Source organism: Cyprinodon tularosa, unplaced genomic scaffold (assembly GCF_016077235.1).
Source record: "Cyprinodon tularosa strain WSP-4 unplaced genomic scaffold, ASM1607723v1 ctg468, whole genome shotgun sequence".
NCBI classification, from domain to species: Eukaryota; Metazoa; Chordata; class Actinopteri; order Cyprinodontiformes; family Cyprinodontidae; genus Cyprinodon; species Cyprinodon tularosa.
In genome coordinates this window covers 271,807-393,702 of record NW_024039194.1, presented here as the reverse complement: position 1 = coordinate 393,702, position 121,896 = coordinate 271,807, and the positions used below count along the sequence as shown (strand labels likewise).

At 41.2% G+C, this 121,896-nt stretch overlaps 4 protein-coding genes and 3 non-coding genes across 10 annotated transcripts; 6 read left to right on the top strand and 1 right to left on the bottom strand.

Annotated features, from left to right (window-relative positions):
* Nucleotides 1-469: 469 nt before the first annotated feature.
* ptcd3 (pentatricopeptide repeat domain 3) lies at nt 470-15,128 on the bottom strand. The gene is made up of 23 exons (XM_038301453.1): nt 15,001-15,128; nt 14,070-14,122; nt 12,822-12,861; nt 12,696-12,741; nt 12,553-12,621; nt 12,365-12,469; nt 12,176-12,299; nt 11,994-12,097; nt 11,759-11,920; nt 11,624-11,684; nt 10,348-10,430; nt 10,123-10,267; nt 10,005-10,055; nt 9,840-9,929; nt 9,729-9,757; nt 6,438-6,544; nt 6,284-6,362; nt 5,685-5,775; nt 5,524-5,609; nt 5,319-5,455; nt 2,784-2,825; nt 2,546-2,704; nt 470-603 (listed from the first exon to the last, which is right to left on the bottom strand). Exons 1-23 carry the CDS (start codon nt 15,087-15,089, stop codon nt 558-560), a joined length of 1,998 nt encoding a protein of 665 aa, XP_038157381.1. The 5' UTR covers nt 15,090-15,128; the 3' UTR covers nt 470-557.
* A 160-nt stretch (nt 15,129-15,288) lies between these two features.
* polr1a (RNA polymerase I subunit A) lies at nt 15,289-66,402 on the top strand. Its single transcript, XM_038301451.1, has 37 exons — nt 15,289-15,501; nt 15,657-15,765; nt 15,854-15,949; nt 17,663-17,812; nt 18,720-18,830; nt 18,915-19,000; nt 19,090-19,175; nt 21,886-21,963; nt 22,047-22,161; nt 22,232-22,376; nt 22,451-22,612; nt 28,937-29,059; nt 30,467-30,694; nt 30,779-30,886; nt 31,183-31,329; nt 31,445-31,636; nt 35,101-35,250; nt 35,318-35,501; nt 35,578-35,660; nt 37,813-37,971; nt 38,159-38,257; nt 38,333-38,485; nt 38,758-38,840; nt 39,028-39,193; nt 44,347-44,470; nt 44,598-44,695; nt 45,151-45,350; nt 46,666-46,833; nt 49,824-49,959; nt 52,352-52,506; nt 52,589-52,709; nt 52,798-52,905; nt 54,162-54,437; nt 60,448-60,648; nt 62,173-62,290; nt 62,551-62,715; nt 65,989-66,402. The coding sequence occupies exons 1-37, from the start codon at nt 15,425-15,427 to the stop codon at nt 66,087-66,089; spliced, it is 5,061 nt and encodes a 1,686-aa protein (XP_038157379.1). The 5' UTR covers nt 15,289-15,424; the 3' UTR covers nt 66,090-66,402.
* Nucleotides 20,222-20,358, top strand: LOC119794115. The gene has a single exon (XR_005282186.1). It is a non-coding gene; the product is annotated as a small nucleolar RNA SNORA5 (small nucleolar RNA).
* On the top strand, nt 35,689-35,825 carry LOC119794113. Its single transcript, XR_005282184.1, has one exon. It is a non-coding gene; the product is annotated as a small nucleolar RNA SNORA5 (small nucleolar RNA).
* LOC119794114 lies at nt 41,693-41,829 on the top strand. The gene has a single exon (XR_005282185.1). It is a non-coding gene; the product is annotated as a small nucleolar RNA SNORA5 (small nucleolar RNA).
* Nucleotides 66,403-73,519: 7,117 nt separating the features above from the next.
* Nucleotides 73,520-87,371, top strand: st3gal5 (ST3 beta-galactoside alpha-2,3-sialyltransferase 5). The gene is made up of 8 exons (XM_038301454.1): nt 73,520-73,608; nt 73,722-73,826; nt 74,825-74,942; nt 75,964-76,173; nt 76,929-77,062; nt 77,167-77,353; nt 80,167-80,325; nt 86,525-87,371. The coding sequence occupies exons 1-8, from the start codon at nt 73,520-73,522 to the stop codon at nt 86,780-86,782; spliced, it is 1,260 nt and encodes a 419-aa protein (XP_038157382.1). The 3' UTR covers nt 86,783-87,371.
* A 4,940-nt stretch (nt 87,372-92,311) lies between these two features.
* Nucleotides 92,312-117,312, top strand: LOC119794103 (long-chain-fatty-acid--CoA ligase 1-like). Of its 4 annotated transcripts, none has more exons than XM_038301455.1 (21): nt 92,312-92,385; nt 98,275-98,356; nt 102,250-102,466; nt 106,307-106,421; nt 108,222-108,286; nt 108,367-108,468; nt 108,540-108,639; nt 108,720-108,895; nt 109,396-109,428; nt 109,504-109,555; nt 109,632-109,705; nt 109,789-109,866; nt 109,940-110,074; nt 110,148-110,282; nt 111,874-111,969; nt 112,054-112,215; nt 112,292-112,408; nt 112,501-112,644; nt 112,722-112,826; nt 116,474-116,545; nt 116,622-117,312. In XM_038301455.1, the coding sequence occupies exons 3-21, from the start codon at nt 102,272-102,274 to the stop codon at nt 116,760-116,762; spliced, it is 2,097 nt and encodes a 698-aa protein (XP_038157383.1). In that variant the 5' UTR covers nt 92,312-92,385; nt 98,275-98,356; nt 102,250-102,271; the 3' UTR covers nt 116,763-117,312. The 4 variants fall into 4 exon arrangements, with proteins under 4 accessions (XP_038157383.1, XP_038157386.1, XP_038157385.1 ...); XM_038301457.1 differs by lacking the exon at nt 92,312-92,385 and adding an exon at nt 98,129-98,147; XM_038301458.1 differs by lacking the exon at nt 98,275-98,356 and having other exon boundaries at nt 92,363-92,385.
* Nucleotides 117,313-121,896: the final 4,584 nt, after the last annotated feature.

Sequence of the window (121,896 nt, the reverse complement as noted above, 5' to 3'; positions counted from 1 at the left end):
AGTCATGCTGCTGAGTTTGAATCTTAGGTCTTTTAAAATGATACCAAAGCATCCTTCAGTGCATGTCTAGTGTTAGTGTGTTTGTGAATCCGTAGCAAACCGTGACCTTGAGGCGCTCGGATCCCTTTGAATCCAGATGCACAGCAGTCAGACATGAAATTCCAGGCCTCCTGCGTATAAAGTCACATTCAGCATGTGGAGGAAGGAGCTTATCAGTTGTTTCAGGAAGCTGGTCAATTATCACACAGAGAAATGTGGGTTTGGGTTTGTACAACCGCCCCCCCCAAAGGACAAAGTCAATTTGGTGAGATTAAACTGACAAACTGACCGGCTGGGGCGGTCCACTTCAGCGGGTCCAACATTTTAAAGAAGAGTTCAACCAAAAAAGGAAAGAAAGCGCTGCTAATGATGCTCAGCGCTGGGGAAAGAAAATGACAAACACTGACCTCTAGTGGACACAGAGAGAACATCAGGCTGTTATGTCATTTTATTGAACAGACAAGTTTTCCATCTAACAGCTGCAGAGGCTTTTAGATAAGACTGATATCTTCTTTTATTCATTGCTCTTCCTCTGCTGCAGCTTCAAATTCAGACAAAATGGATCTGGAAGAGAAGGAGAGAAAGAACCAGAGGCAATGTGTTTGAAAAAGGGGCTTTAATGCTAATAGTTCACAGAAGAACGTTTATGTGAAAGCTGAAATCTAATTTAGGTTTTAAAATCAGACAGACATTTATTTAAAGGTCAGAGCAGCTTCTTCCACAGAACATCTAAAGTGGTGCAGAATAAAAGAATAAATTTTATGGAAATAACTGTACATAAATTGTGTTATAAATTGTGACGGTTCCAAACTATATAAATATTTAATTCTGGGCTTAATTTCAGAAAGATCTCGACAGAGGTGTAAGCAGAAACTCTGAGCAGTTCTATCTTCTTTGTTCAGAGTTTTTTAACTGGATAACTAAACTCAGCATCTAAACAACTCTTAAGCCGTTTCGCAATATATGTACTTGTGCGTTCTTGTGTCCTCGTGAAACGTCATCATCCTCAGACCTAGCAATGTTCCAATTCACAACAACAGCAGACAGAGAACGGAGAAAGTCCCCGAATGTTGTTCTCGCCCCTCCCTCTTTACCCAGCATGCATCAGAGCAGACTGGTCCGTTCTTAAGATTGACAGCGTAAGTTTATATGAGGTGGGCTATGGCAGGCTGTTTTTACATTTATTAAAAGGACTTTCCTCTCTACTGTTCCATTTATAGATCACTAAAATAAGATTCTACCTGAAGTTCATAGAATGTTGCTATGGTAACAGAAACAGTTTGAGGAAACTCTCTTTGTATAAACGGAAAAGTCAGTTTCTCTGATTTCAGGTTTAGAAAACTTTAGAGGTTTCAGTAAACCTACTTTGTGAGACGGACCCCAGCTGACTTAGCCTGATAAACCAGACTATAATGGGAGATTAAACGTGTAATTTATAGTCTGGCCCCGATGAATGAGACATCGGAAGATTGTTGATGAGAACAACCCGTAGTTTTCAAACCATATATGTGCCTATTGGCCAACGCTCTGACCAATGACGCAACTGACTGTGACGTAGGAAGCACGACAGAGAGCTGGTGGGGAATTGTGAACAAACAGCCTGTCAGTAAAAGGGTGAATACGTCCTTCTAAAAAATGAATGAGCGTAGAGCCTCTTCCTGCTCACGTTTAAGCGAAAACCCCAAATCTAATCCTTCCTAAACTGATTCCAAAGCTGAGTCAAAAATCGCCATCAGAGCCAGCGGTCCTTCACACACGACTATGCCGAGAGAGGGCTGCTGCAGACGGACTGCGGTAAGCCTTGTCTGCTGTTAGCCTCGGAGGTCCGCTGGTTTTTTTAAAAATCCGCAATAAAATCGGTAAATGGACCATATAGTGATCCTATAAAGTATAATATCCATACCTTGAAATGATCTTAAACGTACTTTTATTAAACAACAGCGACAGAAAAGAGAACTTTTAACTTTCAATGAAGCACTCCATTGAAAGCTGCTGCCGCCGCAATGCACGTTACTGTGTCATGCAGCTTTGTCGTCACGCCCTCAAAACCCCGTCTGCTTTGCATCCAGACATTCAAAACACATCTCTGCGTTGTGATTGGCCCGCCAGATTTAGGGCCTGGGGCATTGATTGAGGCTAGAGTAACTCGCAGGCAGAAATGATTTTGGCCGCTGGGGGCTGGGGCTAGTTTACTAGGCCACAGCCGGCGAGTTCGCCATCTACAGGCCAAAGAGAGTTAGGCTTGGAGCCAACAAATGGCTGCCCTGGTTCAGACTGACTCTGAAGCAGAAATCGCTTTTAAAAGTCAGAGAAAGTTAAATACGACTAATCTCATGCTTATGGCAGTCAGTGTTAGCTAATAATTTAGCATCAGATGCTTTGCTCAGAGTATTATTGCTAACTTTCTTCTAACTTTAAACTAATGGAGAGACTAAAGGCTGAGAAGTTCACTTCCCACTCGCTGATTCCAGGTTTTGCAGGATAAGAGCCCCTCTCCCCGCCTCACCTCTGCTCCTGGGTCAGCTCCAACTCGGCCAGCACTCGCTTTGCCAGTCCTGGTGTGGCCGGCAGACAGAAGGCTGCGGACAGCTGGACCAGCTCCACGGCTCTGTGAGGAGCACCGCTGCTTTGACACGCTGACAGGAAGCTGTTCATCAGGGCCTCGCTGCAGAGCAACGCAGGATTTATTTTCTATTGGTCGCTTTAAATGCTTCAGAAGGCAGCTAGTGTGTGTCTAAACTTACGAAGGAACTCGGTTCTGGGCCTTGAAGAGCTGCAGCATCTCCCTGGAGAGTATGGAGAGAAATGTGTTCATTTAATGGATAAAAAAGGTTAGAAAAACTATTTATAGTGTTTGTAAAAATCCAACCGGCATTTTTACAGTTTGCCATTTTGCCACATTTTATTTTCCAGATTTTTTTTACTTAAAATGTTACATTTTTTAATTTGATTTTCAGATATTTTTTCTGGTGATACTAAGTTTTATTAAAATATATTTTTCCCAAATCCTTTTACAGATTTTACCCTCCAAACTAGTGCAGGCTCTCTGCACGGACTGATAGAAACGAGTCTTCTCTACGTGGACGTTAGCAACTGCATTTTTATCAGTCACTGCGGATGAAAATTTGTTCAAAATGCTTTAAAAAAAAATTTAAAAAAAAATTGAAGAAAATTTGTTTCAAAAAACAACTTCTGAATAGAAAAAAGGTTTGGAGAGAAATTTATAAGATTTATAAAAAAAATAAATAAAAAAATTATCCAATATTTTTTTTCTTCCATTTATTATTTTCAAACTTTCCGTTTTTTTCATTCAAATCTTTAAAGTTCTGATATGTTTAACATTTAAAATGATTTGTTTTTGAACCACAGTTTTACTAATTGAAATCTTTCTGAAACCTGTTAATCAGATTCTCCATCTTTATTTCTATTGGTCTGTATGCAGACCAATAGAAACACTGTTGCTAACGTCTGAGCAGAGCAGACTTCTTTCTATTGGTTATCGGTTCACAGGCCACGCGAGCATAAGGGTAAAATCTGTAAATTTGATAAGAATTCAATTTAGTGTCCAAAAAAATAAATAAATAAGTAAAATCTGAAAAAAAAAATGAAAAAAACAAAAACAAAATTAGCAAACCAAACCTTTTAATTAAACTTTTGCCTGCACATATAAATTACTCTCAATCTTTTTTTCTATTGAGACATTTTTTTGTTCCATCTCTGAAAAGGATTTCTTTCAGATTTCCTTTTTATGAAACGGTCTTTGCATTTAATAATATTGGAATAGATTTCTCTCCATAGAAGGGACCACAGTAGAGCAGGAGTTCAGGAATCATTTAACAGACAGACTCTTCGTAGCTTTCTTCAAATATAACCACAGGCAAGGGCGAAAGTTTGAAATAACGATTCAAGGGACGCCAAATAAATGCATTGTATTTACATGTGCCCCGGAACTAGAAGAGGAACTGACACTGAGCACTTAATATATTAACCTCACTCTACAAGTTGTACATCTAGGCTGTAGTTACTCTGTTTAACCAATTTCATGTATTTTATTTAGGGCTGAAACAATTCATTTGACTAATCAATTATTGAAATAATGTCAACAAATTTAGTAATCAATCATTAACTGGAGTATAGAGACTCTAAAACATGTCTTTAGCTCACAGAGCGACCCACTTAGAGCAGGAATTATACAAACATTTTAAAACAAAATAAAACATGTTTTTTCGTCTGTCAATATTCTCCATCAAGAACTCCTCTACTGCTGCAACAACGTTGTATTGTAAATTATAAACATGTTGGTAGGGACAAAAAGGTCGGTCCAAAATTCTGGTAGGGACATGTCCCTATTAGGGGTGGAACGATTCACAAAATCCATGGTTCGGTTCGATTCACGGTTTCTGGTCACGGTTTTCGGTTCGATTCAAAACATGTTGATTGTTACACCGAAATTCCATAAAAAATTATGAAATTAATGAAAAAATCCCCCCAAAAATAATGGATTGTAATTATTTTAAATGATCCGTGGAAACCCTGGATCATTTCCGCATGTTTTGCTGCTTTGAATTTAATCATCTGGCGCATGCTCTCTACCATCTCCAAGGAACTCAGAGGGGAGCGGACGAAGCCACAGTGGAGGCTGTAGGCTTTGCTTTGCGCAGCCGGTCTGAAGCGCAGCTGGGCGGAGCGGGGGTTGCTGACGGAGTATGAGGGATTTCGGGGTTAGCATGACATGTTGCTGATAGCATAAACAAAACGTGTTGCACAATGCTTGCACACTGTTGCACTTTTATCCACAACTTTCTTTCTGCCGCCATCGTAGGTCACTCTAAATGCAAAGCGCTCCCATACAGCAGACCTATAAAGTGCTGCTGGCGTGTCTTCCAACTCCTGTTCTTTCCCACTCGCCATACCCACACAATTCTCCACAACTGATTTTTTTTCTTCTTGTTTACTACTGGCGGTTGGGTTTGGTCGCAGCACCGCCACCTTCTGCTCTGGAGTGTAATTGCTTCCTCTATGAGAAAAAGGAGCAGCGCATGAACCGAACGAAACACACGCGAACCGAACCGAGACAGTCTGACCGAACGATTCTGACGGTTTTCATAAATCGTCCCATCCCTAGTCCCTATGGTCCCTATGCAGACCTACGCCCATGACCACAGGATTCAGTGAGATGAAGTGAGTGAAGAAGCAGAATCCAAACGGACATCAGAGCAGTTTCTACTCTTCTAGTTTCCTGCATCGGTGAGAATTTAAGGAGGATGGACGTGTCTCACCAGGCCTGTTGCAGCTTGTTGGCTCGCAGCATCAGGGTAGTGATGTGTGACAGCGAGGGCGTGGTCCACTCCATGCTGGACCTGCCATCGAACGCACTCTTCACATCCAGAGCGCACTGAGCGAAAGACTCCTGGACCTGGAGAAACGAGGAGACGGGTCAGGAACAAACAGCCAGAGAGCGACATGGACGGGACGGAAACGCACCTCAGCGCTGTGCTCGTCTCGGGCCATGAGACTCAGCAGCTCCCCCACCAGGTCCACCTTGTTATCGTGACCAAGAGTCTTTATATCTGCAGAGAAAAACTGAAAATGCAACAGATTTCCAGCTTTAAGAAAGAGTCCAGAGCTGCTGGGCTGTTCCTTACCTTTCCATATGGCCGGCAGCAGGTCCAGGCGGCTGTCCGTGTCCAGAGCCTGGAGCAGGTCCCGCATCCCCTGAGGGTTGGGGTAGTACAACTGCAACACCAAGAGAAGGAAGATGGAGTCAGTTTCCATCCATTATTGTTCAAAGCAAGAACACGTTCAGTAAAAGGAACTGAATGCAATATAGAAATGAAATTAATGAGAATAACTTTGCTGCTTTCTCGAATTTAGTTTTTTTTATTTTCCGTTATTTATTTTTCAGTTTAATATTTCTGATTCTCTTTTTGTTCCTCTAGTGTGAGGAGTGATGACACATATCTGTTGGTCTGCATGAACGACACTAACATCTGTGGATAGCGAACGTGAGGAGAAACTTTTTGAAAAGAAAACAATCCTTAAAACTCAACCTGAAATTTGAAAAAAAAAACATGAAATATGTCCAATCTATGAAAAAAAACAGAAAAAATTTGAAATAAAATCTAAGAAAAAAAGCAAAGTTCTATTAAAAAACCTTTTTTAGTGAAATCGTTTATGAAGGTTTTATTTCTAGACTGCGGTGTTTCCAATAGTAACGAATCGGGAGTTGCTGATGTGCACTGACCGAGGGGATGATCCGGGCGTACCACCTCAGCACCACGTCCACGTGCTCCATCATGCACAGCAGGTTGAAGAAGCGGCCGCTGTGGAGGAAACAGAGGAGGGTTATAGAGAGGTGGGACAGATCAGGCAGAACCAGAGGAGAACGTCTGACTTACTAATAAATGCTCTGTTGGTAGGAGTCTCCCAGCAGCCTCCGGTTCTCGCCCACTTCTACCAGTTGGTGGACTTTGTAGCCCAGCTCCAGATCTTTACTGTCCAGACACTTGGAAGGAAAACACAAGCAGCTGAACATCTGGGCTGAGCAGATGGGAGCTTCCAGAGTCAGAGGTTCAGTATGGTTACCCCCCCTCATGGGAGAATCGATTGTTTTTTCACTAACTACTCAAAACTCTTCAGATCTATACATACAATCTCCTTGATACGTAGAGACATCAGATATCCAACCTTCTGACCCAAACCATCTCATATTGGCCTCAGGATGTTCATGACCAACCCAGACTTCTGAACTGTGGAGCTTTGAACCGTTTTGGATCACAATAGAGATAAAGGGAGGTTTTTGGTTCATTTGAAGCACTTTAAATCCATGGTGGTGGAAGCATCATGCTGTGGGGCTGTTTAGACTTTAAATTCCTCCTGTTAGTCCAGAAATCACTGAATGGCTGAGCTACAAAATCCATTACAGGCTGGATGTGAGGGGATCAACAGCCAGACCTCTCAGTTCGGATGGATCAGATCTACTCTACAGAACCAGAACCAAACATGGAAGAGCAGCTTTCACATCTAACGCTCCACTAATCTGGAATAAACTCCCAAAAACTGGAAAAGAGCTGAAAGCCTGACTTTAAATCCAGATTAAAAACATGTTGGTGTAGACCGGCCTCTGACTAGGCCATCTAAACATTGTTATTTATACACTGCTCAAAAAAATTAAGGAAAACTTTGAAAACACATCAGATCTCAATGGGGAATAAAATCCTGCTGTTTATTTCTACTGATATGGACTGGGTGATGTGTTAGGAACCAAAGGATGCCACATCATTTGATGGAAATGAAAATTATCAACTTATAGAGGGCTGAATTCAAAGACCCCAATAATTACAGTGAAAAAAGGATGCAGCAGGCTAGTCCATTTTGCTGAAATTTCATTTCATAGCAACTCAAAATGGTATTCAGTTAGTTGTATTGCCCCCATGTGCATGTATGCATGGCTGACAACGTTGGGGCATGCTCCTAATGAGACGACGGATGGCGTCCTGGGGTATCTCCTCCCAGATCTGGACCAGGGAATCACTGAGCTCCTAGACAGTCTAAAGTGCAACCTGGCGGCGTCGCATGAATGGAAACATAATGTCCCAGAGGTGTTCTATTGGATTTAGGTCAGGCGAGGGTGGGGGCCAATCAATGGTATCAATTCCTTCATCCTCCAGGAACTGCCTGCATACTCTCGCCACATGAAGCCGGGCATTGTCGTGCACCAGGAGGAACCCAAGACCCACTGCACCAGCATAGGGTCTGATAGTGGGTGCAAGGATTTCATCCTGATACCTAATGGCAGTCAGGGTGCCGTTGTCTAGCCTGTATAGGTCTGTGCGTCCCTCCATGGATATGCCTCCCCAGACCATCACTGACCCACCACCAAACCGGTCATGCTGAACGATGTTACAGGCAGCATAACATTCTCCACGGCTTCTCCAGACCCTTTCACGTCTGTCACATGTGCTCAGGGCGAACCTGCTCTCATCTGTGAAAATGCCAATCGATCTCCACGGTGCCGGGCAGTGAGCACAGGGCCCACTAGAGGATGTCGGGCCCTCAGGCCACCCTGGTGAAGTCTGTTTCTGATTGTTTGGTCAGAGACATTCACATTCCTGCTGGAGGTTATTTTGTAGGGCTCCTGCGACTCCTTGCACAAAGGAGCAGATATGGGTCCTGCTGATGGGTTGTAGACCTTCTACAGCCCTGTCCAGCTCTCCTGGAGTAGCTGCCTGTCTCCTGGAATCTCCTCCATGCTCTTGAGATTGTGCTGGGAGACACAGCAAACCTTCTGGCAATGGCACGAATTGATAATCCATACTGGAGGAGCTGGACTGCCTGTGCAAGCTCTGTAGGGTCCAGGTAGCGCCTCATGCTAAAAGTATTGACAGTGACCCTAGCCAAATGCAAAACTAGTGAAAAAGAGTCAGAAAGGATGAGGAGGGGGAAAAATGTCAGTGCCTTCACCTGTAAAACCATTCCTGTTTTGACGGTCGTCTCGTTGTTGCCTCTCTAGTGCACCTGTTGTTAATTTCATTAACACCAAAGCACCTGAAACTGATTAACAACCCCCTCTGCTACTTACCTGACCAGATCAATATCCCAGAAGTTTAAATAACTTGAGGCTATACTCTGATTACAAAGTGTTCATTTAATTTTTTTGAGTAGTGTATTTCCAGTCTAACTTTCTTTTCTTTCTCTGATCAATCATTTCATGCTTTTAACCCAATTCCTTGTTGAACAAAGCAAATTCTGATTCTACACTTTGAAGGACAGTAAAGCCAGAAACCTTCTAAAGATTTTTACTATTTATTTTTATGGATTGAATTTTGTTCCATTATTTTTGCAAATAACATGTTTGGTGAATCAAAAGAGTCTCTTTACAAAACTGAAAAATGTCTTAATCAAAAGAGAATAACTTTTCTTTTCTCAGGTTTGGTTATTTAAATTTTCTTTCATATTTATTTTTTCATTTCCTTTTCTGACTCAGTTTTATCAATGTATGAATTTTGCAACAACATTTTTATGGCACATGAGCGAGGTTGGATTTTGCTGAAAGGGGAAGGTTAAAGTATGTAACTACCGTAATTAAACTCAATCTGGACTTTTTTTCACTAAACTTTAGTTTTTCAAAATAAGACTTCCAAATGCTATTTTTCAAAAAAAAAAAAAAAAACAGAATTTGAAAACAACTAAATATGAACTTTTCCAAAAAAAATAATTTAGAAAAAATCAAAACTTAACATTTCTTCACAAAATTTTCATTTCAGGTGTGCTTCATGATGCAGCGGTTAGCGCGCATGACCCATGTATGGAAGCCTTAGTATTCTACGTGGTCGACCCGGGTACGAATCCAACCGGTGGTACTTTGCCGCATGTCTCACCCCCTCTCTTGTACCCCATTTCCTGTCAGCCTTCTGTACAGAAAACCAGCCACTAGTGCAGTAAAAAACCTAAAAAAAAAAAAAAAAAAAATTTTATTTTGTTTCAAATTTTTCAAATTTCCATTTACTAATCATATTCTTTGCCTGTAACAATAATGGAACAAAATTCACTCCATACTTTAACCAAATCTTAATGGGGAGGGGGTATGAATACTTGTAACCATTAATGGATTAAAGGAGCTTCAAACCAAACGTGCTTCGTCATTTCAGCCCATTCCTCACGCTTCTGACAGCCGGTCATTAACTTACTATTCTCATGGCACTGGAGAAGAAGAAAACTGCGGAGAGAAGAGAAGAAGAAAAGCAGAGGTTAGAAAAGCACTACGCCTGACGTGTGACATCACTTTCTGTGTGACTCACCATCATCGGGGTCCTGGCAGGTGAAGCGGGTTCCTTCCAGCTCTGTCAGGATGACCTGCAGGATGTCCGTGTTGTTCGGCCAGGAGGAGGCTGTGGAAAGGGACGCGATCATTCAGTGAGTCCCCGGCTGCCAGAAGGCCCCGCCTCAGTGGCGTCCCCACCTACCTGACTTGTAGAAGACAGCCAGGACATGGTCGTAGGTGGCCAGGCTCGGAGCTGTAGGCGCAGAAGGTGGTCAGGAAACAGAAGGAGACATGGATGGAAACAGAGGAGCAGAGCTTACCGATCCCAAGAGCCTTCATCTCATTCAGCGTCTGAGGAGCCAAGGTTTTGGCCAGAAAGCCGCAGCGCCTCAGAGCTTTCAGGACGCTGTTGAAGGTCAGCAGGTTGGGGCGAACTTTCTGTTGGCTCATCTGGTTCAGCAGCTCCTGCAAACACCCAGAGGAGCGAGTTTAACGGCTCTGAGGGATGCTGGAGCAGAAGGCGGGCTACCAGAGCTCTGACTTACGGTGATCAGGTCCCACCGCTCGCTAAATTTCTCTCTGACATCTGGAGCTGCTGAGATCAGCGCGTTGAAGACGTGGACATCAGCTGTGAACACAAGGCGAGGTTACGTAACAACAGCACAGCGAGTCATGGCCGGCCGCCGTCATTTCAACATAAAACCAGGATTATTAGCCTGATGCTATGACGGAGTATTAGGTCCAGGCTAGAGATTATTTTTTTTCAATTTGAGAATAAAGTTGTAACATTACGAGAATAAAGTTGCAACATTAAAAGAATAAAGTAATAAGATTATGAGAATAGAAACATAACATTATGAGAATAAACTCCTGAGATTACAAGAATAAAGTCGTAGCATAACAAGAATTAATTTGTAACATTACAAGAATAAAGTTGTGATATTACAAGAATAAAGTAATAAGATTACGAGTATAGAGTCGTAACATTACGAGAATAAATTCGTAACATTACAAGAATAAAGTAATAAGATTACGAGAATAGAAACATAACATTACGGGAATAAACCCCTGAGATTACAAGAATAAAGTCATAGCATAACGAGAAGAAAGTCCTAACATTACGAGAATAAAGGCGTAGCATAACAAGAATAAATTCGTAACATTACGAGAATAAAGTCGTAATATTACAAGAATAAGTTCGTAACATTACAAGAATAAAGTAATAAGATTACGAGAATAGAAACATAACATTACGGGAATAAACCCCTGAGATTACAAGAATAAAGTCATAGCATAACGAGAAGAAAGTCCTAACATTACGAGAATAAAGGCGTAGCATAACAAGAATAAATTCGTAACATTACGAGAATAAAGTCGTAATATTACAAGAATAAGTTCGTAACATTACAAAAATAAAGTAATAAGATTACGAGTATAGAGTCGTAACATTACGAGAACAAATTTGTAACATTACAAGAATAATGTAATAAGATTACGAGAATACAGTTGTAACATCACAAGAATAAAGTAGTAACATTACGAGAATAAAGTCGTAAGATTACGAGATTAAAGTCGTAACATTACAAGAATAAAGTAATAAGATTACGAGAATAAAGTCGTAAGATTGTGAGAATAGAGTCGTAACATTACGAGAATAAAGTCGTATTTAATGACAACTTTTAGAAGAAGCCCCAGGCAGCTATTTTTGTTAGATAGAAACGCGGCTCCTCTGGTGTTTTTTTTTCAGAGCTCCTCTCATTTTGCTTCCATTAAATCAGACACAGAATCAACCAGACCTCGGCTGCGTGTTCTGATCCTCACCCGTCAGCCTGTGGTTGAGCAGCTCCGTGTACATGTTGAAGGCCTTTGAAAACACTCCGTGCTGCAGACAGACACAGGGACAAGTTTTACGTTGAGGACGCGGTCGGACCGATGCTGCGGCGAAGGAGGCCGTACCTTCACCATGCCTCTGATCAGAGCTGAGTAACACCTCGAGTCTCTCTCTGGCAGCTGCTGGAAGATCCGTTCTGCGTTGTTGTTTTCCTTCCAGGTGAACTTCAGGTCCGCTCCTCGCCGCCCTCTGACTTTACGCCTCTTTGTGTCGTCTCCCCCCTCCTGCTGAGCCGAGCACAGAAACGCTTAGCTCACCTTTGGCAGCGCCAACGACAAACACTGACAGAGAGCGACTCACTCCATCCTCCAGAATCGGGGCGCCCTCCTGGACGGGGTCCCTGTCGCAGTACACGCAGATGAGGTCCAGCAGCTCGTGGGTCGTTTCCATGGAGACAGGTGTGCCTGGGAGCAGCAGTAAGGAGCAGGTTTCTAGGCGGGGGCGACCACCTGAGAATCCCCCCTTGCTGTGGGTGAACTCACCTGACTGCAGCAGCTGGTCGTACATCTCCACGGCAGCAGAGACCTTCCTCAGGCTGATCCGCTCCCTCAGCGCCGCCTCACTCACCTCCTCCAGACGCAGCGCCACGCTCTCCGGCATCAAGCACTGAAACAAACCCCCCATTAGACACTGAGCTGAAGAGAAATGGATTCAAACGCTCCGGTTCTTACAGGAATATGTGGTTCAGCAAAGTCTTTGGTGAAGAACTTGGGGTTGTTGTTGACGAAGTATTTAGCTGCAGCTCTGCCAGACTCCTGGGAGAGGGAGAAGAGCTTCTGCAGAGAGGAAGAGGAAAACATGTCAGACGCTAAAGCACAGACGTAAGGCTATAAGCTCTGAGCGGCGTTTCTAAACGTACAAACTCAGCAGACGTCCTGGGTGAGAGGTACGAGTCGTCCTGGAACTGGTAGGGATACGCTGTTGGATCCTGCAGGTAAAAACACGTTAAAACAAGAGGAGCGAGCAGAAACACACTGAAGCGAGCGGAGAGGGGGGTCCTACTCTGTGGACGGTGGAAGCCAGAGCCTCCAGGACTGCTTCTCTGTTCCTGTGGGGAGAAAAGCCCATCGATGACGGATCTGATGACAGGAAACTGAGCTGCAGGCGACATGTAGAAGGTAGACTTACCATGATTTCTTCCTGGGCATAACTATCGCCTCTTTGGACTCTGAAATGCAAGAAATAGAAACAAAAACCAGCGTTGGTGAAATCATTCATTCTGTTAGGCAGCAGAGAGCAACGCTCACCATCCTCAATATTTGGTTTATGGACGGGAAAAAAGCTTGGAATCAGTAAATCTGAATAAAACGGTGAGAAATTAAAAACACAGAAAGAAGTTAAACTAAACTATTCATTTAGTCATTCATTTAAACATCTGTTCAAATATCAGCCATTAAATAAATTATTAAATGTTTTGTAATGAAATATTTATTTACTTATCTATTTATTTATCAAATACATTATCTAATAGATGTACCACAAAATTATAAAGGGATAATAAATATAAAAAATGTATTAAATACATTTTAATTAAATGTAATCAAATAAATAATTACATGTTCAAAAAAATATTTTATTTATCTAATGCAAGAAAAAAATATACACCATGACATTAGAAAATGCACAAAGTTTTCAATTTTCCATTGAATAATTAAAATTAACTCTAAGATCTAAATTAAAGAATTTTATTTCAAAGAAGCATTTTAATATTTATCCATTACATTATTAATAGATTAGATAAACTGTGAAATTAAATGTGAAGTTAAATGATTCCAAGTTATTTAAAAAAAACATTTTATTCATTTGAGAGCTTATTATAGGGGTTTCAGTCTGTGACTGTTGTTTTTAGGTGATATTTTTTAATGTTTTTGGGTTTATATTGTTAAAACACTTTATAGTATTTTATTGTTTATCTTTTAACTCTTCACTAGTGTGTTACTCTTTTACATTTTTCTAAGGTCCATATTCGTCTGACAATTTTTTTCTATAAACTTTTTGCTGCTGTAAACACCAGAATTTTCCCATTGTGGGAGAATAAAGGGATTTTCTATTCTATTCTATTCTATTGTATTCTATTCTATTCTACTCTATAGACTGAAATGTTGCTCAGCTTTATTTTACACTCATTAAATTTTTGCACAGCTACATACGCGACCTTATTTCATATTTACAGCATGTGTAATTTGTCTCTACCCGCCTTGTTAAAGAGCATTTCCCACAGCATGGTGCTTCCACTGCCATGCTTCATCATGCGGACTGAGTCTGCAGTTCACTTTGTTGAACTTTTGTGGAGCCAATTTTCATAAATGTTTATTAAGGATGATTTAAATTGGATGACTTGGAAAATGAAAAATCCAAGTCATCTGATCCGCTTACCTTTAGGAACCTCAGCTGCTTGTTGTTGAAGAGCCGCAATCAGACTGAAACTCCTACAGGAAACAAACAGAGAAAGGTTCAATGAAGCAGCCTGGGGGGTCAGATATTTCAAATAGACCACGGCTTCTCTAATAACTAACAGTGCTGCAGCCTGGAAAGTATAAATATACAGAGGAAGGTAATTACATTCATTTTTAAATACATTCTTTTGTAGAAAATTCATCATTTTAAACTTATTCTTTAAGTAATTGATGTGAATTGTATTTATTTCAATCATGCATTCCTAATGGTATATGTACTGTGACACTTCAACAAATCTATTGTATTTACATAATTCATGATGCATTTCTTTATTTCCTCATATATGTTATCCATCCATAAACCTCAGGAATCGCATCACAATATTTTTACAAATAGTTTTGTCCATTTGGGAAACTCAGATAAAGACCAACAAAGATGTTTCCTAAAACGGAAACGAGGTCACAGAGAAATGTGGCTCCTTTTTCTTTTTTCATTGGCCCTAATCCTCTTCCGTACCCTATATATTTCCTTAATGTACTATTATTCTGCATCATGTTTTATCGTCTAATAAAACCAATAAACTACATAAGGAGGTCACACAGTTTGATGGGGGACAGCATTCGATGCTACACCGGCATTAGAAATAGCGGATTGTTAAAAAGCGACAGAAACTCTGGTATATATATTAACACCAAAGGTCTTTTCCTCGCTGTGTTGGTTAATAGATGGCTATGGGTCTGCAGGTATTTAACTGTTTAAACCTGCATTTGGATGATTGTTGGTGATGTAAGTAACTGACAGAAACATGACCTCTCCCTCCCTGTGGGGATGCTGTCACCAATAAAACACTAGATATTACAGCTCTGTAAACTTAGGACATTATAGGAAGACGACATTAAGCGTATTTTACCTTCCAGCAAACAGCTGGTCGAGATTAATCCGCAGAAATCCACTGTTTCTCTGAATATAGTGTCCTACGTGCCTACAGGGAGCCGCCATATTGTTAGCAACTGAAGGCTTGTGGGAACGGAGCAAACCATATCAGCTGAAACAGGGGGTTGGGGTGAGAGTAATAGGTTATTTCAAACGTTTAGAATAATATATATGAATTAAATATGGTAAAATGCATTTTTGTGCACTATTGTAATATAAACTAAAAGTGACGGTTAATTCCGCCGTTTAACTCCGTGTCGGAGAACTCCCCCCCAGTCTCAGAGGCGGTGGAACGGTCCCACGTGTGGAACAGGAGGACTCTGCAGCTCGTGGGTTTCAACACTTAGCAACATGAATTATCAGCACTAAACAACAGAGTTTTAGCTAACATCCGCAGAAAAATGCTGTTTTCTAAAGAGGTGCCATGGCGGCGGCTAGAGGGCATGACCTTTGGTTTGTACTCGACCGAGGAAATAAGGTGAGACACTTTTTAGCCTGTTAGCTTGCGGCTAGTTAGAGCTCAAAACATCCAGGCAGAAATATTCTGATGTTTACTTTTAGCTAATGCGCGTGTTATTCATGTCAAACCCCAAACTCTTCCTGTAATTTAACATTTTATCCTCTCCTCTGCAGGAAGCTGAGCGTGAAAGCCATCTCAAACTCCAGGTTCCTGGATGCTGTGGGAAATGTGGCCCCAAACAGTTTATATGATCTGGCCCTGGGGCCAGCAGACATCAAAGAGGTACAGAAACATGTAGTGCTTTAGATGTACTGGATGGATCCCATGTGTTATGTTCTACTTATTTCAGTCTTGATTCATTTGTTTTCAGGTCTGTTCAACCTGCTGTCAGGATTTCAACAACTGTCCAGGACACTTTGGACACGTAGAGCTGCCTCTCCCAGTATACAACCCTCTGTTCTTTGATGTAAGCTCAGTTTAACACAAACAAGCATCAGATCTCAGTTCCTTTTTTTTTTCAAATATATTTAAAATCAGCTGGATGAAATGGAAGTTTATTTGGCTGATGCTAAATATTTAGTTATTTGTAGTTTTCACACAACAATGCAGACTTTGCAGATGTAACACAGAGTATTAGGGCCAGGCTAGAGATTTTTTTGATTAGGAGAATGAAGTCATTACATTATGAGAATAGAGTCGTAAAATTATGAGAACAAAGTCGTAACATTACGAGATAAATTTGTAATATTACGAATATGAAGTCGTCATACCCCAACCCATTTCATAAAGAAAGCTTCGGCTCTGACCAGCAGATGACGGCCAATCAGCAACCTGAGTCCACTTTGACATTCTGCCCTATTTAATGCTGGTGCTAAAAGATTTCCTTATTTGTCAAACCAGAGCCAAAATATAATTTCACATGATGCTCCACATTCCTCATTTTAGTGAAGAAAGTGCTTCTTGGATGAGTTGTTGTTAAATAGAACTTGTTTCTCATAATTTTAGTACTTTTTTCTCCTAATATTACGACTTTTTTTCTCGTAATGTTACGACTTTATTCTCATAATAGTGTTTTAATAATAGAAAATAGAAATAAATATATATTTTTAACACGAGCAATTGATCATCATTTATGATAATACAGAGAAGAGGCTGACCACAGAGAGAGCCAACGTTGGAAAAAGAAGGTTAATATCTAAGAAACAATCACACAAAAGTTACTGAGGGAATTTCTTTTGCCACTGTACTGATTTAGAGAAGAATTGAGGGTATTTTCTCTCGTCGCTTTTAAATTATATAAATTAAATAAGTTTAATTGAATTTAATGGATTATTTATATATCAGCCATTAATTTAGTCAATAATTATTCGTTAACTTGAGCTTAGAGACTTTAAAACATGCTGAACATTTAATCCACTGAAAGCAGCTATTATTCTAACATCGTAACAAAAACTATTTTGGAAGTCCTTACAGATCCAATTTTAGCCTCACTTGGTTTATCTGTTTATTAATCCAAAAAGGAATTAGCTCTAGAACGAACAGTAGTTAACTACAGTAGATGTTCTTAAAAAAAATATACCAGAATTGATTTTTTTTTTTTTTATAAAAAAAAATTCTAGTTGTTTTTTTTTTTTTTTATATATTTACCAAAAATTAAATGTATAAAATGGATGCATAAAAACCTAATTTTATTTTAGTGTTAAATTCTTTTTAAAATAACAGATTATTATTAATTATATATATTACTGGTTGATGATTTTGTTTATTCGGACTGTCCTGATTTTTAATTGGTTACCCCTGATCTAATCTACACAGAGCAGAGCAGCACGTTGTCGCTAACAGCAGTGCTTTTCATAATAAAGTACTTTTTTTATATATTAGATATTTAAATTCATTTTAAACTGATTATAATTAGAATAAGTGCAAAAATACATGGTGCGCTCTTTTATATGCTTCACATTGCTTAGAATATCTTTTAAATAAACTCTGAATGTGTGGAGGCTGTTATTTTGCTGCTGTGTCAATGACGTATAGATGAAACTCTGATATATTTAATATTTGAATAACCTTTCTGTCGATGTGGATTTGGTGTAAATGGACTTTATCTCTTCAACGCTTTAGTCTGTAGTTTCATTCTTTGCTCTTTCCCTTTGTTTCTCTCCATCTTGTTCTTCTTCAGAAACTCTACCTGTTGATTCGCGGTTCATGTCTGGCGTGCCACATGCTGACGTGTCCCCGGGCCGCCATCCACCTGCTGGTGAACCAGCTGCGGTTAGTGGAGCACGGCGCCATGCAGGAGGTCTACGTCATCGAGAGCGTTCTCAATCAGGTGAGAGGAGGAAGGAGCTGCACGTCTGAAACCTTCATTCCTGGTTTTTAATCTAGATCTTTTGTGTTTGGTTTTCGGCTGGAGACGGGCTTTTACTGCAGCTGTGTGTAGGTCATCGGGCTGAAGGTTAAAGTCTTAGGGAAATTATATTTAAATGTCAAATCATTCTGGCTTAAACATGTATCTAAATGTACTCTTTATCAGACTATATTTTCTCAAAATTTATAAATTTCTATTTAAAAAAGTCGTGTCTTAAAATCTGTGTTTGTTTTCTAGTTATCTTCTGCAGGCCAGTTAGTTATACGTCAGCCTGAACACCTAGATTCGGCCAATCATATATCAACGGTCATCTGTCAATTAAATTTTTTCGGTCATAGCATCTTGATTCATATGTTGCAGCTAATATACGCAACGGTTGAAATCAGAGCAATTTCCTTTCCCATTGAGTTCCGTCCCAGTGTTCACGGGGATGGACGTCTGTGTCTTCAGCAGGCGTAGAGCTAGAGAAATGTCCCCTGGTCTCTAAGATCAGGAGGAGCTCATCTTTGCTCCTCCCATCTGCAATCAGCTGCTAATGCTTTAATTGATCTGTTCTCTTTAAGTTGCGATTCATTCTGTCATTTTTATTATGCAAAGGAAGAAAGAAGTATTGGCTTGGAGAATCACCCCCAAAATATCAGCAGCTCATATCAGGGAGGTCAGAGTGATGTCAGAGTAATCAGCGTCAATGTAAACAAACCTGCATCAGGTGATCTCTGTTGGGAAAATACTGAATCCATCATCTCTGCTTCTAACAACTAACTTCTACTTTGTTTAAGAGCCTCAGAGGAGGAGATGAGTATAAGATTGTATCTGTTGTCGTTTATTCTGCATCGCATCTTCTGAGCTGGTCGTGTCTGTCTGCTAGCACCTGGAGGAAAACCCCAAAGCTACAGGAGATGAGATCAAGCGGCTGCTGAGTGAGTTTACCAGCAGCGTAGTTGGAGCGAACTCCAAAGCTTCGCAGGGATCCAAACCTGTGAGTCTGCACCTCCTCTCGCTGACAGAAACCCAGCAGGCCGGCGCTAGCGTGCGCTGACTTTGTGTTTGTGCCGTTTGGTAGATTAAACACCTGGTTGAGAAGAGGAGCAGTCTGATAAACGACTTCTGGAAGGTCCAGATGAAAACCAGGAAGTGTCCTTACTGCGGGTAAGTTCTGACGTCGTCTGAGTGCTGAAACGTCTCAGAGAGCCAGGATCTATACTGCAACGCCATGTGACTGTTCTATCTGTGTGAAGTGGCGGCAGGTCAACGGTGCGACGGGAACACAACAGCAAGCTGATCGTCACCATGCCAACGGGAATGCAAACTGGAGAAAACACAGGTGGGGACTTTACCTTAGATGCTGGTTGGGTTATAAAGGATTGGTCTGCAGCTGTGGATGGAAGAACGTTCACCAGGTTGGACAGTAAAAAGCTGCAGTGGATGTTGGAGATGGAGACACAGCAGCTCCTCATCTGTAGTTTGAATGCTGATTGTTATATTATTATTATTTTTTTTAAGTGTCCTTGAGAAAATTGTTACAAATTATTTTCCGCTCTTTTCAACGAGGTTCTGGATCAGACGTCTAAAAAGTGCCCAAAGATTTTATTCAAGTAAAAGTAGCACTACTTTAACATTTTTTTACTCAGTAAAAGTAAAAAAAAGTATTTGTTAAAAAGGCTACTTAAGTACTAAGTAACTCTTGGATAATAACATCAGATTTAATGTTTATAAATGAGGCTGGCAAACAGACTTTATGTGCAAGTTGTTGCATTTTAAAGTCGTAGGGAAACGGCTGTTCCAACCGTTGCATTTCTGAATTCTCCCGAGTGGTGCACGACTTTACACGACTGAATAAAGTGAATGTGATTGGTCGATTATCAAAGGGGCGGAATTGTTGTGGCGGATTGTTTGTGCAGAGGCAGGGGAAGAAGGCAGCCTTTGCTGAATTTACTTGACAGAATCGGCTTTTGGGAAGTGGATACGACAAACGATAGTCTAATCAGGGCTCACAGATGCAGAAGACAACGACAGTGGTTTAGGTTAATCTCACTGCTAAGTAGAACCACGGTAGGGAAGCTAGTATTTTTATGAATGTCTGAAGTTTCATGATTACGGAGCCTAACAGTAAGGAGATTACGCGGTCTGCTCATGTGCTCTTTAGTCCCATTTACACTCAGCAGTTATTTAGGTTACCATAATTGGACCGTTCTCGACACGGTTTCAAAAAGGTAATGTAAATGGGGCTATAATCACTGATTAATGCATCTCTCAGCTTTGATTGAATTTTATGTATCCTTCAGATCAGGAAGTAGCACAACATCAGTCTTCTTCTTATACAACAGGAAGGCAAATCGCTATTTCTGTCTGTGCAGTAAAGCCGAATGAAGCAACCCTGTCAAATTCAGTGCTTCCCTCCCCCTGGATGTCACTGGCCAAAGTGGTTGCAACAGTAACAGTGTAGCTCATGGGCCCCATGGCATTTCTGCATGGCCACTGGGGATAAGTATGTGCTGCACACAAATGTTCACATTTAGTGCCGTTAGGCTGGACTGGACCACATGAACAGGCTGCAGGTGGGCGTGTTTACGTTTTAAACCTCTGTAATGTTGAAAGGTTTGGTTTCACTCAGCAGTTTAGATAACAGCAGGATTCCTGCAGATCCTTAAAAAGACTTAAAAGGCATTGAATTCTTCAATATAAAAATAAGGCCTTGATTGGTATAAATCAGTCTTTACTAGGTAGGCCTGTCGCGATAATCAATAAATCAATTAATCGCACGATAAATAAAAATTATCCACGTCATTTAATTTATCGGCTATATCGTCTCTGCCTGTGTTTTTCTCCTTCTATTGATGATGCTGGATGAAAAGGCTTAACTCCGGTGCTATCCACTGACCCCCTCCCCTTCCTCATTTTTTAGGAGGAAGGAGGAGGGGGCTATCGCATCAGGTAGTCAGCGCGCATCATTTTGTAGTTCTGCAGCTTTAGAGCCCCGTGAGGAGTTAGAGGAGTTAGTGAGGTAAAAAAACAAAAAACATCCTATGTTGGGGGGGGAAAGCTGGAAATGGACGTCAGAAAAAGGCACCAGTAGCACCAAATCTCCAGATAATGTTTGGTGGAAAGCAGAACTATTATGGACTTTGAGTAGGAATCAAAACAAAGTTTGTGAATTCCATTCATTTGTTGATAAAGTCGTAGGGAAATGATATTTAAATTTCAAATCATTCTGGCCTAAACATGTATATAAATGTACTCTTTATCAGACTATTTTGTCCCTATATTGTTTTAAAAAAAATCCTGTCTTAAAATCAGTATTTTTTTCCCCATTATCTTATGCAGGCCAGGTAGTTATACGTCAGCCTGAACATCTAAATTCGGTCAATCCTATATCAACGTTCATGTGTCAATCAAATTTTTTGAGCTGCATCTTGATTCATAATGTTGCAGCTAATATACAAATATAAGAAATAATAATAATTTCCTTTCCCATTGAGTTGCGTCCCAGTGTTCACGGGGATGGACGTCTGTGTCTTCAGCAGGCGTAGAGCTAACAGAACTGGCAGCGTTGCGAGGCAAGGGCTCAAACATGTACGGCTGGAAGCCTTCTACACCAAACCAAGCTTCTGCCGCCCTGGCGTCCTCTTCCACAACATCTTCGTCCCCGCCTTCCTCCTTCATATACATCAATCTATTGATTTTTTTGAATTTTAAACATTATTTGAATTTTAAAATATTATTTAATTTTAAATATTAAAATTGAAAGAAATGCTTTTAGTAAACAGACATTTGTGTTTTGTTATTCTGCCCATTCCTGCCAGTTTCTTTTTGTGAATATCAAACATCTTTTTAGCAGCTCCACTTTCAGTAAATCTGAATGTGCAGCAGGAACTATGTCCTTTAAAGAGCAACCAGAAGCTAAACAGGATGGATTTCTGTGCCTCTAAATGTGAAGAGTGAGCTTATGTCAGGTTTTAGAGCTACTGAAGGTACATATCCGGTTATTAAATGCTTCAATCAGTCCATTAGTTTAAACCTGGGTATCATTTCAGGTCTGCTGGCTGGAACCAGAGTCTTCCTCACTGCCAGTACGGCCAGAGAGCACATCAGTAAAGTCTGGGAGAAAGAAGGTAAAGTAGAAAGTTTCCTGCTCTGAGCACTCAGCATAAAAACGCATTCAGAACACAGGGGCTGACTCCCGTTTCTTCTCCAGGTTTCTTCCTGAAGTTTCTGTTTCCCGGGCTGGAGGAGAGCACAGGCTCAGAGGGGCAGAAGGGTTTCTATCCAGACCTGTTCTTCCTGGAGCTGCTGGTGGTCCCACCCTGCAGGTACGCTGTCGGTACGTGAGGCGGAGCGCAGCAGTAGAAGCTGGTAGTCACACCCCGTCCTCTTTGGCAGGTACCGTCCCATCAACCGGCTGGGCGACCAGATGTTTACCAACGGTCAGACCGTCAACATGCAGGCTGTGATGAAGGACTGTGGGGTCATCAGAAAACTTCTGGCTCTACTAGCAGGAGAGAAACACGCAGAGGCGGAGGAAGAGGTGAGGCGGTTCTTCGTTCTCTGTGGAACATTCATTCCCTGGGATCCTCGTTTAACTTGTTTTTTCTCCTACAGCCTTTGGAGGCAGAAGATCAGACGTTTCTGTCAGGAATAAGCGGAGCGACGTTGGCAGATAAACTGTATAACACGTGGATCCGCCTGCAGAGCCATGTTAACATTGTCTTTGACAGCGACATGGACAAGCTGATGGCCGACAAATACCCCGGGATCAGACAGGTAGGTCTGCCGAGGATCGGGAATGAAAGTTGGGTGGAGAATAGATCAGTTTGAAGGTCAGTGCTTTAACAATAGGACCCCCAGTATTCTGATCCTACTAGCACTGCCACTGGCTGTCAATTTGACGGATGACATTTTTCCCAATGGACCGAATGAGTAGTGATGATGTCATCACTGAAATGATTCTAGGGTGAGATATAAACTCACTGTGGATATGTAGACCTTAAACCAGGTCTAATATATACGTTTTAAAGGCTGTTTTTTGGCTCTAAATGTTTCTATTTTTTGGCTCTGAACGTTTCCCGTTGTGAGCTCTGAACATTTCCAGTTGTGAGCTCTGAACGTTTCCCGTTGTGAGCTCTGAACATTTCCAGTTGTGAGCTCTGAACGTTTCCCGTTGTGAGCTCTGAACGTTTCCCGTTGTGAGCTCTGAACGTTTCCCGTTGGGAGCTCTGATTGTTTCCCTTTGGGAGCTCTGAACGTTTCCCGTTGTGAGCTCTGAACGTTTCCCTTTGGGAGCTCTGAACGTTTCCCGTTGTGAGCTCTAAATGTTTCCCGTTGTGAGCTCTGAACGTTTCCCGTTGTGAGCTCTGAACGTTTCCCGTTGTGAGCTCTGAACGTTTCCCGTTGGGAGCTCTGAACGTTTCCCGTTGGGAGCTCTGAACGTTTCCCGTTGGGAGCTCTGAACGTTTCCCGTTGGGAGCTCTGAACGTTTCCCGTTGGGAGCTCTGAACGTTTCCCGTTGGGAGCTCTGAGCGTTTCCCGTTGGGAGCTCTGAACATTTCCCGTTGGGAGCTCTGAGCGTTTCCCGTTGGGAGCTCTGAACGTCTAAATGTTTCCCGTTGGGAGCTCTGAACGTTTCCCGTCGTGAGCTCTGAACGTTTCCCGTTGGGAGCTCTGATCGTTTCCCGTTGTGAGCTCTGAACGTTTCCCTTTGGGAGCTCTGAACGTTTCCCGTTGTGAGCTCTGAACGTTTCCCGTTGTGGGCTCTGAACGTTTCCAGTTGTGAGCTCTGAACGTTTCCCGTTGTGAGCTCTGAACGTTTCCCGTTGTGAGGTCTGAACGTTTCCCGTTGTGAGCTCTGAACGTTTCCCGTTGGGAGCTCTGAGCGTTTCCCGTTGGGAGCTCTGAACATTTCCCGTTGGGAGCTCTGAGCGTTTCCCGTTGGGAGCTCTGAACGTCTAAATGTTTCCCGTTGTGAGCTCTGAACGTTTCCCGTTGTGAGCTCTGAACGTTTCCCGTTGGGAGCTCTGAACGTTTCCCGTTGTGAGCTCTGAACGTTTCCCGTTGTGAGCTCTGAACGTTTCCCTTTGGGAGCTCTGAACGTTTCCCGTTGTGAGCTCTGAACGTTTCCAGTTGTGAGCTCTGAACGTTTCCCGTTGTGAGCTCTGAACGTTTCCCGTTGTGAGCTCTGAACGTTTCCCGTTGTGAGCTCTGAACGTTTCCCGTTGGGAGCTCTGAGCGTTTCCCGTTGGGAGCTCTGAACATTTCCCGTTGGGAGCTCTGAGCGTTTCCCGTTGGGAGCTCTGAACGTCTAAATGTTTCCCGTTGTGAGCTCTGAACGTTTCCCGTTGTGAGCTCTGAACGTTTCCCGTTGGGAGCTCTGATCGTTTCCCGTTGTGAGCTCTGAACGTTTCCCTTTGGGAGCTCTGAACGTTTCCCGTTGTGAGCTCTGAACGTTTCCCGTTGTGAGCTCTGAACGTTTCCAGTTGTGAGCTCTGAACGTTTCCAGTTGTGAGCTCTGAACGTTTCCCGTTGTGAGCTCTGAACGTTTCCCGTTGTGAGCTCTGAACGTTTCCCGTTGGGAGCTCTGAACGTTTCCCGTTGGGAGCTCTGAGCGTTTCCCGTTGGGAGCTCTGAGCGTTTCCCGTTGGGAGCTCTGAGCGTTTCCCGTTGGGAGCTCTGAACGTCTAAATGTTTCCCGTTGGGAGCTCTGAACGTTTCCCGTTGTGAGCTCTGAACGTTTCCCGTTGGGAGCTCTGATCGTTTCCCGTTGTGAGCTCTGAACGTTTCCCTTTGGGAGCTCTGAACGTTTCCCGTTGTGAGCTCTGAACGTTTCCCGTTGTGAGCTCTGAACGTTTCCAGTTGTGAGCTCTGAACGTTTCCCGTTGTGAGCTCTGAACGTTTCCCGTTGTGAGCTCTGAACGTTTCCCGTTGGGAGCTCTGAGCGTTTCCCGTTGGGAGCTCTGAACATTTCCCGTTGGGAGCTCTGAGCGTTTCCCGTTGGGAGCTCTGAACGTCTAAATGTTTCCCGTTGTGAGCTCTGAACGTTTCCCGTTGTGAGCTCTGAACGTTTCCCGTTGGGAGCTCTGATCGTTTCCCGTTGTGAGCTCTGAACGTTTCCCTTTGTGAGCTCTGAACGTTTCCCGTTGTGAGCTCTGAACGTTTCCCGTTGTGAGCTCTGAACGTTTCCAGTTGTGAGCTCTGAACGTTTCCCGTTGTGAGCTCTGAACGTTTCCCGTTGTGAGCTCTGAACGTTTCCCGTTGTGAGCTCTGAACGTTTCCCGTTGGGAGCTCTGAGCGTTTCCCGTTGGGAGCTCTGAACATTTCCCGTTGGGAGCTCTGAGCGTTTCCCGTTGGGAGCTCTGAACGTCTAAATGTTTCCCGTTGTGAGCTCTGAACGTTTCCCGTTGTGAGCTCTGAACGTTTCCCGTTGGGAGCTCTGATCGTTTCCCGTTGTGAGCTCTGAACGTTTCCCTTTGGGAGCTCTGAACGTTTCCCGTTGTGAGCTCTGAACGTTTCCCGTTGTGAGCTCTGAACGTTTCCAGTTGTGAGCTCTGAACGTTTCCCGTTGTGAGCTCTGAACGTTTCCCGTTGTGAGCTCTGAACGTTTCCCGTTGTGAGCTCTGAACGTTTCCAGTTGTGAGCTCTAAATGTTTCCCGTTGTGAGCTCTGAACGTTTCCCGTTGTGAGCTCTGAACGTTTCCCGTTGGGAGCTCTGAACGTTTCCCGTTGGGAGCTCTGAACGTTTCCCGTTGGGAGCTCTGAACGTTTCCCGTTGGGAGCTCTGAACGTTTCCCGTTGGGAGCTCTGAACGTTTCCCGTTGTGAGCTCTGAACGTTTCCCGTTGGGAGCTCTGATCGTTTCCCGTTGTGAGCTCTGAACGTTTCCCTTTGGGAGCTCTGAACGTTTCCCGTTGGGAGCTCTGAGCGTTTCCCGTTGGGAGCTCTGAACGTTTCCCGTTGGGAGCTCTGAACGTCTAAATGTTTCCCGTTGGGAGCTCTGAACGTTTCCCGTTGTGAGCTCTGAACGTTTCCCGTTGGGAGCTCTGATCGTTTCCCGTTGTGAGCTCTGAACGTTTCCCTTTGGGAGCTCTGATCGTTTCCCGTTGTGAGCTCTGAACGTTTCCCTTTGGGAGCTCTGAACGTTTCCCGTTGGGAGCTCTGAACGTCTAAATGTTTCCCGTTGGGAGCTCTGAACGTTTCCCGTTGTGAGCTCTGAACGTTTCCCGTTGGGAGCTCTGATCGTTTCCCGTTGTGAGCTCTGAACGTTTCCCTTTGGGAGCTCTGATCGTTTCCCGTTGTGAGCTCTGAACGTTTCCCTTTGGGAGCTCTGAACGTTTCCCGTTGGGAGCTCTGAGCGTTTCCCGTTGGGAGCTCTGAACGTTTCCCGTTGGGAGCTCTGAACGTCTAAATGTTTCCCGTTGGGAGCTCTGAACGTTTCCCGTTGTGAGCTCTGAACGTTTCCCGTTGTGAGCTCTGAACGTTTCCCGTTGGGAGCTCTGAACGTTTCCCGTTGGGAGCTCTGAACGTTTCCCGTTGGGAGCTCTGAGCGTTTCCCGTTGGGAGCTCTGAGCGTTTCCCGTTGGGAGCTCTGAACGTCTAAATGTTTCCCGTTGGGAGCTCTGAACGTTTCCCGTTGTGAGCTCTGAACGTTTCCCGTTGGGAGCTCTGATCGTTTCCCGTTGTGAGCTCTGAACGTTTCCCTTTGGGAGCTCTGAACGTTTCCCGTTGTGAGCTCTGAACGTTTCCCGTTGTGAGCTCTGAACGTTTCCAGTTGTGAGCTCTGAACGTTTCCCGTTGTGAGCTCTGAACGTTTCCCGTTGTGAGCTCTGAACGTTTCCCGTTGGGAGCTCTGAGCGTTTCCCGTTGGGAGCTCTGAACATTTCCCGTTGGGAGCTCTGAGCGTTTCCCGTTGGGAGCTCTGAACGTCTAAATGTTTCCCGTTGTGAGCTCTGAACGTTTCCCGTTGTGAGCTCTGAACGTTTCCCGTTGGGAGCTCTGATCGTTTCCCGTTGTGAGCTCTGAACGTTTCCCTTTGTGAGCTCTGAACGTTTCCCGTTGTGAGCTCTGAACGTTTCCCGTTGTGAGCTCTGAACGTTTCCAGTTGTGAGCTCTGAACGTTTCCCGTTGTGAGCTCTGAACGTTTCCCGTTGTGAGCTCTGAACGTTTCCCGTTGTGAGCTCTGAACCTTTCCCGTTGGGAGCTCTGAGCGTTTCCCGTTGGGAGCTCTGAACATTTCCCGTTGGGAGCTCTGAGCGTTTCCCGTTGGGAGCTCTGAACGTCTAAATGTTTCCCGTTGTGAGCTCTGAACGTTTCCAGTTGTGAGCTCTGAACGTTTCCCGTTGTGAGCTCTGAACGTTTCCCGTTGTGAGCTCTGAACGTTTCCAGTTGTGAGCTCTAAATGTTTCCCGTTGTGAGCTCTGAACGTTTCCCGTTGTGAGCTCTGAACGTTTCCCGTTGGGAGCTCTGAACGTTTCCCGTTGGGAGCTCTGAACGTTTCCCGTTGGGAGCTCTGAACGTTTCCCGTTGGGAGCTCTGAACGTTTCCCGTTGGGAGCTCTGAACGTTTCCCGTTGGGAGCTCTGAACGTTTCCCGTTGGGAGCTCTGAGCGTTTCCCGTTGGGAGCTCTGAACATTTCCCGTTGGGAGCTCTGAGCGTTTCCCGTTGGGAGCTCTGAACGTCTAAATGTTTCCCGTTGGGAGCTCTGAACGTTTCCCGTTGTGAGCTCTGAACGTTTCCCGTTGGGAGCTCTGATCGTTTCCCGTTGTGAGCTCTGAACGTTTCCCTTTGGGAGCTCTGAACGTTTCCCGTTGGGAGCTCTGAGCGTTTCCCGTTGGGAGCTCTGAACGTTTCCCGTTGGGAGCTCTGAACGTCTAAATGTTTCCCGTTGGGAGCTCTGAACGTTTCCCGTTGTGAGCTCTGAACGTTTCCCGTTGGGAGCTCTGATCGTTTCCCGTTGTGAGCTCTGAACGTTTCCCTTTGGGAGCTCTGAACGTTTCCCGTTGTGAGCTCTGAACGTTTCCCGTTGTGAGCTCTGAACGTTTCCCGTTGGGAGCTCTGATCGTTTCCCGTTGTGAGCTCTGAACGTTTCCCTTTGGGAGCTCTGAACGTTTCCCGTTGTGAGCTCTGATCGTTTCCCGTTGTGAGCTCTGAACGTTTCCCTTTGGGAGCTCTGAACGTTTCCCGTTGTGAGCTCTGAACGTTTCCCGTTGTGAGCTCTGAACGTTTCCAGTTGTGAGCTCTGAACGTTTCCCGTTGTGAGCTCTGAACGTTTCCCGTTGTGAGCTCTGAACGTTTCCCGTTGTGAGCTCTGAACGTTTCCCGTTGGGAGCTCTGATTGTTTCCCTTTGGGAGCTCTGAACGTTTCCCGTTGTGAGCTCTGAACGTTTCCCGTTGTGAGCTCTGAACGTTTCCCGTTGTGAGCTCTGAACGTTTCCCGTTGGGAGCTCTGAACGTTTCCTGTTGGGAGCTCTGAACGTTTCCCGTTGGGAGCTCTGAACGTTTCCAGTTGTGAGCTCTGAACGTTTCCCGTTGTGAGCTCTGAACGTTTCCCGTTGGGAGCTCTGAACGTTTCCCGTTGGGAGCTCTGAACGTTTCCCGTCGGGAGCTCTGAACGTTTCCCGTCGGGAGCTCTGAACGTTTCCCGTTGGGAGCTCTGAACGTTTCCCGTTGGGAGCTCTGAACGTTTCCCGTTGGGAGCTCTGAACGTTTCCCGTTGGGAGCTCTGAACGTTTCCCGTTGGGAGCTCTGAACGTTTCCCGTTGGGAGCTCTGAACGTCTGAACGTTTCCCGTTGGGAGCTCTGAACGTTTCCCGTCTGAACGTTTCCCGTCGGGAGCTCTGAACGTTTCCCGTCTGAACGTTTCCCGTCGGGAGCTCTGAACGTTTCCCGTCGGGAGCTCTGAACGTTTCCCGTCGGGAGCTCTGAACGTTTCCCGTCTGAACGTTTCCCGTCGTGAGCTCTGAACGTTTCCCGTCTGAACGTTTCCCGTTGGGAGCTCTGAACGTTTCCCGTTTTCAGCTCTGAACGTTTCCCGTTGGGAGCTCTGAACATTTCTAGCTATGAACGTTTCCCGTTTATACGCCTCTGTTGTGTCTTGCAGATCCTGGAGAAGAAGGATGGATTGTTCCGGAAACACATGATGGGCAAACGAGTGGATTACGCTGCACGGTCCGTCATCTGTCCTGACATGTATATTGGAACAAACGAGATCGGGATCCCCATGGTAACTAACTCTTAATCTAACCCGTGTCATACCTCCCGCTTTTTTTTTTTTTTTTTTGTTAAACATTATTCTTTCAAGCGAAGGTTATCTATTAAGCTGGAGTGACTTCAACAGTCGCTGTCTGTTAGCTGGCTGTGCATCTGCAGACTCTAGAGTGTGGCTTAGACTTTAGATGATGTATTGCGGTTTTAAAGGCTAATAGTCAGTTGGGCAGTCAGTCCATCTGACTATTAGCATCCAGTCTCAGACAGTGGATGCTAACATCAGACATGGACAACATATGTTAGAAATAAAAACTGATGAGGAAAGAAAAGGCAGATCCCAACCATTGCTGTCACTATTGCAGGGGTTTTCTGATTTCATGCTGCTCTAGATGACTTTATCCTGACGCACCATAGTGAGCTCAGTTAAAGACTAGCACATCGCTAATGCTAAAAACTAAAAACTGGTTTAAGAAAACCAGAGACATCTTCTGTTCTTCCCCGTTTGAATTCTTTAACTTCCAACAAATGGTTTAGATTCTGATGAGCTGTTTATGTGATAGGAGCCTTTTAAGATCCACAAAGATCTCTGAAGATTGAACTTATCTGAAGACCAGTCAGAAGGTCATAGCTACAACCTGTTCATTAAAAAGATTAACCTTTGAAAAATAATACACCAGCAGAGCAGAATAAACTGTTCCTTATACTTAATATCCACTTTATAAATAACAATTTTGTCAATTTTGAAAGGCCCATAATGTATAAATATTTATTTCTGGCTCAGAACATTGAGAAAATATGATTCTGCAGCATTAGAAATAGTAAACTGAAGATGAGCTGGAGCTCCATAATGGAGCTGAAACATGGCTTCTTCTCAGTAGCAATGCGGAGGCTGCTGCTTTCCTACCAAGTTAAACATTTGCTGACAGGCCAATGGTTCAGAGAAGTGCGCCACCTACTGGTTAAGGAAGAGAGCTGATTCCATCATAGGGGAGCTACCTCTTCATAGCTGCGTCTCTGCTGTTCACAAACACCTCTGACACCTCATGTTAGTGAGGACATTTCATGGCTGGACTCGTCGTACGGGTGATGTATCATTTCATAGGAGAGGATACCTTTTGAATGGTAAATTTGTTCTTTAAGTCTTTAGCATTATTTGATCAGCCTTTGATCTGGCTATATGCCATGTTGTTGCCTAATAAGTTCCTTTTTTATTAAACTGATTCAGAGCTGAAGGGAAACTAAACTAGGTACGTAATGAGAACGAAGATAAAAGTTTGATATAAAGAGTAGGAAGTCATCTGTGTGAAGGAAAGGTCCTCGGCATCATGGGAGTATATTCAGAGGTTAATAAGTGAACCAAATGGCAGCAGACAAATAGGGGAATCCATTGATGCTGATTGTTGACGGCTCCTGTTGTGTTCAGGTGTTTGCCACCAAGCTGACGTACCCACAGCCCGTCACTCCATGGAACGTGAAAGAGCTCCGGCAGGCCGTCCTTAACGGGCCCAACGTCCACCCCGGCGCCTCCATGGTGATCAACGAAGACGGCAGGAAGACCATCCTGTCAGCCACCGACCCCTCACAGAGGGAGGCGGTTGCCAAGCAACTGCTGACACCCTCTACAGGTCCACACAAGATGCCCATGAAGATCGTGAGTCCTGAGCGTCACTGTGGCGTCCCTGGGTGGGCTGTATGAATGGCTGTCGGCCCTGATGCTTTGTTTGTGTTGCTTCAGGTGAATCGCCACATCAAGAACGGAGACGTACTGTTACTCAACAGACAACCGACTCTGCATAGACCTTCGATTCAAGCTCACTGCGCTCGCATCTTACCAGGAGAGAAGGTAACGGGGCCCTGGTATTCCTCTTCTGCTCCCTAATGCAATGCTGGCTTCCATCAGGGTTCTCTCATTCAGCTTTATTTCAGGTTCAGATCAGTGTGGAGAAAAAGATTAGTATTTAGAATCTTTATTCCAACATCCTACCTTACTTCCTTAGTCCCCTCCCCATTCTATCCAGTGCGGTTTTATCTGAGGTCAGATATTAATGATGTTGCAGGAAGTCTGTCAGACTTTAACGAGAGACCAACCAGCATTAATTGATTGATTTCTTTTTTTTTTTCTTGTGTTTAATGTCTCAGGTTCTGAGGCTCCACTACGCCAACTGCAAAGCCTACAACGCTGACTTTGATGGAGACGAGATGAACGCTCACTTCCCTCAGAGCGAGCTTGGCAGAGCAGAGGCCTACACTCTAGTTAGCACCAACCATCAGTACCTGGTCCCCAAGGTGGGCATCCATGTTTCTATAAGCCCCACCCTCCATGTAGAGGCAGAAGGCCTTAAAGCAGCTGGTAGGGATCATGGAGGCTGATGTTCTCCTTCTCTGTTCTGTTTCTGTTTAGGACGGTAAACCTTTAGCAGGTCTTATCCAGGACCACATGGTTTCGGGGACCAAGATGACCATAAGAGGCTGCTTCTTCACCAAAGACCAGTATACAGAGCTGGTGTACAGAGGACTGACAGACAAAGTAGGGCGAGTAAAGCTACTACCTCCGAGCATCGTCAAACCACAGCAGCTGTGGACAGGGAAGCAGGTAACCGCTGGGCACTGATTAGAAAATGAAAACGCTTCCTATAAAGAGTCGCTCTGTTTGATCATTTTTCTGTTAGTCACAGATTCCTTTCTAGTTTATTTGGATTTTAGCTGATAGGACATCATAAGGTGGATAAAGGTTTTACGTTTTTGGTTATTTTCTAATATTAATCTGGTAAGTTTGGAGGGTATGTATGATCCATGCACATCCAGCCCCATGGAACTAGCATCCTGCTGACATCACTGCATCAACTCCTGCAGCTCAAGTGACACCAGCTGCAAGATGGCTCTGCCTAAAGAAAGGAAGCTAGTTAAGATAGAGCTGTGGCATTTTGACCAAAGAAAAACAGGCTTAAAGTTTCCCCTACTGCCAAAGAGCAGAACTCAATCCATGGAGCGACTTTCCAGACATTGGATCACGGCAGGTTTTAAGAGATGAATAAAACTCCATGTTATGAACCTCTTAGCTTTTACTATTAAAGAGATTGTTAGAATTAAAGAATATTTCTGTTCAGCTGTAAAAATTGGTTAGCATTTGTTATTTCTGTTGATCTGCACTATTTTATAGCATAACATGCAGGGTTTGTAGTGATGGTTAATAAGGCATCTTGAAGCCAAACTCTATTGATGCTGCATTAATACTGTATCACAGAATACTGACACCTGCTGAACATTTAACGACACTACAGGCAGTTTATTTTGCAGACTAAACTGAATTGATTTGATGAGCTATTACAATGATAGAATTGAAGTTATTTCAGGTTATATTGTATTATTTCATATCTACAGGTGCTGGTCATAAAATTAGAATATCATGAAAAAGTAGATTGATTTCAGTAATTCCATTTAAAAAGTGAAACTTGTATATTATATTCATACATTACATACAAACTCATATATTTCAGATGTTTATTTTGTTTAATTTTGATGATTACAAATGACAACAAATGAAAATCTCAAATTCATCATATCAGAAAATTAGAATATTACTGAAGACCAATAAAAACAAAGGATTTATAGAAATGTTGGCCAACTGAAAAGTATGAACATGAAAAGTATGAGCATGTACAGCACTCAGTATTTAGTTGGGCCTCCTTTGGCCTGTATTACTGCAGCAATGCGGCGTGGCATGGAGTCGATCAGTCTGTGGCACTGCTCAGGTGTTATGATAGCCCAGGTTGCTCTAATAGTGGCTTTTAGCTCTTCTGAATTGTTGGGTCTGGTGTATTGCATCTTCTTCTTCACAATACCCCATAGATTTTCTATGGGGTTAAGGTCAGGAGAGTTTGCTGGCCAATTAAGAACAGGGATACCATGGTCCTTCAACCAGGTACTGGTAGCTTTGGCACTGTGTGCAGGTGCCAAGTCCTGTTGGAAAATGAAATCTGCATCTCCAAAAAGTTGGTCAGCTGCAGGAAGCATGAAGTGCTCTAAAACTTCCTGGTATGTGGCTGCGTTGACCCTGGACCTCAGAAAACACAATGGACCAACACCAGCAGATGACATGGCACCCCAAACCATCACTGACTGTGGAAACTTTACACTGGACTTCAAGCAACGTGGATGAAGTGCCTCTCTTCTTTTCCTCCAGACTCTGGGACCTTGATTTCCAAAGGAAATGCAAAATTTACTTTCATCAGAGAACATGACTTTGGACCACTCACCAGCAGTCCAGTCCTGTTTCTCTTTAGACGCTTCTGACGCTGTCTGTGGTTCAAGAGTGGCTTGACACAAGGAATGCGACAGCAGAAACCCATGTCTTTCATACGTCTGTGTGTGGTGGTTCTTGAAGCACTCACTCCAGCTGCAGTCCACTCTTTGTGAATCTCCCCCACATTTTTGAAGGGGTTTTGTTTCACAATCCTCTCCAGGGTGCGGTTATCTCTCTTGCTTGTACACTTTTTTCGACCACATCTTTTCCTTCCCTTCGCCTCTCTATTAATGTGCTTGGACACTGAGCTCTGTGAACAGCCAGCCTCTTTAGCGATGACCTTTTGTGTCTTGCCCTCCTTGTGCAAGGTGTCGATGGTCGTCTTTTGGACAACTGTCAAGTCAGCAGTCTTCCCCGTGATTGTGTAGCCTATAGAACTAGACTGAAAGACCATTTAAAGGCTTTTGCAGGTGGTTTGAGTTAATTAGCTGATTAGAGTGTGGCACCAGGGGCCATCAATTTTGAACCTTTTCACAATATTCTAATTTTCTGATATGATGAATTTGAGATTTTCATTTGTTGTCATTTGTAATCATCAAAATTAAACAAAATAAACATCTGAAATATATGAGTTTGTATGTAATGTATGAATATAATATACAAGTTTCACTTTTTAAATGGAATTACTGAAATCAATCTACTTTTTCATGATATTCTAATTTTATGACCAGCACCTGTATGTTTAAATTGAAAATATCTTTGATACTTTTAGATGCAGCATATAAATAATAATATAATAAATAATATAAACATATATTAAATATGTCTCACGTATATATATATATATATATATATATTACAATTACGGTAGGGAAAATGTGAATGAGCATTCTTGTTGACTAGGATTTTAAGTCATAGTTTTAAAACACTAAGTACAGTAAAAACAGTAAATAAAGTAAATAAATAAAGTATTTGAAATTGACTTTAATCCAGATAAATTAAGTGGTAACTGAAAGGAAAGGCTGACACAAAGAGAAAATGAAAATGCAGCGGCTGAAACGTTCCTATTCCTTTTAGGCTGCTCCAAAATTCTTGATAATTTTAATGATAAACCTCAAAAGATTAGATTTTTTTTAGCAGATGCATCATGTTTACAGTCTGTTATTATCATTTTTTTAACTGATAATGTTCAACCTTAGTTCAGCCCCTTCACTGTGAAGGGGTTCGGTTTATAACTTCATTAAGTCCTACAGTTGCAGGCAGGGTTGTCACGATGCTAAACTTTTCAACTCAATACCGATACTAAGGAAAATATTCGATACTCGATACCATTTTCGATACCACAAGAATAAAAACTCCAAATTTCAACAGAAATATATTGATTAATAATTAAAATACAATAAATAAATAAAATAAACAATAAGAACAATATTTTGAGGTTGTATGCTGTGCACAGTATTAAGCAAGCTTGATAAAAAACTTACAAAATTAAAATTAAGTTTTCCTTCCTTTGCTATGCACACATAGCAATGACACTAGCCAAACTGGTTAAGAAACAAAAATAGTTACAAAAAAAGTGAAACTGAAAAGTGCACAGAATTATTCAATCACACAGTGTTCAGAAAGTGCATTTTCCTCTATTCTGCACTTTAGATGAATGACTGTTTAGGTGCCACTGGTGGTAGCACTGTATCGATACTTTTGTAAATGAGTATTGTATCCAGATACAACGTTTCAGTATCGATACTTTTTTGAGTATCGATACTTTTGACAACCCTAGTTGCAGGCTCTATGTGTTGTTGTTGTTTCTGCAGGTGGTCTCCACCTTGCTGCTGAACATCATCCCAGAGAAAGCCGTCCCTCTAAACCTCGTGGGCAAAGCAAAAATCCCAGGCAAGGCTTGGATCCAGCTCCCACCTCGAGCTGCTCCTGGCTACAAACCAGAGAGCATGTGTGAGTCACAGGTAGGAGGACGCAGACACTCAAGTCCAGCTGCAGGAGCAAGAATTGCTTAACTATGCGGTCTCCTAGGTGGTGATCCGTCAGGGCGAGCTGTTAGTCGGCGTTCTGGACAAGGCTCACTACGGCTCCTCTGCTTACGGTTTGGTCCACTGCTGCTACGAGCTCTACGGAGGAGAGACCAGTGGGAAACTGCTCAGCTGTCTGGCTCGCCTCTTTACCGCTTACCTCCAGCTCTACAGAGGCTTCACTCTGGGTAGGAACCGTTCTCTTTCCCTCTCACTACGCTGAGAGACACACGTTCATTTGGATTTCTCCATCTGTACGTCCAGGAGTGGAAGACATTCTGGTGAAACCTGGAGCCAACAGAGAGAGGAAAAGAATCATCGAAGAATCTCTGAAAATTGGCACCAAGGTGAGAGAAAAGTGGTCTAGTAAAATCCTGCAGCCTTGTCAAATTCAGTGCTTCCTCCTTCCTGGATGCCACTGGCCAAAATGGCTGCCACAGTAAGGGTGCAGCTCATGGGCCCCACGGCGCTCCAATATGGCCACTGGGGATAAATGTGTGCTGCACACAAACATCTACTGCTGCCCCTGATAAATTAGTTCCAGTATCACTGAAAACATGAAACACGATTCAGAAAAAAAAGGTTTAAAGAACATTTGTTTCAGAAACATTTTTGCGAGTAATATATAATTAGTATGCAAAGTATTTTTACATTTAGCTATTTTTCAGATTCTAGTCCTAAAATTTTCTTCTTTTTTTATTTCAAATTTTATGTTTTCAGTTTATTTATTAGGGCGGTAAAGTTTTAGAAATACCATTGTTTTGTAATTCCATTTTACTGACCTCTCCCTCTGTACCTGCTCTTTGACCCAGTAGAAATCAGTCTGCTCTACTTTGAGGTTAGCAACAGCATTTCTATGGGTCCACAGACAGACCATCCAGAGGTGCAGGGGTTTCATTTTTATGAAACGGGATTTTAAATGGTAAATGATCTGTATGTATAAAACGCCTTTTTCAGCTCAGACTTGACCAAAGCGCTTTATACTACACTCATGGTGGCATGCTACATTGACTAATTCCTAAAAAAAATAGTGTCCTATATAAGTGTGTAAAAAAATCTAATAAAACAACATTTTATTAAACAAATAGAAAACATTTGTTCACTGATACGGTAACTTTGAAAACTACTTGGCAGCAGTGGAATTAAACACGAGATACATCCATATTTCAGCCAAAGCTCTAGGGGGCGCCACCATCATGAAGAAGAACACCACACTACCTGTGTTCTTCTTCATCCCTTTACAAACATGGAGGCCTTTTTCTAATATGTGTACTTCTGCGTTCTCGTGTACTCATTAAATGTTGTTCTCGCCCCTCCATCTTTACCCAGCATGCATCAGAGCAGACTTGTCTGTTCTCGAGATAGACCGCTGTCCCAGCATGCACTGCGGCAGTGCGTGACATAAAAAAAAAAGTGTTTCCGTGGCAATTTTGCGAAATTTAAACTTTTCAATACGACCAAAAAAAAAACACCTGATCAAAGGCTAAAAACTTTTTACCGTAAAACATTGAATTTTTTTCAATATGCAGTGTTTTGATTTAGCAGATTTATTTTTATAATTGCTGTTACTGCAATTTGATGGTTGAAGGAATCGCAGCTAGTGATGCAGCAAAGGATTGTGGGAGTTGATCTGAAGCAGAGATATGATTGGGTATCATGGTGTCCACAGGGTGAATATCTGTCACCCATAGAAATATTTTTATTATAATTATTGGATGGTGATATCTGCACTTTTTTTTTATATTTTATATTTCATACAGAACCACAGCAGTAATTTTTTAAACAGCTGAACTAAAGTTCCAGCGGATTTGATGATAAATGTGCCACCTTTCAGTCAAAATCCTGCTTTATTTTATTTTATTCAGTTTATTTATATAGCACCAATTCACAACACATGTCATCTCAAGGTACTTTACAAGGCACACTTTCACTTTAAGGTGGAGTGAGTATTTTTACTCTTAAAATAAGATAATTAGATAAAATGCACTTGAAATAAAGCAATGCAATTGTTTTTTTTCTTATTTAAATGTAAATTGTCTTGTTCTGTTAGCAAAGTGCCCCTTTTACCTCCTCAATTCAAGAACAAATGCACTTATTTTAAGAAAAATTGCCTTATCTGGATTTACACATTTTTTCCAGTATGTCGTCATGCGAATTTGTTCTTGATGGCGTCATTTTAACTATCGTGCATCGGAAAACTCGAGATACATCGAGTATATTGGCTATATCGCCCACCCCTAATTTGCAGTCAATGCTGTTTGGTAATGTCCGTCTCACATAAACTAGCTTATGATACGGCTCGTAAGGGGTTAAAATAAAGCATTAAAACCTTTAAACAATAATAGCTGTCTGTTTAACTTGGTTTATGCTGCTGCTTTAAATCTGAGTATTTTTCTGGTTCTTCTATTAACCGCCACAAGATGGCAGCAAAGTCTGCTCCAGAAATCTGCCCCATCCTTTGAGGGAAGTAAATGTTCTGTCCCTGTTCCTGGCCCTCAGGCCCTCCAGGCAGCTTTCAGCCTCCCTGCCAACGTGGATCCAGCTGAAGCTCGGAGCCGATGGCAGGACGCCCACCTCAGCCCCGACCAGAGAGAGTTCAGCTTGGCCGACCACAAATTCAAAGAAGTGGCCAACCAAGTCAACAATGACATCAACAAGGTAATGTTTACAGACTCAAACCTTTAGAACAAACAAATTAGTTTCCTTCTTCCAGGGATAAAGTTCTTCAGCTCCATTTATTGTCCTGCTGAAGAAAAGCAGGTTGTTTGGAAATAAAATAATCTGAGCTAAAATCCTCAGAGTTGTTCTGGTTTAAGATGAAGAATCGGTTCATGTTCTCCCACAGGTGTGTATGCCTGTAGGACTGCACACCCCGTTCCCACACAACAACCTGCAGCTCATGGTCCAGTCAGGAGCAAAGGGATCCACAGTGAACACCATGCAGGTAAATCTTCACCTGTTCTCAGTCCTCCCGCAGCCGTCCGTCATCCCTGTGTGACCGTGAGGCTTTTTGTTTTAGATCTCCTGTCTGCTGGGTCAGATCGAGCTGGAGGGCCGCAGGCCTCCGCTGATGCCTTCAGGGAAGTTTCTACCTTGTTTCCAGCCGTACGACCCTTCGCCCGGAGCAGGAGGCTTCGTTTCTGGACGGTTCCTCACGGGCATCAAACCTCAGGTGCATGAAGTGTGATGGTCTGTGTTTGATGGTGGTCTGAGAAGGAGAGGAAGGGTCACAGGACTGCAGGGAGAGAGATTTACAATTTTATGGTTTAGTCAGGTCCATCCAGGCCTATTCAGGTCCATCCAGGCCTATTCAGGTCCAGCCAGGTCTGTTTAGGTCCGTCCAGGTCCCTCCAGGTCTATTCAGGTCTACTCGGGTCCCTTTATCCAACCAGAACAATGGATCCTTTTATTAAAGCTTGTTTTGTCTCTGTCTTTTCTCATCAGGAGTTTTTCTTCCACTGCATGGCCGGCAGAGAAGGATTGGTAGACACAGCTGTGAAAACATCCAGATCAGGATACCTGCAGAGGTTCTACATTCATCTTTACTTAAAAAAGATTTTCAGATGTTGAGTAACATAATGACGTGTATAGTTCACAGTGAGCTAATTTTAGCAGCTGGACTAGAAAAAGAGAAGTGGACCTAAATGTGCTGATTCCTCTTGGCTTCTTCTCCATTCTCCCTCCTATCCTCCTTCTTCTTCTTTTGCTTCAAAGATGCATCATCAAGCATCTGGAGGGTTTGGTAGTGCAGTACGACCTGACCGTCAGAGACAGCGACGGATCTGTCATCCAGTTCCTGTACGGTGAGGACGGGCTAGACATCCCTAAGACCCAGTTCCTGCAGCCGAGGCAGTTCCCCTTCATCGAGGACAACTATGAGGTGTGACATCACACACGCATACTTCATTTCTCCACTGGGATGGAGAAAAAAACTTAAATTTAAATTTAAAGACAAGAGAATATTTCAGAAGTATTCTCCCTAGTTTGGAGCAAAAATGGTTCTATATTTGTTGAGGTTTTATCAGGAGAAACCAGCGAAACAGAAAGTTTGACATCCATCTATTTCTAGTTAGAGCCCTAAAAAACAAAAAAAAGGTCTGATGAAAACACTTTTTGGTAAAGAAATTTTATTGAAGGAAAGATTATCAAGTTTCTTTTAAATATGAAACACTAATGGTATAAGCAGCTTTTTGTCTTTTCTACAAAGATATGTAGAACCTTAAACATTGACTGGGAGCTTTAGTTCGAGCCGACAGAGTTGACAAAAACTCCTGGATGTGTTTTAAAACCCCTTTAGTAAAACAGGCAAACAGCAAAGTCTGCTTTCCTCCCAGGGTTTCATTAATTAAAAATCATTAAGTTATTATTTTTTAAATGAAGGCCTTAATTGGTATTAAATTAATTGAATGTGATTATCGTGGCATTTAAAATGCTTATTTAAAAGAAAAAATGTTTAAAAACAATTTGTCAGATATATCAGATAAAACTGATTCTGCGTGTTTACGTGGAACTGCTTCCGTTTGATCATAAAGCTATATGTGCGGAAAAGAAGCTCGAGGCTGAGAAAAGCTGGAGAATGTGAAAATACAAATTTCAACTAAAGTGGCTGGAAAACAAGGAATTTGGGACATTGCTGCAGCCTGTCGACGGCAAAGATGACAAATGATTTTGCCGTTTAATTTATATATATATATGTGTGTGTGTGTGTGTGTGTGTGTGTGTGTGTGTGTTAGAGTCATGGGTACTTGATGGCATTAAAATTATTTCTAAAAGCATTAAAATACTGTTAAATTAGGGTTGCTCATTCCTGTATAAACCCTGCCTCCCCTTTAAGCCTTTTTTCTGTGGCTGTCATGGCCTGGATGACTGAGAATTTACACGGGAAATATGGACAAAACTTTCCGCCATCGTTTATTATCTGGGCTGCAGGCTTAGCAGTTACACGTCCAGGATGACACCATCTGCTGTTCACAGGCACCACCAACCCACCTCCGCCTTCTTAAAATCACTGTATGCTCCTATAAACAGAGATGCTGGGATATGATCTTGGAGCCATGTTTCAGTGAAACGCTTAATGCTGAATCCCCAGTATTTTGGCTGGGTTTTTGCTTGGGCTTGATTGATTGACTTTATACGGTGAGAAATTTACTCATTACATCAGCTCAAATAGTCAAACGAGAAGAACAATGTGCTGAAGGAAGAAAAAAGGATATATACAGTATACATTAGTAGCCATTCAGAATTTCCCCACTTTTCTGGATGGGAATGGCTGGTCCCATTCCCATCCAGAGTTGAACAGTCAATCTCCGCATCTCCGCTTGGCTCAACACTTGCCAGGCTTTTTATTGAGCAGTCAACACATTACAACAGCAGGCATTAGTTTCAATTACTTCAGTCTCTTAGACATAGCATGAACTTTTAAGATGGGGAACTTGTCTGGTTTCAGCATACGCTTTACAAAAAGTGTCCGGGTTAGGACTTTTCACTTCTCTGCTTCTCAAATGAAAAACAGGAAATCATTGCAAAACATTTGACCGTCTTATGACCTTCATACACTATTTCCAAATGATGAGAGTAACATATAGAAAAACAAATGATTGAGAGCAATATAAAACATATAAATGAATAAAATGATAAAAACAACAGAAACAGCTTGTCAAATATAGAGAACAGGATATTGCACAGGGTATCAAATAGTAATTGCACATTATACGTTGCACAAGTTATTGCTGTTGTAGTGTTGCATTGTAGAGTCTGGTTGCAGCTGGGATGAATGACCTGGGAGTGACTTGGGAGTTCTTCTAACTTTTGAAGATCTAATATTGCCCTGAATGATGGAGGGAAGAAATGTCTCTCTGCTTTCAGCTGCTCAGCATTTTCTCTCATTTTTAGCAGTTTTGAAAGTAGAAGTATTATTTCAGCCTTAATCATTTTTACTGAGCTGCTCCCTGTTGTTTAAAAAAAATCAACTTTCTATGGTTGCTAAAGTTATCAAACACAACTAAATTTTTAAAACAAAAAAATATATCAGATGAAATCCTTTCAACTGCACAGCATCTAACATCTGAGGTTAAAAAATATCAAAAGCAAACTCTTATCTATGAACAAAGAAACAGAAGTTCTTTGAAAAAAGAAAATATCAGAATCAAAGCAGCAGACCTAATCCACCATCTAAAAGAAGATGAATGTTCAGATTAGGGCTGTACGAAATGTTTATTAGAAATGAATCTCAGGCTTTGATTGAGTCATAGCCTTATTTTTGTCCAGATCAGGGAGCAGCACAACATGAATCACAGTTCTTTCTCTCCACCTTTGTGTCTTCTTCTTATACAACAGGAAGGCAAATCGCTATTTCTGTCTGTGCAGTAAAGCCGAATGAAGCAACCCTGTCAAATTCAGTGCTTCCCTCCCCCTGGATGTCACTGGCCAAAGTGGTTGCAACAGTAACAGTGTAGCTCATGGGCCCCATGGCATTTCTGCATGGCCACTGGGGATAAGTATGTGCTGCACACAAATGTTCACATTTAGTGCCGTTAGGCTGGACTGGACCACATGAACAGGCTGCAGGTGGGCGTGTTTACGTTTTAAACCTCTGTAATGTTGAAAGGTTTGGTTTCACTCAGCAGTTTAGATAACAGCAGGATTCCTGCAGATCCTTAAAAAGACTTAAAAGGCATTGAATTCTTCAATATAAAAATAAGGCCTTAAGTGACATTAAAATGCCTTAAATCAGTCTTCCGTAGGTATTAAAATCATCACCAAGTCATAAATAGGATTTTTTTTGTAATTCATGCCAAAGATTTAAATATTTCACGATAATTTTTTGACATTTACCCAACGTCTTAGCTGTAACCATTATTAGTTCCATCCAATAAAACCAATAACCAATAAAAACAACATTGCAAACAGACCTTGGGGTGATGCATTATTGACTTTTAATCTGGATAACATGGGGAATTGTCAATTCAATGAAAATTGGCTAAGCCAGCTAACAGTTTTCTGCATGGCTAAAAACAGTACCAGGTAACGTATATGAGGAATGGCGTATTTTGAGCAAGAAGTGATTCGACCTTGGCATGATGGGAATCAAAGCTGTGGAGTCTGACGTGAAGAGTGAATAACAAAGTTCCAAAATCAAGTTACAGTGAAGCAGCCGCTGTTTCTCAGTTCTGTTCCACCCTTGTCTCTGCAAGGCCTCTACAGCATCTCTGACGTCAAAAAAAAGCACCAGTAGTACCAAATCTCTGGATAATGTTTGGTGGAAAGCAGAACTATTATGGACTTTGAGTAGGAATCAAAACAAAGTTTGTGAATTCCATTCATTTGTTGATAAAGTCATAGGGAAGTCATATTTAAATGTCAAATCATTCTGGCTTAAACATGTATATAAATGTACTCTTTATCAGACTATATTGTCCCAAAATATAGAAAATTTATGTTTTTTTTTAAATAATACCATCTTAAAATCTGTGTTTTTTCTGGTTATCTTAAGCAGGCCAGTTAGTCATACGTCAGCGTAAACGCCTAAAAATTCAGCCAATCATATATCAACGGTCATCTGTCAATCACATTTTTTCGGTCACAGCATCTTGATTCATATGTCGCAGCTAATATACGCAACGGTTGAAATAAGAAATCAGAATAATTTCCTTTCCCACTGAGTTCCGTCCCAGTGTTCACGGGGATGGACGTCTGTGTCTTCAGCAGGCGTAGAGCTAACAGAACTGGCAGCGTTGCGAGGCAAGGGCTCAAACATGTACGGCTGGAAGCCTTCTACACCAAACCAAGCTTCTGCCGCCCTGGCGTCCTCTTCCACAACATCTTCATCCCGCTTTCCTCCTCTAAATAAAAAATGTATGACAGAGGAGACTCATCCACGACCTCCAACACTAAACTCTCCTCCTCTTCCATGTTTCCTCTGTCCATAGCGTTCCTTGACAGTGTCGTTTCTAAGTCACCAATTTAGTGCTACTTGGTCCCAATGGAATTTCCCATTAGGAACCTACTAGCACTAAGATGCTAACTGGTTAGCAAGATGCTTCAGAGAAAACGGCCACAATCAAAATGCTTGCAAACCTTCAACAATCCCGCCTCCTTGATAAACGACCAATCATATTTACTTTATTCACTCGTGTGAAGTCCTGCACCACTCGGGAGAATTCAGAAATGCAACCGCTGCGACGGCCGTTTCCCTACGACTTAAAAATTAATATCTGTTATTAGTGTCTTTTTAGCTTTCTTCCTATATGGAAAATTTTTCAAAATTGTAAACTGAAAATAATGGTTTATGTCTGAGGTCTTCAACAGGGGGTCCACGGAGGAACAGCATGGGGGTCGCAAAAGTTTTGGTTGATTAGACTTTTTTTTTTTTTATATACCCCTCTGCAATTTTTCCACTAATTGAAATGTATTAAAACACACAATAACATGAATTCAACACACTGTAGTAAACAGATAAATGGAGGCAGAAGATGTCTTTCAGTCATCAATGCAAACATTCAGCGACACACAGGAGCTCTTTCAAGCTGGGCACCGTTTCATTCACAACACCTGTCCCATCAACCAGGAATCAGAATCAGAAATACTTTAATAATCCCAGGGAGAAATTATTTTAGTTACATTATTTCATCTGTAATAGAGTGACTATAGGACCAGTTTGATAGAACACAATTTCATACAACATATTTATAATCAGGGTCCCTGCTTCCATCTCGCCATCAGTTTGGGGGTCCTTGGCCTGGAAAATGTTGAAGACACCTTTTGTAGAGGATTTAATAAGGAGTGAATGTTTCCTTGTCTTTACCAGTAACTCATCACTTACCAGTCTGCTGGTCCAAACTGGTCTGCTATCAGAACCAGGACACAGGGACTGTGCAGTCTGGAAATGACAGGTCTAGCTTCCCTAATAGCTGGACGTTACACAGCACTGCTTGAAGGAATCTGCCTTTAGAGGCAGGAAGCAACTCAATATGCTCTCTGATTACCAGAAAGAGCTTTTTAGATGACAGCAGCTGGGTTTCTGTTTCTCTTAAGGTCATCAGGAGGTCCCAGGACCTGGACAGTGTTCTGGCTCGTTTGGACCCTCAGAATGCATCTCACCACTTTGCAGCCGTTCAGCGCTGGAGAGCAAAGAGAGAGCTGGCGTGTGCTCGCAGAGGTACCCAACAGCTTTGCTTTACTCTCTCACCTGTGGTTTTACTTTGGTTTGGGTTTTTCCCTCCACATATTAGAATGTTGTCTTCATGCTGTTAATACACACTTATGTTTTTGTTTTTTTTCGACAGGAGCCTTTTTACTATATTCTCAGAAGAAGTTAGCAAAGTTAAGAGAGGCTCTCCAGGTAACGGAGCCAGTGCCCAACCAGGATCCTGCAGTGCTCCAGGTAGAGCTGCACACTAAAGGCTGGTTTATACTCAGAAATCCGGTGGTCTGCATGTGTGTCGCAGTGAATGCAGATATACCGAACACCCCCTCCCCCACCCTTCCGCACTGCAGACACTCTGGTGCACCTCTCCAAAATTGTAGGTGACTACTAAATGCTAGGATCATGTCCTTATGTCCTTCCGTTGACATGTGGCCATCATGGCCTTCTGTTGTCGCACCAACTTGCCCCCACTTCCTCACCGCATCAGCCACATCTAGACCCAAAGCTAGTTTGTGATTAACATAACACAGACCATGTTTTAAAATTGGGCATAAATAAAAAATAGCTGTGACAAGCTCACTGCAACACACTACCGCGGGAGTATAACCAGCCCTTAAGATCTGTTTGCCTCGTTTTCTTCTCTGGTTTTCTGTCACTCTGCTGAACCATGATGTCATCTGATTGCTCCTCAGCTGGTGAAGGATTGGCACTCTCTGGATGAAGCCAGCAGAGCCAAATACAGAAAGAGGTCGTCCCGGTGCCCTGAACCGTCCCTGGGCTTGTTTAGGCCAGACGTCTGCTTCGGATCTGTTTCTGAAAACTTCTACGATATCACAGAGAAATACCTTCAAAACAGAAGCAGCACAGCAGAGGGCGACGTGGAGACCCAGAGGTACTGAAAGCGAGGGGAGCCCATGGTTTTGCATCACTCTACAGCCTCAGACCTCAGTGTTTTATTGTGGTGCACTGGAAAAAATCCAAAGTTAGATAAGTCATTTATTCTTTAAATAAGTGCTTTTGTTCTTGAATTGAGAGGGTAAAAGAGACGTTTGCCAATGAAACAAGATAATTTACATTTAAAATAAGAAAGAAACAATTGCATTATCTTATTTTAAGCACATATTATCTAAATATCTTATTTGAAGAGTAAAAATACTCATTCCATTTGCGAATCATCTCATTTACCTGCAAATTAAGGGTAAATACACTTTATTTAAGACATTTTTTACTTATTTCTAGATTGGTTTTTCCACTGTGGACAAATTAGTGAATAATTTAAAGGACCTGCAGACCTGGAAGAAACCCAGCCAGTCAAAAAGCATGTGGAGACACAGGAATTACTCCTAAAATAGGGTTTATATTATAACCCAGTTTACAGTAAATAATCACTGAACTCATAAAATAAATCAAAGAAGCTGAATTTAATTCTAAGGTTATGTTGTACCACTATTTGCTTAAAATTTAGATTTTAAATCTTATCAAAAATAAATTACAAAAAAAAAAAAGAATTTTAGATTTTCAAAGTATTTCACTGCTTGCCCTAAACAGGGTTAAAGCTGGAAATCTGACTGTTTGATGCCAATATGTGTGTGTTGGTGTTTCAATTCACTTCAAAAATACTATAATTCCACAGGGTAATTAAATGTCGCACTCACTCTTAAGTTTAATTTAGTTTGGTTTAGACAGCTGACAGAGCGACCCAATTGGAGCAGTAATTATACCAAGATTGAAAAATAAATAATAATAAATAAAAAATGAGTTGTATTCTTTTTAAATTCCAGTTTTTATAGATTTGATCCCTACATTTGTGTCCAAAAAATAAAAATGGAAAAATTAAAAGTTAAAGTTTTGCATACAGACTATAAATTACTGTTTGTCTTTTTTTATTGAGGAGATTTTATTTCGAATTTCTATTATATATATTTTTTTAAGTGTTTACTAAAGGTGCGTCAAATACATGAAACCCTCACCAAGTGTTTATTTGATCTATAAATAATGAGTTTTGCGTGACTCTGCATGGTGATTAAATCTATTAAAATCTGTGGTTTGATGTGACTGGGTTAGAATAGAGGAGGCAGCCTGCAGTGTTCAGCTGAAACCCTCCTTTGTTCTTTAAAGGGTTCAGTTTCATGCTTGGCGTCAGGTTACACCCCCAGCAGAGGAGTTGTTGTATAAACTAACATTGTTTTGGTTCCTGTCATCACCAGCCTGCGCCGGCTGCTTCATTATAAGTGGCAGCGATCCCTGTGTGACCCTGGTGAGGCAGTGGGGCTGCTGGCGGCTCAGTCCATAGGAGAGCCCTCCACCCAGATGACCCTCAACACCTTCCACTTTGCAGGCAGAGGAGAGATGAACGTCACTTTGGGAATCCCTCGGTAATCTCAGACTCTAATTCATTCATAAAAACATCCAGATCACAGAAGGAAATTATATCAGCAAGAATTTGATTATTTTCCAATTTATTTGTACGTCATGGGCTTATTTCATGCTCACGTCTCCTCTGAAAGAAAAGCAGCTGCTGTTGCTCTACTGGTTGAAGAAAACATTCAACTTCCTGCTTTGGTAGCGATACTTTGGTTAAAGATGTTATTATTTCACTACACATGGTTGGAACCGTAAAGTCATGAGGAGAAGCTCCTCCTTCCTGGCAGAGCTAATGATGATTAGTTTGATGCTATGAATTCTGGGATTCGGTTTGTTCCTTGTGTCCACCTCAGTCCTTTGCCGTTTCTCGTTTCACAAGAACGCGAATACGGACTCGTGTTCTCACCAAGTATATTCTTGAGAAGAACACAGGAAAGTCTGGACTGATGACATCACCACACGCTCGGCTCGTCTGGAGCTGCATTTCACCTCCTGTTATTAATATTCTCTGGATAATAATAAATTCTGACTTTTTATTTTATTTAGTAGGGAAATAATAATGAACACAGTCAGATAAACACAAATAAAATGAACATTTTGCCAAATAAAACATAAAAAACTCTCCATCAGAGCCAGCGGTCCTTCACACACAGCTATGCAGAGAGAGGGCTGCTATAGACGGGCCGGTCTGCTGTTCCTGTGAATTGGAACAGTGCTAGGGCTGAGGATGATGACGCACCTTGTTTCCTCTGACCCAAACACCCCACCAAGCTGCATTTCCAGCAGTCATTAGCTCTTATCAAATTGTTTCTAATGATGAGTTCAGACCATCAAAGCGTCTGATTTCCATGCAAAGTCTATGGGTGACGGCATTGAGAGGTCCAGAGGCGTGTCTGAGCGTCGGGAGCGTCGCATCTAAGCTTAAGTTCAAAATATTTTTGCCGCTCAACCAATCAGAGAAGCTGATCCAGGAGGTTTTTTGGGGGGAAATAGACACTACAAGCTGTAATCATTTCTGCACAGCTGTCTGCATATGGAAAATAAAAAATTATCAAGGAGTTAATCTAAAAAGGGTGAAAAAAAGCTATGTATAGAGGTGAGTATTGGCATGGGTGTTGCAATACGATACGTGTCATGATACTTGGGTCACGATACAATATTATTACTATATTGCAATATTTTTCCTGCTATTAAAATTAAATGTATAGATAAAAAAGCAACCTCTGTATACTGTATGTTCATCAGATGATATTGATCTATCACGTATTTCGGTATCGGTATCTGCCAGACTGGCAATGCAGAGGGAGCATATTTTCCCGCAGGTTTAGGTAAAATTGTTTTGTTTAAAAAAAAAAATCAATGCTAGGAACTGGAACTAAAAGATCGATATTATATCAGGCAGCCAGAATTCTCAATATATTGCCAAAACGATTTTTTTTCCAAATCCTTAGTTATGTAGAAGGAAAAGAGAGAGAGCTCAGATCGTTATTGCTGCACTAAAACATTTTGTTTTTTAAAAATGTTACAAATTTTAAAAACCTGCCAATAAAGATGATTCAATTTTATATTCTGGTAATTGCAGTTTTTACAGCAAACTTAAAAACTCTTAATATTCACTTCCGGCCGCTATGAACGGCAGCAGGCAATCCCCCAGTGGCTGGCGGCTGCAGAGAGCTTTTCAGCTGAGCTGCCTCAGCGGTTTGCTGAGTGGGATCATTATCCTGATGAACTGACTGCACACAGGATGTGTGGCGGTGGACTTTCTCGCTTAAATGCTTTGTGGTAAAACTTTTTCTGACTCATCAAAGTGAAAAAAGCCAAGCTGCTCTCTAGCTTGAAGCTACAGAACAAAGCAGATCAATGACCAGAGCGCCGAGCATCCAGAGCGTCAAAGCAACTTGACCAGCGTTTGACCCAGTGTCCAAATTTCCGCTTTTAAACATTTTCACCCTCATGTCCCTCTGTTGTCGCACAAACTTGCCCCCACTTCCTCACCGCCTCGGCCGCATCTAGACGCACAGCTAGTTCCTGATTGTCCCTCATGCGTTGTGGCGTGGAATAACATAGCACAGACCAAGCTTCAATATCAAAAATATCTCACTGCAACAAATCGCTGCAGGAGGATAACCAGGCCTTTAGAGTTGAAGTGTTTGAAGCTTACAACCCCAAATCAACATTTTAGTTCTTTTAAATTGAATAAACAGGGTCGTTAGTTGTGTTTTATCAATGTTATGAAGGATCTCTGTCTCTCACTGGTGCCCTAGAGGATGAACAGAGGCCGCTCTGTAAAGAAAGTCCTTACATCACTGTTTAAGGAACGCATTTCAGGTTTACACCAGACATTCGTGGTTATGTGTTTCCTAGCAACAGTCCTGACTCCTGCTACATGTTGCTCCTTTCTGTTGGAGCAGAGAGTGAAATGATTCACCGGGTTACGGGACCAGAACCATCCTTATTGTTGCTGATCAACTGTTTGACAGACACAATTCTTCTTTAGACGTTGTCTTGATCAGTTCAAGCTTTATCTTTTGCATTACTGCCACCTGTGGGTGATCTTAGGTAAATCCATTCCCCTCCTGGTGGGTTCAGTGAAAAAAAAAAAAGACTAATTGGTGTGTGTGAAGGGTGCTGACTCTGGTCCGACCCAGGGATGTGTTCCTGCCTGCTAACAGGCACTGTGAACGTGCTATTTCAGTTTGACCTCAGGCTGCTGCCTCACTGTACCAGATCCCTTTATCTGGGGCTAATGTCAGAGAGTTCAGGCCTGTTTTGACGAACAGTCGTTACCTGGAGCAGCAGCATTTTTCCAACCAATTCATGCGAGTAAAGCCAAGTATGTTTCTGAGGGTGTGTAAGTGACGCATAGCATGCCCAGCCTAGCAGGCCTCGTAGATGAAAATGAGAACAGTCTAATAAAACATGAGCTGGTTTGATTGAATCCCTACAGGGCTTTTATTAGTCGCCTCTCAGCATCATCTTAAAGACATGTCTATCTTTGCAGACTCAGAGAGATCCTGATGGTGGCCAGTTCCAACATTAAAACCCCCATGATGAGTGTTCCAGTGCTCAACACCAAGAGAGCTTTGAAGAGAGCAAAGACGCTGAGGAAGCAGCTCAGCAGAGTCTGCCTCACTGAGGTTAGACCACTACGCTGTTTCCGGATCAATTTCCTCTGCTGCCTTCCTGTTTCTCTACATTTAGGCCCCGTCCACACGAAGTCAAACCCTGGCCTAAACGCACACATTTTTCACCAAACCAGCCTCTCATCCATACGAAGCCGGCGTTTCGGGGGTCTGTAAACAATCTTTTTTTTATTAAGCCTTCAGAGTGGGAAGATTTTGAAACGCCGTTTTCGCGTTTCCATCTTTAAGCTCTAACCGCATTTTTTTTCTTACACGCATGTGTCATAGCGTCGCCTCTAAACACGCATGCGCGACACTGTATCACAACAACAATGGCGCCGTACTGTGTTGAATGGTTGCTGCTCATGCTACTCACCCTGCTGTCGGGCTTACAACAGAATCTTCTTCTTCTGGAATATCTCCAGGAAGAACAGAGCAATATCGACGACATAGTTCAGCACCTGAATTTGACTGAACCACGAAAATGGACCCGCAGAGCCATTTTCCAGTTTTCCGGTTTGGTTGTTGTATAAATATTACTGCGCATGCCCAACATTTCGTTGCCTGTTTTCGCCTATTTTTGCTTTGGCACCACAGCGCCACTTACAGGCCTGGCATACATTTTGCAGCGTTTTCATGCATTCGTGTGGACGATCACATTTATTTTACGTCTCCGTCTTTACGACAAACGTTTCGTAGCGTTTCGTGTTCGTTTTGACTTCCTGTGGACGGGGCCTTAAACTCTATCTAGTCTTGAACCCAAATTTAATGACCTGTTTACATTAGGTATAAATATGTGCCTTAAATAGGGTTTAGATTTGCTTTAGATTAGGTTCAGATGGTTTTTAAATATGGTTTGGATTAGGTTTAAATGTGGTTTAAAATAGGTTTATATAAGGTTTAAATTAGGTTTAACTGGTTTAGATCTGGTTTAGATTAGGTTTAAATGTGGTTTAGATTAGAGTTGCATCTGGTTTAGATGTGCCTTAAATATGGTTTAGATTTGTTTAGATTAGGTTCAGATGGTTTTTAAATACGGTTTAGATTAGGTTTTAATGTGGTTTAAATTCGATTTAGATAAGGTTTAAATCTAGTTCAGATAAGGTTTCAGTGTCGTTTAGATCTAGTTTAGATTAGAGTTGCATCAGGTTTAGATGTGCCTTAAATACGGTTTAGATTTGCTTTAGATTAGGTTCAGATGGTTTTTAAATATGGTTTAGATTAGGTTTAAATGTGGTTCAGAATATGTTTAGATCTGGTTTAGATTTGGTTTAGATTATTTTAAATATAGTTTAGATTATGTTTAAATGTGGTTTAGATTCAGTTTAGGTTGGTTTTAAATGTGGTTTAGATTTTGTTTAGATGTGGTATAAATAAGGTTTAGATTAGGTTTAGATTAGCTTTAGATCTGCTTTAGATTTGGTTTAAGTGTGGTTTAGATTAGAGTTGTATCTGGTTTAGATGGGGTTTAAATATGGCTTAGATTAGGTTTTAATGTGGTTTAAATTCGATTTAGATAAGGTTTAAATCTAGTTCAGATAAGATTTCAGTGTGGTTAAGATTAAGTTTAGATTAGAGTTGCATCGGGTTTAGATGTGCCTTAAATATGGTTTAGATTTGCTTTAGATTAGGTTCAGATGGTTTTTAAATATGGTTTAGATTAGGTTTAAATGTGGTTTAGAATAGGTTTAGATCTGGTTTAGAGTTGGTTTAGCTTAGGTTTAAATGCGGTTTAGATCTGGTTTAGATTTGGTTTAGATTAGTTTTAAATATAGATAAATATAAATATAAATAAACATATTTAAACATAATCTAAACCATATTTAAAACGAATATAAACCAAATCTAAAGCAGATCTAAACCTAATCTAAACCAGATCTAAAGCATATTTAAACCTAATCTAAACCATATTTATACCACATCTAAACAAAATCTAAACCACATTTAAAACCAACCTAAACTGTATCTAAACCACATTTAAACATATATATATGTTTAAATGTGGTTTAGATACAGTTTAGGTTGGTTTTAAATGTGGTTTAGATTTTGTTTAGATGTGGTATAAATATGGTTTAGATTAGGTTTAAATATGCTTTAGATCTGGTTTAGATTAGGTTTAGATCTGCTTTAGATTTGGTTTATATTCGTTTTAAATATGGTTTAGATTAGGTTTAGATCTGCTTTAGATTTGGTTTATATTCGTTTTAAATATGGTTTAGATTATGTTTAAATATGCTTTAGATCTGGTTTAGAATTGGTTTAGATTAGGTTTAAATATGGTTTAGATTTGGTTTAGATTAGGTGTAAATGTGGCTTAGATCTGGTTTAGATCAGGTTTAGATCTGCTTTAAATGTGGTTTAGATCTGGTTTAGCTGTATTCTAAAATGTGTGTTTATATTTTTTTAGGTGCTGCAGAAGGTAGACGTGGTCGAGACCCTTTTGATCGATGGTTATCAAAAACTGCGCTCCTTCAAGGTCAAGTTCCACTTCCTGCCTCCTGAGCGTTACCGTGACGACAAGCTGCTTACCCCCCACCAGATCCTGCGCTACATGGAATCGAGGTGTTTGTTGATGTCTGTGTGTGGGGAAGGTGTGGAGACCGTTATCCATCGCTAACCCTCTCCATGATCCGTCTGTTTTCAGGTTCTTCCGTCTCCTCCTGGATGCCATCAAAAAGCGCACCGCCAAGTTAGCCTCCATCGCCGTGGAGACCAGGAGGGTCTCCCCCAGAGATAAAGACCTGGACGAGCCTGGCACAGCGGGGGTCCGGTTTTTCATCACTTTACTCTCAAGTCGTTTCCTGTGTTCTCCGTCAGCTTTTAATGGTTTTTAACTTTGCTTGCTCTCTGCAGGTAGAAGATGGAGAAGCAGAGGAGGAGCCAGAGATCGCCGATGATCAGGGGGAAGAAGGAGACGCCGACGCATCAGATGCCAAGAGGAAGAGCAAACAGGAGGAGGAGGTAGGGCGGGAGCTCATATCATTTCATAGAAGGAGGCATTTGAGGAGCTTTGACTCCAGGACTGCCTCACTCACTGTCAGACTTCTTTGAATGTGTTGAAGTTCTCAGCTATTAGTGAAGGAATGCAGTCCAGCAACTTCTCCAACTGGCCTCGAGGCAGAAACTGCTCAGAGGAACCTTCGGTATTCAGAGACACTTTTACTCCATGCTGTGTTAACAAGTTAGACTGTTCTCTAGCTACTGTCCTATGATAAAGATTAGACTGCTAGAAAAAAATAAACTTATCTAAGGGTAGGAAACCCCAACGATGAAATTAGGAAAAATGTTTTACCTCTCTGCTTCCTTGGTGTTGATGAGCAATAAACTGATTGATCATCTGTTCTTCTTCTAGTCAGTAAAGTCTAGGCGTGGGTATCAATAAGGAATATTTAACAATATAAATTAGAGATGTGAGCAAATAAATTACCTACGATTATAGCTTTTGTGTTTCGTTGCACTTTTTGAATGCTGGAAAACAGAGAGCTACCTGACAGTTAACATCTACTTCACAGAAACAAAGCCGTAAATAATCCTGACAGTATGTCAGAGCGACATACCCTGTCTATTAGTAGTAGCTCTACATCTTTGCTCATGGAAATGTGTCTTTCTTTCCCACTCTTTTTATACTCAATAGCCTCCTAGCCTTCTTATTTGTTATATCTTGTCAACAGGTTTAATAATTTGCTTTTTCAGCTGGTTAAATGAATTGCAGAGCTTAATGGACTGTTTTTTTTAATTCAGCAAATTGTAAATAAATACAAAAATCATCCTGATACAAAAGAAAGCTTTTTAAGTTTTTAAGGAAATGGACCACTATGGGTTATTTTCTCTTTTGTTGAAGCTGAAGTTCTCACTGCTCCACCTGCACCGCGTAGAGAGCTGTTGGTGTATGATGGTTCAAATTCATATTTATGTAGAGAGATTTGTTCCAATAATGAAAGTGAGGAAAAAAAGTCAACCAGAAGAAAATGTTTCAAAAATAAAACTTTGAAAAATGTCTTAATCAAGAAAAGGTCCTGAAAGTAATTTATGTGAATTCGAAGGCTGAACTAGTTTTTTTTTTTTTTTTTCCTTTTTTGGTTCTAAAACCGAAGCTTAATAAAAGAGGAAAGCAGCCTAACACCAAAAATGTTCCATAATCCAACACTTAATTCTTCTTTCATGTCTTTTTTTAGCTCAGTGTTGTACTGTTTTACTAAAGCTGCCTTTATCTGTAGGTAGACTATGAAAGCGAAGACGAGGACGAAGGTGGCGATGCTGAGGAGGATCAGAAGGAGGAGGAGGCCGAGGTGAACAACCAATCTAACACTGTGGAGGAGTCCCAGCCGGAGGTGGCAGTAGCTAGATTAGAGCGCAAGAAGAAGAAGAAGCAGCAAGTGGAAATGGGGGAAGGAGACGAACATTCGGTCCAGATGAGGGTTAACTCGGTTCTCTCATCAAACTCGGCCATCCAGAATTATTCCTTCGATCAGCAGGAAGAACTGTGGTGTGAGGTGAGTTGGACCTACTTTAAAGCGGCTGTTTCAAGGACAAGTCCGGTCAGCGAGGAATAACCAATGGATCATTATCTAAAACCAATACGTTTGCTGTGATTTAATGAATTAAGCGTTAATCGTAAAAAAATAAAAACTAATTCCAAAAACATCAAATTAAAAACCATCCAGGAAGCTTTTTCAATTTAAAATTGAATTGAACATTTTGAATTGAAAAAGCTTCCTGGATGGGAAGCAAAATGTCTTCAAACTTGGAATCAAAGTCCAGTGGATTGTTTTAACTATGACCTGAATGACTGATAATCTTCACCAGCATAGACACTGGGGTGTAAATAATAATCGTTTTGTATCGATCCATCGATCCAACAGCCAACGATCCGATGCATCGACACGTCCGCAAGAGTATCGATTCATGTTTTTTTTTCCTCCGGTCTATTTTTACCCATTTGCTCCTGGGCGTAATTCTCCTCCCGTGCTGTGGTGGCACTAAACCTATTTTGCCCTCCTACCGCGCTTCCTGGTTATACTCTTACAGCAGTGTGTTGCAGTGAGCTTGACACAGACATTTTTAAATTATGCTCAATATGGAAGCGTAGTCTTCGCTACACGCTGTGGGTCTAGATACGGCCGAGGCGGTGAGGAAGTGGGGGCGAGTTTAGTCCGACGACGGAGGGACATGAGGGCCAAAAAGAGCGGAGATCCAGGAGGAAAAAGGGTCCCAGCGTTCTCGCACACCTCGCTCTTCTAGCGGGTCAAACTTCACGAGTTGTTTTCCATATATTCGGTCATAAAAACAAAACAAGCCGGCCTCCTGTCTGTGGTCAGCTACAAGTTGGGAGAGGAGCAGCGGAGCGTCTGTGGAGGCGGCGGGGACGTCTGGAGCTGAGGTATTGAGTTGAACTCATTGCACTGATTTTGTGCAGTATTTTTTGATGCAAAGCCTTTCAGAATCTATAATGCAGGGGTATTATTATTTTTCAGTGAATGAAATGGTTTTAATAGGAATAGATGGAGTGCAACTTTTCTACTTATGTTATTTGCTGTTGTTTCTCAAAATAAAATGCATAACGATATTACAGCTTTTATTGATTTATTTCAAATTTGAAACATTGTCTAGCCTGTAAGGTAAAAAAATACAAAAAACAAAATGAACTAATTAATTGTATCGTATCGTGGTGTATTCTAGAGTATCGAAAATAATCGAATCGTTGGGTCAGGATATCGATACTGAATCTAATCACCATGATGGATGTGATTTACACTCCTAATAGACATCTGCAATCAACAACAATTATTGAAGATTTCCAGAGGGCTTCACCATTGAAACTCACCAGAGCTATAGTGAAAATGACAATGCCCACGTGCATGGCAGCGTGATGCTGTTATACATCGGGTAAAAGTGGATAAAAAATTAGTTCATCATTGGATTGCCAACTTGAAGAGGGAGGATTTACCATTTAACTTCTGGCCAGAGAAAAAACACGTAATTTGTAGCCAACATTTGGAAGAAGAATGTTTTCAAGACGACTTGGATAATAGCGCGTTGTGACAAACACCAGATACAGCACTGGGACTTGATCAACAGCCGATACCGCACTGTGACGTCACTAACCAGTAGGTGGCAGTAGTGTTCTTTGACAAACATGGATGTCTGCAGTAAAGCACATTCAAATGAAAATTACTCTTAATTAAAGCACTTATCATTTATTAAAGAGTATGGAATAATTTCAGAAGTAGTTTCAGAAGTTTCCTTTAACATCAACCGAAGGAGCCCTTGGTATCAGGAGAACAGGTTAGGTTCTCAACGCAACCTGACGCAACCTGGAAATCTGACTTTACTTTGAAATTCAGTCGGCCGTCTTGAGGTGGTCGTGAGCAAATCTCTCGGTGCAGAAATAAGGATTCTTCTTCTTCCTCTCAGATGAAAACACAGAAGCATGGCGGGGGTGCGAGTGAAATGGAGTTCTTTCTGTAAAATTGACAGACTGAAGTAGCCATGTTTGCTCAGCCATGTCTTTGTCTTAACGCGTTGTTGCCTTTTAATTTTAGGGCTTTCAGCACAAAATTGCACAGATTGCCAAGGCAGCGCGTTTCACTCTAATAAGCTACAAATTCCTCTTCTACTGGTTTGGCTTCCAGATAGATGAGTCCGAGTAGCGTCCTCTCACTCTCCCACTCGTTTAAATCTTAAGTGCCATGAGAAATCCACATTAATTGATTTAATTTTGACTAATGTCCCGCACAAATTTTCTGCTGTTGGTGTTTTTTGCAATGACCTAAGTGACCACTGCGTTATCACTGCTGTAAGGAATACTAAGTTGCCTAAAGGTAAACCTCGTGTAACATGTAAGAGAAATCTTAAAAATTTTAATGAACAGGGCTTTTGCCATGATTTGTTTAATTGTGATTGGAGTAGAATGGAGCTGATTCCCGATGTGGAGTCAGCCTGGATCTTTTTCCGGGATAGTTTTCTGCAAGTAATAAATAAACACGCCCCACTAAAGAGATTTAGAGTTAAGGGGCGGGATAATCCCTGGTTTTCCTCTGAGCTTGGAGATATTCTTCATGACCGCAATTTAGCTTGGGCCAAAGCAAGAAAAACGGGCTCTTCGTCTGATTGGCTTGCTTTTAGACGGCTAAGAAACAAATGTTCTTCTTCTGTTAAGAAAGCAAAATCTGATTTTTATCTGTCAGTCACTACTAATAACTTAAATGACCCCAGAAAATTCTGGAAGGCTATAAAATTACTTTCTTCTAACAAAGATAGTATCAATGTTCCTTCTTCTATTATGAAAGAGTCTGTAGTAGTTTATGACAAGGTAGAGATACTGAATCATTTTAATGAGCATTTTATTCAGTCAGGTTCTTTGTTTGACACTGTTTGTCCTTATGCTGTGACACCCTGTGGAGATGTGCCAGTCACTACGGGTGTTTTTAATCTCGTTCCATTTTCAGTGGCTGACGTTCAAAAAGCCCTAAAAGGACTGGTTCCTGAAAAAACCCCAGGACCTGATCTTATAGAACCCTATTTCTTAAAAATAGCTGCTGATTGTGTAGCACAGCCTCTAACGTACCTTTTTAACCTTACTTTAAAGAGCAACACTATTCCTAAAATCTGGAAATCTGCATTTGTTTGTCCATTACTGAAAGGGGGTGACCCGTCAAATTTAAATAATTATAGACCAATTTCTAATTTGTCTGTTTTGGCCAAAATGCTTGAATCCCTGGTGAGTGATCAGATGAAAGACTTCTTGCACGCCCAGGACATTTTATCCCCAGTTCAGTCAGGTTTTAGAAAAAAACATAGTACCATCACAGCTGCAATGAAGGTGATAAATGATATCTCTGTTGCTCGTGACAAGAAGCAGCACTGTGCATCACTTTTTATTGATTTGTCAAAAGCGTTTGACACGGTTGATCATGATGTTCTAAAGATTAGGCTTCTTAAATCAGGGTTTTCCAAGAAAACTGTCTCTTGGTTTTCAAACTATCTTAGTGACAGAACTCAGTGCATTAAGCATGATGGTGTTCAATCTGGTATTTTACCAATCTTTAAAGGGGTTCCACAAGGCTCTGTATTAGGCCCTCTTTTATTTACTATTTATATAAATGATCTTAATCGGCATGTGTCTGATGCAAATTTTCATTTTTATGCAGATGATACAGTTATTTACTGCTGTGCACCTTCTCTTAAACAAGCCATTGCACACTTACAGAATGCTTTTAATGTGGTCCAAAATACTTTGCTACAGTTGAAACTTGTGCTCAATGCAGAAAAAACTAAATGTATGCTTTTCACAGACCTTCGGAACAGGTCACTGAATGTTCCTTCAGCGGTTACTCTTGATGGTCGTGAAATACAGATAGTTTCAACTTATAAGTATCTTAGGTTGTCATCAATGACAATACCATCATTTAAGCCTCATGTTCACTGTCTAGTGAGAAAGTTGAGACTAAAATTGGGTTTCTACTTTCGAAATAAGCTGTGCTTTTCTTTTAATGTAAAAAAACGGTTGGTGGCATCCACTTTTTTAACTGTGCTGGACTATGGTGATATAATATATATGCATTCATCTGCTCAATGCCTGCAGATGATAGACGCAGCCTATCATGCATCATTGAGATTTATTACTAATTGTAAAGCTCGCACCCATCATTGTGAGCTGTATTCTCGTGTAGGGTGGTCTGCCTTGGCTACACGGAGGCTTTGTCATTGGTATATATTTATATATAAGGCTATTCTTGGTGCGCTTCCATCTTATTTATGTTCACTTCTTATGAAAAAAAGTACTGGTCATTACTCTCTCCGTTCTCAGGCTGTTGTCTTGTTTTCTGTCCCACGTGTCAGTACTGAGCTGGGTAAAAAGGCCTTTGCTTACTCTGCTCCCTTTACATGGAATTTGCTGCAAAATAACATGAAACTTAGTAAATTGGTTCCTTTGAATACTTTTAAGTTGAGAATTAGATGTTTTGAGTTAGACTCCCTCACATGTCAATGTTTTAATTGAAATTTTATTGTAAGTGCATATTTGGCTTTTATGTGTGTGTCTTATACGTATGTAATGATGTGATGTAACTTTGATGCCTATCTTGGCCAGGTATCCCTTGCAAAAGAGATTTTTAATCTCAATGGGTATTACCTGGTTAAATAAAGGATAAATAAAATAAATAAAACTAAGGAGCTGAGTCCAACATGGTTTTTAGAGGTACAGTGTGAGCAGTTAGATCGCATCAGAGCGTCCTGCTGCACAGTGTGAGAACAAACATCAAGAGCTGTGAACTCGCACTCTTTGACAAAACAGTGAGAGCTGCAGCTGCATGCAGCTGTTAAATGAGGAAGTTATGTCCCCTAAGAAAGCAGTTGCACCTCGGGGCATCCCCACCGGTTCTTTTCCTGGGAGCAAGTTATTTACTACTCTTAACTCAAACTTGGCAAAACCATGTAAAAAGGACTATAAAACAGGAGTAAAAAGTAACAGAGTTTATTCCAGATCAGGTTGTTACAGGACAGAGAAAAAACTTGGAGCTTGCACAGCTGTGGGCTCAAAAAATCCCGTCCGCGAGCGTCCAGCAAAGATTGAGCCCCGAACAAGGTCCTCTCCTGCTTCTTGTAGCTCATGAGTCTATGTGTTGGATCATGTGGATATTTAGCTGTCTGTATCAAAAATTGACACGCCATCCATGCCCTGACCTGTATGCATCCTGCCTCTATTCCCAAGAATTACAGATTGCTTCCCTTTATCAGACCGGCTCCAAGATGTGCCCATATCCTGTGTATCTTTAAAAGACAAGAAGGCTGTCCTGGTTAGATGACCTAATTACACACAGTGACATCCACAATGTGAAGGAAGGCCTTCTACTCTCTCTAATCTGGCTAACAAAGTAACAATGCACATGATGTATAAAGAATAAACCTAACACAGCAATAGAGCTGTGCAGCAGTCGAAATAAATTGATGGTAAATAAATTTAAAAAAAGACGCTCCAAATTCCTCTTCCATTTGTCAGCCAATCTTAGCAAAGGAAACTAACAGTATTACCAATCAGAAGAAGAAGGGGGCGGATGCTGTTCGCGCTCACTACATGTTTGCCGGGAGCTGCAGCAACAGCTGATTTAGCGCTTTGAGGACTGAAGGGCTGGTTATACTCCCCGCAGCAGAGTGTCGCAGTGAGCTTGAAGCAGATACAAGGATTATGAGTAGAAATGAAACTCTGATGCATCCGCCTGACATCATGCTTTGGCAGCCAGACTGCAGCCATCAAAGGGTTAAACAAACAGGATGTGAGCTGTAGTGTTGGTGTCGCTCTGCTCGTTATGCTAGACGCACGTACGACCAAAATGTGGCGCCTGTCACAGCATCTGTAGCGTTTATACTGAGGAAGCAGAAGCAGCCTCCTCATATCATGGAGTCATTTCTTTGCAGCGGTTTTTCCATAATATGTTGATAGTGGTGATCTTTACAAGCTAAATCCCAGGATGTCTCCAGATGTTTACCCTCTCTTCCCTACAGGTGGAGCTGACCGTCCCCGTCAACAACGTGCACTTCGACCTGACCTCGGTCCTGTCCACCCTGGCCCAGAACGCAGTCATCATGGAGACCAGGGGCCTGACGCGGTGCCTGCTCAGCGAAACCACGACCAAGTCTGGCGAAAAGCAGATGCTTCTCAACACAGAGGGCATCAACATGCACGAGATCTTCAAGCACAGCGACGTACGTCTGCAAACTGAAACCATTTTATGGGATTTCTGCCACACTTTTCTAACGACTACTGGTGAAGCAGAAATAACATCATGTCCAACTCGGATGCTTTTTTTGTATTCGATCTTTGATGCGTCGTGGTTCGTACTTCTGATGAAAGGTGTCTATAACGGAGTTCAGACACATTCCATTCAGACACATCAGAGTCTGAGAGAATGTAGGCAGCACACAGCAGCACCATGTTTAGCGCTAATCTGACTGAGTTGAGGACGGTTTCACCGTGTTATTAAACTGCTGAGCTGATGGCATTATTAGCGGAGGAGAAGGCTGGAAAAACAGCAGCTAAGCTGTTGACCGCCGCCACTAGCAAAGCAAGGCTGCTGTATAGAGCTAAACTGGCAATGACTCTGAAAATTAGCAGATTGGTGTCCTACTTAGTACCACAGGTGGAAGGGGCTCAGATCAGATCTCTTTTTTTTCGGGGATTATCTCGTAATTATGAGATAAGATCTCATAATTACGAGATACTGATCTGGTAATTGAGATCTCATCTCGTAATTACGAGATCTTTTCGACTTGTAGTTGAGTAAGTTTTGAATATAAGTATCAGTACTCAGTATGAGATTCTATCTCAACATGGCAGATAGCTACAGAAGCGTATTGCATTCACCAAAAAATAAAAAGATAAAACCAGACAGCTTATCTCATAATTTTGAGATAAAATCTCATGATTATGAGATCAGCATCTCGTAATTATGAGATAAAATATCATAATTACGAGATAAGGTCTCATAATCATGAGATCTTATCTCAGAATTGAGGTTTTTTTGTCGTAATCGAGATCTAATCTCGTAATTACGAGATAAGGTCTCATAATCATGAGATGCTGATCTCATAATTATGAGATCTTATCTCAGAATTGAGGTCTTTTTCTCGTAATCGAGATTTTATCTGGTTATTATGAGATAAGATATCGTAATTTTGAGATAAGGTCTCATAATCATGAGATGCTGGTCTCATAATTAATGAGATCTTATCTCAGAATTTAGGTCTTTTCTTGTAATCGAGATCTTGTCTCGTAATTATGAGATAAGATCTCATAATCATGAGATGCTGGTCTCATAATTAATGAGATCTTATCTCAGAATTGAGGTCTTTTTCTCGTAATCGAGATTTTATCTGGTTATTATGAGATAAGATATCGTAATTTTGAGATAAGGTCTCATAATCATAAGATGCTGATCTCGTAATTAATGAGATCTTATCTTGTAATTATGAGATAAGCTGTCTGGTTTTATTTTATTTTTATTTTTTTGTGGTGAATGCAATACGCTTCTGTTGCCATCTGCCATGTTGAAATTACATTTCAAGAAAGAAAAACCACAACAGTGGATTACAAAGCTAAGCTTAGCCAAAATTAACAAATAACTGAAGTAAATGTACTTGCTCTTTCCACCAGTGGTCGTCCAACCTATAATTCCGGCAGACGTTCTTTGCTCTGTTATTTTTAGCAACATGATGGCCTTTTATCTCCAGATCCTGGACATCAACAAGCTGTACTCCAATGAGGTCCACGCCATGGCCAACACCTATGGGATCGAAGTGGCTCTGAAGGTCATCGAGAAGGAGATCAAGGACGTCTTTGCGGTCTATGGTACGCTCAGCTGTCCCCCATCTATCTACCCTTTATGTCGTCTCCTTCCTTTCCATTTATCGTTATTTCATTTTTTGATTCCATATTTAAGTCTGTCCTCTACAGAAAAATCTACCAAAGATTACATTTTAATCCCAATTATTAATATTTCTTTAACGGTTCGATTAATGGAGAAATCTGTAAATGTGAGTCTAAAGAGGAGTGAATGTAAACAGGAAGCAGTGCTTTGATGGTGACTGCGCCGCTCTGACTGTGTCCAGGTATCGAGGTGGACCCCAGGCACCTGTCCCTGGTGGCTGATTACATGTGTTTTGAAGGCGTCTACAAGCCTTTAAACCGACACGCCATAATGTCCAACTCCTCGCCGCTGCAGCAGATGACCTTTGAGACCAGCTACAAGTTCCTGAAGCAGGCCACCATGCTGGGTAAGACATGAAGCGGAATACCTGGACTGTATTAGGATGCTAACATAAGGGGTTTGTTAGGGAGCGCCGGGTAGCAGATGTTTCATAAATGGTAAGGACATTAAAGGTTTGTGACTCCTCCCACAGTTGGTTTGCTAATCTGTCATCTGACAGCGGATTGGCTGGAAAAGAGGAACCAGGAAATAACCTGAGATCATTAGAACAGATGGAGCGACTGGGTTCATTAATTAACCAGACTGACTGATCCAGGCTCTGTCTACCGACCGGACCAATCCCAGCACAGGAGGCAGGAGTTCACGCTCAGCACCAGGATTACCCACAATCCAACAGCAGTTTTCCCTTAAGCGTGTTACGGTCATGATGCGGCAGGCAACCACTGATTTCTATTTATTCACTGGTACTTCACTTGCACTGCGTACTACCAGTACTACCAGTACTACCAGTACTACCAGTACGCAGTGCAAGTGAAGCCACCGGCTGCCATATTGGTACTCCCTAGTTAGACCGCTCACAATGTAAACAATATGTGCGCTACAGCATCGAACAACAATTTTTTTCAAATTTTCAGGGGGCTTAAGAGTGAAATGCCAAAAGGGCTAAATTGATGATGTACATGTAATAGACTTGTATTGATGACATCGTTACGGCAATTACATCTTACATGTCTGATAATGCATGCTGTATATGGGTAAACTGTTTGAGTTGCTTTTTTTTCCGTCAATATAACATGTTATATATTTCATGGCTTTTTCAAATTTGAAATGCAACAAACAATACAAAAAACGACAGCGTGATGCAATTAATAAAGAATTACTACACCGACATTTCACAGTTAATTACTTTCTATTTAATCTACTTTTTTATTTTCTTACGTTAGAAGCAATGTCAATGGTTAACTCAGTCAATATCTTCATGTCAATCCAAGATAGCCAGACTAAAATTACACTACATACTATACTATAGGATACATTGCAGTATATGTTGATTTTCTTGGTTGGTAAAATTACCTGTGGAACGTCTTCCTACAGCTGGCAAAATCTTTGTTTTTACAGCCAAATATTACACATGTAGCAGCATGGTGGATGGGGGCTTCACGTTTTGCAGGCAATCAGCAATCAAGGGAATAAATAGAGACCAGTGGCTGCAACGGAGCAACATTTTTATGTCCTATACCACCATGGCGACAGCAACATTGGATGCAGTATATGTCCTGTATCAGGAGGGTTTTCAGATCAAATCCCCCAATGGGTCTGTCTCAGTCGTCGCGTTCTTGTGTGAGACGCTTCACCCAGACTGGATGCTGATGGTGGTCAGAGAGAACGGTGTTGTCGTGCCCGGGCAGCTGTGAAAGAAAGTACGTTTTTCTTAAAATAATTATTTTTCTGTTTTAAACCAGTAAGTGAGACTCTTTACCAGTGGAGTAAGCTGATTTATCTTTAAAATGATAACAAAAATAAAACAGCTCTGTTGTCTCATTTAAAGTGCAAAACGTCTTATTATTGTATTTATGGCCAGAAATGCTCCTTCCATTGGCGGATCATTTGATTTTCCTGCTCAAATTAAGGAAAAATGAACAGACTTTAATAACTCTTTGCCTATTTTTAGATGAGTTTTCATGATCTAGTTAACCAACATCAGCCTTTCCTCACATGAAGAGGCGCTGGATAAGTACAGGACCATTAATACAGGCCATGTTTGAAAGCCATTATGTCTGATACGACTTTAAAAGCTCAGCACCTTGCTGCTCTAAGGGCTTCTATTTTTAAATAGACATTATTTCATTATGCATGTGGTTATCTTTATGTGTGATATATATTAATATATGAACTGCTATTGTTACTACAAGGCAGTAGGACATTACAATGCTCTTAGACTGTTACTATTTGCATATTTGGGGAGTGGCGGCCTAGTGGTTGGGGCTTAGAGCAGCCCACAAAACGGCAGCCCACTGCTCCCCTAGGGGATGGGTTAAACGCACATTTCGTGGAGCTGTACTTCTGACAGAGTAATGATCTCTGATTCCAAGTTTTTGCACTGTTGCAAAAATGAAGTTGAGGTTATTATGTTTACTTTTTGAGGACATGAAGAGGTCAGAATGTTTTGTTTCCCCCTACATCCTCCTATGGAGACTGTAGTTATAGTTGAAACCTGTCAGGCTGGGTCTGATAATAGAAAAAAAAAAAGAAAACAAAAAAGTGTATTTGTGAAAACAGACTGAAGATTTAAGGAAAAGTCTGGTCAGCAACGAATAATCAATGGATCATTATTTATAACTGAAACGAATATGTTTGCAGAGATTTAATTCATTAAGCGTTAATCAGTAAAAAAATAAAAACACAATTTTTCGACGCAATCACAGAGTCTGGGAGCAGCCCTTTTTGTCCAAATATAGTAACCCTTCCCTCCTGACATCTTCCGGCAGTGACGTCACGGTGCGGTTAGCCTAGCGCCATTCTCCCGCTTTACAAGCAAAATCAATGGGAACTACTAGACACATCTGCAATCAACAACAATTATTGAAGATTTCCAGAGAACTTCACCATTGAAATTCACCAGAGCTATAGTGAAACTGACAATGCCCACGTGCATGGTAGCTGGATGTTGGAATACATCGGGTAAAAGTGCAAAAACTTGTAGCACGTTGTAACAGCACTGGGACTTGATCAACAGCCGATACCACACCGTGACGTAACAAACCAGTAGGTGGCAGTAGTGTTCTTTGACAAACATGGACGCCTCCAGTAAAGAACATTCAAATGAAAATGACTCTGAATTAAAAACACTGATCATTTATTGAAAAGTATGTAATAATTTCATACTTAACGTACTTTCAGAAGTTTGAATTCTGAATATAACGGAACTTTTCCTTTAATCAGGTTGCTTCATATGAGGTTCTGTAATCCTCACTGGAATGGCGGCAACTCCTGTGCTGCTGAAAGAGAAAGTAAATACTTTCTGAGAGAAACAATGATTCAGTCTGTAATTGTTGGACATTATTTAACAGAGAAGTAAAGCTGAGCGGCTGAGGAGAAATCTAACTAAGTCTCATTCGAGTTTTCTTACAGAAGGGAAACGGGCTCCTCTGTCTCCGTTTGATCAGAACATTCTCTCACTTTTGTTTCACAAAGAAATTACTATATTTTAATGAGCGGCACATTCAGGAAACTACGGCCGCTTATTAACTATAATGGAAGTTTGCCTGCAGTGAAACCAAAACCCCTGCTTTTGAATGCCATTTCTAAAGGTGTTGTTTTTTTGTTTTAAATTATTCAGGGTCACATGATCAGCTGGTGTCTCCTTCAGCCTGCTTGGTCGTTGGGAAGGTGGTCAGAGGTGGAACTGGCCTGTTTGAACTGAAGCAGCCTCTACAGTAGAGCAAGGATCGCCTGCTGACGGGTGTTTAAATGTTTGCTTTTCTCAATGCTGACAGGAATGTTTTTCTTTTTTGTTTGTTTTTAAGGTGAACCTAAAATACCAAAATGTTGAGTTAATTAGGTTAAATATTTTGTTTTTTTGTTTTTTCCTACAGCATACTGTAGAAGATGCAAAGTTCCTTTTTTATTGTTCTAAAAGCAGAGCGACATTTGTATCTAATAATAAAATGTAAAGAGGAAATAAAAAAAAATGCTCAATAGTTTTACATGTGCTTTTTATGTGACTGACAAATAAAGAAATCTGACTGCAAAAGCGGAAGTGATGGGTGTGGAGGCCGCCTCTGATTGGCTGGAATCCTCTCTCCTTGAAGGAGCTCAGAGATCAGAGGAGCCGCAGCGACTAACCCGGGCTGCGGTGGGTTTATTGGTCCATCAGATGGAGAAATGAGGAGTCCATGCGAAGGTAGGGACACATTCTGACTGAATAACGGAGGAAAGGGCGGCGAGAAGGAGCTAAAATCCTGGCTTGGTGGAGAACTGCTGCCGTTGCTCGCTTTAAATGGGGGATGCTGGAGGAAAAAAGCTGCTAAATCTGTTTCTCATCACAGAGAGGAATGGAAGTGGTTTGTTCTGAATGATTCCAGCCATCATTAGTCTATTTTCAGCCAATAATGTGGTGAGGTTAGATGTCCTGCTGCTGGCTGTTGTAACGGACCGACTGATAGAGGTCGCCATGATGGCGCCCCTCCACCAGAACCTCTTCGTTATCAGCTCAATACCCGCTTCCTTCTACAGGAAAGCAGCTTTTCACTCCCTTCTAAATTCCCTTACTTCAAAACTAACCTCCTAAACTGCAGCCGAATGAAGCAACTTGGTGGGAATTACCGCGTTTACTAAAAGTTATAACTTAATCGGTTTTTAGGTTCTGGTTCATTACATTATCGAGTTAAAAACATGTTTAATGTCTGATAATAAATGTAGATTTATAGCCAGTAAAGCTGAAACAATCGGATTAATTATTTGATTGAATTTTCTCTCAACCTTAACCTTGTAACCTGTAGTTATACACTGTTAGATTCACTGATGCTGTCACCTTTCAGACTGTTTATCCAAAAATATAGAAAACCCTTAAATCAACAGGGGGCCCGCGACCCCTAGGGGGTCCATGAGGTACTGCATGGAGGTCACAAAGTTCTAGTTCATTACACTTATTTTTTATATTCCCCCCTGCAATTTTTTCCACTAATTGAAATATATATAAATCCACATTAACATGAATTCAAAACACTGTAGTAAACAGATAAACGGAGGCAGAAGATGTCTTTCAGTCACCCCCCCCCCCCCCCCCCAAACTGATGGCGAGATGGAGCGGAGACCCCCTGATTATATATATTGTATGAAATTGTGTTACATCAAACTAGTCCTATAGTCACTCTATTACAGGTGGAGTTGGGATTATTAAAGTATTTATAATTCCTCATTGAGGGGACGGGTGTTGTGAATCAGTGTGTGTGCATCAGTGGTGTCAAAAGTAAACACATATGTACTTAAATAGAAGTAAAGATGCTGCAGTTTAAAAACACTCTGGTAAAGGTTGAAGTATCAACTTGACCTCTTTACTCAAGTAAAAGTGAAAAAGTATGTGCTCCAAAAACTACTGAAAGTATAAAATTATAATCAAAATAAATTTTTTGACTATTTCAAAAATTTCTTTGAGATGGGGCCAAGGATGAGGGAGGTCTTGTTGGTCTCCACCTCCCGATACGCTCTCGCCTGTGTCCGACCTTTCAGACATTTGAACATCTTTTCCTGAATCCTACATTGTAGCATGGCATAGACAATTCACGTTAGCAGTTTGAAGAACACCTGCTTGCTTCTGATGATTTCCTTTAGCTAACCAATGAGTGTTTGCGTTCTATGACTCATCCAATCACACTAGTTTTCACTAGATGTGGATGGAGCCAATGATCTGCATTGGATGGAGCACATGACGGGAAATAAATATTTATAAACATTAAACCGAAGCCAAGAGTAACGAGTAACGTTTGTTTTAAAAATGTAAGGAGTAGAAGTCAGAAGTAGGAAGAAAAATAAGTACCGTATTTTCACGACTATAAGGCGCACTTAAACGTCTTTTTTTCCCCTCAAAATGTGCGGTGCGCCCTATGGTGCGGTGCGCCTTATGTGTGTTGTAACTGCGACTTTTGAGAACACCTCATTGAGGAGATGATGAAAGAGTGGCTGAATGTAAGGAGACCAGGTGTTTTTTTTCCACTCATCACCATCGCTGTTAATATGTAACTCCATGCGTGCCCATCTCACAGCTGATGTGAAAAACATGGGGAAACAAATTAACGCTGTGCTCGCTGTTCAACCGCTCGACATCGGTGTGAACCGGACCCAGCAGGTGCAGCAGAAGCAGCGAGTTTACATGCAAAGTCAATGGTTGACGCGCGTATAGGTGCAGCAAAAGGTCCCGCAGCGCGTTTTAAGCAGCAGGCGCAGCACGTCGGGAGCGTTTAAACATCTGACGCACCGCCAACGCGCTGCTGCTGCTCAGATGGAAAAATTGAAGTTTTGCTGCTGGACGCGCCGCATCAACCAATCAGAGAAGCTGATCTGGGAGCTGACAGCGAGACAGACACAGCGCTCTGATGACATATGATATTAAATGAAAAAGGCTGGATGGATGAGGAGATGATGAAAGCGTGGCTGAGGCAGGTGTATGTGAGGAGACCAGGTGGTTTTTTCCACGCATCACCATCGCTGCGTGCCCATCTCACAGCCGATGTGGAAAAAAAAGGTGAATCAAATAAACGCTGTGCTCGCCGTTATCTCGGGGGTCTGACAAAGGAGCTTCAACCGCTCGACATCGGTGTGAAGCGGCCGTTCAAAGTAAGGCTGCGAGCGGCGTGGGAGCGATGGATGACAGACAGAGACCACAGTTTCAGGATAAGTGGAAGGCAGCGCCGGGTAATTTACGCCACCGTTTGCGGATGGATTGTTGATGCTGGGACTAACGTGTCTGCTGGCTCTGTTGTTCAAGCTTTCGCAAAAGCCGGCATTATTTCTGAGGAGCCGCGCTGCACGGAAAGTGACTGACAGCGCAGAAGGGGAAACTGGCATGTCTGATTTAGCGCAGCTGTTTAATTCAGAAACAGAGGATGATGACTTTGATGGGTTTGATTAATACTTTGTAATAAATACATGAATAAAGCACAATCATACTCAGTTTTGCTCCCGCTCTATTTTTCTACCTGAAAACTTAATTCAACAGCATCCTCTGGGCCGGGTCTCCTCCTCTTCACCGCGGTGGCTGGCAGGTGTTTTTTCATCTAAATAATCTAAATCTTGCAGCTATATTTGCTGTGATCAGTGGGAATAAAGTAGTTTTAATATGTTTTTCAGTGAGAAAGTCCACCTGAAAACTTAATAATTGCAGTCAGTTCATCCAGATTATCTATTTCTGTCGGAGGCGCTCAGACCCCCACATACCAACGGTGCGCCGACAGTAGAAATCCCTTCATCAGCAGCCTCTAGGCTGGGCAGCCTCCGGGTTCACGCGGTGGCTGGCAGGTGTTTTTCATCTAAATAATTTAAACTGCAGGCACCAGGATACCGGCAATAAAAGCTATCATATTCCGTCGGCAGGTTTCAGGATTTTAAGTTAATTTAGGAGTGATCACAGCGCTGTGTCATCTGAGATGTGTCTGTCTCACGGCCAGCTCCCAGGTTTGATTAATACTTTGTAATAAATACATGAATAAAGCACAGTCATACTCAGTTTTGCCCCCGCTGTATTTTTAAATACGCAGTAGAGGTATTTAAAGGTAGTAGAGGACATGTACCTGTATATAAAAAACGCGCCCTATAGTCCGGTGCGCCTTATGTGTGTGTTAAATACAGAAATGGCACACAAAACTGAGACTGCGCCTTTTAGTACGGTGCGCCTTATGGTTGTGAAAATACGGTAATGGAATATAGATGCCTAAAAAATGTACTTAAGTACAGTTGCGAAGTATTTGTACTGTTCTTGACACCTCTGGTGTGCATTGATGACTGACTGCCTCCGTTTATCTGTTTACTACAATGTGTTGAATTCATGTTAATGTGGATTTAAAGACATTTCAATTAGTGGAAAAAAATCTAATCAGCCAAAACTTTCGTGACCCCCATGAAGAACTTTCATGACCCCTAGGGGTTGCGGACCCCCTGTTGAAGACCTCCGCTCTACATGATCAATGCTGATCAATGCTCACAGAAATGGAGCATAGTTTTTAATAGTATGAATCATAGCAGCTTCTTTTACTTATTTAATACTTTAGAATCTCAGAAACGGTTTGATCTAAGGCTGCAACTCATCGATTCATCTGTCAATGATCTTTTTAGATGAATCCATTAATAATTGGATAGCAAAAGGTTCCTTGAAGATTTTTTATGAAATGAAACCAAATGAAATTACCCTTTTTTTTTTATCTTAAATGCAAAATGTTCATATACTTTTTTTTTTACAAATTTGATATAATTACTGTTCTAATCAGATCAGAGGTTTGTGGGGTGAGGAGTTCCATGTCTGCAGTGGTGAGAGAGGAGAACTGGATGGGTAACCAGTATAGGGATGTCAGGACTTCCGTGATATGATCATATTAATGTATTTAAAAAAGATTATATATTTTTAAGATTTAAAATATATTTAAAATGTGTATTTCTTAAAGATTTTATATGTTCAATTGTTTTTTTTCTCAAATTGCTGTTTTCCATATACATTTTTACAAAAGACATCCTTTTTGGATCACATTCTCTTCCTTTCAAGCCCAAACAAACTTTTGCTTTTGACAAATAAAAAAAGCTAACATCAATGCAGGCCAAAGTTCACATTTAGAAATGACATTTTAAAATATAAAAAACATGTGAAAAGAAAAATGTTTTGAATCAATCAAATATGAAAATAAAAAATTGACCACAAAGTGAGTCTCAAATCCGTTTTTACGATTCAAACATTTTTCAAAGTTTTCTTTCTGGATTGCTTTTTTTTTTTTTTTTTTTTTTCCCATTTATAAAACAGGATTTTTCCTTGCAATAAAAATGGACCAATATTGACTCCATATATATCCCGCAGAAACTCTTTATAAGCCCCAACTGCTCTAATCTGATCTCAGCTCTTCTGCTCAGTAGAGAAGAATTAAAATTAAGAGCAGTTCTTCTGTTTACACTGATGCACGCTCTCTGAGGTTTCTCCTCTCCATCCTGCTGACTCAGACATGCTGGAGTTTCCCACAGTAAAAACTGAAACCGTTAACAAAAACGCCTTAAAACAAGATCAGTGGAAATGCCAACATGGGATCGATGTTGAAATTATACCCTGTAGGTCAGGGGTCGGCCAACAAAACTGTTCAAAAACCAATACTGGACCAAAAAACCAATCTGTCTGGAGCCGCAAAAATGTAAAAGTCTTATTTAAGCCTCGTATGGCAGCAGTTTATTAGCCAAGTGTATTAGCACACTGTAAAAAAGGGTTAAATAAACTTTTATATAAAGTGTGGTTAAATAATATACTTTGTCGTTTATGGCTGCTTATTGTGGGCAGTCTAAGGCACACCTGTGCACTAATCATGGTGTCTAATCAGCAGCTTAATATGGCACACCTGTGAGGTGGAATTATCTCAGCAAAGAACTGCTCACTATCACAGATTTAGGCCCCGTCCACACGAAGTCAAAACGAACACGAAACGGTAATATTTTCCAGAACATTTGTCGTAAAGACGGAGACGTAATAAATGTGAACGCCCACACGAATGCATGAAAACGCTGCAAAATGTATGCCAGGCCTGTAAGTGGCGCTGTGGTGCCAAAGCTAAAATAGGCGAAAACAGGCAACGAAATGTTGAGCATGCGCACTAATATTTATACAACAACCAAACCGGAAAATGGCTCTGCGGGTCCATTTTCGTGGTTCAGTCAAATTCAGGTGCTGAACTATGTCGTCGATATTGCTCTGTTCTTCCTGGAGATATTCCAGAAGAAGAAGATTCTGTTGTAAGCCCGACAGCAGGGTGAGTAGCATGAGCAGCAACCATTCAACACAGTACGGCGCCATTGTTGTTGTGATACTGTGTCGCGCATGCGTGTTTAGAGGCGACGCTATGACGCATGCGTGTAAAAAAAAAAAAATGCGGTTAGAGCTTAAAGATGGAAACGCGAAAACGGCGTTTCAGAATCTTCCCACTCTGAAGGCTTAATAAAAAAAAGATTGTTTACAGACCCGCGAAACGCCGGCTTCGTATGGATGAGAGGCTGGTTTGGTGAAAAATTTGTGCGTTTAGGCCAGGGTTTGACTTCGTGTGGACGGGGCCTTGGGCCCTGTTTGAAATTATCTTCAATAATTGTTGTTGATTGCAGATGTGTCTAGTAGTTCCTGTTTTTGTTTTTGTTTTTACTGCTTAACGCTTAATTCATTAAATCACCGCAAACGTATTCGTTTTATGAATAAATAATGATTCTCTGATTATTTTTTGCCACTAGACTTTTCCTTTGAATTCTTTTACAATATTAATTTATTAGGTTTTGCTCCATTTATGAAATTTTACAAACATAATAAAGACATCCGATTTTTTTTGTGTTGTTATTTTGAGGATTTGGGGGGAAAAATGGAAGAAAATCCACATCCCTGCATCAGAGCTCTACATGTTCGATCTATGAACGGTTTTCTATACTTGACTTACAAACTAGCAGCAGTAGTGGAGTTTGGAGATGAAATCCACTTCTTCAATCTATCTTTGCTCTCCTCTAATTTATCCAGAAGTTCTGCAGTCGGCTGCATATTTAGCCTTCCTTGGAAATGCTTTTTCCAAATGACTCTTTTTTTTATTTGAAAACCTCTCATTAAAAAGAAAATGAAAGCAAATAATTGGCTCCATTGTTCTGTGAATCCTCTGTTCTCATCAGCTATTTTCCTTCTCATCGTGCTGCGCTGACCCATGTGTGTTAAAGGCTATGATGCAAATCTTTGTTGACGGAAATATAAAAATTTATTGTTTGGTTTTATTTAATATACAAATTTGTACAGCAATGAAAACATATTGAATGTTTGCCTGACCTCCTGCACACCGTATTTAAAAAAACAAACTCATTTTTGAAAAAGCTCCAGGGTGCTGCAAGGGGGGCATTAAATAGCCTCGGGTTGCTGAGCCCTGCTCTAGGTGGTCCGTGTGTGAAGGTTGGTCCACACGCTGAGGTGTAGAGGGTCAAAAACACCGTCACCATGGAGATAGCCCAACTTCAGAACTTAATCAGTAGGAGGTCTGCCATCTTTGCACATGTAGATGTTTAAATTCCTCCTGCTGTTCTCAGAGCCGCTCTGATAATCTGAATTGAAGCACCTGCTCAGCTGCGTCTGATTTGTATAAACGACTCCAAATATTTCCATACTAATGATTAGAGACTGGTTTGAATTTGCCTGCAGTGATCACTTCCCAGACTGTAGGAAACGGTTTGAACCGTTTCTTAACGGCGGCCGATGGTGAGGTGATCGTCATCCAACCAGGCCGTCTTTTCTCTTCATCTGTGATCGTCTCCACAAAGCCTCCTGCTCCCCTACGATCTGGATGCTGATTGTCTGTGTGCGTTTTACAGGAAAGGCTTCCTGAGTGCCAGAGGGCTCCGAGCTTCAGCTGCAGAGATCTCTGGATCTACGGCCAATGAAAACATGAGGCTGACGCTGCGCTGGGTCACTAACAGGTGATGCTCGACACTCTGACATCTCCGTTTTTCTTCACTCTGTCCCTCTGTCATCAATTGCTGCTGTTTTCTGCTGCCAGGCTGCTGTTTGTAGCCACACTGTTCAACCAGGCTTACTGACATGTGGGAAGTTCCCTGTTTTGGAAGTTTCCTTAAATTTCCATTGCTGCTGTTGGACGCTCACAGGGGGGAAACTGATTAATCTGGACCTCTGGCCTAGGCTTATGTTCTGGTCAACCATCAGTTTGATGTTGGATCTCTCTCTCCTTCCAGCTGCTAACTGAAGCGTGGACCTCAGCCTGCAGCATGTAGCCTAATGCTACGCTCAGATCGCAATCGTGGAAGCAGCAAAAAAAGCCTCTGCTGCTTCATTTTTGATGCTCGTACACATTAAGGTCAGACGTGCGTCAAGAGTATCTTTGATTTTCCTGAAGCGCGTCCAGTAAAGTGTCCAGATGCGTCTGATGCTTCTGCTGCTCCTGTGTTCGATGGCAGAGAGCGGCTTTGCTATATTTATTGTGATCAGTGGGTAAAACGTTGGTTTAATATTTTTTTAAGTGAGAAAGTCCACCTTAAAGCTTCATCTGTGCAGTCAGTTCATCCAGATTACCGTCCTGCCTTCTAATATTATTTCGCTGGTGAACCAGCATGAAACAAGCAAAGGTGCTCTGTCCCTGGAATCCCCTTCTATGGCTGCCTCTGGCCCGGTCTCCTCTTGGGGTTTCTGCTACTGTTCGTGGCGGCTGGAAGTAGATTTTTCCAGCTCCAGCAGCTGCTGCTTTTGAAACATCAGATGTTTGTGAGACGTAGCTCCTGCTTCTCAAAACGCCCTGCAGGACCTTTTGCTGCGCCTTGATACCCGTCAACCATTGACTTTGCATATAAACCTGCTGCTTGAGCAGCGTGCGGTCTGAACGTAGCCTAACTCTCTGCCTGCTGCAGCTCTGCGTCTGGTTCATGTACTGCTGGAGTCATTGTTGTTTCTGGTTCTGCTGCAGGCGAGTGCTGTGGCTCTTTGCCTTCAGCTCGCTGGGTTTGGTGATGATCTCTGTGCAGCTGTTCCAGAGGAGGACGGATGGACCCGTGGAGTGGCACGTCAGCCCTGCTCACAAACAGGTGAGGCTCTAATTAAAAATCAGCGTGGTTCCAATAAAGAAAATCATTAACCAGTTTTTATAGAAAAAATCTAAACAGAAATAATTTTTTCTAAACTTCTCAGCTGTATTTACCTCCTAAACTCCCCTTTGTCACTTAAGTTAAATTGTTGTCAGTTCGTCAAAAGACATAAATATCTGATCTCTTTATAGATCTTGGACAGTACGTGTGCCCTTCTACAACCAAGTTGGCCATAAAAATAACTTTTCTTTCCTCCGCTACTTTATTGCTTTTTAACGAGCAGATACTGATCTTTAGCCATAGAGCTGTGATAACAGATGTGTCCGCTCTTTATCACCTCACCTTGTTTTCCTTGTATCTATAAAAGTTAGTTCAAATATTTAGTTTCTCACTTTCTTTGTTTTTTATTCAGAGCTCAGATTTACTTTGGCTGTTGATTAACTATATGAACAGAATGTGTTGGAAAAAGGTCCAGAACATGTGATCTATGTTCTGCTATTTTCTTTAACTCCACTGGATCCATTTAGCTTTCACTGACTGCCTGAATGATCCATCTTTATAACTGACATTGGACATTGGCCAACGGTGTCCATTCATCCGCTCTGTAGACCAGAGAAAGTCTGGATGTTGCTCATCCTGTACCTGCTGCTTTGTCTTTTAGCGACTTGATTTGTTCTTCTGTTTTTATTACTTTCTATATTTTGCTGTCGTTCATTTAAAGCACTTTAGTTAAAAATGAAGCTTTTCATTAATTAAAACATATTTGACTCGTTATCATCTGTTATTGCATTTTTAAAAACAGGAAGTAACCCCAGATGATGTGAAGCAACAAAAACCTTTGAGCTGCTCTAAATGCTGCTTTTTATGGGACTTTTTAAATGGAGTCAAATAGACGGACTGAAGCGTCTCTTTATGAGATCAGTGTTTTGATTGGATCTCAGAGCTGCTTATCTTAAACGTTCAGAGTGTTAGAGGACCTGCAGCAGAGCATCTCCTAACTCTTCCTCCACTGTCCTTGCAGCTGGTGCATGAGAACGTGCTCAGAGTTCTGGAGGGTCGGTGTCGGCCCGGCGGCGCCAGAGAGAGGCTGCTGGCTCTGTTCCCGTCATCCAGCGAACCCGTCAGTCCCTTCCTGTGGAAAGACGAGCCACTCCCTGACGAGCTCTTCCTCGACCCGCCGCCGTTCGGCTTCAGGGGTCTGAAAGGCAAAGCAGAGGATCTGCTGCCGCTGGTAATGCAAATAACCTGCTTGAAAACGGTGCTGTCATCAGATCATCCTTAACGGAAACTCTGTAATGCAAGTTTAAACAATCATCAGTCTGATTCTTATGGTGGAAAATAATTCAACGGTAATGGATTTACTTGTGAGGAAGAAACTAACCTGTTTATGAAACAGTTTTAATTATTGGAACAGAGAAAGAGGAACAGAGACGTATAAAATCAGCTGAAAGCAACAAAAGCAGCAGAGGAACGGCAGAATCTGGGACGACTTTAAACAATGAATCCACTAATCACTGACGATATAAAAGATTAAAACTAGTTCCACCTGATTAACCACTAACATGTTCAGACTTCAGTCCCATTGTTCGTTTCTATGTTTACTGCTGTCGTCCAGTAAACATTCATTCTTGACACTAAAGAGAGTTTAACATCTCTGTTCATTAAATTAGAAATGATTCGCATATTTTGATTTTTTTTCCCCAGTAACCTAAAAGGTTCCTGTTCTGTTCTATTTTCTACAAATATCTACTTTAATAATTTAATAATGTGTAAAAACTCAGCTGCAACGATAAATATGTAAATATAATGATGTTTATAAAACACTAATGTTCATTGACTAACTAATGTTCATTGACTTGTCAATTAATTGCCTTCCTTCCTTCCTTCCTTCCTTCCTTCCTTCCTTCCTTCCTTCCTTCCTTCCTTCCTTCCTTCCTTCCTTCCTTCCTTCCTTCCTTCCTTCCTTCCTTCCTTCCTTCCTTCCAGCTCCCAGCTCTGCACTCTGACCCCCCCTCACAGACGCGGTCTGGCTGTCGGCGCTGCGTCGTCGTGGGAAACGGAGGCATCCTGAAGGGCCTGGAGCTGGGCCAGCTGATCGACCGCTTCGACACCATCATCAGGTCAGACTCTGCTAGCTTAGCATTAACCACGCCCGGTTCAGGCTGTTTTAATGTGCTGAGCCGAGGGAACATTAGTGATGCTGGTTTTCCTGCCCGTCCGCCAGGTTAAACAGCGGCCCCCTGGGAGAGTTCAGCACAGACGTGGGGAATCGGACCACCATCCGGATGAGCTACCCAGAGGGCACGCCCTTCCACTGGGCTGACTCCGATCCTGAGGCTGTGTTTGTCGCTGTGGTTTATAAGAGCGGTGACATCAGCTGGATCTCAGCCATGATCAGAAAGCTGAGCGTGGTGAGCCCCTCCAGCATCACACCATCAGCCACATCAGCATCCAACATTCGCTTGTTCTTCAGCAAAACCTTTTCCTAAGGGCACTCAAAGTCCTTAAAAGTTTGTGAATTTGAAAAACATATGTTCAAGATTCTTGAAAGTTTTGAAAACAGTTATAAAGACGGGCCTCCTTGGTTTCTAGTGTTGGATTGGTCACTGCGTCCGATCAGCCGTTTCCTGTTCTTAGGGAACACAGCAGACCTCTGTGGGTCACCTGCTGAATCGGTGCACCAGTCAAAGGTGACGGGGAGTTTCAGATTGGAGTTTTATTTGCTCGGGACAACAAGAACGGAGAACCAAGATTCTCTCTTTTCCAGAGCACTTTGCTTAGATTTCACACAAGAAGTTGTTAAATCTAAATCCAACTTGGTTATAAAAGCATTTTCTCTTCACTTTAAAGGGAACTTGTGTAAATATTGCTGCCATCTAGCGGTGAAATGGGGTATTTTACTCTAACAAACACTAAACCCCTGCGCATCACGATGTTAAACACCTGAATGAAGTTGGCCCCCCAGCTTCTTCAAATCAGACAAAATTGGTGTCAAAAGTATGTGCTGGTTTGTGCAGCATAAATTTTCGTTTGTGCCGCTACTATATTAAAGATATAAAGAAATATTTCTAGAGGTCATCAAAGGTCAACCAGTCCCCCCCACCTTCTTCAAATCAGACAAAATGGGTGTCAATTAACTGAGCTCCGTTTGTGCAGCAAAAATTGTCGTTTGTGTTTCTTTGGCTTTGAACATATTAATGAAAATATAAAGGTCAAAAGGTCAACCAGCCCCCCCACCTTCTTCAAATTAGACAAAATTAGTGTCAAAAGTTTGTGCTGGTTTGTGCAGCAAAAAATTTCGTTTGTGCTACTATCAATTTAAAGAAATAAAGAAATATTTCTAGAGGTCATCAAAGGTCAACCAGCCCCCCCACCTTCTGCAAATCAGACGAAATGGGTGTCAAATAACTCAGCTCCGTTTGTGCAGCAAAAATCTTCGTTTGTGCCGCTATCATTTTTTTACAGTTTAAAATTATATAATCATAGGTTAGCATCTTATAATTTATATGAGATGGCTTCTACAAACAATTATTAATATCATTAAAATGATAGCAGCACAAAAAATGTATATATCTTAAAATATGCGTTTTTAATTTTTTAATATATTTATTTTAAGTGTTTTATATTTAAAATAAATTTTAAAATTATATATTTTTGTATGGTAAAATGTTCATTTGTACTGCTATCATTTCTATGATATTAATAATATTTTGTAGAGGTCATCAAAGGTCAGTTACCATCTGTTTTTGCTGCACAAACGGAGCTGAGTTAATTAACACCCATTTCGTCTGATTTGAAGAAGGTGGGGGGTGCTGGTTGACCTTTGATGACCTCTAGAAATATTTCTTTATATCTTTAATATGGTAACGGCACAAACGAAAATTTATGCTGCACAAACGTAGCACAAACGTTTGACACAAATTTTGGCCGATTTGAATAAGGTGGGGCGCCAACTTCACACAGGTGCCTTAAACACGTATAGCTGCTTAGGCAGCCGCTATGTGTCAAAGATCCTCGACCACACAGACGTAACCATGTCATCTGAAATGAAGTGTCTACAAGCTTCCGTTTACTGTGACATAAAGCTAACGTTCACCGCAGCTTTGAAAGCTGCACCAACAAGATTGATTCATGTTTACAGGATCTACTGTTCTGGTTTCTATGGTAACGAGCAACACTGTCCAATTAGACCAGATGGAAAAAGTTAGCTTTAGGCTAATTTAAGGGGTACAGTTCACTTATGGCTGATTTATCCTCACAAACCAGGTCATCAGCGTGTGTGTCGAAGTGTCGCAGACAGGAGGCCTCTGATTGGTCAAATCTACATCCGCTCTACTCTATGCGTATTTCCTGTTTGGTACCTTACCGGCTTGTTTTGTTTGTATGACCGCATTTGTGGAAAATGACTGAAGATGGACCAGCTAGGAGAGCGAGGTGCGCAAGAACGCTGGGACTCTTTTTCCACCTGGATCCCCGTTCTTTTTCTCCCTCATGTCCCTCTGTTGTTGCACAAACTACCCCCCACTTCCTCACCGCCTCGGCTGTATCTAGACCCACAGCTAGTTCCTGATTGTCCCTCTTGCATTATGGCGTGGAATAACATAGCGCAGACCATACTTTGGCATAAATCAAAAATATCTGCGACACACTGCTGGGGGAGGATAACCAGTCCTTTACTTGTCAAACAGAAACATGAAAACTTCAGCGTCCCTTTTAAAATCGTTATACTAAATATTATACCTATTGTTGTTAGTCCTATTTTATCCCTAACCGGCATTATACTTTCAAGATGGCAGTAAATAAGAGATGTTATTACACAATATCCCTTTAATCACAACAGTTTTCACTGAGACAGCCTCACCTGAGGCAGTTTTCTGCACTTTAATTAGTTTAGATCTTTTTTTATCAGATCCAGTTGAGAGAAATCTGGTAGATTATCACCAGATTATAACATTGTTATTAAAGGCTGTGAATGTTATTGATGCTTAATGGATTCTCATCCATCTTCTCTTCAGTTTTTCATTTCATTTTCCTTCTATTAAAGTAATGTATTAGCAGTAACTGTAGGCACATTCTGAGTTTGAAGAAATAAATTCCTGAATGGGTCATAGAGTGTGATGTGTGGGAGCCGTGGTGTCTGAAACTGTGGATTTCTCACTGTGAACTTTGCTCCCACTGGATGCCTGCCTGGTCATGTGACGCTCAGCTCTGCTTTGTGTTGCAGCCTCTGTGGGACTGGCTCTTCTTCTGGCAGAGAGTTCCAAAGGAAATCCCACTAGATCCTTCCAGGTTCCGACTCCTGAACCCTCTGGTCATCAGAGAGACGGCGTTTAGCTTCCTGAAATACCCTGAGCCCAGGTGGCGCCTGTGGGGCTGGGACCAGGTGGGTTGAACACAGCACAGACGGTGAACCAGGACATGTAGGTTCAGCTCCTTCAGCGGCCATATCTGATGAATCTGACAAAGAGACCATTCAATGGGTAACAATCTCTGGTCCACTCAGGACGTCCTGCTGCATCTCTCAGGCTTTAACCACAGAGGCCACGCCCACTTCTCAGCTTCCCGTAAAGCTTGTCAAACATGCTCGACTTATTGGTTTAATCTTTAGAAGAAGGAGGCTTGAATGCCTCTAAAACAAAAAATCATAAGTTTCTCTGCACTTTAACTCTATCAAACATTGAGTTAAAGTTCAACAACTTCTGAGCCCCCATATCTTGTATCCATAGAAACTAGAAGCATATCTTTCCAATAACCTCTTGCATAGCAAGTATATTTGTGGCCCAATTCAGTACAAAGAAAATCCAGAGTTCTTTCCATGAATTAAACAATGAATGAAACAAACAAAAGAAATATAAAAGCATGATGAAAGCAGGTATTAAAGCAAATCAAACAGTTGGACAACCTTAAACTAATAATACCTCAGTTAGGAGTTCAACTTCAACATTCAAAGGCAGCTCTAAACAATGAGTTTATAACTCTGACTTCAAAGAACTCAGCCTTTCAGTACTTTTCCAATCAGATCAGTGGAGCAGAGGAACTAAATGCTGCTTCTCCATGTTTGGTTCTAGTTCTGGGTGAACAGAGACCTGATCTAGAAGACCTGAGTGGTCTGGGAGGCTGATCCACCGCCAACAGATCTGTTATGGTTTAAGGTTCTGATCCATTCAGCGATTTCTAGACTAACTGAAGGATTTTAAAGTCTATTCTCTGAGCTACAGGGAGTTGATGGAAGGACTTCAGATCCGGGCGGATGTGTTCTACTTTCTTAGTTTTAGTGATATGCCAAGGCTCTTGGTTTGATCCGGAAGAAGCGGCCAGCGGCAAACTTTTTTTCTTCCTCATTTTGGCCGGGCGGCAAACCGGCCGCTGGCTTCTTCCGGATCAAACCAAGAGTCTTGGCAGACAGGGGTGCCGTACTAGCTGTGATCAGTTGTTTCACCCAGTTTGATAAGAGGAAAAACTCTAATAGCTCTCTGTTAGTAGCTAACTGACGTTTTGTAATTCTGTTTAACAAAATAAATTTTGAAAAATCCTCATTCAGCTGGGAACAGCGCTGAGCGCAGCCGTTGTGACGCATGACCAAATTAGCTACTTTCATTGGCTAGAAGCTGCTCGACTCTATCAAGTGTAGATTGCTTTGGCTTGAGTTCACCAAAAGGCCAACACTTTTGCGGCTGAATTTTTTTCTGGTGAATTTTTACCAGATAAAAATTGAGGGTAAGGAATTCAATTTCTAAGAAACATTCAGCTTTTAAAATTCGGTGTTAAAAAAAGGCAGATTCCAATGAGACTGTTTTTCTTCCATATAGTGAGGACACGCGCAGCAGTGTTCTGGATCAGCTGCAGCTGTCTGCTGGAATCTTTAGGCAAACCTGTGAACATTAAAACCATTGAAGTCTATTAACTTAGACTATTAATTTGAATTAAATTCAGTTATGTATTTAATATTTCTGTTACAGTTCCATAGATATTAACATGAACTGATTTATTAAGTAAACTTAACCTCAGAGCAGTAAGCTTCTTAATGAATTTTTATCTATATATCTGTTGGCCATAGTATCACTGAGCATTTTTGACAGAAAGGGAACTTTAACTGTTTGTTTTTAATTATTAATCAAGCATGAAAATGATTTCTTTGAACAATCATGCTATAGTTAAGCGTTAACTTTTAACCATCCGCTGTGCTGCATCATTAAACTGTCCTCTCTAATAAAACATGGTGTTGCAGCTGTAGCCACACCCACTGCCAACTAACCAGCCAATCAGGTCTCCTTGTCTAAAAGCATCAGCTGTTCTCCAAGGACAGCATCATGGAGCTGCTCCAAAACACACAGACTCTGACAGAGTCTAAGGCTTTTTATTGGTAGTAGAAATATAAGGTGGTGGTTAAAGGCAGTAGACTGGATCCTGGGATGACTGCGTTAAACCAGTAAAGTTTTTTACTGGGACATAATATTCAGGGATGATCTGATCCACTTTATTAACTTCTGATCCCAGAGCTCTATTTGCTTTAATGTTCTCATCATTCCTGCTGATTTTAGGAGGCTGTAATAAACTGCTCTCTATGATAAGCTGCATGTAGAAAGACAATAAAAGATTTGAACTGGATGAACTAAGAGATAATATCAGATGGACGTCTGTGTCTTCAGCAGGCGTAGAGCTGACAGAACTGGCAGCGTTGCGAGGCAAGGGCTCAAACATGTATGGCTGGAAGCCTTCTACACCAAACCAAGCTTCTGCCGCCCTGGCGTCCTCTTCCACAACATCTTCATCCCCGCTTTCCTCCTCTAAATAAAAAATGTATGACAGAGGAGACTCATCCATGACCTCCGACACTAAACTCTCCTCCTCTTGCATGTTTCCTCTGTCCATAGCGTTCCTTGACAGTGTCGTTTCTAAGTCACCAATTTAGTGCTACTTGGTCCCAATGGAATTTCCCATTGGGAACCTACTAGCACTAAGTTGCTAACTGGTTAGCAACGATGCTTCAGAGAAAACGGCCACAATCAAACTTGCTTGCGAACCTTCCACCACAACAATCCCGCCCCCTCGATAATCGACCAATCACATTCACTTTATTCACTCGTGTAAAGTCAGACACCACTCGGAAGTATTCGGAAATGCAACGGTTGGAACAGCTGCTTCCCTATAACTTTACTTTTTTTCTCTTTTTAATGATAAAGTGAACAAAGACTGCACTCATAAGAATATAGAGTGGAATAAATAAAATCAAATGTAATGATAGAAACCTTAGTCAGTTAAATAACCTGCTGCTGTCATTCTGCACATCTCTGATGTTGCTGCTATATTCAAATATCCATTACTGTAAAAATGTCCATAGCTGCATATTGGTTATTTATTCTCCAGTTTTATATTGTTAAAACACTTTACAGTATTTTATTGTTTATCTTTTAACTCTTCACTATTATGTTATTCTTATGCATTTATCTAAAATATATCTTTCTAAATGATCTAAAATCTCTAATATTCAAAAACAAAAAATAGTTAGTTAAGCAAATTGTGCAAAATAGCAAATAAAAAATAAAACTCCTATCAGATTTATAGTCCCCACCCTGCAGATATATTGGAATCTGTCCTTAAATTACAGCCATACCAATTTGCACAGTAACAGATAAAAAACCTTTAGATGAATCAAACCATCACATATCTGACTAAATAACCATTAAAAAAACTATTTTTATTAGTTTCAGATGGAACTATTCACACATTTGGATTATATTAAACTGAACTTCCAATATTCACCATTGTTCTGCACCAAGTACCTTTTTCCTCAGCAGGGTTGAGCTCAATTCATGGCAGCAGCAGCGTTGTGAAATTTCCAGGGGCGCGTTGGGCTGACACGGCTTTTTTTTTTTTTTTTACACTGGCCCTTGATTTTACATTATTAAACTATGTTCTACTCATCCATATCAGTTTTGTGTCATTTGGAGCTGTTCTGAAGATATTAGGTTTTATAATCCAAGTTACGTCTTCCTTTGGGCAACGACTTGAATGCACAAACTAAACTATTCATAATTTATTCTTTATGGTAGGCAAGCATTCATAACATGTAGGCGAATCACTGTCCCCCAGACATCAGCCGTTATATTTTTTATATTTATATCTATAAAGCAGAGTGTGCATGACGTCATCCACGTGCCTGACTGGAGTAGTGAAAGGCAGCCTGGGCCACAGGCGGCTACGCTCTACCCCTTCTATCATTCTAGCTAATCTGAATCGTTCAGTTTCATTTTGAGAGCGAGATCATCTGTGGTAGCAGCACTAGACATCTTCCAGGCATGTGAGGAAAACTAGCAGCAGTTCAGCGGACAGGATGAATGAATGGTAGCCGGCGCACGCAGATTATACATCTGCAACTCTACACATCAAATGTGGCTTGGGTCTGGTCATGAACCTTTTGCTGGTATGCTTCTGCACCGTCTGTCTGGAATTTCTAGAGACGCAAAGCAGTTTCCCGCCCAAGTGCAAGGGGGAGCCTATTTGAGAACTCGCGGGAACTTTGGCGACGCCGGCGGGAGTGTTTATCTCCCAAAACATGTTTGAGACATCGTACAAGTGGTTGTAGTTCCAAAATTCCTCAATCAACCTTTCATCGTGGTTATCCATTGTTATTACTCCTCAGTTTTTAAAAATGGCGCGCCCCGGCACCGAATCGAGAAGGACGACCACACAGACAGCTGGAAAGGCATACCAAGGACCAATCACAGCTGCTTTTCGTCAGTGCACTTCTGCTTGAGGTCTGCCAATTAAAAATCAGCGGGGTCTGACTAATGAAAATCATCAACCAGTTAAGGTCCGAAGACTTTTTAATGATCTGTTACTTTAAACAGAATTTAACACTGAAATAAAATCCGGTGTTTATGGATCAATGTTATACATTGAATTTTTAATTAAAGAAATATGAAGAAAAAAAGTGTTTTTTGAAGTAGAGAACAACAATCTTTTAGTTTGGAATATTTTTCCTGTCTTAATGTTGGCAGTGGGCTTTATGCTGCCCTGCAAGGCTTTAAACCTGGTTTGAATGGAGACTAAGTCATTCTCATATCAAGGAGCTCATTTTGAGCCTGGATCCATATTTATTTTTGATTCTGTTCATGGTGGAGAATCCTGCTTCACAGCAACAGGTTGAGCCAAACATCCTCTAAATGTTCAGGGTCCGCTCCGGTCCGGCCAGGTAAAGATCCGCTATTGCAATCGAACCAAACAGGAAAAAGAATGGCGAGAAGATCCGGTCTGTCAAATTAAAATATAGTAACAACAGATTGATAACTACAAATTAGAGCATAACTTTTTTATACATTTCTAAAAACTAACACTGTTTATTTAAAAGATTGGATGCAAACTATTGGTTCTTCAACAGACCTGGAAGCAGATTTCTGATTTCAATCAGAAACCGCACATCTGCTGGATGCTGATGGGGATTTTTTGTATATGTCATATTAAATTAAGCGTTAATTTCTGCATGTTTTGCTCCTACGAATTTAATGGTAATATCACGCATGCTCTCCTAAAGCTCAGAGGATAAGTCAGAGCGCAGCAATAAGGGAGGAACAGCGGAGGCGGAGGAGCGTGGATGTGGGATTTCAGAGTAACAGGAGAAGCGGCGCAAGTTACATTTAGGCACTGTCGTTAGACAACATGCGGCCATTTATAACTGTTTAAAATCAGGTTGGGTCCAGATTATCCAGCAGTTGGATCCGGATCCGGACCGCAGTCCATTAATCTGTGACCTCCGATCTAGTGGCTTGTAGTGGCAAAGATGGCCACTTATTGGAAGATGAACTACTTTGTTCCAGCAAGTAAATGTGATTTTATAAGGATTTTAATGCAGTTTATTAAGCAATAACATCACAATATTAGAACAACAATCTACTTAGAGGTACTATAGATAAATGATTTCGCGAAACAAACGGCTTCTGCAGCAACCGAAACTGTCAGTAATTGTGGAGCCGATCTGGCAGACTGTAAGCCTGGTGGCTGCTGCCAGTAATGCGCCGTGTCAGCCTGACGAGCCACCAGAAGTGTCACAATGCTGCCATGAATTGAGGTGCTGTCCCTCTTTTTCCTCTGATTATAAATCTGGCCTTGGGAGAACGCAGCCTATGAATTTGAACGCAGCCTTGGTCTAATATTTTTTTCATAATTTGTAGCAGTATTATGAATAATGAACCTCAGCCTGCTTCTAAGATCAGATGAAGAGGTTCCTGTCGGCCATGATGAGCATCTCCCTGGGTCTCAGACCTGCTGCTGTTCCAGTAAAACCATCAAAGCTGTGATGTCTGGATCGTATCGGAAATGAAACAGTTGGTATCAGAACATCCCTGACTGTTATCTGATCACTTCCTGTCATAATGAGCTAATCTCAGGAACATTCAGCCTCCAGCTTCAGCCAGAGTCAGTGCATGGCTCCGCCCACATATACGATCAGGATGCAGTAATGTAGCGCCACGCGAACAGCAACGGGTTAGATTCCTGTTCCTGTCGTTACATGACACCGTTCCTCCGAACCCTGCCTGTTTTCTCCTGATGAAGCTGACCCCATTTTTGATTTTCCCCCTCAGAACGTGCCCACCCTGGGGGTGTCTGCGCTGAACTTGGCCAGCCTGCTGTGCGACCAGGTCAGCCTGGCGGGCTTCGGCTACAACCTGTCCCAGGAGGGCGTTCCCCTGCACTACTACGACCAGCTGCCCATCAGCTTCATGCAGCAGCAGAAGATGCACAACGTGGACAAAGAGACGCGGCTCCTTCGGACGCTGGTGAGAGAGGGCGCCATCAGCGACCTGACCGGAGGAATCCACTGCTCCTTCTGCTCCAGCTGACCTCCTCCCATCGGCTGAAACAAAGCGGTTTGAACTTTTCCCACGTTAAAACAACCTGCTGGTTTTAACCGCCGGCTGCTGCAGGCCATCTTGGAGCTGCTAAGTCCCAGGAATCCATCTCAGTGTTGAACTTCTCTCATATTTAAGTTTTTAACTCGTCTTTTAGGGATAGAAAAGCATCATGGGTTTTTTTATGAACACTGAGAAGCGTTTTAAAGCAAAGGGGGCGGAGCCAGGCTGGATCTGCGCTCCGTTCGCTGTCCGCTGGCTGACGGACCAACAGGAGTGTCGTTTACCTGTTTAACCACTACTGAAGATCATTCACTGTTCAGATCAAAGTTCTTCTTTATTTGAAGCCGGCTTCAAATAACCTGACTTTCCACACAGAGAAAATAAATCTTATCTTTATTCCTCGCTCTGACACTAATTTCAGATTGCACTGTGGCGACTTTTAACATTAAATGTTATATTTTCCTTCATTGTTTAATTTGGGACCATAGTTTTGTTTGTAACACTTCATTTTCTTTTATTCTGTTCATGTCATTGAAATGAAATGTTCTGTGTTCGAAATAAAATATAGAAACGCCTCTGACTGTTGGCTGCTTGATTTATTAGAAACAAACTGGATTTCTTTGGATTCTCTTAGAAGTTATGAAAAGTAGAGAAACGCCGACTGGTTCACCGTAAACAAATAGGAATTTATTTCAGACAATTTTACAAACGACAATAAATGAATTTAATTCAGTTTATTTCTATAGCGCCAATTCACAACATGTCATCTCAAGGCCCTTTACAGTTCACCAGATCATACAGTTAAATTGATTCAAAGTTTTCTATCTAAGGAAAACCAGTATATCGCATCGACTCATTCACTCGAAGGCAATCCCTCACACTAAGCATGCTTGTAGCGACAGTGGAGAGGAAAAACTCCCTTTTAACAGGACGAATTAACCTAAACGTAAATGGAAACAAAACCCTCCACCAAATAAAGCTGTCGGTATATACAGCCAGAGAAATGACATCAATTAATGTAAGTCGTCTGAAAAGGGACCCCTCTCCCTGTAATTGCACTTAAATTAATTTAAAGTTGAGTAACCTTCATGTTAAACTTGTTTTTTTTCTAATATTCACACACACACAATATATATATATATATATATATATATATATATATATATATATATATATATATATATATATATATATATATAGCTGTGGAAAACTACTCTGGAAGCCAATGCAAAGCCAATAGCACAAGTCACCATCAAGTGCGGCATATACCAGGGTGATGCACTATCCCCGCTGCTGTTCTGCATGGGCCTGAACCCCCTCAGCCAGATCATCACAAAGACTGGCTACGGATACCAATTCAGAAGCGGAACAATCATCAGTCACCTCCTCTACATGGATGACATCAAGCTGTATGCCAGGAGTGAGCGAGACATCGACTCACTGATCCACACTACCAGGATCTACAGCAACGACATTGGGATGTCATTCGGACTGGACAAGTGCGGTCGCATGGTCTCAAAGAGAGGGAAGATTATCAGAACCGAGGGGGTTGAACTACCAGAAGGCCACATAACAGATGTTCAGGACAGCTACAAATACCTTGGGGTGCCACAGGCTAACGGAAACCACGAGGAGATGGCAAGAAAGACTGCCACAGCTAAATACCTACAAAGAGTAAGGCAGGTCCTGAAAAGTCAGCTGAATGGGAAAAACAAGATCCAAGCCATCAACACATATGCCCTACCAGTCATCAGATACCCCGCTGGAATAATAAACTGGCCAAAGAAGGAGATAGAGGCTACTGACATCAAGACGAGAAAGCTCCTCACAATGCATGGAGGGTTCCACCCCAAATCCAGCACTCTGAGACTGTACACCAAGCGTAGTGAGTGTCACCTAGTGAGTGTCAAGACCACTGTCCAGGATGAAACAACTAAGATCCAGGAGTACATCAGAAAGATGGCCCCCAAAGACAAATGGCTAGGTGAATACCTCAGGCAGGAGAAAACCGAAAGTGAGGACAAGAAAGAGGAAGGAGAACCATCATGGAGGGACAAGCCGCTGCACGGCGTATACCACAGACAAATAGAAGAAGTGGCTGATATCAAAAAATCCTACCAGTGGCTGGTAAAGGCTGGACTGAAGGACAGCACAGGGGCACTAATCATAGCAGCACAAGAACAGGCACTCAGTACAAGATCAATAGAGGCCAGGGTCTACCACACCAGGCAGGACCCCCGATGCAGACTGTGCAAAGATGCCCCTGAAACAATACAGCACATAACAGCAGGGTGTAAAATGCAGGCAGGAAGTGCATACATGGAACGCCACAACCAGGTAGCTGTCATAGTGTACAGGAACATCTGCCATGAGTATGGGCTGGAAGTCCCAAGGTCAAAATGGAAGACATCTAAGGTAGTTGAGAATGACCGAGCTAAGATCCTGTGGGACTTCAAGATCCAGACTGACAAACAGGTGATGGCTAACCAACCAGACATCGTGTTGATCGACAAACAGCAGAAGAAGGCAGTAGTGATAGATGTGGCAATCCCAAGCGACAGCAACATCAAGAAGAAAGAACACGAGAAGCTTGAGAAATACCAAGGACTGAAGGAGGAGCTAGAAAAGATGTGGAAAGTGAGAGCAGCAGTGGTGCCAGTGGTAATTGGAGCACTGGGGGCTGTGACCCCCAAACTGGGAGAGTGGCTACAGCAGATTCCAGGTAAAACATCAGAAGTCTCTGTCCAGAAGAGCGCAGTCCTAGGAACAGCTAAGATACTGCGCAGAACCCTCAAACTCCCAGGCCTCTGGTAGAGGACCCGAGCTTGAGGATGACACATACCACCCCACGAGGGGTGAGAAAACAGTTTTGGTTTATATATATATATACACACACAACAAACCACACAAAATAATAGTTATAAATATATACACATATAACTCTTCTGTTTGTACATATATATATATATATATATATATATATATATATATATATATATATATATATGTACAAACAAGACCCTCAAACAGAGACTAATGCATCCTAAGGACAGAACCCCCAGACCAAACAAGAGCAGAGTGGTGTCTGCAGCTCAACACAGTGAGGAATGCTCTGTTCTTTATATTGGAGAAACCAAACAACCTCTTCACAGACGCATGGCCCAACATAGGAGAGCGACCTCCTCTGGACAAGACTCTGTGGTACATCTACACCCTATGGACAAAGGACATTCTTTGGAGGACAAGAATGTTCACAGTTTGGACTTAGAAGACAGGTGGTTTCAGCTTTCAAAAACCTACAATGCAGCAATTTAGTTGATGCCTTCCCTCTATCATTGCGGCCCCCACCTCCTTTAAAGGAGAGCGGAGGACCTCGCCTATTTAGCCGGGCCAACAATCCTATTTAACAACCTCCCTTTCAGACACTTAGATGGCTATGGGGCATTGCAGGCTAAAGAAGAAGCCAAATAACCCCCATTCCAAAGGGGTGGACCGTTTCAATTTGCGTGTTTTCCAAACAAAATCAAGGTTTTGATGGGCTGCTGTATAAAATCTTGAACTTAATGCTACTCCAGACATTTGAATTGAAAAAGCTTTCTGGATGGGAAGAAAAACATCTTTAAACTTGGAAACAATGTCCAGTAAATTGTTCTTAACTGTCCTTTTTTTTTTTTGAAACTTTTAGGACACATTTTCTGACAAACTGTTTAAAAATTCAACTGGATACAAAAAGTTACTCCGGGAATGCTTCTCATCCAGAGCAGATTTCCAGATTTCCCTGATTTAGGTTTGACACCTGCTCCTTTCAGCCTTCAGCAGAGATGTTTTAATCCTTGTGCTTCATGGAGACTCAGTCCTCATCTTCCAAACCATAACAACTCCTGTTGTAGAAGGTTAGGCTGTAACACCAGAGACGTCCAGCAGGTGGAGTCAACAAGCCACAGAAAGCAAAACATATCTGATTGCTTCCTTGGAGTGAATGACCTAGGGATAGTTTTAAGCTTGCAACCATATAACCAGGAAACCTCTAGTTAAATATCAACTTTTATAACCTTCTGTGTAAAAGGGAACAGCCACAGCTCACCACTGAAATACCTTTAATACCTCTGAGCTGGAACCTGGGAGGAAGCTTCTGATCCAGAAAGTAAGAGAGCAGCAACAAATGTTAGAGAGAATATAAAATCATTCATTTGTCATATATTTTATCATTTATATTACAATGCTATATTATTTCTCATTTACAGCACATTATTTAGCTATATAGATCCCTATAAATCTTACTGTGTATCTTTTTATTTTGTCTCTTTTATGTCTTTTTTTCCCTTCAGCCTTTTTATTTGAACGTTCTCTTTTTTATTATTTTTAATTATGCTAATAATGTTGGTTGACCTTCATTAGGTCAGTCAGGGGTAAGCTACCAGCTCTGTCAACTGTTCCATTGTCCCTCCGTCTAGACAGAAAAAATGATAAAATATTTAGTAAATTAAATATAACAAATCTACTTGTCTATTTTGTGTATTATGTGTGTTTATGTATTTGGGCCATTTACTTTTCTTTCTCATCATAACAAAGTCGGTGTGCCTGAGTCAAGTGTTTTCATAGATAAACCAATTTTCTGCAGCATGAAATAAAAGTAACTCTTCTAAAGAAGAAAAAAGATTAAAGCATGAAAATAAATGGTTGTAGTTTTGGTCAAGCATATATTTTGGCTTAAATAAATACTATGACAGGAAAACAAGAAGAGCAGCTCTTCATTGTTCAGCTGGGGGGGGGGGGGTAGTTGGTGCTTAATTATTCAATTTTTATAGGTTACTTTAAAAACTAACTACTGTACTTGAAACCTTTTTTTCAGTATTTACGGGAGCAAACTGGCAATTCCCAAAGTGAGTAACTTCACTGCATAAAGAAAAAGCACCTACAGTTTATGTTAAGTCACAAATACTTGACTACTTATAGTTTCATCAATTTTATGCTGAAAAAATTAAGATTTAGAAAAGTGTTTATTCTGCTTGAATTTGCTGCTGTCTATGTGTTTACCTTTTTTTCCATTCATATTTCCAAACAACTTTATATACTGTCTCTTTTTAGCATATTTAATCATTTAATAAGATGTTTTAATAACCTTCTCAGTACTTGAAGCCTTTTTAATGATTTTTTTAAATATTATTTGGCTATTTTTCGCTTTACTGGAATAACTAGTTATTGGATAGTATAACCACTTCTACAGGTTAGTACAGTTCATTCTACTTTAGTAGAACTCCCATTTCTATGCACACTCCAGAAGTTGAAGTATGGCAGGAAATTATGCGATTCACTTTTTCAAAATAAAATTACCATAATTATTTTTTTGGTAGGACTATGGCGAAATGTAAATATTCAGGGGTTTTGACCCGTCCATAAATGTTTAAACGTAAATATATTGCAATTATACTCACTTTTTAAGTTCAAACAGCGCTAAGGTAAATGTTGAGTGTTTTATTTTGAAAGGACAAACCCGGAAACCACGGTGACGACCTTAGCCGCTCCAAACTCAGGTGCGCGTGGCGGTGACGGAGACCGTGAAGCTGCGGCGAACTTCATAGAAGAAGCAGGTAGGAAGTTTGATGATAATGAGGAGCTAACCGCTGACCATCATGGTGGCCGGAGCGCTCACCTCCTTCCTTCCTTCCTCAGTCAGAGCGGAACGGAGGAAGTCTGCCTCCTTCTCAGAGAAAAGTTGCCATTATTTAGCTGCCTCTGAATTTCATTGAACCTCAAACAGCGCGCAGCTTGAGAACTTTGCTGTTAATACCAGAGTAATACCAACCATGTTTATTTGGTGTATAGATCCCGCGGGCTGCTACCGTTTAATTTCTTTATTTGTTCTTTATGGAGGTTTTAGTGGGTAAAGTAGAGCATTAATAAAGCTTTTCACTTCGCCTCGTCACTTTGGTGGAGCAGCAAAGTCAAAGGAACGATTTTCATTCAGCTTTTTGGATAATATATGTTCATATTAACAGTTTTGAAGGCGCGCGCGCAGCGGTTTAGGCTGGGGTCCTCGTGCAGGTGCAGCGCGCGCCCTCAGCTGGCTGGCTGTAGGGGGTCAGGGCGTCCTGCTCTGATAAGGGGCAGAGAGGCTGTATATCCAGACCTGCCTGGTGGAAATAAACAGTTAAACAACAACCTGAAACCACTCCAATGGTTTCTACTGTTTTTAATCTATACATCATCACATAAATCTCATAATTACTAGTTTGTTTTTAGGCTTATGTCAGTCTGCCAGTTTCTGATGGTCTTACAGGTTTTCCCATCAAACTTTTAAGCTTTTCCCAGCTTAAATCTCTCACTTCAAGATACTTTTCTGCACCTTTCACTATTATTTTGATTTTGTTCGTTTTTTTTGTCTATATCTGTTTTATTTATTTATTTATTTTTAATAATTCTAATTCCCCCTTTCTCTCCTAAAACTTTATTTTAAAAGAATCCAAAGGTGTTCTTCTGCCATTAGGGATCCATAACAGCAGTAAAGGTGTGTCTGAGAAATCGCTGCTAAACAGGTTTATTCTATTTTAGAACAGGCGAAAGGATCACAAAGATCATTTTTTAGTTTCTGCCTTAATCCAGCAGACTGTCTGCATTTTACTGACAATCAAAGCTGCTAAGATCAAAGCAGAGCTATTTTGCTGTGATGAACTCCATATTTCTGCTGAATCCCAGCCTTAGTGGGCCCCTCACATTTTAAATGGCTGCATTTCTATGATTATGGTTGAAAAAAACAGCCTTTTGCCACTGAAGGATCACACCAACCATGCTCCAATTGTGTGTATGTGTATGTAGCTATATATGAGGGCTGAGGCAATTAACTGGATTAATCGATTATTGAAATAATCATCAACTAATCTAATAATCAATTAATTGTTAAATTGAGTATAGAGAATCTAAAACATTCATTTAGTGTATGTTTAGATGATGGGTGGATGGATGATGATGGATGAATGATGGGTGGGTGATGATGGATGGATGGGTGGATGATGATAGATGATGTAAAAGTAAATCCACCTGTATAGAAGCCATCCGGATTGTACATATTTTTATTTCTTATTTTTATTTTGTGTTTCATTGTGTGCGATACATGTACACGCACCTTAATCCTTATTTATCTTTATATACTGTATATACCTGGATATACTGTATATATATTTATATATATTTATATATATATATATATATATATATATATATATATATATATATATATATATATATATATATATATACAGTATATCCAGGTATATACTGTATTATTGCTTATTCTTAATCCACCTTTTTCCCTCCTTGTTTGCACCTTCTTTAACTTCTATGCCAATATGTGACCAGCTAATTTCTCCGCTGTGAAATCAATAAAGCTCATCTAATCTAATCTAATGGATGATGATAGGTGATGGGTGGATGATTGATGATGGTAGATGGATGGGTGATGGGTGAAGGGTGGATGATGATGGATGGATATCAGTTAATCAGATGGAAAAAATTAAAATAATTTTTTAAGTTTTTATGGCCCTAGTGGGTCATTTTTTCGTCAGTAGGCTGATAGGAAAGGAGATATGAGAGAGGGAGAGAGACATGTGGGAAAGGACCATAGGCTGGATTTGAACCCCGGTCGCCCACGTCGAGGACTAAGGCCTCTGTACATGGGCCAGTATTTATAACAAATTATTGGTTTACATCCCTGATACACACATTTATTTAATCCCAGCTTTCCTTTCCACATTGAAGAAAATCAATCAAAGCATGATGCTGCCACTACCATGTCTGGCTGTGGGTCCACCATGCTCATCATCTGTAGCTTCTTCCTTAATGTTTCCATTCGTATTAATCTCTGATCTTCACACTGTCTCAAACGCGTTTAAAGCTCACTAATGTTGGATTTCCTAACATGGAAATGAACTAACCCACAGCAGGACGCTGTTCATTAGGATTTATTTTTCTGTCTGATAGAGATGGTCTGTTTGGAGTTTAAATCACATCGAATCTCATCAGTTCTTAGAAAGACAGCATCAGGATGATGATGCAACCATTGAAGGTATTTAGAAAACAAAGGAAGCTGGGATCCACCTTCAGCCCCTGGAGGGGGGGTCCATTCCCTTTAACCTTTTGCCTACTTGATTATCCAGCCTTGCATAAGGAGGTTAAATAAATTCATTAATTTTTATCTGTTCTGCTCCCTCTATCAGCTGACCTCCAAACGGAAATCTATCGGAGTCTGTTTGGCTCATTATTCTGCATCCAGCTTCTGGCTGGAATCATTTAGAGTAGAACGGTTTAATCTATGGTCCCAGAAAAACACCCAAAGCCAACGAAAATAAAGAAAATAAAAATACAGCAATTTAAAAAAGAAGCTCAAATTAGATCAATTTAAAGTCATAAGGAAGTCATATTTAATTGTCAAATCATTCTGGCTTAAACATGCTTATAAATATACGCTTTATCAGACCATATTGTCCCAAAAGTTAGAACATTTCTATAAAAAAAAAAAAGTCCTAAACTCTATGTTTTTTTTTCGTTATCTTATGCAGGCCAGTTACTTATTCGTCAGCCTGAACACCTAAATTTAGCCAATCATATACCAATGGTCATCTGTCAATCAAATTTTTATTGGTCATAGCATCTTGATTCATATGTTGCAGCTAATATACGCTACGGTTGAAATAAGAAATAAGAATCATTTCCTTTCCCGTTGAGTTCCGTCCCAGTGTTCACGGGGATGGACGTCTGTGTCTTCAGCAGGCGTAGAGCTGACAGAACTGGCAGCGTTGCGAGGCAAGGGCTCAAACATGTACGGCTGTAAGCCTTCTACACCAAACCAAGCTTCTGCCGCCCTGGCGTCCTCTTCCACAACATCTTCGTCCCCGCTTTCCTCCTCTAAATAAAAAATGTATGACGGAGGAGACTCATCCACGACCTCCGACACTAAACTCTCCTCCTCTTCCATGTTTCCTCTGTCCATAGCGTTCCTTGACAGTGTCGTTTCTAGGTCACCAATTTAGTGCTACTTGGTCCCAATGGAATTTCCCATTGGGAACCTGCTAGCACTAAGTTGCTCACTGGTTAGCAAGATGCTTCAAAGAAAACGGCCGCAATCAAACTTACTTGCAAACCACAATAATCTCGCCCTCTTGATAATCGACCGATCATATATTCACACGTGTAAAGTTGTGCACCACTCGGGAGAATTCAGAAATGCTGCGGTTGGGACAGCCGCTTCCCTACGACTTTAAATGTTCCAGACAGTTTAGGGAAGAATAAAATGCTGCACTGCAAAAACTGATTTATTTATCCAATTTACTTATTGTGATAAAACAAAAGAATAAAAATAAACATTTGAAGCAGGAAGAGAAATGATCTGATCCCTTTAATTAAAGCCACACGTTTACCATGAGCTCATAAATACAACCAGCATCAAGATGAAGAACATTTTAATTTAGGTTTATTTTCCGAGCATCACTAAATATGACCCGATCATTTCCTTTTCATCACCATCAGGCGTTCCTGACATGATCACTGAGTTTAGCAGCTTTTATCGTCCTTTGATTTGTGAATATTGATTATGATTCTTTGGTTTCCTGCTTCATTTTCTCCACAAACGGATTTAGAAATGCAGAACTTCATTACTTTTGTTCTAAATCGGCCCTTTTTAAAGGTCTCAGTTCCTTTTAATCATGCTTGATTTCTCTTTTTTCCAACCTCTTCCAGTGTTTATTGGTAATGTTTATTTTTAAGCATTATTTTTATGGAAATGTTTACAGGAATCCTTCATTCAGTGGTTGTGCTCTTAGACGTCCACTCAACTAGTGCCTGTTTGCATGGATTCCTATTACACGCACATATTTGTTTATAAACAAAGAGACGATCCGAACATCTAGATTAAATGACCGACTATGAGTGGAGAACAAAAGACAAGAAAACAAAGGCAGTATAAACAGATCGTATTTCCAAACACCAACAATAGTCTTTCGACAATATACCTCTAATGTATCAGGATATTACTAATCCTTTATTTAATTAATAAAATGGAGCCAAATCTCCTCAGGTTTGTTCCGCTCTCCTTTCTGTATGATTTTATTTTTCCCAGAGGAAAAGCAGCCAGAGTGAAACATTAAGTCTCCAACTGTTCTTGAAAGTAACACGACCAGAACTGAGAGCCTCTAAATTTCTATTCAGTTTAGTTTATTTCTATAGCACCAATTCACAACACAAGTCATCTCAAGGCACGTTACAGTTCAACCAGATCATACAGTCAGATTGGTTCAAAGTTTTCTAAGGAAAACCAGTTGATTGCATTGACTCGAATGCAATCCCTCACACTAAGCATGCTTGTAGCAACAGTGAAGAGGAAAAATTCCCTTTTAACAGGTAGAAACCTCCAGCAGAACCAGGCTCAGTGTGAGCGGCCATCTGCTGAGGTCCACTGGGGTTCAAGGAGACAGAAGCAGGAGGAGACTCTTCTTGAAAGCAACATAACCAGAACTGAGAGCCTTTCTGTTTTTAAACTTAGGTTTTGTTAAATTGCGATCGTAATTCAGATGTGAAGAAGTGTCCAACCCCAGTTTAAACTAACTAAACATTGAATTTGTTTGTTTTTCACTTATTTTTCTTGTGGCATTTTTTTGCCAAATGAAGCTTTATAGTTCATTAATGAAATATGAGGATATTAATATAAAACCATTTATCTACATAAAGCAATCAGTTTAGACCCAATGTCAGACCCCTGCGGTACTCCTGACTATATCATATAATTCAGATTTCACCTGATTAATCTTCTACACGCTGCTTTCCATTTTTTGATCTAAGAATGAGTGGAAATTTTTTAAAATTAGTGTATTTGTCCTTAATTTGAGCAGGTAAAGTCAATCAAACAGGGATCTTCGACCCTGAAAAAAGATCATTTGATATTTTGCTTTTAAAATATGACATTGAAGTTGTTGTTTTTTTCTTCATATTTTAAACGTAAATAATCTTTTTTTATGGCTTCTGTTTCCTGTTGAAATCAGGAGAAAATCCTCTCATTTGAAGAACAACTGGTTTGTTTCCCTGTTTGCTGTGTGGTTCCAGGTTTAAAACCAAGTGTTTTTATTTTTTAACTCCCAGAGTTTGAACGCTCTGTCTTTGATCAGCTTTTGTCTCGGGCCCCTGTAATCATCTCAGCTGAGCATGCAGGGGTCAGAGGTCAGTGAGGCAGAGGTGAGGCAGCGGCGCTCCTTGAACTCCCTCAGTCAGGCTCCGTCTGACCGACTCAGTGAGCAGAGGGGTTTTTATGTAAGCGTAATAAACTAGTGCAGCTGCCTCCATATCTGACCCATTGACTGTCTCCAAGGTAAACAATCAGACTGACTGTCTTTTAGCCGTCAGCCTATCAGACGGCTTCCTGGTGTCTGCGCTCTGTGCGATTGGAAGGCCACGTCTGGCTGCTCATCCTTTAACAGGTCTCTGTGTGTCAGCAGCGTGGCCGTGCAGCAGCAGCAGCAGTGTTTCCAGGGCGGCTGTCGGTGGATGATCAGCAAACAGACCCAGCTCTGCTTCCAGGTTAGCGCTCCTTCAAATGGTCCTGCTTGTTCTTTCTGTTTTGTGCCTGTTTTTCCAGTTAATGTTTCATTATAGTGCTTCCTTAATCCACTCAGGACCTGTCACTCCACATTTCTAAGGGTAAAATTGTTTATTGTGTCCAAGGCTGCACCAACGGTTTTACCTTTCCTTAATTATTGCATCCATTGTTTGGCTGTTCTCCATCAGGTTTAGGGCTTCAGGACTTTGTGTTTATTGCTGCTATCAGAGGAACACATGAAACCGAATGCTAATCTCCTCTGGACTAAAGATCTGGTGTAAAGTTTGTTTTCCAGTCATGCAGCTTTTAAATAGCTCCCCTGTGTTTCTCACCATCCGCTCCTGAAAGCTGTGTGGACTCCCACCAGCAACCGCTGGTAAACATAAAGTTATGAGTTAGAGAGACCAGATTTGACCTGCATCCTTTGATAAACCTCAGATTTTAGTCCATTTCAGGATTATTTAACATTTATAATCCAACGTGATGACTGGAGCATCTAAATAGAGGATGTTTCTGATGTTTTAGCCTTCCTGCAAAAAGCAGTCAGCTTCATGTTTCCTTAGAATCAACTTTATAGCGAGGTGAGCGCTGCTGTACGGAGGAAAATTTGTTTCAAAATTATTCATTAAAAAAATCAGCAACAAACAAACACGTTTTTAATCAAAAAAATATTTAGAAAGTAATCTGAAATGTGTATGAAAAAGTTAAACTAGAATTTTTATGTCTTTCCTTATTGTCTGGTATTATTTTTTTCAAATTTTTTGGCAGTTGTACAAAGCGCAGTGTTTTTAAATCCCGTCTTACAGATTTCACCCTACTTCTGTGTGGTCTGTACCCAGAACCATAGAAGCATCAACACAGAGCATCCAAAAGGACAGAGGCTAAAATCTGAAAAGGATTTCAAAATAATGTAATTTGTAAAAACACAGTCCCCTAAAACATTAATAAAAAAAAAAAAAAAATTTGGAAAATAAAAAAACTGAAAAAAATAGCAAACTGAAAAAAAAAACATTGGTTAAACGTTGCCATAAATTACCATCAGGTCGTTTTTGGATATTTGGGGGGGGGGGAAACAAAAACATAAAATTGGAAAAATATGAGAAGATTTTTAGAAATAAAATCTGAAAAAGTAGAAAAGTTGGAAAAAAATGATTAAACTTTTCCATACACAATCTTAATTAGATCTGATATTTTTAAACATAATAGTTCAAAATTTCATTTTTTTTAAAACCTTTTCTGTCCATAATATTGGACCAAATGTGTCTCCATACAGCTGCTGTAGAGCTGTAGAGGTTATGCATTCCAAAGATGATCATGAGGTCATAGAGTTCAGCCTCTTCTATCTGAGGTTTACTATCCTGCAGCAACTTATCTAACCTTCTGCGAATAAACTTATTTACTGATTTAATAAATTAGTATTTAGCTATGATGCACTTGATATGAGATTGTTGGAGTTATATTGCTCTCGTCTTAAAAATAAATAATTTTACTCCATATTTCAAAATTTCCTGCTCAAATCAAGGGAAGATCAGCTGATTTCCAGAAGCACGGCCTTCCTTATATTCACAGCAGGTCATGGCTGAACTCTGACCTTTCCTCCAACGTTTCTGAACCCGGCTGGTTCCTGCGCTCAGCCTTTACGTTGTCTGCAGCCTGAAAGACCTGCTGCTACATGCTGCTACATGCTTAGCCCCCATCCTGACAAACCGAGGAGCTGATAGCAGGAACCCCACCTGCTCAGGCATGATAAACGTTACACTGGAAAAAAATCGAAATCTAGATAAGTCATTCTTTCTTAGAATAAGTGCATTTGTTCTTGGATTGACGAGGTAAAAGAGACATTTTGCCAATGGAACAAGACAATTTACATTTAAAATAAGAAGAAACAATTGCATTGTCTTCTATCAAGTGCATGTTATCTAATTATCTTATTTTAAGAGTAAAACAACTAATTCCATTTGCAAACTACCTCATTTACCTACTCAAATTAAGGGTAAATACACTTAATTTAAGAAATGTTTATCTCTAGATCGTTTTTCCAGTGTGGTCTGTTCCCCCAGAATAAATCAAAGCATTTTTATTTTTGCCTGAAGGATTTCTATGACCGTAGGGTCAGAAATACTGAGACCAGTCAGTCAGTCAGTCAGTCAGTCAGTCAGTCAGTCAGTCAGTCAGCTGTAGTTCAGGCTGATCAGGTTTTATTGTGTTTGTCTCTCAGCCATGTTCAGATCCAGTTTCAATGATTAAAATGTGGAATCATGTGTTTGTTCCTCCTGTTCTCACGACGCGTAAAGAAATCAGACTCAACCTGTCAGTTCTCCTCCCTAACTCCACCGGTTGAACCTGAAACCATCTAAGATCCGAGTTCAGCTCCCGCCGCTCTGTTTCCTGAATCTCAGCCTTTAGTTTGTCTCTTTTAATGGCTTGGAGTTTGTTTAGAGTCAGAAATAGGATGTTTGCTGGGACCAAATCAATGACCTCGGTGGTTATTGCTGCATCTGAACGATGACCCGCGCTGCTAACAGCAGATCCAGCTCAGAAAACGGTTGACATGTGACCGAGTTTCAGAGGGATCTACCGGTAAAAATACAATCGCACACCGACCGCTTCCTGATCTTCCTGACTGAAGGCGTGGTGAAAGTTGCGTCCTGGAGGCAGGAGTTCCTGTGAACCTCTGAAAGCTTCAGGCAGTTCCCAGCTAAAAGAGACCAAAGTTCGCTGTTATCCCACACAGCCCTGCTTCCAGGGAAAACTAACCACCACCTGCCGCTAATGGGAAGCAACAATTAGCTCCTGTTTAAAAGTGAAAAGAGATTTTTATCTTCCTTCCATCAGAGGGAGAATGAACAGCATCTTCAAAAGCTGTATTTGTGTTAACTTTCACATGTTATTTTCACTTTTTATAAATATTTTACAAAGAAGCAAAACAGGAATGACTAATGAATCATTTTATAGCTTATAGAAAGGAGCAATCATTTCTTACAATCACTGTTTACTTTTAATTCAAGCAGATAAATGAGTGTTTTTGCCCCTAAGAGAAGAAAATTAGTGGGGCTGCTCAATATGTCGGCGTTAACATCGATAACAGCCATTGTTGGTCAGTTTGAAACATATCAATCATGTGACAGTGATGCAGCAAAGGATTATGGGTGTTAATCTAAAGCGCTGTCATGGTGTCAAAAACTCAGGAATAAGTCGGCCGATCGATCAGCATCAATTTCCTTCACTTTGGCAGCTCAGAGTTTGAACAATGCTTGGATATAACCCAATCCCATCCTCTGTAAAGGTCTGAAAATCAACTATCTTAATCTATTGGTTTTATGCTCAGTTTTTCAGTGAGATCAGGTTGAGATATTGAAGGAGTCTGTGGTTCCTTAAAACTAACAGTGTCAGTTGTTAAAATAAATAAATATCAGAATCAGCATTTCAGGCTTTTCAAAGATCGGTGATCAGCCAGAAACCTGCAATCGGTGCACCCCTGGTAGGCAGCCTACAGGACATGCGGCCATATTAAAATAATTAATAAATAAATAAAACTTTATTTTATTTTTTTCAGTTTATTCAGATAGTATTTATTCAAAGGACCTTACAGTAGATAAAAAAAAGTAGTAGTATTCGATATTTGAAGATCAAAGTGATCAAAGATTTTTATATTTAAGATGTTTGAATTAAAGGAGAACAATTACAGTACTTGAGCAACTTTTCACAAAAACTACATTCCCCATGTAAAACTAACAATGAAAATCTAAGTGTTTGCAAATAGTCATAATCTACTAGGAGAAGATGTTGCAGCGTCCAGTTGCCGTCCACGGCGGCCCACTCTGCTCATTAGGTTCCTCCTCCCCCTGCCTCAGCTTCTCCTTCTCGTCTCCAGGCCCAAACTCACTCTGTCCAGCATGCTGAGCCAGGACTTCCTGCAGAAGATGAAGCTCTTAGATCTGGAAGGTGTCAGCCAGTACATCAGCGCCGTCTCCACGCCGATGCTGGTCAGCGTGGGAGCGGTGGCCGCCGCCACCACCTACTACCTGGCTACGCGACCCAAAGCCCCCCCACCTCTCTGTGACCTGGAGATGCAGTCCGTCGAGGTTCCGGTGAGTTCAAGTCCAAGTGTAAATAATTAACACTGTTGTGTTTAAAATTAACACTTGCTTTTTCCATGTCCAAATAAGTAAACCTTTAATATGTTCTGAATATAAACTACAGAAAGAGACGCGACTTTCAGGTTAAACTTAGAGGAGCTGCTGCACCTTTGACCTTCAGCTTTCAGAGAAGCAGGAAACAATGAGCAGCTTCTGTGTTGAATCCAGCTCCATTGTTCCGTATCGCTGTTTATGGCAGAAACCATCCAACGATGATGCAGCTTATAGGATGTCTGGGCTGAAACAAATCAGAGCTTCATTTGCCTCAAAGTTGTTAGATAAATTAGAAAGATGAATACATGTCAGTTGTGATGTTAAGACAGTTCCAGGAAAGGCTAATAAGAGCTAAAACAGCAAATAAAGGTAAATAATTAAAATCCTGTGTGTTTATATCAAGCGATTAGTTCTTAACAAGACCAACAGATACATGCACAGAAATAATTATGCATTTTAATGTTCAAATTAACAGGATTTAATCCTGGTTATAAAAAACAGACAAAAATAATCCCTCAAAGAATGAAAGCTTGTGGCAACAGTGGAAAGGAAAACTCCCCTTTGCCACAGCTCACCAGATCAGGGGCCCAAACTTTCCCTGCTTTCTTACCAGAAGGTTTCCATGCCTCCCAAAGTACTCCCGCCAACACACACCTCCAGCTAACCTTTTCTTTTCAACAAGATTTCAACTACAGTAAATTACTATACATTCAACTATTTGCTATAAAATAAGCTACAGTCTCTGAAAATAAAGTCGTAGGGAAGCCATATTTAATTGCCAAATCATTCTGGCTTAAACATGTATATAAATATTCTCTTTATCAGACCATATTGTCCCAAAAGTTAGAAAATTTCTGTTTAAAAAAAATCCTGTCTTATAATATATGGGTTTTTTTCCAATCATATATCAACAGTCATCTGTCAATCAAATGTTTTCGGTCATAGCATCTTGATTCATATGTCGCAGCTAATATACGCAACGGTTGAAATAAGAAGTGAGAATCATTTCCTTTCCCGTTGAGTTCCGTCCCAGTGTTCATGGGTATGGACAACTGTTAGAGTCCTGCAACGGGTCGGGTACCCGCAGGTCCCCGACGGGTCACCCGCTAAAAGGCTCTTTTGCGGGTGAAAAATACATAAATAAAAATAAACGGGTCGGGGGGATATTTTTTTAGTGCGGGCATGTAGTTGGTGATTTTGTTTTTATGCGTGTGTGTTGTTATGGACATCAGAAATGTTATATTAATCAGGCACTGGGGTCACCCTTGTTGTAGCTTAAAGCCCTGCCGGCAGTGTGGGCTTCCCTCCAAAAAGGCCACAGTCAGTGCATACACGTCTGCTGCAGTGTTAATGGCGCTGTTCTGCAGAGCAGCGTACTATAGCCTGTTACTTGATGTGTTAACGGGTCGGGTTGCGGGTTAAATATCAACGGGTCGGGTCGGGTTCGGATTTGAATTGAAGACATCCGTGGGTGACGGGTCGGGTTCGGTAGTCATCCTAACGGGTTTGGGCGGGTGCGGGTTGGTAAAACTCGACCCGTGCAGGACTCTAACGTCTGTGTCTTCAGCAGGCGTAGAGCTAACAGAACTGGCAGCGTTGTGAGGCAAGGGCTCAAACATGTACGGCTGGAAGCCTTCTACACCAAACCAAGCTTCTGCCGCCCTGGCGTCCTCTTCCACAACATCTTCATCCCCGCTTTCCTCCTCTAAATAAAAAATGTATGACAGAGGAGACTCATCCACGACCTCCGACACTAAACTCTCCTCCTCTTGCATGTTTCCTCTGTCCATAGCGTTCCTTGACAGTGTCGTTTCTAAGTCACCAATTTAGTGCTACTTGGTCCCAATGGAATTTCCCATTGGGAACCTACTAGCACTAAGTTGCTAACTGGTTAGCAGGATGCTTCAGAGAAAACGGCCACAACCAAAAGTGCTTGCGAACCTTTCGCCACAATAATCCCGCCCTCTTAATAAATGACCAATCACATTCACTTTATTCAATCGTGTAAAGTCGTGCATCACTCAGGAGAAGTCAGAAATGCAACGGTTGGAACAGCCGCTTCCCTACAACTTTAAATAAAACTACCACCTTTAAAGTTCAGTTATATCATCTTACAATAAGTATTGAGTCCTAAGATCCTCCAAGAACTTCAACTAAACATGATCATGGTGTAGCATATTAATGAGTTTATGGCTATAAAACCATCACTTAGAAAAAGCAAACCCAAATGTAAAGGTTGTTGATGCTGTGATTGTGATTAAACCAGATGTTGAAGATGTATTTGTATTCACACCAATAGTTTTGGGCCGTGAGTCTGTTCTACAACAATTTAATGATTCAGAAGCTGAAGGGTTTGGGCATCTATGAATTGTATTAATCTAAACTGTTTATTTTGCTGTGTAACAGGGTCAATTATGCAGTTAATTTCTTCCAACCTCCCTTTAGTGAGGGGTTGACATTCTGTTGAATTAACCTTGTTTTATTGATCTTATTTTATCTCTTCTGGGACAATAGATTTTTCAGTATCTGAAGCCATCATCATCAAAATGACCACAAATAAATCTTGAAATATTTCACTCTGTTTAATGAATTAGTATCAGAGTTGCTCTATCTGAAATAAGCGATGAAAGAGACCTAATTTCATCATGAGACATGTATATATACTTTCGATGTATCTGTATGTTATAAACAGGACAGAAAATGGCAGCAACAGTCTCCACAGATAGTTTTACCTGGGCCAAGGCAGGACTAGGTTAATTTATCATCTTCTAAAGGAGAATACTGGTATTTAATTTCAGAGAAATAGCAGCTTAACCATAGAGATTGCTAAGGATAACCTGTGCCACTATAAGCTTTATCAAATATGAAGTTTTTGTGTTTAAGCCTAAAACTGGTAGTTGGTTCCACAGGAGAGGAGCCTGATAACTAAAAGATCTGCCTCCCATTCTACTTTTAGAAATTCTAGGAACGACTAGTAAACCTGCAGATTGAGAGCGAAGTGCTCTGTTAGGAACATAAGGAACAATCAGATCTCTGATATCAGATGGAGCTTGGCCATTTAAGGCTTTATATGTGAGAAGGAGGATTTTAAATTCTATTCTGGATTTAACAGACCAGTCACTGACCGTCTCAGTGACTGGTCAGAGATCATTTCAGTTTTCTCCATATTACTGATTTATCGATGAATGGAGCAAAGTGTTGTGGGGATGGAGCGGGACTGAATCCTCTGCAGTCCGATCATTTTACCCAGTGGGATAAATTTGACCCCCGGCTCTGATTCATCTGTTGCTGTGAGGAAGGTTGATCATTAACCTGAACAGACTGAATCGCTGAAAACATTCTCACCCATCCATGGATAAACCTCCACCGAGGTGTGAAGAAGTTAAGGATCCCTCTGTGACTACCTGAGCAAAGCTAAAGACAAAAGCTCAACCCTTCATCAATGACTTTAACACTAAAGCGGCTCAAGGTGGGTGAGTTTATTTCTATAGCGCCAATTCACAACACATGTCATCTCAAGGCACTTTACAGTTCAACCAGATCATACAGTCAAATTGATTTAAAGTTTTCTATCTAAGGAAAACCAGCTGATTGCATCGACTCATTGATTTGAATGCAATCCCTCACACTAAGCATGTAGTGACAGTGGAGAGGAAAAACTCCCTTTTAACAGGAAGAAACCTCCACTAAACTTAAACGATTACAGAGGATTTAACTTTACCAACAGCTGCATCACGTCCAGATGGAAAACATCTGCTGGAATAAACCCATCTCTGATTAACTGCTGCTGTGTTTCAGGGCAGTGACTTTGTGCATCGCTCTGTGCTTCACGAAGGAGACGGTTTCCTGACTCACCTCTATGAAGATGCCAGAACTATGTATGAGTCCGTCCTCAGAGGAGCGCGAGTCTCCAGTAAGTCTCAAGTGTGACGAGTAAGATGGAGTACGGTCATCTTTAAGCCTTTTGAGTTTAGACTTCATGGTTCCAGCAGGATTACTGTGGAGTGTAGAGGAGGCAAAGTACGGAAGCCCATTTCTGCCTCTATAAAGTAAAAGCAAAAGGACCTCATATGTCATAATAATGAGATTTAGTCATTTATGGGATTTTAAATCCTAATTATGCTTTTGAAAGTTGGAATTATGACCTTAAATCTCAGAATTCTGACTACGATTTTTATATTATAATTTTATTATATATTATAACACTAAAAGTCAAAACTATCACTCGTCCATGTTGGGAGGCGATATTCACATTTCCCCTAAATATGTAACCTATCAGTGAGATGTGGCTCTTATCCAGCCTTGTTCAGCGGGACGCTCCACCCATCTGTTCCCCTCTCCGTCTGCTGGTGGGGCCGTAGCGCTGCCTGACGTTAACGGCAAAAATTGAAATTTAAGCATGTGATTCCTTAAAAATACGTTTATTTTCCTTGAGTTGAGAAAATTAAGACGTCACACCTTGATGATTTAGCAAGCCTATGCTGACGGTCGGAAATTTGGCAAAAACGCTGGCATACATTAGGTATGAGCACGCTGAAAGAAGTCGACATATGGCAAGTATGTCAAGAACATTTCCAGACGTATGCCAGAGTATACGTGGGCCATAAGTTACAGGTAAGTTATCTAATCACTGACACACGTTAATTGTAAGTTACTCATTAGTCGTGGCGTCTAGCTTATCCAGCCTGTATCATCCCCATCATAGGGTGAGTGTCATGGATCCTCCCTGTGTTCACACCCATGAACAACAAACTTCCTAGAAGACATGATGCTGATTCTGCTGCGATTGCAAACCTTCTTTCTTTCTTGTTTCTTTCTTTGTTTCTTTCTGTATTTCTTTGTTTTCTGTCATTATTTCTTTGTTTTTTTCCTTTCTTATATTGTTTCTTTGTTTCTTTCTTTAATTGTTTCTTTGTTTCTCTCTATATTTCTTTGTTTTCTGTCATTGATTTCTGTCATTGTTTCTTTGTTTTTTTCCTTTCTTTCATTGTTTCTTCCTATATTTCTTTCTTGTTTCTTTCATTGTTTGTTTCTTTCTGTTTCTTTCATTATTTCTTTCATTCTTTATGTATTTTCTTGTTTCTTTGTTTGTTTGTTTCTTTTTCTTTCTCTGTTTGTTTGTTTGTCTGTTTCTTTTGTTGTTTTGGTGGGTGGTAAACGGCAGCTACAACACCTGCGAAGTTTAGAGAAACTTTCTTCTTGTGCTTTTTATGCAGGCCGGACACCTCCAGGCACATCGCTGCCCCCCTCAGGACTCTGATTTGTGACACTTCATTGGCATTACGCTGCTGTGCGTTATGCTGTCGTTGGACATACGTTCTGGACTCACTATTATTAGTCTTATCTATACGCCCAAAATTGAAAAAATACAAAGTTCAGCGTGTGACAGCATTTTAGGAGATTCTGGGATGTCAAGCATACGCTGGCTAAATCGCCATGGTGTGACTGCGCCGTTACCGAAACAGTTTTTAAATATTAGGATTTATGTCTGAAATAATAAGAAACAAAGGTTATCTTTTTCCAGGTGCATAACATCTAATTATCTTATTTTAGGGGAAATTAGCTCTGCGTGTTTCTGTGTATTATTTTAGTTTTACTGTGTCTGAATATAAACGGGAGTTTGTGCCTCCAGGGAGGTGAATGTATGATGGATAAATGGATGGAGGTTCCCTCTTGTGTCCCCTCCCCCCCTCACTACTGTCTCCTCTCCCAGATAACGGCCCCTGTTTGGGCTTCCGGAAGCCGGAGCAGCCATATGAATGGATGTCCTACAAAGAGGTGCCTGTTTTATTTCCTCTGATGGTCGTAAAGTTGCCCTCAGATGGTTCTGCTGGACTAACCGGTTCTGTCTGCTTTAGGTGATGAAGCGAGCAGAAAATCTGGGTTCAGCATTTCTTCTCAAAGGACACTCAAAGACCACCGACCCCAACATTGGTATTTTCTCCCAGAACAGAGCAGAGGTACAAACTTTGAAACATTTTTTCTCAGTTTTTTCCTGTTCTGGCGACTTGATACTTGTCTGTGTTTGCAGTGGACCATCAGTGAGCTGGCCTGCTACACCTACTCTCTGGTGTCCGTCCCTCTATACGACACACTGGGAACAGAGGCCATCTCCTACATCATTGAAAAAGGTACAGCCCCCCCACCCATCCTTTCAGCCTTTTCCCTGAATGCAGCCTAATAAATGAGGAATGCTGCTGTTTCCCTGCAGCCTCCCTCTCCACGGTGGTGTGTGACGTTGAGGACAAAGCTAATCTGGTGCTGGACTGCATCAAAGACATGGAGCACTCCCTGAAGACCATCGTTCTGATGGAGACCCCCAGCGCCAGCCTGGTGGACAGAGGCCAGCAGGCGGGGGTCCAGATCCTGAGTCTGCGGGAGATGGAGGTGAGGAAGCACATTTAGAGCCTGAACTATTCAATCTGGATCTAGATCAGAGCTTCCAAAAGATTCAGCCTGTGACCCCAAAATGAGACAGACTGAAGACCCCCTAAAAATAGAGAGAATTACTTTACTCTGCTGATTTTATTTATCAGTATAAATATTGATTTTTATAAAATTGAACTTAATTGTTCTCACAATGGAGAAATTAACTCTCTCCATTTAACCCATCTCCTTTGGGGAGCAGTGGGCTGGCATTGTGCGGCGCCTGGGGAGCAATCAGGGGTTAAGGGTCTTGCTCAGAGACCCAGAGTGTATGTCTCTATGAACTCCTTGGGAGGTTCTACTCTAGACTGACCATGGTGGATGGTGGCATTTGTTCGCTCATCCTCTCCTGGTCTGTTTTGTTTCCCACCGCCTGGTTTCCAACATTCACAGCAGCTTCAGTCGTCGTGTTTCCTCATGTTTCCTCAACTGAAGCTTTTATTTCCCGTTCTGTTCCTCAGGCCCTCGGAGAGGCCAACTATCACATTCCAGTTGTAAGTAAATCCCATCATGTTCAGATCTGTTTGAAAGAGAAAATGTTGGTGAAATTAATCTCTGGTCTCCATTAGCCCCCCCAGCCTGATGACATGGCGGTGGTCTGCTTCACCAGTGGAACCACAGGTAACGCTCTCCCCTCGCTGCTCTGATAAAGCTTCCCTTTGTCACCTAACCTCCCGTCCTGCCTGTTCGTTTTCAGGAAGCCCCAAAGGAGCCATGCTGACTCATGGGAACATCGTGTCCAACTGCTCCTCCTTCATCAAACTGACCCAGGTGAGAAACCAGAGTTCAGGTTGAAGCGGTTCCCAAACGTCTCCACCTCCTCCCATCATGCTCTCTGCCTCTGCTCGCTGCAGGTCAGCTGTCCGCTGAGTCCCAGCGACGTCCATATCTCCTACCTCCCTTTGGCTCACATGTTTGAAAGAGTGGTCCAGGTACGTCTTCTGCTGTTCCCCTCGTGCCTTCAAACCCGCAGCTTCGTCCTCTTCATGTCCTTCTGTCCCTCAGGGGATCATGTTCGTGCAAGGAGCCAGAATCGGATTTTTCCAGGGAGACATTCGCCGTCTGTCAGACGATCTGATAGCGCTGAGGCCTACGGTGTTCCCCGTCGTACCCAGACTCCTCAACCGGATGCATGATAAGGTGAGGGAGCGACTGGGACTTTTTCAGCCGCTTCTGTTTGTTTGCCAGGATTACTAGATGTGTTTGTGTGCAGATCTTTGGGCAGGCCAACACCTCTGTGAAGCGCTGGCTGCTGGAGCTGGCCTACAGGAGGAAGCATGCGGAGCTCATGAGAGGCATCGTACGGACAGACAGCATCTGGGATCAGCTCATCTTCAGGAAGGTTCAGGTACGCAGAACAAAGCCTGCCGGTTTCTGCTGGAAGCTTTAAGGGCTGGTTATACTCCTGCAGCAATACGTCGCAGTTAGCTTGTTGCAGGAATGACACAGATATTTTTGATTAATGCACTGGAAAAAATCAGAATCTAGATATGTCACTTTTTCTTAAAATAAATGAATTTGTTTGAGGAAATAAAAGAGACATTTTGCCAATGGAACAAGACAATTTAGACTTAAAATAGGAAACACAATTGCATTGTCTTATTGTAAGTGCATATTATCTAATTATCTTATTTTAAGAGTAAAAATACTCATTCACATGGCAAATTATCTCGTTTACCTACTCAAATTAAGGGTAAATATGTTTTATTTAAAGTCTTGGGAAGTCATATTTAAATGTCAAATCATTCTGGCTTAAACATGTATATAAATGTTCTCTTTATCAGAAAATGTAGAAAATTTCTATAAAAAAGAATCCTGTCTTAAAATCTGTGTTTTTTCCCCCCGTTATCTTATGGAGGCCAGTTAGTTATATGTCAGCCTGAACACCTAAATTCGGCCAATCTGTCATCTGTCAATCAAATTTCTGAATTTTTTACCTGTCAAAATCCTCCTATGTTATTCCACGCCACAATGCACGCGACACACACGCAGACGACCTGGTTTCTGAGCACAAACCAGCCTATAGGCTCCAGCAGAGAGTCTGACTCATCGTGATTAAGCTCTCAACACACGTCTGCAGTGGTTTGGATAACTGCTGGTGCTGCTTAAAGCTCCTTTACAAAAAACTGAAATAAAAATCATTTTCAAAAAGATTGAAATTCTCTGAACTTAAGCTGCTAAACATGATGATCAGCAAATGAAAGGAGGGTTTATGGTTTTAGAATAAGATTAACTAGATATAACACCATAAATGTTATCACAGTTCCTTCCTCCCAGCAGCTGGAAGGTTGCATAACCACCACTGTTCCCAACAACCTTAATAATTGTTCCATTCATGCTAATTTTCCACAGTTTCTATCTTAGTCAGTTAAATTAACATGCTGCGGTCATTTTGCACACCTCTGATGTTGTTGCTATTTTCAAATATTAATTACTGTAAAAATGTCCACCTCAGTATATTGGTTATTTATTCTCCAGGTGCACAGTTTTTATAGTAAAGTTTTTTTATTGTGTATCTTTTATCTCTTCACTATTATGTTATTCTTATACATTTTTCTAAGGTCCACATTTGTGTGACCTGCTGTAACACCAGAATTTCCCCAAGAACAAGAAAGGGATTTTCTATTCTATTCTATTCTATTCTAAATAAGGTAATTTTATTTAAACAATTATCTTGTTCTTTTTTATCTGCTCAGGTCAAAGGAAAACATAATTAATTTAAAGGAGAATCAACACACTTAAATATAAAAAAGGTCATTTTTTCCATCTTGTTGTGTTTTGTAAACAAAAAATTTACAATCCAGGATGAAACTTTGAAAAATATTTAAATCAAGAAGACAGTTTTGCGGAGAACCAACTTCCTCGGTTTAGACAGAGCTTTAGTTTTTCTGCTCTCAAACTTATGATTTTTAAACGAGGTGCTCTGCTGCCCCCTACAGGCCACCCTGGGAGGCCGCGTTCGCCTCATGGTCACCGGAGCGGCTCCCATCTCTCCTGCTGTCCTCTCCTTCCTCAGAGCTGCTGTGGGCTGTCAGGTAAAACTGCTTTCATTCCAGGTTTGTTCACTGAAGGCCTCCTCTTTCCTGGTATAATCCCAGCTTCTTCCTATCTCCTCTCAGTTCTATGAAGGCTATGGGCAGACGGAGTGCACAGCTGGATGCACCATGACCCTCCCTGGAGACGGGACTGCGGGCCACGTGGGGGCTCCTCTGCCCTGTAACTCCATCAAACTGGTGGACGTCCCAGAGATGAAGTACCTGGCTGTAAACGGGGAGGGAGAGGTGGGAATGCAGCCCAGCTGAAGGAGCTCTGCTTTTTAGCTCGCCACTCCTCACACACCTGTGTCTGTGCTTTCAGGTGTGTGTGAAGGGAGCTAACGTTTTCCAGGGCTATCTGAAGGACCCCGAGAGGACTGCAGAGACTCTGGATGCAGACGGATGGCTGCACACCGGAGACATCGGGAAGTGGCTCCCTGTAGGTTCCTGCAGCTCCTCCCTCCTCCTCCTCCTCCTTACAACCGCTCTCTGTGAGGGAGACATTACAGCCGTGTGCTCCTGTGTCCACAGAACGGCACGCTGATGATCGTCGACAGGAAGAAGCACATTTTCAAGCTGGCGCAGGGGGAGTACATCGCTCCTGAGAAGATCGAGAACATCTACAGCCGGAGTGATGCGGTGGCGCAGGTCTTTGTGCACGGAGACAGTCTGCAGGTCAGTCGCCCTCAAAACCAAGAACCTCTGACCTCACCTCCGCCACCTGTTCTCACCTGAGCGTCTGCTGCCTGCAGGCCTGTCTGGTGGCTGTGGTGGTTCCTGACCCGGACTTCCTGTGCGGCTGGGCCAAGAGGACGCTGGGGCTGCAGGGAAGCTACGAGGAGCTCTGCAGCAAAGCGGTGATTCCCACTGATGTTTTACTGCTGTTAGCAAACAGCTACCTGATAGCAGGCTGTTGCTTCACAGTCAGAATCCGGCTCTACTGACCTAGATTCTGACCATGTGAAGACCGGATCTCAGAGGAACCTTCATGCATCATTAATGCCTTTACTGCAGCAGGAACTTAGGCCCCGTCCACACGAAGTCAAACCCTGGCCTAAAGGCACACATTTTTCACCAAACCAGCCTCTCATCCATACAAAGCCGGTGTTTCGGGGGTTTGTAAACGATCTTTTTTTTATTAAGCCTTCAGAGTGGAAAGATTTTGAAACGCCGTTTTTGCGTTTCCATCTTTAAGCTCTAACCGCATTTTTTTTTTTACACGCATGCGTCACAGCGTCGCCTCTTAACACGCATGCGCGACACAGTATCACAACAACAATGGCGCCGTACTGTGTTGAATGGTTGCTGCTCATGCTACTCACCCTGCTGTCAGGCTTACAACAGAATCTTCTTCTTCTGGAATATCTCTAGGAAGAACAGAGCAATATCGACGACATAGTTCAGCACCTGAATTTGACTGAACCACGAAAATGGACCCGCAGGGCAACCATGTATAAATATTGGTGCGCATGCCCAACATTTCGTCGCTTATTTTTGCTTTGGCACCACAGCGCCACTTACAGGCCTGGCATACATTTTGCAGCGTTTTCATGCATTCGTGTGGACGCTCACATTTATTTTACGTCTCCGTCTTTACGACAAACGTTCTGGAAAATATTAGCGTTTCGTGTTCGTTTTGACTTCGTGTGGACGGGGCCTAAATCCTGCTCTGATCATCCTGGGTTCTCTGATCTTCACACAGCTTTGAACTCACTGAGCGGAGCTTCAGAGAAGGAGCAAAATCTAAAACTATTAATCAGAGTAATAATGATTATAATAAAATCGTCATTTAATTCAATAACTGGAGTATAAAGACTGTAAAACATCCCAGTAGCAGAAAGAACAACCCGACCAGAGCTGGAATTAGACCAGAATTCTAGAAGTAAAATCCAGAAACATGTTGCATTAAAGATGAAAAACATTTCAGTTTAGCTTCATCTGATTTAGATTCTCTATAAAATCTCTCAGGAACATTTTTCTTCATGATTATCAATCGGTTAGCAAAATAACCTCTAGCTGCGGCTCAAAAGTGATTTATGTTTGCAGCTCACAGCAGATGCTGGGTAAGAAACTTTATTCATGTTCGCCTTCCTCGATATGCCGATCATATTCTAACCACCAAAGAGATTTTCTAAGCTTAAAGTCTTAGGGAAGCTGCTGTTCCAACTGTTGCATTTCCGAATTCTCCTGAGTGGCGCCCGACTTTACACCAGTGAATAAAGTGAATGTGATTAGTTTATCAAAGGGGCAGGATTGTTGTGGTGGAAGGTTTGCAAGCAAGTTTGATTGGGGCCGGTTCCTGGGAAGCATCTTGCTAACCAGTTAGCAACTTAGTGCTAGTAGGTTCCCAATGGGAAATTCCATTGGGACCAAGTAGCACTAAATTGGTGACTTAGAAACGACACTGTCAAGGAACGCTAAGGACAGAGGAAACATGCAAGAGGAGGAGAGTTTAGTGTTGGAGGTCATGGATGAGTCTCCTCCGTCATCCATTTTTTATTTAGAGGAGGAAAGCGGGATGAAGATGTTGTGGAAGAGGACGCCAGGGCGGCAGAAGCTTGATTTGGTGTAGAAGGCTTCCAGCCGTCCATGTTTGAGCCCTTGCCTCGCAACGCTGCCAGTTCTGTTAGCTCTACGCCTGCTGAAGACACAGACGTCCATCCCTGTGAACACTGGGACGGAACTCAGTGGGAAAGGAAATGATTCTTATTTCCTATTTCAACCTTTGTGTATATTAGCTGCGACATATGAATCAAGATGCTATGACCGAAAAAATTTGATTGACAGATGATCGTTGATATATGATTGGGCAAATTTAGGTGTACAGGCTGACGTATAACTAACTGGCCTGCAGAAGATAACGAAAAAAAAACACAGATTTTCTGCGGGTCCCAACCAAACTGCCCTGACATTTGCTCAACAATCTCTGTAGACCACCTGCAACATGCCCACTTACTGCAGCACAAAATGGGAATCTGTGAGGATCAGGCGTGTTGAACGCCCCCGTCTTTCATCCGATTCCTCTCTCTTCATTCAGCATTTCTTCCCTTGAAAGTTTCTGGTAAAAAAAAAAAACAGATTTATTTAAATAGATGTGTTGACTTTAGCTGCTGATAATTAAAAGTTCTTTTTGAACTGAACTTGGATTATCTGCCATCCTGTCCGGAACCTGTATAAAGAACTTTGCTGATTTCCTTTTATTGCTGCGCTATGAATCCAGGTCCAGTCAGTGAGTTTTTTGGTTATTGTGGTCCTGTTTGAGGCTGTTGACGGATTTCTGAATGGATCCAAATTAAAGACGGATCTGATCAGGACCTGGGATCCACTAACTGACGAGCAGACGTCGAGTAGCGGTACACCCAGGCTGAAAATGCTTCTGCTCTTTATGCTGGTTGATAGATGTTTTCTGGAACCTGAAATCAGCCTAGAAATACAATCCTAGAGGTCACACGTCGGAGTTTTACTAACATGGCAGATCCTTACAAATCAGTAGTAATGTTATGAGATGAGCCGAGGCTTCGAGGTGGGTCAAGTAATGGAGGGGGTCCTTCCTCGCAGTGCATGTCGAGGAGTCATTCATCCAGGGGAGGGGCCAAAATTGACGTCTGAAGCCTCGCTACCGGGATACATGACAAGAACTTCGACTGGCATTTAAACAGCCTCACTCCTCAGTCAAAATGTTGGAGTTTGTAGAAGAGTTAGATAGAGTTTGGATAGATTCTAAGAATAGATTGGTTAAAAAAACAACCAATCTAGTTGGTTAAAACTAGTTTGGTTAGATTAAACATTGTAATGATCATTGGCAAGCCTTGACACAGTTTTAACTTCAGTGTTAAGTACTACTGCTGTCTGTTACCAATAGTTACCAATGTTGGTGGCGTCAGCTGAAAGACATTGACCTCCAATCCTGAGGTTGTTAGTTCAATACTCACCTTTAGACTTTTAAAAGTTGCGATTATTCTGAAGTATTTTGGCTAATGTGAATAATTTGCATTGGTTTGCCCTAGTAAAATTATAGATGGAATAAAACACTGCCAAATTAGATTGGTTGATTTAACTAAAAGATTGGTTGAACACATAACTTCCAACCCGATTAAAACCAAAAACCATGGAAAAACTATAATGTTTGAATAAAAAGACTAAAACCTTTCATTTTCTCATCATAGGCCAATTTCCACCATTACTTTCACTGTCTGCCTGAGCTTATTTCGCTAAAATGGCAGAAAGACAGTGCACCTTAAATGATTGTTCTCTTCTAGGACATTTTACACAAAAAAGATTTTATTATTCAGACCAATCATTAACAATTTCAAAGGAACTTGAATGGAAAAAAAAAAAACAATCACAAAAAAAATCACAGATAATATTACTAACTGTAGTTCTGTTTTCCACCAGTAGGTGGTGACATGTTCACATGAATCTTCATGAACTGTGACATCAAGCTTCATCTCACCATCACTACCAATCAGCTTCTTAAAGACCAAATGGTTTTTGTTTTAAACAGGAGGTCAAGGCGGCCATCTTGGAGGACATAGTACGGCTTGGCAAAGAGGGAGGCCTGAAATCCTTTGAACAGGTGTGACTTCTAGACGAGACATTTCTGGGATCTACCTGATTGCGGGTTAAACTGTCTAATCCACCCTGTCCTGCAGGTTAAGGCCATCCACATCCACACAGAGATGTTCTCCATCGAGAACGGCCTGCTCACCCCGACCATGAAGGCCAAGAGGAACGAGATGCGGCAGTGCTTCAGGTCCCAGATAGACCAGCTGTACGCCACCATCAGCATGTAGAAGGATGGCCTCGCTTTTGCATGAGGGGGCAATGAATGGAGGAGAACGAATGTGATAATGCGTTGAGGCTGTCATTCTGCCGCTGCGACACGACAAACAGGCAGAGCAGGCTAACACGTAGCTTAGAGCGTCTTTAAAAGTTGGATTTCTGAAGCTCAGAGTCCAGACGGGTCTTTGATCAAACCTACCAAACTGATCTGTATGATTTAACAGAATCCAATCTGCTCCAATCTGGGAGTCTTGAAGGGAAACCAGCCATATTTCTTACCTTTTTGTAAACAGTTTTTATGTCTACATCAGATGACACTGAGCTCACTGTGACTGTATGAATAAGCTCGGTAGCTGCTGAACTGGACGCCCAGCTGGGTCTGATCCACAACTCAGGTGCCTACAGGAATAGAACAGGAAATCTGTCCAAGTTTTAATTTATTTTTTAATACAAGAGGAAAATATTTGTCAGAGGAATTCTTCTCAATTAATGTTTTTATGATGAAATGTTAATCAGCTGGTTGTTTTGTAAAAGATTTAATTAAAGGCATCTAAAATGATCTGTGGAAACTCACTGTGACATTTGTTTCTCCATCTCTGTTGGTTTTATTTGTTTTGTGTGAATTTATTTATAGGGCCTTTGGTATTTATAGCCATCAAACAGAGTTGAACTATAAAGCAGCCGTTTCCCTTCTAACCTGATTAGTTTCAATAAAGTTTTAGCTCTGGTTTATGATGCAAGGCTATAAAAATAAAACGACCAGGGAAATAAAACATGACAGTCAGCCTCCTCTGAACGACTCCTAATACTGAGAATAATCCAACCACTGTCAGCTGGTAGTGGAAATATTAACTCCATCTAATCTAAATCCATTCAAATTGAAGTTAAAATGTTTTTGCTGCTAAAATTTGTACTGTTTCTGTTTTCTAAATATAAACAAAGGCAGGCTGATCTTTTTAACTTCTACAGACCTTTAAAACAGAAGCAGCTAAAGTGCTTTATCACTGCTTTCAGCAGATTTATAAAGAATAAAGGGATGTTTGAAAAATTTAAAAATTATCAAGTAATATCCAATAAAACTATAGGTGCATTTAACATTTTTTTTAGACTCTCAACTTGAAAAGTTATACTTTAGACAAACTATAAACATGCACTAGTTTTTCGGTGTTTTAAATTACAGAATAATCTGAAGCCTGCAGGTCGCTCTCACTGAATTCAGGTCCAGTCAGTGAGTTTTTTGGTTATTGTGGTCCTGTTTGAGGCTGTTGACGGATTTCTGAATGGATCCAAATTAAAGACGGATCTGATCAGGACCTGAATTCTTGACGGATTTACAAACAGTTTGGTTTCTTACAAACATTATGAACGTGGCTATAATTCTAGATGTTTGAACATGTCGAAATTGCAGATTTTCTTGTCGAAAAATGACTTAATCATGCAGCATAGTTGTGCATCACGGCTACTTGCGCAAGTTATCAAGGCTGAGATTATTAGTCAATTATATAGGTTTTACTGACACCAATAACGATTGTATGACAATTAATCTTTGGTGTAAATTACAATCCTTGTGGATGTGGTTGTAGTTATTAGTTGGCTAATAACAATAATCTGAGTGTTGTTGTATTTTCATTATTAGCCTAACGTTAGCTGGCTAATAACAAGAAGCTGCAAAGTGAGACCTAACGCTAGTAAGTTAGCAGCTAACGTTACAGTTTAGCTAGCTGCTAACGTTAACCAGCAACTTTACATCAGTGGAAGAGGCAGAATTTAACATGATTTCCAATCGATTTGGTTTGTCAACACATCTTACATTATGTTACAGGAATTTGCTGGGTTTATTAAAAGGAAGATGCCAGACTTTTGCTATGACATAATAGTATTACACGACTGTTGTTGACTCAAAGCTTTTATAAGTTTGTATTAGTTTCATTTGGACAACTTAAAGATGGTGTTGTGCCAAACATTTTCAACTTTCCAGCTCATCTTCAAAGGGCATGTGTATCATTGAAATTTAATCACATATTGATATACCAATCTTATACAGAGTGAATTGTTGTTGGTCACTTTTGTTTTTGTTTCTGCAGGTTATATAATGTGTAAGCAGGAGGAGAAGATCTTCCATCCCCGTTTGCTGACATTCCTGCGCTAGTACATGACCACAGCTACCTTCCTGTCCGCTTTGATGGCCTTGTGGACAACGCTCTCTTGTACATTACACAGAAGCTCAATAAAACCGACCTTTTCAAAGGGCATTAGCCAAGCTATGTTTTTTGGGTCATTTTTTAAATCTCTGTCTTCCATGTGTATACCATCACAGTAGTGTAGGTGTGGATTTCAACATGCTACATCTATATATACTTGTGAAGGGGACTATTGTACCAATTTTAATAGCAAATAAATGTCACTTTTATAATGGTTTAAAAATAGGAACTTTTGTGTAATTACCCCTGATATATAATCCGAATAGTCTACATGAAACTTCAAAGTGTTACCTTTAATTTGAAACCTGGATTATGCTGCTACACCAAAAGGTTGCCACACAATAAGCCTTTTCTGTCAGTATTCCATATTTTATTATAACAATAATATTCATATTATAAAAGTATGTATGTAAATATAAATAAATTAGGACTGTGAAATAATTAATCACACCCAAATAAAAGTGTTTATTTATATATATATATATATATATATATATATATATATATATATATATATATATATATATATATATATATATATATATATATATATATGTATATATACATAATTTTATTTATATATATATATATTTATTTATATATATATATTTATATTTTTATATATATATATTTATATATTTATATTTATATATATATATATATATATATTTATATATATATATACACATATTTATATATATAGGTATCGATATCTATATAGATATCTATAGATATATCTATATATCATGTTGCCATTCAGTACACTGAGTTTTATTAGCATATATTGATTTAACATAAATACCTTGTGCATGTGTATATTTATTGCACCTGTATGTTCTATTCAATGTTCTTTTCATATGAAATTCCATGGTTATAATTATTCATAAGTGTGCAGTATCATAACTACATGTCTGACTTTTGCTTAACAAACCAAACAATTGGACAATTCAGGAAGTTATGGTTATTTAAGTACATGCGCCTTTAAAACACAATGTTACGAATGAGCGAGCTGCCTGTAGCAAGATGGCCGCCACGTCCGGACGTCGACCCCCATTGGCCAGCAGCGTGGACGAGACATCTAGCCTTTATTATGGATGTCTATGGTTCCGCCCATCCGGAACTTGAACTGTATGGCGGGAAGCTGGTTCCGGTGAAGTTAGCTAGCTAACAGTGTCAACAAAACATTGAACAGAATGAGGTAAGAGTTATGATTTTACCTTTCTTAGCATCGTGTTCTGGTTTTAGTTAAATTAAACATGATTGCATATGTTCTCAGTAATTCACGAAGGTAACATTTCTTCTTGTTGCTTTTCTAAAACTAAGAAAAAAAAATGTAAACAATATAATACCGCAGACTTTTCACATAGTCAGAAATAAGAACGTAGCATAACTGCTAAATGCTTCTGTTTGGAGCTGAACCGGTTTGTTATAAAGCAAAGATTCCACTCTTGGCACCAACTTTAAAAGCTGTGGTTGTAATGTTTATGTTCATTTCTTGGTGGATATTTTTATTTTTTAGATTTTTTCATGCAGTTTTGAGCTGAAATGGTGATGCTGTCAGCATCATTTACCGTGACTTAAGATGCTGTTGTGGTTTTCCTCACCAGTCCTCATCTACCAGCCCTAATGTCACAGGACTAGCTAAAGCTGTAGTGAAATACATTTATAGCGCCCCCTTTGGTAACAGTGGTGTAACATCTGTTCTGATCTGCTCCAGATGCAAAAACATATTTCACAAATCCCAAACTGGGTTAAAATAATCTGCTATCAGTCTTGGATGATATAATTCAGGCTCGATGTGTCTGACAGCTTTAGATTTTAAATACAGAGTGAATTAAACAGAAATTAAACTAAAGGTGGTGAAAAAAGAGGTGAAACTGATGTCGCTCAGTGAAAAACAGGGATGATCACTATCACCTGGTTTTTACTAGTGTTGTGCCGATGCCATTTTTTGGCCTCGATACGGACACTTGGCTGTGCAGTATTGGCCGATACCGATACCATCTGTTTGAAATTGATGTGTGTGTATATGTGAAGAACTGCATACTTCTTGGATGTAAAATAATTGCCATCATGGCTTTGCTGCTGCCTACCTTTGTGAAGCAGGAAAAAGACTAATACAAAGTGAATCCAGTAGAACTTTTGGCCTACCTGGAACGGATGACAATAGTTGAATAAACTTTTGGCTCTCAAAATGGTATCGGTGCCCTATTTGTTGGTACTCGTCGATACCGATACCACCATTTTAGTGCTGGAACGGGGTCCCGTCCGATACTGGTATCAGTATTGGTGCCACACTAGGTTTTAGTTGTAAATCACCTTAAGCTAATCCTCAGTGCATTGATTTCTAAAACATTAAATGGGAAAACAATTTGCTTAAACATAAAAAAATAATAATTGCATACAGCTGTTTGGGGGGAGGATGAGTCCCACTGTGGGAAACCAGCTGATCGCCATCTCCACCAGATGATGATGACGATGATGATGATGATGCAGCTCAGATCAGTACAAAGCAGGAAACTGAGGGTTTGATATCAGAAGCAGCCCTTTCTTTACTCTGCATTAATTTTTCATTTAAATTGATTTTTTTGAAACTTTTTTTCTATGGCTGAAACAATCGAATTAAGGATTATTGGAATAATTGTGAAGTAATTCACTTTAATTAAATTCAATTCAGTTTATTTCTATATCACAACACGTCATCTCAAGGCACTTTCCAGTTCACCAGATCATCCAGTCAGATTGATTCAAAGTTTTCTATCTAAGGAAAACCAGTTGATTGCATCGACTCATTGACTCGAATGCAATGCCTCACACTAAGCATGCTTGTAGCGACAGTGGAGAGAAAAAACTCCAGTGCGAGCGGCCATCTGCAGAGGCCGACTGGTGGTAAAGGAGACGGAAGCAGAGATACAAACCAACCAACCAACCAAGCAATAGCACA

Bases quoted from the DNA above. Each gene is read 5' to 3' on its own strand.
- st3gal5 (XM_038301454.1), top strand. From the start codon at position 73,520: ATGATTAGAGACTGGTTTGAATTTGCCTGCAGTGATCACTTCCCAGAC. The intron at 73,827-74,824 runs GTGATGCTCGAC...GTTCTGCTGCAG, and splicing joins CTGCGCTGGGTCACTAACAG to GCGAGTGCTGTGGCTCTTTG. The intron at 77,354-80,166 runs GTGAGCCCCTCC...TTTGTGTTGCAG, and splicing joins TGATCAGAAAGCTGAGCGTG to CCTCTGTGGGACTGGCTCTT.
- polr1a (XM_038301451.1), top strand. From the start codon at position 15,425: ATGCTGTTTTCTAAAGAGGTGCCATGGCGGCGGCTAGAGGGCATGACC. The intron at 22,162-22,231 runs GTACGCTGTCGG...CCTCTTTGGCAG, and splicing joins CTGGTGGTCCCACCCTGCAG to GTACCGTCCCATCAACCGGC. The intron at 35,251-35,317 runs GTAGGAGGACGC...GCGGTCTCCTAG, and splicing joins AGAGCATGTGTGAGTCACAG to GTGGTGATCCGTCAGGGCGA.
- ptcd3 (XM_038301453.1), bottom strand. From the start codon at position 15,089: ATGGCGGCTCCCTGTAGGCACGTAGGACACTATATTCAGAGAAACAGT. The intron at 10,431-11,623 runs GTGAGGATCAGA...TTGTGTTCACAG, and splicing joins GCTCAACCACAGGCTGACGG to CTGATGTCCACGTCTTCAAC. The intron at 9,758-9,839 runs GTGAGTCACACA...TTCTCTCCGCAG, and splicing joins CTGCCAGGACCCCGATGATG to TTTTCTTCTTCTCCAGTGCC.
- LOC119794103 (XM_038301455.1), top strand. From the start codon at position 102,272: ATGCTGAGCCAGGACTTCCTGCAGAAGATGAAGCTCTTAGATCTGGAA. The intron at 106,422-108,221 runs GTAAGTCTCAAG...CTCCTCTCCCAG, and splicing joins CAGAGGAGCGCGAGTCTCCA to ATAACGGCCCCTGTTTGGGC. The intron at 108,640-108,719 runs GTACAGCCCCCC...GTTTCCCTGCAG, and splicing joins CTCCTACATCATTGAAAAAG to CCTCCCTCTCCACGGTGGTG.